This window comes from Delphinapterus leucas, chromosome 4 (genome assembly GCF_059928025.1).
Source record: "Delphinapterus leucas isolate spDelLeu-1000000601 "Yukka" chromosome 4, BTC_Dleu_Yukka2, whole genome shotgun sequence".
In the NCBI taxonomy this organism is placed as follows: domain Eukaryota; kingdom Metazoa; phylum Chordata; class Mammalia; order Artiodactyla; family Monodontidae; genus Delphinapterus; species Delphinapterus leucas.
In genome coordinates, this window is record NC_143132.1 from 52,010,948 (window position 1) to 52,155,126 (window position 144,179).

The following is a 144,179-nucleotide window of genomic DNA, read 5'->3' on the forward strand; positions in this document are numbered from 1 at the left end:
CTTACAACAAAGATTACTCTACCCAGCAAGGATCTCATTTAAATTCGATGGAGAAATCAAAAGCTTTGCAGAAAAGCAAAAGCTAAGAGAATTCAGCACCACAAAACCATCTATACAACAAATGCTAAAGGAAATTCTCTAAGTGGGAAACATAAGAGAATAAAAGGACCTACAAAAATAAACCCAAAACAATTAAGCAAATGGTAATAGGAACATACATATCGATAATTACCTTAAATGTGAATGGAGTAAATGCTCCAACAAAAAGGCACAGGCTCGCTGAATGGATACAAAAACAAGACACACATATATGCTGTCTACAAGAGACCAACTTCAGACCTAGGGGCACATATAGACTGAAAGTGAGGGGATGGAAAAAGAATTTCCATGCAAATGGAAATCCAAAGAAGGCTGGAGTAGTGATACTAATATCACATAAAATAGACTTTAAATAAAGAACTTTACAAGAGGCAAGGAAGGAGACTACATTATGATCAAGGGATCAATCCAAGAAGAAGATATAATAATTATAAATATATATGCACCTTACATAGGAGCACTTCACTACATAAGGCAAATGCTAACAGCTATAAAAGAGGAAATCAACAGTAACACAATAATAGTGGGGAATTTTTAACACCTCCCTTACACCAATGGTTAGATCATCCAGACAGAAAATAAATAAGGAAACACAAGCTTTAAATGACACAATAGACCAGATAGATTTAATTGATATTTATAGGACATTACATCCAAAAACAGCAGATTACACTTTCTTCTCAAGTGCACATGGAACATGCTCCAGGATAGATCACATCTTGGGTCACAAATCAAGCCTCCGAAAATTTAAGAAAATTGAAATCATATCAATCATCTTTTATGACCACAAACCTCTTAGATTAGAAATAAATTACAGGGAAAAAAACATAAAAGCACAAACACATGAGGCTAAACAATACATTACTCAATAACCAAGAGATCACTGAAAAAATCAAAGAAGAAATCAAAAAATACCTAGAGACAAATGACAATGAAAACATGACGATCCAAAACTTATGGGATGCAGCAGCAGCAGTTCTAAGAGGGAAGTTTATAACAATACAGTCCTACCTCAAGAAACAAGAAAAATCTCAAATAAACAATCTAACCTTACACCTAAAGGAAGTAGAGAAAGGAGAACGAACAAAACCCAAAGTTAGGAGAAGGAAAGAAATCATAAAGATCAGAGCATAAATAAATGAAATAGAAACAAAGAAAACAATAGCAAAGATCAAAAAAACTAAAAGCTGTTTCTTTGAGAAGATAAACAAAATTGATAAACCTTTAGCCACACTCATCAAGAAAAAGGGAGAGGACTCAAATCAATAAAATTAGAAATGAAAAAGGAAAAATTACAATGGGCACCGCAGAAATACAAAGCATCATAAGAGATGACTACAAGCAACCCTATGCCAATAAAATGGACAACCTGGAAGAAATGGACAAATTCTTAGAAAGGTATAACCTTCCAAGACTGAACCAGGAAGAAATAGAAAATATAAACAGACCAATTACAAGTATTGAACTTGAAACTGTGATTAAAAGTCTTCCAACAAACAAAAGTCCAAGACCAGATGGCTTCATAGGTGAATCCTTTCAAACATTTAGAGAAGAGTTAACACCCATCCTTCTCAAACTCTTCCAAAAGTTGCAGAGGAAGAAACACTCCCAAACTCATTCTGCAAGTCCACCATCACCCTGATACCAAAACCAGACAAAGATACTAAAAAAAAAAGAAAATTACAGACCAATATCACTGATGAATATTGATGCAAAAATCCTCAACAAAATACTAGGAAACAGAACCCAACAATACTTTAAAAGGATTATACACCATGATCAAGTGGGATTTATCCCAGGGATGCAAGGATTCTTCAATATATGCAAATCAATCAATGTGATACACCATATTAACAAATTGAAGAATAAAAACCACATGATCATTCAATAGATGCAGAAAAAGCTTTTGACAAAATTCAACACCCATTTATGATAAAAAACTCTCCAGAAAGGGGGCATAGAGGGAACCTACCTCAACCTAATAAAGCCCATATATGACAAACCCACAGCAAACATCATTCTCAATGGTGAAAAACTGAAAGCATTTCCTCTAAAATCAGGAACAAGAGAAAGATGTCCATTCTCACCACTATTATTCAACATAGTTTTGGAAGTCCTAGCCATGGCAATCAGAGAAGAAAAAGAAATAAAGGGAATATAATTTGGAAAAGAAGAAGCAAAACTGTCACTGTTTGCAGATGACATGATACTATACATAGAGAATCCTAAAGATGCCACCAGAAATCTACTAGAGCTAATCAATGAATTTGGTAAAGTTGCAGGATACAAAATTAATGCACAGAAATCTCTTGCATTCCTATACACTAACAATGAAAGATCAGAAAGAGAAATTAAGGGAACAATCCTATTCACCTTTGTAAAAAAAAAAAAAAGAATAAAATGCCTAGGAACAAACCTACCTAGGGAGACAAAAGACCTGTATGCAGAAGACTATAAGACACTGGTGAAAAAATTCAAAGACGACATAAACAGATGGAGAAATGTACCATGTTCTTGGATTGCAAGAATCAATATTGTGAAAATTACTATACTACCCAAAGCAATCTACAGATTCAATGCAATCCCGATCAAATTACCAATAGAGTTTTTTATAGAACTTGAAAAAAAAATCTTAAAATTTGTATGGAGACACAAAAGACCCCGAATAGCAAAAGTAATCTTAAGGGAAAAAAACAGAGCTGGAGGAATCAGAATCCCTGACTTCAGACTATACTACAAAGCTACAATAATCAAGACAATATGGTACTGGCACAAAAAACAGAAATATAGATCAAAGGAACAGGATAGAAAGCCCAGAGATAAACCCATGCACCTATGGTCAACTAGTCTATGATAAAGGAGGCAAGGATATACAATGGAGAAAAGACAGTCTCTTCAATAAGTGGTGCTGGGAAGACTGGACAGCTACATGTAAAAGAATGAAATTAGAGCACTCCCTAACACCATACACAAAAATAAACTTAAAATGTATTAAATGCCTAAATATAAGACTGTATACCATAAAACTCTTAGAGGAAAATATAGGAAAAACACTCTTTTTTACATTAATCATAGCAAGATCTTCTTTGACCCACCTCCTAAAGTAATGGAAATAAAAACAAAAATAAACAAATGGGACCTAATGAAATTTAAAAGCTTTTGAAAAGCAAAGGAACCTATAAATAAGATGAATAGACAACCTTCAGAATGTGAGAACATATTTGCAAACAAATCAATGGACAGAGGATTAATCTCCAAAATATATAAACAGCTCATGCAGCTCAGTATTAAAAAAAAAAACAACCCAATCAAAATATGGGCGGAAGACCTAAACAGGCATTTCTCCAAAGAAGGCATACAGATGGCCAAGAGGCACATGAAAAGCTGCTCAACATCACTAATTGTTAGAGAAATGCAAATCAAAACTATGATGAGGTATCACCTCACACCAGTCAGAATGGGCATCATTCAAAAATCTACAAACAACAAATGCTGGAGAGGGTGTGGAGAAAAGGGAACCCTCTTGCCCTGTTGGTGAGAATATAAATTGGTACAACCACTATGGAGAACAGTATGGAGGCTCCTTAAAAAACGAAAAATAGAATTACCACATGACCCAGCTATCCCACTATTGGGCATATACCCAGAGAAAACCATAATTCAAAAAGACACATGCACCCCAATGTTCATTGCAGCACTGTTTACAGTAGATAGGTCATGGAAGCAACCTAAATGCCCATTGACAGATGAATGGATAAAGAAGATTTGGTACATATATATAATGGAATATTATTCAGCCATAAAAAGGAACAAAATTGGATTATTTGTAGAGAAGTGGTTGGACCTAAAGACTGTGATACAGAGTGAAGTAAGTCAGGAAGAGAAAAACAAATATCATATATTAATGCATATATGTGGAATCTAGAAAAGCAGTGTAGATGAACAGGTTTGCAAGGCAGAAATAGACAGAGATGTAGAGAACAAACGTATGGACACCCAGTGGGGTGGGTGTGGGTGGTGATGGTGGGATGAATTGGGAGACTGGGTTTGACTTATATACACTAATATGTATAAAATAGATAACTAATAAGAACCTGCTCTATAAAAAATAAACAAAATTAAATTAAAAAATATGTTTCCTTTAAACACTTTGTCACATCAAAGGCATATTTTACTTGAAGCATATTTCTGGGAGAATCATGAAGTAATATCATTCTTTTTCAATTTGAAATAATTATGACTAATCTTTTAATAAATACATACTTTATAATATACCATCCTTGAATTAACATATAATTATTATTCTTATGATTAAATTAATAGTATAAATGATTCAGTAATAATAATACTGGTCTTTTTATATAGTAATAAATGACTAATGATCAAATGGAAAACAGACTAGTAATTGACCCCAGCAAATTACCCATTATATATACATTTCAAGACATCACAGTTTACTTGCTTTAACTCAAAGGAATATATTTTGACAAGTTTTTAGTTGTATTCTCCTAATTAGAACGTCCCTAGCTCAAGACAATTTAACCCCCCAATCTGGTTGCTGGTAGATATATCCTGGGATTTGCCACTGGCAGATGACACTGCAAGCCTTCTTCATTAGCATTCAGCCTGGTGGAGGAAATTCAAAAGGCCTGTGCACGAAGTGGAAGGACTCCTAGTTCTGCATCTTGATGGCCGAGGAGGAGGCTGTGAGCCCCAGTCAGACTGGGAGCAGATCAGAAAAGCATGACATTCTGAGGCTCATCCTTTACCATTGACAACATATTTAATTTCCATTGGAAAAAATGACACAATTTTCCCTAACTTGTATTTCTCTAATGCTTCACAATTATTTTGCCCACCCAAAGGAAAAATTAAAATGAGGTTGATTTATGTCCAAAAACTTTGTGTTAGGAAAAAGGTAGCAGAAATCTCTGAGGGATTGGTTGGAGGTTTAGTAATGAAACATGACAAACATTTAGTTGTATGTGTATTAAAATGCAAAAAACTTTCCTGCTTTTTCCTTTCTTTTAAGGTTTCCATATGCGTTTCTCTGTACACGTAGATTGGTCAACAAATTGATGAAATCTTAGCGCTTTTCCTCCCTTGCTGACTCACTACACGTTCCATTTTATAAAAGGCAAAGTCAGCTCTAAGCTTTAGATGAAACTGCTGTTAGAAACTTAAAATCCTCATTAGACAGAAAAATGGAAAACATTAACAGGAAAGGTTAGTGTTTTTTTTTTTTAAGAATAGGAAACAATTTTTGTGTAGATAATATTTTCAAAAGGCCTTACAAAACAAGCAGAGCTGCATCGTATAAGAGTATTTCCTCAATGTTAACCCAGATGAAGGTGGTGACATTTTCCTTGCTCTGCTCAAGTTGGAGGAAGCCCCAGAATAGATCAGCACTGAACACAGAGGACTCTGACAAATTTCAAATCTGCAGGCCCAGCAACAGTCAAAACGGTATTTAAATATTTTACACTCAAGTAGCATGGTTGCCACTGTTTTCATGACCATTTTTAAAGTTTAATACAGGATTATCTTGGATGAGGTCCTTCTCTAACACAGTTGAATATCTCTGCTTCTTAAGAGAAGTCATGCTTAGAGAAGTGTTACTTTATACTCTGGAATTAGGCTTGAGAAGGAATGGGGTTTATGCTTGACTAATACAATTCACTACATCCTCTGGCATCTACGTCCAATAGAGAGTAAGAAAGGGAGAGAATAAATCAAATTTTTGCTCTACTTTTTATTCAACTCTTAGTTATCCCCAGGTGAGTAATCCAGAACTCCCCTTTTCTCACCTTTAATCCATCTCCTTGCTCACCAGAATGATGATAACTGGAACACAAACATCATTTTCATCAGCAAATGTTTTCTGAGAGCTCTGGGAGTAAATGCCATTATACTAAGAGTTGTTTTAGGGATTCTATATTCTGTGAAAATTAAATTGCTTCTGCTGGAAAAAGAGCAGAGTGGTGGGGAATAAAATGAAGGTGGTAGTAACAGGAGACAATCTTGATCACTATTGTTAACTGAGCTTTAAATCCTTTTCCTAAAGCCTTTCCTTTTCTTTCTCCTCCTCTCTCTTCTACCTTTCCTTTCCTCCACCTCCTCCTCTTGCTTCTTCTCTTCCTTCCATCATAAACTAACAGTTAGGAAAAGAATTAATTTCCTATGCATTAGAAGACTCTACCTCAGTTGAGTACCATAGGATCCATTCAGGTGAAATTTTCTCTAACTGGTTATATTTTAAATTTTGGCTAAAGGACTAAAAACTTTTTTTTAAATCACAAATCTAAGATTTCTGAAATACATGGGCTGTTTAAATTTTATAATTCCATTACATGTTTCCACTTTTCTTCTTTGAACAACACTGGCTCTTCCAATGCAGAGTTATTCTCATTAGCTTCCTCCTATGTTCCTATTAGTTAAGGATGTCACACTTATGCCTGCCCATAGTATTGTTTCTAGGTGTCCCTCATAGTTTCTTCATTATATAACTCCCTTTAGAAGTCATACCAATTTTTCTAATATTCTCTTCTACCTTTCTCTACCATCTACCAATCTTTAAGCTCATTTCTACCCAATACAATCATTTAACACCTGTTTTCTACATTTTCCTTTCTCTTTCTCCATAATATCAATTTCAGGAACTTCAGTATGCCTGTAAACTTTACAGTTTCTTAACATGTTTTGCTCAAATTCCAGTTCCACTCTTTTCCTTTTGAGTCATCTTATGTCTTTTACCTTGTGTATTGTTCTAGGATTTTTTTAATCACAATTGATATTTTCAAATTCAAATTTTACTAAAAGAAAATATTGGTTCGTGGAATAGTGAAGTTGTTATGGCTGGATCCTTGGTCAGCCAAGGACCTCAGGAATCTATTTTTTGTTTTGTTTTTCCCAATTTCTTGATAATGCTTTGTACTATTTTTAGGCATGAGTTCTCCATATAATAATAAAAGATGGTCTCTTTTTATCCAGCCTTATGGGTCCTTTGTAGCAGTTACCCAAACATAGATCTATCAAACATCAATCATCTATCAAGCATTAATCATCTATCTTCCAGTATGTATATCAATCAATGAAAAAAAATTTACTGTTCCTGTTTGAATCACAAAACAAGATAAATAATTTATAGTTAGATGGCCTGAAATGATTCCTTTGAAAAGGAGGGTGAAGTATGTTGCTGAGTATATTAGTTTTATACTGCTACTGTGACAAATACCACACACTTAGCAGTTTAAAACAATACAAAATTATTCTCCTATAGTTCTGGAGGTCAGAAGCCTGAAACGGTATTACTGGGCTAAAATCAATGTGTTGACAGGCCAGGATTTCTCTTAGAAGCTATAAGGGAGAATCTGTTCCTTTCCCTTTTCCACTGTCTAGAGCCTGCTTGCTTTCTTTGGCTCCTGGCCCCTTTTTCTATCTTCAAAGCCAACAGCATAGCATCTTCAAATCTGTTCCCTTTCTGTCCTTTGCTTCCATCACCTCCTTCTGTGACTGACTCTTTTGCCTCGCTTTGTGAATACAATGGACCCACCCCTATAATCCAAGATAAGCTCCCCATCTCAAGGTCCTTAATGTAATCACACATGCAATGAATGTCTTTTTTATTATGTAAAGCAACAGATTCTTAGGTTTCAGGGATAAGAATATGGATATTTTTAGGGGCTGTTTTTCTGGCTACCACCATAGGCAAGCATGGAAACACCTTTCCCCTTATGGTAGTAGAACAGTGCTCTTTGAATGATAGCCCTACGAATGGGGATATGTTTGTGTGGCTCCCAAATTCATGTGTTGAAACTCTAACCGCCAATGAGAAGGTATTAGCATGTGTGCCTTTGAGAGGTAGTTAGGGTTAGATGAAGTCGTGATATTGGAGCTCCTATGATTGGATGAGTGTCCTTACAAGAAGAGAGAGGGGAGCTCTCTCTGCTCTGCCTTGTGAACACACAGCAAGAAGACAGCCACCCACAAACCAGGAAGTGAGTTCTCACCAGAACCTGACCATGCTGGTACCTTGATCCTGGACTTCCCAGCCTCCAGACCTGTGAGTAATAAACTTCTGTTATTTAAGCCACTCAGTCTATGGTGTTTGTTATAGCAGCCTGAACCGACAGGATAGAACACTTTCCTAAAAGAACAGATGGATTTTCAGAAGAAACTCAGATGGCCTAACACAGCTATTTTCTAATATTATTATCAGTCTTTAGTTGACTGACATGATCTGGCATTCTCAGTAGATAATCTGCAAGGTCTCAATATTACCCATAAACTCGCACTCTCAACAGATGGCTGTGCTTTATAATCTTGAAAGTAGATGCTACCACTTAGAGCTTTATGAACATTACCATTGCATTATTTTTTCACCCTTGTTTTTTTCATCACCATCTATATCCATTTCTATTGTATCAACTGATATTAATCAATGATTACTACATGACTAATAATGGATTCCCAAATCTTTATCTCTTTCCCAGATCCCTCAGCTAAGCTTCATTTTCAATCCCTGCTGGGCATTTTTGCCTGTATATCTCATTGGAATCCTTAAATCTGTATTTTCAAAGTAAAACCCATTGTCTTTCTTCTAAACTCTTTCTCTAATGAATTGTTCTTTCTGTTAATGACATCATCCTAATCAAAGTCGGAACCCTGGAGTCATCTTTGTTTTCTCTCTCTTTTTTTTTTTTTTCATTTCTGACCAGTTGATAAAATTCAATACAATTTATCTCTTAATTGCATATAGCTGTGTTTTAATTCTCCTTATCTCTCATTGGAACCACTGTAATAGACTTGCTGCTTTCCATGTTGTCTCCCTGTAACTTTGTCCAGTAAATATTTCTAAAATGAGATAATGATTATACTTTTTAGTATCTCGAAATTTTTCAGTGCTCCCCAATGTATTGAGAATTAAGTAATAATCCTTTACAGTTGCATAATAATGTTTTTCAATTAACTAAGCACTTTGCACCCATTATCATATTTTTTTGTCACAGAAATAGGCTTATAAAATATTCTGGTTTTTATTATGAATGAGGAAACTGAGATGCACAGAGGTAGAATTTTTGAATAGGCTAATATGGTTAGTGACAGAGATTTACATCATATCCATTGCACTCAGACCCACTCTTCTTTGAGACAGAGGAACTTTTCTCATTTAGCCATTCAGTGTCTTCCACTGGGAGGGCTTATTGTACCACTCTGACCTTATATGTTATCACCACCACCCTTAATTAAGTTTACTACTTATGCCTCTCAATTTTGAATCATTGTAATGTTGTTTCGTTGTGAAATCCACTCCATCTCTTCCTTTTTTTTATCCTATACATTCCTCTAATTCTTTATGAAATCTACTGATATTGATTCAATGTGACATCTCCCTCATGCTTCTATTCTTATTTTGCGTTTGTGACTTTTTTATTTTGCCCATAAGCTTTTGAAGTTATATATATTCCCAAGTGATTAGTACAAACAGGACCCTTCATTTGTGAACCACTCAAGACACAAATGTTAATTTAACATATCTTATTCCTATCTATACCATGTTTAAAAGATCATGAGACTTCCTATGCTGGGTTTGACCCCAGCATTCTGTCTTTAGCAGAAGAAAGAAGAAACATGTATTAAAGAAAAAAATTATTCTGACACTTGTGAAAACAGTAAGAAAAACGTTATCAGGATTATTGTAGTAGGTGTCAAGAACTTTATCAGGATTATTGCAGTAGGTGTCAAGATTATCCCAACAGGGGAGAGAGATACAGCAGGCTGCTGGAGAGTTATAGTCAACCAGGAGAATGAGCAGTGTCAGTGGATGGAAAATTACTAAGAGGAGACATCAAGGGTAGGGAGATTCTTGCTACACTGACCTAGCAGGATTCTTACTGAAGGTAGGCCAAGGTTATCAGATATCAAGGGTGGAGGGATTCTCACTAAATTGACTTAGCAGCTTTCCCATTACAACTACGCTAGACAGGCCCAACAGGGCCCAAGGATGAAACCCAGTTGAAAAGAAGGCTTAGAGGAGCTTGCTTAAAGTTTGGTCACAGAGAGAGTCTTTGTCACATGGTAGGTAGGATAGGAGAGAAATAGTGATTTTCTTCTCTTAAACAGCTGCAGTTCCCTCAGTTTGCCATTATAGATAAATGGTTAATGATTTTTTCTGAACTTTCAATCCATCTGTAGTTTTATCTCACCCTACTCTTAGGAAGTGTTATCTGTTTTGTGAGGGGATATCTAGTTGTAAGCTACACTAGGCGTGGGTAGGTACCCTATGCACAGTGTCCATACTTTTCTTGATATTAACTGTATATCTTCTCCCAGAATTTACCTTTCACAACTGAAAAATCCTCATGCAACATCTCACCCTACTCTCTTTTTCTGCATTGTTTTTGCAACCTTTCTTAGACGTTGTCTATTTCAATTTTAGCTATCTCACGCTGTGACAACTAAAGCTGTAAACCTTTCTTCCAGATGGCAAAGCATCAAAATAGTTTCAAAGACTTAGGTAATATCTTTTATGTTCTTTTTAATATGACATATGCTAATGATTGATATTTTAGTTGTATTCTTGATCAAGTCAAATTTTAAGCTTTTATCTGTTAGACTGAGGTCTTAAATGATACCTTAGAGTTGATAATTATAATACAAATTATTTTCTCATGTTTACTACTTCCTCATACAAAAAAAATGATCTGCCACTTATAAATGCACTCAAAATTTTGTGAAGGCTATTATCTAGCCTACTGTAGTAAATTAATACTAATTTTATTTATTTTCAGGTCATATTTCTCAATACTTTAGTTATCTGAAAGATTTTTGCCTTCTTAAAATTTCAGGATGATATAATGAGGAATTACCTTTGCATTTCTCCATTTAACATATTGTTTATTTCAATTTATATTTTATAAATTCAAGTGTATCCAGAAGCACAGAGACCAATGTTCATAATATTTATGTACCATTAAGATTTTAAAAATCTTAAAATTTTGCCATATTCATTTTTTTTAGGGAGTAAAACAGTATAGAATCAGTTTACATCTCTTTGTATCCCTCCAGAAACCTATTCCTCTCATTCCTGTCCCAGAAATAGTCACTTTGTTAAGTTTGTTTCCCATGGAGTATAGACATTCTTGGGAAGTTAAAAGCACGTAATTTCTCTTGGCCAGGTTATCATCTCTCTAGAGGAGACTTCTACATTTTTATCTCTACCAAACTTCCCCATGGTATTCCAGAAACCCAAATGAGCCTTTTGAAATCATGGGCACATGACACTGTTTGATTTTCATGTGTCACATGATTTCACCTCTTGCTTCACATTATAATTAACCAACCATCTCCAGGGTATGCATATCTTCAGAAAAAGAAATGTCATTCTAGTTCAGCCTATGTGACAGCAAAAACTTACCTCTAAATTATAATCAAGAGCATGTCACATGCTGGGAGAATGACAGGAGGACAAAAGCTGAGTATATTAGATTGTCAGCAGATTTATCTTTTTCAAGCTAAATTAACTTCAGCAGTAATCATTTAAAATATCAAAAATAGGGCTTCCCTGGTGGCGCAGTGGTTGAGAGTCCGCCTGCCGATGCAGGGGACACGGGTTCGTGCCCCGGTTCGGGAGGATCCCACATGCCGCGGAGCGGCTGGGCCCGTGAGCCATGGCCGCTGAGCCTGCGCGTCCGGAGCCTGTGCTCCGCAACGGAAGAGGCCACAACAGTGAGAGGCCCGCGTAACGCCAAAAAAAAAACAACATATCTTTTTTGAATGTAATTTCAGCAATTGGTCTGACCCCCATGAAGAGTTACAAGTATAGTAATAATGATTCATATAAAAAAATCTTTTTAATTAGAATGAAGATAATATGTTCTAATTTTTATTGATAGAAAAGGTAAAACCTCCAAATAAAAATAATATTTTTGAATCTTTAGAAATATAAGAATTAAAGTTACTCAATGTTTATTATCTTTTATTTCCTCTACATTCCTTCCAATGAATGACCGGTGGAAATGAGAAATGTCATGGGAAGGCAATTACCTCTATCTAGGCACAGATACCTACACTAGGACAGCTGATCTCATCAGCCTCTGTAATTATTCAGGGAACTGTTATAACATGGGAGGTAATGTAACAGAGGCCAGAAAAGTAAGTCTGTACATGCCAGGCACTTCATTACTACTTAGTAATGATTATTAACAAATAATAATCTTATTTTTATACCTTGAAAAAGGTTCCCACCAAAGCCCATCCAGAGTTAATCTATTATTACATTAACAAAAACAAATGTGGACTTCCCAAGTGGTCCAGTGGTTGGGACGCTGTACTTCCACTGCAGTGGGTGTGTGTTCAATCCCTGGTCTGCGAACTAAGATCCTACATGCTGCCCGGCACAGCCAAAAACAAAACGAAACAAAAATAAATGTAATGTGTAAAATGCAAAACGTAAATTTGACACTGAGGAATCTATATCTAATTTTGGTTTTTATAAGTTATTTAGTTTTATAAGCAAATTTTGTTTTTTTTTACAAAACCTTTGTTTTTATAAGAATGTATCCATTGTAAAGGGAAAATTACAATTTTTAAATTTTCAGGATTATTACTATACTACATTAATGAATCTACAAAGAAAAAAATTTTTTCACTGTGCCTAAAAACTTGCTTTTCAATTTCTCTATTGGCTTCACCTGGGTGATATGTAAAGTATCACCAAGGTGAAGCCAACAGGTGATACCTAGGTGAGATTTTGGGGTGACAAAGCAGTACCTGATCTGGACCTTTTTCAACGTACAAATCACTGAGCTAGCTACTAAGGACAGAAGAATAAATAAGAGTTATGCTGCTCAATAGTTAGAAGAGAAGAAAGGTATTTTAAATGATTGATGACATTCTGATATGGCAAAGAGCTTTAACAGAGGATACACTAAGTGCAATGAAAACAACAAATCCTAGTGATATCATGGAAGATTCAGGTACATTTCAGTTTTATTTAATAGATGTGTGGACCTTGGGTATACAAAAGAAGGATTTTCAAATATAAGAGTTTAAAAAATTTAATAATCTCTATGTTAAACAATTTTATTCATTTTAAGAGAACTATGCTTTTGATTACATAGTCTTTCTGTAATCTTCTCAATAGCTCTATCAAAGAGTGACTGATCATTTCGTTACAACCACCCACCTGAACTCTGAAACATGGATCTTTTATTTAATCTATCCAAGATTCCACAAAGCTGTACCTCTACTTTCTTTATTCTAAGTAATAACTTTCATTTTGTAAACTATCAGCATAAAGTGAACTAATTTCAATAACTGACAAGTTACTTTTGTACATCTACTTTTCTAAATGGTGAAAAACATTCTTACTCTATTCACTGTTCATAAAGTTTTGAAAGTCCTTTATACATAAATCCCTTGACAACAATGGATATGAATATAGTGTACTTCATAGGCAGTCAAAGGTAGGACTGAGGCTGAGAACTTTCATAAGCTGGTGTGAGAATAAGAAAATAGAGTATTAAAAAAAGAGAAATTCTTTATTATCTTAAATATTTGTATCTCTCCATCATTTCATAGGCCTATATTTTTATTCCCAAATTACTTTCCATTCATCATTTATGTAAGTTTTATAGTTCTAAGTTGAAATGCAATATTATGCATTTGCATTTAAGTAATATTGGACTATCACTTTATTTTTCTTCTTTGATCTATTGTTTGCCAATTCAATAGGCAGTAAGAAACATAAATTAAAAGAACTAAATAGAGGAAAAAGGAAAACACCAAAAAAATTGAAATCAGAGAAACAAGAACTTGGGACTATAATAGGGGCAAAGGAGAGGAGGGCAGAGGGAGGTTATTTATCAACAGCAAATAGAAAAAAACTTACTTATAAAAAATAAAGATTATCATTTGCAAAATTTTGGTTACTTAAAAATATATGTAAACTTTGAAGAATTATATTTCTACAGATATATTCTGAGGAATAAGGATGTATATCTGATATAATGGGACATATGTTTGAACATATATAAAAAGGATGTTCAAAGTAAAATGCTTTTATTACTGAAATAGTGTTACAACCTGAATATCCAATTATAGGGTATGGTTTTTAAAGTATGCTTCAATTTTATAGGCGGACAAAGGCAGTGTTTTGAAAAGAATTTTATCCTATTAACATGGAAGAATATTCACGACATATTTCTTAGGGAGAAAAGCAGATTACAAAGCAGTATGGACAATAGGTCCCCCGTTTCATAAAAATAATTTATATAAATTTGTGTTGCATATCTGGAAGAACATAAAATTTTTAACAATGTTATACCTTGTTCATATATTTATATAAGATTTTTCATTTTTCTTTTTGCTTATATGATTTTTCCATTTTACTTTTTACAGTGAACGTGGGTTAATTACATTAAAATATTTTTAAATCTGTTCTTGATAGTAAGCTGCTGGAAAGAAAATGTCAGTGTGGCACTGAGTCATCTAAGAGTTAAATTGAGTTATGGATATAAAAACGTTAATGCGTTAACTGAATGTACATCTATCAGATATGCACAATTAAGTCAATCTGAACAGTATAAATCAAATGAGGAACAGTGTTGAAAATCTCAATTTCTTCAAATGTAAAATAAATAAAATAATCTACTCTTTCCATCTGTGAATGCCAGGATCACACAAATATTGCCTCTATGAAACCTTTGGGCAGTGATTCCACTTAAACAGGGAGGTGCCAGAAAGGATAAGGCCTGAAGATCCACTAATAAGCAGGTTCTCTCTGTCACTCTTTATCATCCAACAGCAAATTTTCAGACCCTGTACAACCATAATATCCATTGGTACACTGGGTATATTTTTAAAGGCATGCCACCTAGTAAGGTAAAAAATATATTGATTCCAGTAAGCTGTTTATTCAGAGGGAGTATTCAACATGTTTTAAAACTTGTCTCACATCATGAAATGCACAGTACTGATTATGTAATCAAGAGGGGTCCAGGATAAACCACTGTGGAATAAAAATTACTTTGAGCTGAAGGCATTTGAGAATAGATTATTTTTCTTTGAACTCTCTTATCTTCCTAAAAGCAGAGCTTCCCAAAAGAACTCAATTGTCATAAATACCCTACCCTGGAGTTTCACAACCAGGGAAGATTGACTCTTACCACTGGATGGGAGAATTCAGAACCACACGTAAACAGACATTGCCACAAAGCTCAGATTACCCATCTATTATCTTAAGAGCCCATCTATTATCTTTCCTAAAAGTCATTTGTTTTCCCATAAGTTCCTTTGCTTCTTCACCTCTTCCCATGTTAAGACCTCATTCACTTTCCCAGAAGTGCCCTTCTCTCCCTTTCATTCCCCTATTAAAATGGTATATAAGCTTCAATTTCTAATCACTTCCTGAAATCACATTTTTCTGTGAACTTCCATATGTATGTTAATAAAAATACATGATTAAATTTTGGCTTTTCTTTCATTAATCTGTCTTTTGTCAGTTTAATTTGCAGGACCACATACACTAAACCTAAGAGGGTACTGGAAAAGTTTTTCCTCCCTGACAGTGCCCTTGCTAACACAGACAGAGATGGTCACTTGGTGAGGTGCCAGCAGATTTTGTCAAACTTTTGGGGAGAAAAGATCAAAATGCACTGTATGCTCCCTTTTCTAGTGAATAAATTTTATAAGTAAGACAAATTGTTGTCCTTGAATTTTAGCTACAATCTGTCTCTTTCTAGGGTCTAATAAGTAACATATTTTAAAGGAAAGGAGGGGAGTATAACCTGGTCTGTTCTAGTGAATTCTTCTAATGTAACTGAGCAGGACCCTACGGGACCTTCCTGGGACAGAGCCCTCTCCCATATCCTCTACTTTAGCTCCTTTTTGAAGTACCTAGATAATAGTATCTGATGCACATTTTCTGAGTTGTTTTGGAAGACATTAATTACTTGACGATCATGAGCACATAGCTCCCAGGCCTGCTGGAGCCTAAGGATTGATAATGTAAACTCCTGTGATACTGCTCTGTTACCTCACCATCAGCCAATCAGAGAATTTTGCATGAGCTAATCATATACCCTGTGAATCTCCTCCCTCACCTTGCCTTTAAAAATGTTTCCCTGAAACCCATCATGGAGTTCAGACTTTTTGAGCACTAGCTGTCCCAGACTCCTTGTCTGGTGCCTTACAATAAATGCTGCACTTTCCTTCACCACAGCCTGGTGTCAATAGATTGGCTTTACTGCATGCAGATAAGCAGACCCAAGTTTAGTTCAGTAACACCAAAATTTAAGTTTTAAATCTGATGACAAAAATCAATACCTCTTCCATGAACCTACAATAAGTATATGACATTATAATATTAATAAATAATAAGTATTCAAAATTCTGAAATACATAGAAAAATTACAAAGAAGACAATAACAATCACCCATAATATTTACACCTGAAGATGATGACTGATAATGACAACAATGGCAATTGTGATAATAATGATAGTAGCAATTAGCATATATTGTGCACTTACATCATATTGGCATTCTGCTGAGTGTTTTATGTACATAATCTTATAGTTCATGTACAGCTATTGTTGTCCCACTTTTATAAGTGAGAAAACTCAAGTTTAGAATGTTGATTTTTGAATCAGAAGAGGGTAGAACACTGAAGTAGAGGACTAGAGATCTGGCCCAACTCTTTAACAGATAAAGGTACAGCATGCCAAATTTTGACTAAGGTTGGACCACTAGTTAGCTGCAGAGGTAAGATTATACTCACGCTTTCTGACTCAATTATGAACTATATTCACTGCCAATTTATCTTCATATATGTAATGTTTTAAAAGAAGGGTGTGGTCTAAATTCCTATTATAATCTCAAAATTCTTTTATTATTGTAATTTTAAAATCCAGGGCCATAGTAAGAAGCTGAATGAAGCTATCTACACTTTGCAAAGATATCCCATTTCACTTTCAAGAGTGCAGTCATTGTATTTGGAAGCTGTTCTCCCACACCTGCTTCCATCCCCCCAAAAAAGAAAATTATTCTAAATATATGAATAAAAATCTCTAGACTTTTTTAATATTTAGAATCCCCTTTTCTCAAAATTTTAAACAATTCAGTCAAATGGTATTACATCATCTGCAATAACATCCAAGAAAATAAGTAATGTGTTCAGAAAGTTGTGCTGCTGGTGCTGGTGAAGATCTTGTTCTTGAAGTGTGAGAGGGGGAGGTACAACTCCAGACATGGTCAGGGTCAAGTTAATAAATTCTTTTTTATTTTCCAATGGAGTATGCAATGTACTTAAATTGTTCCACGGTGCCCTATTGTCCTGACACCTCCATCTATTCTGAACCACTTTGTTTAAATGAAAAGCCCATGTTTAACTTTGTAATACAAAACACAGCTGAATCATTGACACTTCAATCAGGCTTTATTATGCTGAAATCACAGTAGGCTAGCCCTTCTACCCAGAATGTACAGACACTAAAGTAGAATTGATTTCAATCTAAAAATGAAAGAAAAAACACATCAATATATGCGTGCATCTGCATAATAATCCAGTGTAATTTCATTATAACTGTGTTCACCCAATAGCAGAACTCACCATGAGATAGACCTGAATCTGGCTGTATCTATTTATAGTTTTAGAAAGAAAAAAAATTAAACTAGGTTGACAACTTTATTTATAAAGAAGTTTAATCACTCCTATACTACAAGAGTATGCAGTGAGAAGAATGTTTTAAATTTGTCAGGCATTTGTTTTTCTCTAACCTGGAGAGTTATTTATTGTCACAAATATTGGAAAGTTTACTGAAAGTAACTCTGACTTGTCAGACAGGTACAGACTTGCAGATGGTACATATAGGTTGATCAGGTTCCCTGAGTTACTTAGGAGTTAAAAGGAGATTCCAAACCTAGATCTCTCTTTTGGCCAATAAAATAGATGTGTGGAGAAATAAATGAGATTTATATTTTATATAAAGACCTTGAATGTACAGTCAAATTTAGATTTATGTTTTAGTGTGGTTAAGCAAAGAAAATATGAAATAAATGTTACCATAATTAATTAACTGCCTATTGTCTGGAATCAACACTCTGCTTCTCTAAAATGTAGAGGAGTAGAATTTTTTCCTCTATCCTTATTGGTTCTTTGGCTGGTCTAATAACCAAAACAACATAGGCAGATTAATAGGAGAAAAACAAATTTAATTATGTATGTATGGGGGCTCCATAAGACTATGAGACCCACAGGCAGTAGGACAAATGAGGCTTATATGCCATCCTGAGCTAAGAAAAAGGGATGAGGGTCTGGGACTTCAAAGGGGAGAAAGACAGTTCACAGGAAGATGGGAAGAACAAATGTTTGGTAAATGAATATTTACCATGCCATGCAGAGACAAGGGGACACGGAGAGGAATTTGGTCTCTAGACCCATCTAACCTTCCCCCAGCTCACCACACCCAGTCCATAGTCTTCATAGTTATCTCTGGTGATAGTTCTCTTCCTAGACCAGGCCCTCTATCTAAATTATTTTAGGCAGTTAAAGGAGAGGTAAATGTTTTTATTGAATCTGCTGGGTCTTGATTGCCTTCAGTTCAAAATAATCCATGTGCCAAAGTGACATATTTGGGGAGACTTTTCTGAACCCCTTCAAAGAGCAAGAGTAGGAAAATGAGAAGCTTCCCAGAGTCTAAGTCCTGCACTGTGGCTTCTAACTAAACCAGCAAGATTTTGATGCTTTTAAAGCATACTCAAAGACTGTTTGCTTAAACTGAATGCTGCATAAAATGCGAAACAAGTCAATGAGGTGTGAGAAATGTGTTGGCTTTTGTCCACTTATAAACTTAAAGTTGAAACAAATCATGTTGCCTAAACTGTTTCCTAGGCCAGATGAAAACTGGGACTCCTACATAATGCATATGTTCCATTAATTGCAGGAAAAGAAAAAAAACACTGTAGTTTAGAGAGAACACAGTTCTCATAGCATAAAAATGCCAGCATGAGAAAATAAATAAATAAAAAGAGACTTACAAATGAGTACATTTACATGCAGGAAAAAGAAGAGAATTTAAGTAACCAAAGCAGGTGAGCTGTTTTAACAGAGACCAGTGTGTTTTTTAACAAAAGGCATTATGTCTAATTCCACCATTAAATCCATCTTGCAAGGTGAAGTGAAATCAGAGCAGCAACCTGAAATTGTCAATAATGGAGAGTATTCCCTGTGCAGAGACCTCAGATGTTCTAAAACTTGAATCCATATCTTAGTTCAACACAAGGCTTGAGGATGTGGATCTTGAAAAATCAATGAAAAATCCATCAAGAGTTCATGAAATTAGCTCAGATTTGCTAACTGTATATGATGATGAGGGGGAAAGAAGGTTGGATTGATTTATAATTCTTGCAAAGGCTCACCTTCATCTATAAAACAGCAGAAGAAGAACCAGCGTTAGCTACATAGTTAGCATAATTTAGCATATAAAGAGTTTTGGCATTTAGCAATAAATAATCAGAAAATTATATGAAGTCATGTTACTAAACATGAGAGAATCTGACTAATGAAGATATATAACAAAGATCATTTTTATCAACAACAAATAATTTTTTGAAGTGAATATATATTATTCAGAAACTGTAGGCCTTAGTATGCTAATTAAAAGACATTGGCTCCCCAGCTATTTACATGGCTTTCAGCTTTCCAAAGCCAGTGACCTAGTCAAGTTAATGTTGGCCTCAACTTAGAAGTCATCTGTATAAATAAATAATTCACACCCTCTGCATACTTATTGCATTAGCAGTTTCAGTGCAGGATTCTGCTGGTATTATAAAAAACTTCAGTAGGGTTAAAACTGAGAATGCAAATAAAATATATTTTAGACCATTGTCTAGATTAGAACATGAAATTGTAAAATCAAAGTCATCGCATAAAAAAGAGTTACAACTATACATAAAGACTTCTTTTGGTTACATTGTCAGACTCAAACTGAATGATTAAAATATATGGATGTGTAAATATGTATTTTGCAATCCAACAACAGCATTGAAATGGCAAAGGTGACTTAGATAGTAGGATATTAAGCAAAAATTGCAGAATCCTGGGTGGAAAATAAAACCATAGTTTGAAATAGAAATTAATGTCATATTTTGTTTTCTTAGTTTTGCATTTTCAGCTGTGTTAGAGAACATACTAATCATTCTAAAATGGAAAAATTAAAGTCATCTAGATAATTTAAATATTTACATATGTGTATTTCATATAATCTAAACAGATTAATCATTACATCAAGTTGAATTTCCTGGAGCAACATTGGCTGACCATGATTTAATTTATCCATTTCATGTTTTTTTTCCAACTAATTGTATTTTACTTCTCATGCGGACAGAATTTTAAAGCTGGTTAAGGTCAAGCATGTATTTAACTTGACTCCCGTATAAAAAGAAAAATCCACACTAACATCACAGTTGATATTATTTTGTTCCTTATGAAGAGACTTTAATTCTTAGTCTACTGATATGAAGAGTCCCAATTGCTTTATCATTTGCTTTAGCAAACTTTCTAAACTATATATGTGTGTGTATATGTGTATATATATATATATATATATATATATATATACTACAATATTTACAGATTGGTACATAATTTGTCATAGTAACAATTTCTTAGGAAATTTATTTCTGTTCAGTATTAATAATAACTAATAAAATAATAATAAATAATCCTTACCAAACATTATTTAAATAATTGAAAATATAAAGAGTTTTATATATATGTGTGTGTGTGTGTGTGTGTGTGTGTGTGTGTGTGTGTGTGTATTTAAGGAAGTATCACATTTGGGAAAACTTCAGCAATTTCAATAAATATTTAATCAATAGTTAAAACAATTATTCATATTTGCAGACTTCTTATGTAGAAAAATACATATTTATTAGTTATAAAAGGACATCATTTAAACATGTCTACTGAATTTAATTTGCAAGAAGTAACAGAAGATTTGTAGTCTTAAATATATGTCAAGACAATTAAGAATATAAACAAAATTCTACATCTAAAATATTCCAAAAGTGGGGAGTAAAGTATTCTTTTTTACGTATGAACTGCATACAGGTTAGAATTTGTTGTAGGCTTTCCACAACTCCTAAAATTTATTGAAAATATAGGTTTGTAGGTAAACATTGGTTATCCATTTGTTCCCTGATGTTAAACTTGCAGCATGCCACATGTGCTGTCTCATTGACTATTTGATCTGGGCCACTGGGTACTATTTATGAGATTAAAACTAGTTGCTGCTCAGAAGACTTGTCATTCAGTAATTGATGTTAGGTTCTGTCTCCCTCTATGCCATATGATCAAGTTCAAGGTCTGTTGGTCAGGTATTTATTGAGAAATTCTAAGCTACACATCATTGTACAACCTCTTGAAAAGAAGAAAATTTAAAATGAGATGTGATCTTTTCCTTCAAGAATTTGCAGACAAGAAGATGAGATAGTCAGTATTAATATTTAAAGATAGAATTATGTTACTTTAAAAACTTTAAAAGCAACAGTAAGTGAAGGAGAGGTATGATAGTTAATTTTATGTATCCATTCGAAAGGGCCATGGGATACCGAGACATTTGGTGAAACATTATTCTGGGTATGCCATGAAAGGGTTTCTGAATGAGATTAACTTTTGAACCAGCAGAACAAGTAGAGCAGACTGCTGTCCCTAATCTGGGTGGGCCTCGTCCAATCAATTGAAGACCTGAAAAGAACAAGAAGTCTAAGTAAGAGAGAACTCCTCCTGCCTAGCAAATTGAACTGGGACATTGATCTTTTTTTATTTTATTTTTAAATTTTTTTTATACAGCAGGCTCTTATTAGTTATCTATTTTATACATATTAGTGTATATATGTCAATCCCAATCTCCCAATTCATCCCACCACCACCATGCCCCACCACTTTCCCCCCTTGGTGTTCATATGTTTGTTCTCTACATCTGTGCCTCTATTTCTGCCCTGCAAACCAGTTCATCTGTACCATTTTTCTAGGTTCCACATATATGTGTTAATATATGATATTTGCTTTTCTCTTTCTGACTTACTTCACTCTGTATGACAGTCTCTAAATCCATTCACCTGGACATTGGTCTTTTCTGGACTTAAGACTTGGACTAAAACATCAGCTCTTCTTGGGTTTGAGCCTGATGACTTTCAAATTGGAACTTACACTATCAGCTCTCCTGGTGTTTAGGTCTTCAGACTTGGGTTGTAATACATATTGGCTCCCGTGAGTCTCCAGTTTGCTGACTGCAGATCTTATGACTTATCAACCTCTATAATCATGTGAGCCAATTCTTTAAACCAATGAATCAATCAGTCCTATTAGTTCTGTTTCTCTGGAGAACCCTAACTAATGTAAGAGGTTAGCCACTGGGATTGTGTAAAGATGAAACATTTTTCCCTAAAATGACTAAGATTGTTTAATTAAAAAAAATTTTTTAAGTCTTTATTGCATTTGTTACAATATTGCTTCTGTTTTATGTTTTGGTTTTTTTGGCCACGAGGCATGTGGGATCTTATCTCCCTGACCAGGGATCTCGAACCCGTACCCCCTGCTTTGGAAGGCGAAGTCTTAACCACTGGACTGCCAGGGAAGTCCCAAGATTGTTTATATATTTTTATGTTTTCTTCCCTTGCCACATCTCTACTTCTTTCCTCCACCCTTTGCAGGGTCAGGAAACCCTTCATTGTTAGGGTAGTAGTAAACAGATGCAATTTTTAACAGAAGTGCAGGAGAAACCTGCTTCAAGTAGAAGATCATGATTACAGGAGAAGATATTCTGATATAGTGTTTGAAAATTAATGAATGGTTCAGTCTGGATGGAGATACTGGTATATAGTCACATAACAATAGCTTGGGATATTATTGTGGAAGGCATCAAATGCCAATCTGAGAGATTTGCAAAGCTGGATCATAATGAAAACTCCAGTATAAGAAGCACTGATGAACTAGTAATAATAAGAGTTAATATTTGAGTGTGTAGCATACACTAAGCTTTCTTCGAAGCACTTTGTTTTAACTCATGTAATCCTTCTATCAATTCTATTAAAATATTTCTATTATTTTTGAAGTTTTACATGTGAGAATACTGATGCACAAATAAGGTGAGCAACTTGCACAAGGTTATACAATGAGTTACTGGTAAAGCCAGGATTCAAGTAAAGAATGGAGAGACACTAAATTCAGAAAATATTAATCAGAGTCTATCAAATGATTCAGATGTTATGAGCTTTGAAATAATATACCAATTTTATGACTGAAACAAAAAAGAGTGTGAAGTGAAAAAATTATATCATCAAATTATGCCACATATGACAATAAAATGGATATGAAAGCCAATAAGGTACAAAGAATGAAAAGTTATCAGGGAAAATTGTTATGCCATTAGGCAAAATGGATAAACCATAAAATAAGGAATAGAAGAAGGCAAATTTCATTTTAGACATTTTAAACTTGAAAAGAAACACAAGGTTTTTGTATATTCAAAAACAAAATAAATTTTCCTAAATCACTGGGTTGACCATTGCTCAATGTGGCTGAGGTTATTATTGTAGACAAAATAACCTGTCTTGCTCTAAATTCTCCAGTGGCATGAATCCTGGTTGGACTATGTGACTAACTCTTATACAAACAGAACATCAGCAAGAATGAGACAATTTAGAGCAGGTGATTCCTGTCCCTGTTCTCTCATTTCCAGCACTGGAAAGCAAGGATACCTTAATGGAGTTGCTGCAAAATGGAAGAGGTTTAGATCTCTAACCCAAACTTTGGAAGAGAGCCCTTATGAGAGGCACCCTACTCACACTGATTTGTGAAGTGAATGAAAAATAAAAATTTGATGTGTTAATTCACCAGGATTTGGAGGTTGTTTACTACTGCAGCATAGGTTATGCAGTTATTACCTAGGCAGCAGAGGTGACTTCTCTTGACAAATATGTACAGAAATAAAAATGTCTAGGAGCTGTTGTTAGCTCTAATACTATCTTTGAAATCTCTGACATCTTTAATTTCTCTTTAAGAAATAAGATTAAAATAATCTATTCCTAATGTGGTTAAGATTTAGTGGACTAATAGATATGACTGCTCTTTGTAAATTAAAACAACTATATAAATAAAAATTATTCATGTTCTGTTTGTTGAATACCAAATATTTTTGTAAGCTGCAAAAATATTAGGGCTATCACAGTTTTTTTAAAAAAAGGAATTTATGAGAAATATATTGGGTGCTCAAAGTTAATTAAAGCCTAGGAGAATTGTTTTGAAAATGAATAGAATTCAAGGTATTGCTAGAGCTGCAACAGCTCAATATGCAGGCCAATAGCTATATGTGGCTATTGAACAATTAACAAGTAGACAATGTAGATGTAAGGGTAAAATACACACCTAAAAAAAAAAAATACACACCTGATTTTGAAGAATTAGAATAAAAATGTAAAATAACATTAACTATTTTATTGATTATCTGTTGAAATAAAGATATTTTGTATATATTGGGTTAAATAAATTAGATTATTAAAATTAGCGTCACCTATTTCTTTTTAGTTTTTAAAATATTGCTACTAGAAAACTTAAAATTACCTAAGTGTCTCACATTTGTGACTTCCATTACCTCTCAGTTGGAGAGCACTGACCTAGACCTTTCAGCTTTCTGGTATGACCTTAGGGCTATCTCACACCAAATAGGGGAATCTCCCAATGGGAGATCCTTTTCGAAAAGCCTCCAACAGAAGAATAGCCTTGAGGTAGAAGGTAAGAATGTACAAAACAAAGAAAGAATGGTTGTTTCCATGCTGAAAATTGTTAAAGGATCACTTTTTTTAAAAGGATAAAATCATGATTATTACACAAATACAGAATGAACACATGTCCAAGATATTACCTAACTCAACAGTTAATGTGGAGAACAGTAACATGTTGCAACAAATTCAGAGGAGAATTCTAAGAACCATACATAAAAAGAGAGAATAATGAATTCTGAAATAAATTTACAAATAGATGCAAAATGGGTCTATCCACAGGGCAATAATCACTTGCATTTCACTGGTCACAACTAATTTGCATTTCTTATACAAGAATAATTTGCATTATGATCAGTATTCTATAATTTAAAAACTCAAAGTCGCTAATAGACAGATATACACATATACATGAACCAGACAGGACACATATTAATTTTTTTTTTATTTCAGAGTCTTTCAAAATTCTTCCTGGCAGGATGAAAAAATTAATAAACAAAAAAGTTTTAAATTATTTTTTCAATGTGAGAAGGACAATTGTTGGGAATTCTGTTATCTAAATCATAAGCTCTAATTTGTAACATATTGTGCCACAGTTGTATTTTTTATTTTGTTTCAGAAAGTTTTCTAAGTGTTTTATGAAGAAAGCACAAACACTAACAAGAATTATACCTTTCAAAATATATTTAGAATTGTGTGTTTCTCCTGAAGCTCCATTCTGGTAGGTATAATGTGCCGTGCCCCAACCCCCCCCCCAAAAAAAACACTGTCCTCATCCTAATTCCTGGAACCAGTGAATATGTTACTTCATTTGACAAGAAAAAGGGGTGACCTTGCAGATGTGATTGAAATTACAGACTTTAAAATAGGGAGATAATCTGAGATTATCCAAGTGGGCCCAATCTAATCACACAAGCACTTCAAAACAGCAAAGCTTCTCCACCTAGACACAGAACAGATGCAGCAAAAGAAGTCAAAAACACTACTGCTGACTTGGAAGAAAAAAAACAGTTACTTTTTGAACTGCTGATGGAGGACAGCCTCTAGAAGCTGACTGTGACCCTGAATTGGCAGCCTGCAAGAAAACAGAGACCTTTAGCCCTAAAACCACAAGGAAGTGAATTCTGCCAACAACCAACAAGCTTGGAAAAGGCCCCCAGGCCTCATGTGAGGATCGTAGCCCCAGCCAGCAGCTTGATTTCACCCTCTGAGATGTGATCAGAGGAACCAGCTAATTAACACCCAGACTCCTGACCCATGGAAACTGTGAGATAATAAATTTGTCTTGTTTAAAGTCACAAAGTTTGTGATAATTTGTTCAGCAGCAACAACACACTTATCCATTTTCATGCCAAACTTCTTTTTTGATCTAGAGTTTTTGTCATTATCGTTTAGAGTGCAATCATTTTTGTATGTGTGAGTGATATGCCATCACGTATGAAATGAACTAAAAGTTTTGTCTGGCTTACTAATCTAAGCACCTGAATTCTCTAAAGTGCCCAACAAGGCCAGAATCTAACATGACAGCTGCCTGATACAGCTTACTTTTAGCTTATCTCACTGCCCGGTTCCAGGCTGGCAGAGTTTTGTTGTTCATTTTGAAAGAGGAAACCAACAAATGGTTTTGCAGGTTAGAGTGATAGGGCTACTTACGGGAAGCATTGAAGTACTTAGTGTTCACAAACGTCAAGATCATGTTACTTGGTAATAACCTTCTACCAGTTCTCTACTGCTATCAACAGTTTGGGTACCTGAATTCCAGAAAGATGCTGTCAAACAGGAGGAAAAGCAGAAAGTATTCACTGATCAAGAATCTGGATGGATACAAAGTAAGATTAAAAGTGTTAAATGTAAACAGATTGGTCAACTACAATAGGGAATGGAATTAAAAGCACACTAGAAATATCTGAAGGCTATTAAACAGCAAATTTAAGAGGCAATTGGGAAAAATATTGCAGCTCAGTTTTAGGTTAGATCATAATAGGATCAAGCATTAGATAAAAGAGAATATATTATGCCAGAGAAACAGGTAAAACAAACAACTTTCAAATCTCAGAAGTGTAATGCTTGCATCCTAGTCCACTGTGGGTTGAAGAAAGGGGTAAGCAGGGCACTGCTCCATGGAGTCATTTAGGAATTCAGATTTCTGCCATGAAGTTCATTCACCATCTTGAGCAAAAGTCAGAAAACTACGACCCATGGAACAATTTGGGCCCCAAACCTGTTTTTGTAAGGCATGTGGACAAAGAATGTTTTTTGCATTTTTAACAGCTATTTAAAAAAAATAATGTGTATGACAAGCAAATAATTTACTATCTGGCCTTTTCAGAAAAAAAAAAATTGCTAGTCACACCTCTAGAGCCTCAGTACCCTCAACTAGAGGATGCAACCAGCTGGCAAATAAGGGAAATGAGAGACCATGGAGGATTGTGCAAGAGGTTTTGGGGGCCTCTGGAAATGACGCTCATTACTTCCACTCACATACTAATGGCCTTAACTGTTTAAAGGGGCCCCGCCTCAATGCAAAGCATAGTTGCAAGTACAATCTCTCTCCGGACACAGCTGGAAAAGGAATACGAGTTGAAGAATTATTAGAGATGTTTTACTGACAGGGAAAGAATTTTTTAAAAGTTGCCATAATCCCAACTACTGCGTAATAAAACTTGAAGTAGAAACATTTGAAAAAATTTTAATAGGAAATAACTAAATGTTAATTTATAGAAAAAAATTAACAGGAAAGTGCAAGATTGCCTAGGATTGACAAATAGGATGTCAGACAACTGTGGTTAGTGGCATTTTTTTCCTCAAATATAAACATAATCCAGTAATAAATTGGCCTAACCCTTGAACACAAAATCTCTGGAAATATAAGGCACATTGGTTGGCCTGTCCAAATGGAAATTATACCTTTTCAGACACCATACAAAAATTGGAACTGAGATTATCTGCCCCCAAAAATATGTTGAATAAAATTCTCAGTTATATTCTTCTTGTTCAGGTAACTCCCATTGTACTGTCTAACCATTATTTTCAATTAGCAATCTTATAAAAATAATTTTAAATTTAGTTTCTAAATGATTAAACACACTGAGAAATGAGCAGTGTTTTAAAACATTGAACATAAGCCTAAATGTATAGAAAAAATGAAAAAAATGTACACATCACTATAGTGTGATACTTATGCTAATTACAAGTCACTTTTCTTTGGGCTTTGGTGGAAATCATTAGTTATGATTTTCTGAGAAAAATCTCCTTCCTTACCCTGTCAAGGTGTTCTTCTTCCTTTACTGTCATGATTGTTTTTTATCTGCTTTTATACACATTGATTCATGCTGGACAATAGCAGACTGCTTACTTTCTTTATTCAGAGCCAGTATATTAATTAAAGAAAATTATCTTTCTGTCTGAAACTGCTTAAAGATCAGTATTTAAAGCAGGATAAATAGTTGACTACACATATTTCATCAATAATTTCTTTTCTTCTAGTTATATCTACTACAACTTATATTTCCTGTACTTGTGAAATAGCAAATGTAGGGAAAGAAAATCTGTTAATGTCTTTTCAGAAGCTCTTTTCAATGGAATGCCTTCCACAAAGTGCTCTTTCCAGATTGCCTGCTTCATCTGTGGTGGGACTGGTTTTATTCATCTCCTCTCTTCTTCAATATTATCAAAAAGATGATACTGGGAAAATATCATTTTAGATGTTAAATGTTACTTGCAAAAATCACCTATATTTCTCATCTTCCCTTCCCTGTATAGTCGTTTCCTCTTTCAGTTATCAAGAAACTCCAACTTTGTTCCACCAAAGCAGCTGCTGTGACTTCACCTTACCTGCTTGCTGTATTCCAGGAGCTCATTGTTAAACTCTTCAGTGCTCATTTGCATGTGGATTAAACACACACCCTTTCTCTCATAGACAAGCTGTATCATCTGGTTGTCACCATATAGCCTCCACATCTGGCATCTAGTAAAAGCAGTGAGGTGAAAAACTCAGGGAAAATATCTTACCAGAATTTTTGGAGGTAAAATACCCTTTAAACCTACCAACCTGATTCTTTCAGCAGTGACTCAGCAATGGCTGTGGAAACACTCATTATGGAGTTTCTTTACTGTGAAGGAAAAAAAAAAGATTCTGCCTCATAAAGCCCTTGACTTCCCCTCCTAAATCTTGCAAAGGAGAGTTTCTCCTTTGGCTGCCATCATCTCCCGTGGATTGCAATTTGCCACATTGCAAAATTACATTGTGACTCTTTGAAAGGCTTGTGCGTTCCCATGCTGTTCTGTGAATGGGTTCTCAACTATCAGCCGTGTGTGTGTGTGTGTGTGTGTGTGTGTATGTGTGTGTGTGGTGATGTCACACCATGCACTACTGAAAAGTTGTTACAAGCCACATCCTTAGGGATTCTGTACAATGTGTTTAGAGAAAGCCTTATGGAAGAATATGATAAGCTGTTAAAGAAAAGGATGATGGAGATTTTCTTTGGTACAATGCTAGCTCTGTGTGAAATCTGGTACAAGATTCTATGAAATAGGCACAAGTGTTCTATGAAATCTGGGCCACTGAGTTGAAAAGCTTTGCTAGTGTTACTTAAACCTATAACACTCATGAATGTCTTTTAATAAGATTTTTACGTCATGAAAATCTTAGACTGTCTTTTTTATAAATATTCTTACAATGAAGTGAAGACAACCAGCCATCTATTCTGCTCCTGTCTAATATTAAACATTATATATATATAATATATATATATTATATATAGTAGTGAATATATATATTCACTACTTCTTTGAACTACCCTTGGTGGAATCATAAGCCCAGTTCTAGAAGCATTAAACCTGTTCATACCAGGAAAGGGTCTCAATGTTTTACTTTACTTGAAAGAAAAGTGGTAAGTAAGCTGAAATGTCCAGGTCATGCAGAATGTGCTCTCTATTTTTTTAAAGCGTTAATTAAAGTACAAGGCTGGAAAGTATAACTATACAAAAGTATAAATCAGGTGATGAATTCTCTGTAAAAGATGACTTTTCGATTTTTCTGAATGTCACTTTGGGGAGTGGGATAAACTTTTACACAAATTATCTTTAAAAAAACAAAAACTACTGCAAATTCTAAGTAGCATCCCCTATCAGAGGTCATGGATCCTGAGGAAAGCCAAGAAGAACAAATGGCAGTGATGAAGGACATGTGGAGCTGTAGTGGGAGGTGCAGCAGTTAAATCATGATGGAGGCACAAGCCATGATAAAAACCTGGTAGAGAGAAAGCTTCCATAAGAGCATCAGGAGCAGAGCGATACTAAACAAGACATGTGGAGTCCAAAATTTCCCTGCTCATCTGAATAAAGAGTAAGGACAAGATCACTAATTACCTACAACTGAAAGAGTAAAGAAGTCAAAATAATGGAGAATGGAAAAAAGATGGGAAGTAGATTGGTGAGAAAAAAAATTACAGAGTAAGAAGAAAGAAAAAAGGTGTTCTTGTTTGCCAGGTTTCTCTTAAAAGGCCATGAGGGGTGAGGTTTGAAAAGAGGAACAGATGAAAGTAAACAATATTAAGCCCTGCTGGAGGGGAGAAGAGGAGCAGAAAGACTCCTGTACAAGAAGAAGTTGTCAGGGTCATTTTTATAAATATTAGCACATCTTCTCAGAAAGAAATAATGTACTGGGTCATAAATGTTCAAGTTAAATAAATCTGAAATTGCTATTAAAGTAATTCAATTGCTTAGGGGTTTAATGAAAGATCTAAATTAGAGAACAACAAAAGTCATCTAAAATTTTTTATCATTGAAAAAAGGACCAGTTCAATGAGATTCAACTTAGTAGGTCAAAAACAAAAATTGTGGTTTCTTTCTTAAAATAACACAGTGGACACAGGAGAAATTGGGAACTAATTAAGGTAAATAAACAGATATTGTTAAAATAGTACACAATTTTGGGACTTGGTCTAGGTAATAGAATTATAAAATAGAGCTCTAGCAAGGGGAGGGTAAGTTATCTACTTTATGGGTGACTGCACTGAGTGAGGGGAGAGAAAAATAATTACAAAATTTTGCCCCAATAATTCTCAATATGAGGCCTAGGACTACATCTTAATGTGATGTTTAACCAGAAAGACTCTATGATACAAAGAACAATTATATATTAGAAGTAATAATTACTAATTACAGCATTTATTTATTAAGTGTTAATGTGCCAGACATTCAGGAAAGTGTTATAAATATCATTTAATTCACACATATACACACATACAGACTACAAGTTACCATACATACTAATATTGTTACAAATGAAAAAAACATAGACTGAGAAAGGATAAATGAATTTCCCTAAGAACCAAAACCTGTGAGTGGTAGAATTGGGAGTCCAAAAGAAGTCTGAGTCCAAAGCCAATGTTCTTAATATTTATTTAAACTAACTCTCAGTTCTTCCTCTAAAATTGGAAATAGGTATAGCCATTGTGATTAAAAGAATATAGCTATTCAAGCTTCCCCAGTACATTCCTTAATAAAGCTGGGCAGGCAAAGTGTGACCTCTTTCACTGGCTCAAGGGGGTAAAAATAAATAAATAAATATCTCAGTTCATACCACCTGCAGGGGAGTCTTCTGGGGCTCTAAAAGATAAAGGGGGAACTTCCCTGGTGGTGCAGTGGTTAAGAATCCACCTGCCAATGCAGGGGACACAAGTTTGAGCCCTGGTCCAGGAAGATCACACATGCCATGGAGCAACTAAACCCGTGCATCACAGCTACTGAGCCTGCGCTCTAGAGCCCGTGAGCCACAAGTACTGAGGCTCACGTGCCTAGAGCCTGTGCTCTGCAACAAGAGAAGCTACCTCAATGAGATGCCTGTGCACAACGAAGAGTAGCCCCTGCTGGCCGCAACTAGAGAAAGCCTGCATGCAGGAACGAAGACCTAATGCAGCCAAAAATAAATAAATAAATTAATTAATTAAAATAAATAAATAAAAGACAAAGACCTAATGCAGCCAAAAATAAATAAATAAATTAATTAATTAAAATAAATAAATAAAAGACAAAGGGAATAAGAGACGTTTTAAGGATAGAAGTGAAAAAATAAAGAAGATGGGTTTCATGTTGTGATGAGAAAAGATAAGAGACACAGTGTAAAGTAGCTAGAGATAAACAAGAAGTACAGCAAGAAAGCAGCAGGAGGAAGACAGCTCTTACAGAGTGAGACAGAGCATGTTTATTTTTGAGCACACAGCTTTGTGTGAAGTCTAACTATGGGGGGAAAGGGGACTGGAGGAGGAAGACATTAATACAAACAAAGGAAGATTAAGCCCAAAGAAAATGAAATGGACGTCAACTAGAGGTTGAAGCCAAATTTTCTGATTCAGGATAAGAAATCTAACTCAGAAATCAAGTAACAGAAAATAGACACATTTGGAGAGCTGAAGGTAGAAAAGAAAAGCCTGAAATAAACTACACAAAGTCACATGGTTATGGATCAAGCAGTTCTTGAAGTAGGATTGTGTAACCCAAGCAGCAAAACCAGAAAGAAGGCACAAAAATGCAATTTATGGTTCTCTGAGGAAAGAAGAAAAATACAATGTCAGTACAAGAAAAAATCATATGAAAAGAAAATACTATGAAAGAATTAACCAGTTTTGGAGTTCTTCATAAAGATTAATAAAGGGAAACACAAGCATAAAAGAGGGAATATGGTATTTAACAACTCTTTCTTTAATTAATTGGCACCATTATGTGAATCTATTAGAATGGGTATGCTCAAAACTATCATAATTAGTTTGTTTTCCCAATCTATATCTTACCTCAAATTAATGTTAAAGTGAAAATTTATTCGAATAGGTAATTTTTGGTGTACCTTAATAAGATATATGAATTGGGAGGTGATTCAAAATAGAAGTAAAAAACATGACTGGACTGAAAGTGACCTATGGATAAAATACTTGAAATCAGATTTAATATTATAAATGTTACTAATTTATATGCTTTTCCATTCATTTATTTGACATAATTCAAAAAGCAATCTATATTCATATTTAAAATTTTAGAAAATACTCTTCACAGCAGCAATGCAAACCTATAGGCATGACATTGTATTCTCAAGACATTCCATTCATGTGTATCTGTATATCCTTGCATTCTACTTTCAATAGTTTGTCAACGTGGTGAGGATGCCTTCCTGGATTATCATTTTGGGGTGGTGATCTAAATGCCCCAGATCAATTTTCAGAAAATTCATTCACCAATAGCCATTCTTCATAAGATCAATTTGCTGCATGGCAAATTTGACAAACTATTAACTCCCCCAGAATGTGTACCCACTAACTAGTTATGAAGCTGGTAGCAACCTCTATTTCACCAAGGCCACTCAGTTTTCATTGTCAGTTTAGATATTGCAATTTCTTTTGCACTTTGAGTTTTAGGTATAAAATATACCATTTATGTCTAAGAATTTTAAAGCTTTGGAGTGGGTCTCTTACAAAACATTTTCAGTCAAGTCTACAGTAAGTGAATGTAGAGGCATTGTGTGGGGGATTGTGTATCTCTATTACATTCAGATAGCCATAAGAACTAAAACTGGATTCGTATAAATCATAAAACTGAATTAAAAGAATTTACAACCCAAAGCAAAGTAAAAATAGTTTACAAATAACAGATACTCAGGCTCTTTGTGGCATACAAAACTAATGTTGTACATGTAGTGTTATGTCTATTATAGCTGCTTGATTTGTATAAAGCTGCTTTGATTTATAAAAAGTAAGAGCATTTGAGCTACATCAATCTGTAGCTATTTTCAGCAATAGTTGGTTACACAGAGAAAAGACATAAAAAATGTACATTTCAAATTCTTATGTACTCTTTAAATGCTTAGTGTTTTATATACAGATGGGTATCTTTTCCCTTAATTGCAATTCAGAATGACATGGATGTGTGAAAATAGACACTCAGGTGAAAGTTCCACTTGGTAGTCTGAAAAACAATCAGTCTCTGTGCACGTCTTTATTATTGTGTACACAATCAAGTGTGCACATATTAGGCACAGTATTCTTTCTTGGTTCAGTGGTATTAACAAATTACTATCATAAAATCAGTTCATTAGATTACATATTTAGAAACTATCTTTAGAAAAATGTGGACAAATTGAGTATAAGTATTAAAAAGCTTGCACATTTAAAATTAACTATCAATATTTTGGAGGAGGGAGCAGAAATAAAGAATAAGCACATAATGTTTTTCATCTTTATAGTTCTGTAGACTCAACCAATGCTATTTTTTTAAAAATAATAAAGATAACTACTCACAAAAGCAAAAATTAGAATATTATGATGATGAAAATGTAATTTGGTACAGCCACTATGGAAACTAGTATGGAGGTTCCTCAAAAAATTAAAAGTAGAACTATCATATGATCCAGGAATTCCACTTCTGGGTATTTATTTGAAGGATAAAAATCACTGTCTCACAAAGATATCTGCACCCCCCACCCCACATTCACTGAAGCATTATTTACAAAAGCCAAGGCATGAAAAAACAAAGTGTCAATCAATGATGAATGGATAAAGAAGTGTGGTACATACATATAATGGAATATTACTCAGTCATAAAAAGAAGGAAACCCTGTCTTTTGCTGCAACGTGGGTGGGCTTGGACGGCAATAGGCTAAGTGAAAGAAGTCAGAGAGAAACAAATACTATATGTGGAATCTAAACTTATACCTAGAATCTAATAAAAACACGGAACTCATAGATACAGAGAAGATTGGTGGTTGCCAGAAGTGGGGATTAGAGGGTGGGCAGAATGAGTGAAGGTAGTCAAAAGGTACATACTTCCCATTATAAGACAAAGAGTCCTGGGGATGCAATATACAGCATGGTGACTATAGTTAACAATACTGTATTGTGTATTTGAAAGTTGCTAAGTGTAGAGCTTAAAAGTTCTCATCACAAGAAAAAAATTCCCAACCTTGTGTAGGTATGGGTGTTAACTAAATTTATTGTGGTGACCATTTTACAATATTTACATATATCAAATCATTATGTTGTATATCTAAAACCAATACAATGTTATATGTCAATTATATCTCAATTTTAAAAAATTTACAAATCTGTAATTCATGTGAGAGTGAAAGTGCTCTAAATTCTCAACATTCATACTTAGAAGTAGAATATGTCTATAATTTATAAATTAAGAAATAGAGATTTAAAGGCTGTGTTTTAGGTAATGACAATCATCAGAATAACTAGAAAAATTTATTCTAATTAGAAGGTGTGGAGAGGGTGGAAGTGGTAAAATATAATATAAATAGATTCATTTACTCAATGAAAATTTCTAGTTACTACCTAAAGCTGTTAAGTCAAGAAACAAAGGTATAAAAAAATGATAATTAAAAATTGGTAACTAAGAATTCCAGTTTGTTTAAAGGATGTAGAAAACAAGAAAGAGTGCTGCTCCCATCTTAGCACCTAGGAGAAAGAAGGGTGATTTACAAATCCATATATTTTCTTGAGCTGAGATCAGAGGGCAATCAGCTAGCCTTAAATCTAAAGAGAAGTAGAAACCATCAAAGAGAGATGTGGTCAAATATGCTAGGCTACCTGGGGCAGAGCAAGAGACAAATACAAGACTGTCATAAAAGAGAATAAGAAGATTTTATTAATAAACCTCTGAAGGTTTAGTGTCAGCTAGCATTTAGAGTATAGAACCCTTGGTAGCTGCAGACACTCAGATACAACCCAGATATTGGAACAATCCATCAGGGATTTAAAAATATCTATGATTAATATGCTAATGGGGGGAGACCTTCAAGATGGTGGAGGAGTAAGATGTGGAGATCACCTTCCTCCCCACAAATACATCAGAAATACAGCTACATGTGGAATAACTCCTACAGAACACCTACTGAATGCTGGTAGAAGACCTCAGACTTCCCAAAAGGCAAGAAACTCACCACATACCTGGGTAGGGCAAAAGAAAAAAGAATAAACAGAGACAAAAGAATAGGGATGTCCCTGCACCTCTGGGAGGGAGCTGTGTAGGAGGAAAAGTTTCCACACACTAGGAAGGCCCTTCACTGGTGGAGGCAGGGGGTGGCAGGGGGCAAGCTTTGGAGCCACAGGGGAGAGCACAGCAACAGGGGTGCGGAGGGCAAAGTGGGGAGATTCCCACACAGAGGATCGGTGCCGACTGGCACTCACCAGCCCAAGAGTCTTGCCTTCTCACCCGCCGGGGCAGGTGGGGGCTGGGAGCTGAAGCTCGGGCTTTGGAGGACTGGGGTTGGCTGCATGAAAGCCTGAAGCGGGCTAGTACACCATAGCTAGCCGGGAAGGAGTCTGGGAAAAAGTTTGGAAGTGCCTAGGAGGCAAGAGACCATTGGTTTCGGATTTGGGGTGCGCAGGATTGAGAGCACCATCTAAACAAACTCCAGAGACAGAGGCAAGCCGTGGCTATCATCACGGACACCAGAGATGGGCATGAGATGCTAATGCTGCTGCTGCAGCCACCAAGAAGCCTGTGTGCAAGTGCAGGTCACTATCCACACCTCCCTTCCCCTCCCAAGAGCCTGTGCAGCCCACCACTGCCAGGGTCCCGTGATCCAGGGACAACTTCCCTGGAAGAACACACAGCACACCTCAGGCTATTGCAACATCATGCTGGCCTCTGCTGCCGCTTTCCGTACCCCTCCCTCTCCCTGGCCTGAGTGAGCCAGAGCCCCCTAATCAGCTGCTATTTAACCCCGTCCTGTCTGAGTAAAGAACAGATGCCCTCAGGCGACCTACACGCAGAGGTGGGGCCAATCCAAAGCTGAACAGCAGGAGCTGTGAGAACAAAGAAGAGAAAGGGAAATCTCTCCCAGCAGCCTCAGAAGCAGCAGATTACATCTCCACAATCAACTTGATATACCCTGCATCTCTGGAATACCTAAATAGACAAAAAGTCATCCGAAAACTGAGGCAGTGGACTTTGGGAGCAACTGTAGACTTGGGATTTGCTTTCTACGTTTGTTTCTGGTTTTATGTTATCTTAGTTTAGTATTTAGAGTTTATTATCATTGGTAGATTTGTTTATTGATTTGGTTGCTCTCTCCCTTTTTCTTTATATATAGATATATACATTTTTTCCTTTTTCTTTTTTATGTGAGTGTGTATGCTTCTATGTATGATTTTGTTTGTATACCTTTTGCTTTGCTTCTAGAATTAGTCCTAGGATTCTGTCCTTTATTTATTTATTTATTTAGTATAGTTTTTAGTTCTTGTTATCATTGGTGGATTTTTTTGTTTTTTTGTTTGGTTGCTCTCTTCTTTCTTTCTCTTTTTATTACTCTTTAATTTTTTATTTTTAATAATTTTTATTTTAATAACTTTATTTTAATTAATTTATTTTCCTTCTTTCTTCCTTTCTTTTTTCCTCGATTTTCTTCTGAGCTGTGTGGCTGACAGGGTTTTGGTGCACTGGACAGGTGTCAGGGCTGTGCTTCTGAGGTGGGAGAGCTGAGTTCAGGACATTGGTCCACCAGAGACCTCCCGGCTCCACGTAATATCAAACAGTGAAAGCTTTCCCAGAGATCTCCATATAAACGCAAAGACCCATCTCCACTCAATGACCAGCAAGCTACAGTGCTGGACACCCTATGCCAAACAACTAGCAAGACAGGAACACAAACCCACCCATTAGCAGAGAGGAGGCCAGAAATTAGCAGAGAGGAGGTCGGAAATCATAATAGGTCACAGCCATCCCAAAACACACCGACGGACATGGTCCTGCACACCACAAAGACAAGATCCAGCCTCATTCACCAGAACACAAGCACCAGTCCCCTCTATCATGAAGCCTACACAACCCACTGAACCAAACTTATCCACTGGGGGCAGACACCAAAAAAACAGGAGCTACTAACCAGCAGCCTATGAAAAGGAGACCCCAAACACAGTAAGTTAAGCAAAATGAGAAGACAGAGAAACACACAGCAGATGAAGAAGCAAGGTAAAAACCCACCAGACCAAACAAATGAAGAGGAAATAGGCAGTCTACCTGAAAAAGAATTCAGAGTAATGATAGTAAAGATGATCCAAAATCGTGGAAATAGAATGGAGAAAATACAAGAAATATTTAACAAGGACCTAGAAAAACTAAAGAGCAAACAAACAATGATGAACAAACAATAAATGAAATTAAAAATTCTCTACAAGGAATCAATAGCAGAATAACTGAGGCAGAAGATTGGATAAGTGACCTGGAAGATAAAATATTGGAAATAACTACCACAGAGCAGAATAAAGAAAAAAGAATGAAAAGACTTGAGGACAGTCTCAGAGATCTCTGGGACAACATTAAATGCACCAACGTTCTAATCATAGAGGTCTCAGAAGAAGAAGAGGAAAAGTAATGATCTGAGAAAATATTTGAAGAGATTATAGTTGAAACCTCCCTAACATGGGAAAGGAAATAGTCAATAAAGCCCAGGAAGCACATAGAGTCCCATGCAGGATAAATCCAAAGAGAAACACGTGAAGACACATATTAATCAAACTATCAAAAATTAAATAAAAAGAAAAACTATTAAAAACAGCAAGGGAAAAACATCAAATAACATACAAGGGAATCCCCATAACGTTAAGGGCTGATATTTCAGCAGAAATTCTGCAAGCCTGAAGGGAGTGGCAGGACATATTTAAAGTGATGAAAGGCAAAAACCTATAACCAAGATTACTCTACCCAGGAAGGATCTCATTCAGATTTGATGGAGAAATTAAAATCTTTACAGACAAGCAAAAGCTAAAAAAATTCAGCACCATCACACCAGCTTTACAACTAATGCTAAAGGAAGCTCTCTAAGTTGGAAATACAATAACAAACCAAAAAAATTAAGAAAATGGTAATAGGAACATACATATCAATAACTACCATAAATGGAAGTAGATTAAAGTTCCAACCAAAAGACATAGACTGGCTGAATGGATACAAAAACAAGACCTGTATATATGCTGTCTACAGGAGACCCACTTCAGACCTAGGGACACATACAGACTGAAAGTGATGGGATGGAAAAAGATATTCCATGCAAATGGAAATCAAAAGAAAGCTGCAGTAGCAATTCTCATATCAGACAAAATAGACTTAAAAAAAAAGACTATTATGAGAGACAAAGAAAGACACTACATAATGATCAAGGATCAACCTAAGAAGAAGATATAACAATTGTAAATATTTATGCACCCAATATAGGAGTACTTCAATAAATAAGGCAAATGCTAACAGCCATAAAAGGTGAAATCAACAGTAACACAATCATAGTAAGGGACTTTAATACCCCACTTTCGCCAATGGACAGATCATCCAAAATAAAAATAAATAAAAACACAAGCTTTAAATGATACATTAAACAAGATGGACTTAATTGATATTTATAGGACATTCCATCCAAAAACAACAGAATACACTTTCATCTCAAGTGCTCATGGAAAATTCTCCAGGATAGATCATATCTTGGGTCACAAATCAAGCCTTGGTAAATTTAAGAAAATTGAAATCCTATCAAGTATCTTTTCTGACAACAACACTATGAGACTAGATATCAATTAAAGAAAAAAATCCATAAAAAGAATACAAACAAATGGAGGCTAAACAATACACTACTAAATAACCAAGAGATCACTGAAGAAATCAAAGAGGAAATCAAAAAATACCTAGAAGAATTGACAATGAAATCATGACGACCCAAAACCTATGGAATGCAGCAAAAGCAGTTCTAAGAGGGAAGTTTACAGCAATACAATCCTACCTCAAGAAACAAGAAACATCTCAAATAAACAACCTAACCTTACACCTAAAGCAATCAGAGAAAGAAAAACAAAAACCCCCCAAAGTTAGCAGAAGGAAAGAAATCATAAAGATCAGATCAGAAATAAATGAAAAGAAATGAATATAACAATAGCAAAGATCAATAAAACTAAAAACTGGTTCTTTGAGAAGATAAACAAAATTAATAACCCATTAACTAGACTCATCAAGAAAAAAAAGAAGACTTAAATGAATAGAATTAGAAATGAAAAAGAAGTAACAACTGACACTGCAGAAATACGAAAGATCATGAGAAATTACTACAAGCAACTATATGCCAATAAAATGGACAACATGGAAGAAATGGACAAATTCTTAGAAAAGCACAACCTTCCAAGACTGAACCAGGAAGAAATAGAAAATATAAACAGACCAATCACAAGCACTGAAATTGAGACTGTGATTAAAAATCTTCCATCAATCAAAAGCCCAGGGCCAGATGGCTTCACTGGCAAATTCTATCAAACATTTAGAGAAGAGCTAACACCTATCCTTCTCAAACGCTTCCAAAATATAGTAGAGAGAGGAACACTCCGAAACTCATTCTACAAGGCCACCATCACCCTGATACTAAAACCAGACGAAGATGTCACAAAGAAAGAAAACTACAGGCCAATATCACTGATGAACACAGAAGCAAAAATCCTCAACAAAATACTAGCAAACAGAATCCAACAGCACATTAAAAGGATCATAACCATGAGCAAGTGGGGTTTATCCCAGGGATGCAAGGACTCTTCAATATATGCAAATCAATCAATGTGATGCACCATATTAACAAATTGAAGGAGAAAAGCCATATGATCATCTCAATAAATGCAGAAGAAGCTTTCAACAAAATTCAACACACATTTATGATAAAAACCCTCCAGAAAGTAGCCATAGAGGGAACTTACCTCAACATAATAAAGGCCATATATGACAAACTCACAGCCAACATCGTTCTCAATGGTGAAAAACTGAAACTATTTCCTCTACGATCAGGAGAAAGACAAGGTTGTCCACTCTCACCACTATTATTCAACATAGTTTTAGAAGTTTTTGCCACAGCAATCAGAGAAGAAAAACAAATAAAAGGAATCCAAATTGGAAAAGAAGAAATAAAGCTGTCACTATTTGCAGATGAGATGATACTACACATAGAGAATCCTAAAGATGCTACCAGAAAACTGTTAGAGCTAATCAATGAATTTGGTAAGGTAGCAGGATACAAAATTAATGCACAGAAATCCCTGGCATTCCTATACACTAATGATGAAAAATCTGAAAGGGAAATTAAGAAAACACATTTATCAGTGCAACCAAAAGAATAAAATACATAAGAATAAACCTCCCTAAGGAGACAAAAGTCCTGTATGTAGAAAACAATAAGACACTGATGAAAGAAATTAAAGATGACAGAAACAGATGGAGAGATATACCATGTTCTTGGATTGGAAGAATCAACAATGTGCAAATGACTATACTACCCAAAGCAATCTACAGATTCAGTGCATCCCTATCAAACTACCAATGGCATTCTTCACAGAACTAGAACAAAAAAATTCACAATTTGTATGGAAACACAAAAGACCCCAAATAGCCAAAGCAATCTTGAGAAAGAAACATGGAGCTGGAGGAATCAGGCTCCCAGACTTCAGACTATACTACAAAGCTACAGTAATCAAGACAGTATGGTACGGAAACAAAAACAGAAATATAGATCAATGGAACAGAATAGAAAGTCCAGAGATAAACCCACACACATATGGTTACCTTATTTTTGACAAAGGAGGCAAGAATATACAATGGAGAAAAGACAGCCTCTTCAATAAATGGTGCTGGGAAAACTGGACAGCTACATGTAAAATAATGAAATTAGAACACTCCCTAACACCATACACAAAAATAAACTCAAAACGGATTAAACACCTAAATGTAAGTCCAGACACTATAGAACTCTTAGAGGAAAACATAGGCAGAACTTTCTATGACATAAATCACAGCAAGATCCTTTTTGACCCACCTCCTATCAAATGGAAATAAAAACAAAAATAAACAAATGGGACCTAATGAAACATAAAAGCTTTTGCACAGCAAAGGAAAGCATAAACTATACTAAAAGGCAAACCCTCAGAATAGGAAAAAATATCTGCAAATGAAACAACTGACAAAGGACTAATCTCCAAAATTTACAAGCAGCTCATGCAGCTCAATATCAAAAAAACAAATAACCCAATACAAAAACGGGCAGAAGACCTAAATAGACATTTCTCCAAAGAATATTTAAGATTGCCAACAAACACATGAAAGGATGCCCAACATCACTAATCATTAGAGAAATGCAAATGAAAACTACAATGAGGTATCACCCCACACCAGTCAGAATGGCCATCATCAAAAAATCTACAAACAATAAATGCTGGAGAGGGTGTGAAGAAAAGGGAATTCTCTTGCACTGTTGGTGGGAATGTAAATTATTAGAGCCACCTTGGAGAACCATATGGAGGTTCCTTGAAAAAGTAAAAATAGAACTACCATATGAACCAGCAATCCCACTACTCGGCATATACCCTGAGAAAACCATAATTCAAAAAGAGCTATGTACCACAATGTTCATTCATTGCAGCTCTATTTACAATAGCCAGGACATGGAAGCAACCTAAGTGTCCACCGACAGATGAATGGATAAAGAAGATGTGGCACATATATAAAATGGAATATTACTGAGCCATAAAAAGAAATAAAATTGAATTATTTGTAGTGAGTTGGATGGACCCAGAGTCTGTCATGCAGAGTGAAGTATGTCAGAAAGAGAAAAACAAATACCGTTTGCCCACATTATATTGATAAGTGAAAAAAGTTACTTCCAGAAACATACATATATGTTTATATAACATATAGCTATAGTTATATAGATATTTGTGTACCTACGCATACACACACAATAATACTTACACATAAAATTGGTGTGTATATTTGTGTATACATAGAAAATATCTTGCATATTAACAGTGCCTACATCTGGGGAGTCGAATCAGATTTTGGAAGCTACATGAAAAATCAGAAATCTTAAACTTTTTTCTTTGTATACTTCTGTGGAGTTTAAATTGTTTTATAGCAGATTCATTACCTATATAACCAGTTTTAATATAAAGACTGTAATTATGACTGCCTCTTAAATGACATATTCTAAGAGAAGCTGTGCATTAATGAGGGGAAAGAAGAGAAAGTTTCTAAATGAATATCTTGGAGTTTCTCAAAACTTGTTGCCAGCAAATTCTTTTCCCACTGCTGCTGGGGCATTAATTGGGACTTGGAATAGATGATCAACTTGCTCATGTGAATGCTTTACCCTGTGGAGAGAGGTATGGCTGAGAATTATAGCACCTTGTGGTTCAGGTGAGGATGAAGCTGGCATAATAACAATTCATTTCAAGTTTCAAAGAAAATTCTTCTTCTTTATCCATTTATACACAGCTGTATCTCATTCCCACAGTGGTGATTTCTTTAAAAAATGTGAAAATGAGTTATTTTGTAAATAATGTGACACTGTGAATAACCTGATAAGAAAACTTGACAAAGAACTGAGGGAAGAAGATATTTGACATAACAGCTGTTTCAAAAGAGGCCAACGACCCTCTCAGGTCCTTCAGAGGAGAGGGTTGGAGTGGAAGGTGGATGAATGAGAGACCAAATGGATTCAATGGTGAGAGCTCATCACCCCAAGACGAATGAGAGACCAAATGGATTCAATGGTGAGAGCTCATCACCCCAATGTTTTGAATTGATTTTATTCTTTTTGTGTTTGGAGTTCTCCATAACACTGTATTTATAGAAAATGTTCCATTGCAAGAGAAAGTTTACAGCTTATCTATTGAATCCATTTTAAAAATAAAGGAATTGAGCACTGGGTGCTGCCTCTACCTCACTTGACTGTCTTTACATTTACCCCAAGCTGTTCCACATATGTTGCCTTTACATAGAAATAGTTCAAGAGTTTATTAAATTTATTTATATGTTACATTTATATTTTGCTTATGCATTGAATTACAATTAATTTTAAACTCTATGAATACGTTTATGTTTCAGTTCTGTTGTTTTTAATTGAAAAATGCATACTCAACTAATAATAAAAATTCAAAATATTAGAAATATAATTTGTATAAACTATAATATAATTCTCCCTCTCCCCTAAAGTTCCTCTACCCTTTCCCAAGATGCAATCTTGCAACATTTTTGTGAATATACCTCTAGAAATTTTATTTACACATACAAGCCCATGTATAGGTAGATATAAATATTTATGAACATGAGTAACCTTTAACAAAACCTAAATGGTTGTATTCAACATTCTATCTGCCTTTTCTAATCATACATCTTAGAAATTGTTTCATAATATGACATGAATTTAAGAACTACAGTGCATATCATTGCTTGCACTATAATTTAATCATAATTTTAGCTGATCAAATAATGTTTTTTAAACTTAGCTTGTTAAATTAATGTCATGTTGGTCAATTTTAGTAATGTGCTATTAAAAATCGTTTTATCAATTGTTCCAATAATGCTGCATAGCAAATGACCTCCAATTCAAAGGCTTAAAACTATGATCATTTAATATTGCTCTTGAAAATACAGTTTAGATGAGCCATTCTTCTGGTCTTGGCTAAACTCATTCACCTGTCTGCAATTAGTCAAAAGTTGAGGAAGTTGCTTTGTTGTTCTTGTCTAAGTCTTCTGATATGTTTACACCTGTCTGGAGGTTGGCTGGATTTTGTCTCTTCTAGGATGGCCTTTGACTGGAACACCTGGGATGACTATGAAGATAAGGAAATCTGAACTCTCCTCCACATGTCTCTCACACCCCTTTCCACATTAGATAGCTTTAGTTTTATGCAGGAAATACTTATTCAAGGATTCTGAGGATACTAATTGGAATTTGCTTTTATGTTTACAGCTACATTATCTTTTCCCCTAGGGTCCATCTTTTTGTTCTTCGTGGGCCTTCTCTTTCATGCTAATGGTTTAACTAAGAGGCTGTGTCCTTGGTGCTTCAGTCGTATTTATTAAGGGAGGATGATGTTAGAATAGGTAGCTGGCAAAGGAAGGTATTAGATAGGTTGCAAACAAACCTCTCTCTTGAATGGGAGCATGAACTATCTTTTATAACTAAAACTGATATTTTAACAGGCAGGCTTCACAAGTGGGAATGAAAAGTGAAGAAAGCAGACAGAATGAACAAAGTCCAACTGCCAAATAGATAGGGCTTTTCCCTGGAAAGGTGAAGCAATTCAGGGTATTTTATTGCTCTACCAAATTGTCTCCCTTATCCCACCGTATATTTTTTTCCTCCTTTTCTGTTGAAGGGGTTCAATTGATACCTCACTCTGTTCACTACACTAGTAGGACAAACACCCTTTCTAATTTCTTCTAAATATGTATCTATCAATTCATTTAACAAAACTTCTCAAGATTTGTACTGTGAGCAAGAGTCAGTGCTTGATTTACAGAGAGTAAAACAAAAGCTGCCCTAAGAGCCAACTTACTTTAATATAGTTCTTTAATGAATTAATCTGATGTTTCCCCTCCCACTCACCCTCCACATTCTGCTTTGTTGATTCTTGACTTAGAAGTTCACTGAGGCCTCCTTGAGAAGAGCCTCACATCCCTAGAGACTTGGGCCATTATTTTCTCTGATTTCTTCCCCATTCACATTCTTTCTGCTGTCACTATTGCTGAAATAACTCAAACTTTCCTATGGCAAACTTTCTTATACTCTAACAGTGTTAGAGTTGAAAAAATTTTATAAGTATTAAGTAACACCATTTCTATGTAGTTTCTATAATGACTTTGAAGGAGTAGGAGAGAGATGTCCTTGTTTTCCCATCAGGAGCTAGAAACGTAATTAAATATGTAATAGAATGATTTTAAGAATAAGAAATGTTAATGTAACAAATAAGAAGAAGCTCTTACTGATTCAATGGCAGATAATCCAGAATGCACATTTTTAAAATGGAATACTTTGGCCTTAAAATATATTTAATCAAAGAGCTACTTCTGAACAATAATTTTTCATTGGTATATTTTCTCATGGGTAATCTACTTTCTATCCTCCCATTTATCAGTGGCAAATGAGATCTGCTATCATCTGTATTTTTCCATTAGAAAGCAAGTAGATTTTAATTCTCACAAACAACATTTTAGGTAGTATTAAAGGAAGTATTAAATCTGATCTTAATTGCCTAAGATTTCCCAACATGATGACATAAATTATGATCTAATTATAGAACTAGATTTGTCAAATCTATAGAATGATGGAAATCATCCCTCTTACCTTAATGTTTGTATGTATAAAATACCCTTATATCTAAAAAATGTTTCTTCCTTTAAGATAACTGCTAATCTGCAGTCAGTCAGTTAACTCTTTGCACAGAGAATCAAGCACTTAATTTTTAACCAGTCAGATTCTGACCAACTTAAGTATTGTTACCACTCTCTTTGGAAATGACCATTAAGATATATCATGCCTCTCTAATAAACTTGTAACAGATACAAAATCACTTCTGGGAATTCCTCCTAGAATTCCATATCTAAACTCAACAGCTGGTAAGAAAACAGGTCTCTGTCATCTTAGAATAGATCATTTATTTTTCAACCCTCTCAAGAGATTACCCCTTTGGCAACCAAACACTTTTTGCCATCTGCAGCAGGTGAAAAAAACAGAGAGAGTTTGTGAAATTCTGGTGCATTTCAGTGACCAAAAGATATATTTGCAAAAAAATGTTTTCTGTCATTTTGGTGGAAATTTTACATGTTTTTAAGAAATGTTCCCTCCCCATGATCTCTGTCAAGATACCCTCTCTTTTCCAAGTATGTTACTGCTTTCCTTCCCAGAGATGTCTAATATAGTGTCAGGAATTAGCCACTTAATGTGGTTATAAATTATCCTAAACTTATTCAATAACCATATTTCAAACTGCAATTTCTGCTTTAAGTTCCATTATTATGCCAATTTAGTTAACATCCAAAAGATTAAATTATCTTTCAAATTTCATTGCTTTTCTGTCCATCTTCTTGTTCTCTCCTTCAGTTTAACTCTCAAGTCTATGTAAGTATTGTACACTACACATACAGGCTAACAATGACTCATAATCACCATACAGGTTTCAGATAACAAGAAATTTTGTGGATCTTCTGCTTCCTAGACCATCTACACTTTAATGCTACATTCAGAACTGTTTAAGTCTTATAATCTAAACAAGTGTATGAACAAAACCCCTTACCAATAAATCTTGTAATACATAATATATATATGTGTCCTTATAGTTATCATATATATTCATAGTTCTTATATAATAAATTATATTGTAGAATCTTTGAATTAGCACCTAATTACCTGCTCTCAAGATGGATGAATGAATAAATTTTATTCCAGAAGGAAGCTAATTAACCAGACAAACCAGAGTACTCTCAAGAAGATAATCATTATTCCCCTCTAGAGTTGAATCAGTGCCCAGAACATTAGAAGAAAATATGGGGATTTTCAGCAGTAATTATCAACCATTTCTAAACTGATATAGTCATTTATTCAAATAAAACATTGCTTAGAATTCCAATTTGTAAAATAGGAAAAAGTTGAGCTACTTGGGTTGAGGCAGGATAAGATGGGGAGGGGTTATGCCCAAATTTTGTCCCTACTATCTCACTTTGTGACATCATTCACTGCCTCTGAACTCTATGAGGACTATAGGTTACAGTTTTAAAACTTGTATCTTGTGGGAAAAATTGATTATTTCTGATTACTGTGGTATATATGCTGTTCATATTACATGCGACTTGAGGAATAAACCTAAGGCAGCACATACTACCTTAAACTTTAAAATGTATTTTACATTTGGTCTTGAAAATATAATTCCATATGGAATAATTATGGAAAACAAAAATCTCATAGATGAAAATATTTAAGCTTTTCAAACATCTCAGTTTACTAAGTTCATGAAAAATCAAACTTTTAAAATGATAAATGATGTCAGCATGCTAATTTCTTTATAGAATCAGCCAAGCTAGTGATGAAGGAAACAAATAACCTATTCCAGTAAATGCTGGAAAGTGAGTACACAATGAGTTAGTGAACCCTGGAAATACATTATCACTGAGGACATCTGCTCAACTCTGGCAGCCTAAAGACATCATGGGCTTTCATGGCCTCTTGGCAATGAGAATAGAAGCAAATCATAGGGTCTAAGCAGAGGAGGAGAACTTTCCACCCACATAGAACTTGGACATGATTTAACACATCATTGGATAAGGAAAAATAAAAACAACAAGCAAAATTCACCAGATATCAGAAGATTCTCAGAATAATTAACTATTTATATATTAAATTCTTGTATTTTTATTTATTTATTTATTTATTTTATTATTTTTTCTATTGAGTTTCTAACCTTTTTCCTTCTGATTTGCATGTCTGTATGTATCTAATTATTAATCCCTTGCTGGGTTTTGTTGTTTCATATATCTCCTCCCTGTTTGTCTTTGTCTCCTTACTTTGTCTAATGTACCCTTAGTTCAAGAACAATCCTCATTTTTGTATAGTCAAATCCATCAGGATTGTGCTCTTTGAGTCTTTTTTTTTTTTTTTAATTTTTGGCTGCATTGCGTCTTCGTTGCTGTACGCAGACTTTCTCTAGTTGCGGCAAGCAGGGGCTACTCTTCATTGTGGTGTGTGGGCTTCTCATTGCAGTGGCTTCTCTTGTTGAGGAGCATGGACTCTAGGCGCATGGACTTCAGTAGTTATGGCTCACAGGCTCTAGAGCATAGGCTCAGTAGTTGTGGAGCACGGGCTTAGTCGCTCCATGGCTTGTGGGATCTTCTTGGACAAGGGCTCGAACCCATGTCCCCTGCATTGGCAGGTGGATTCTTAACCACTGCACCACCAGGGAAGTCCCATTCTTATAGTTTTAGAGTCAGCATTTCTACCAGCATGGGCATAAAAACTCCAAGTCAAAAATTTAAAGGGTGATAAGTTGGTCAAATTTTCAGGCAGATGATTGAAGCAAGCAGAAATTATTTCTAGAGCAGTGCATTTTAATACAATTTTCAAATGATTTCAACAAATAGTTCATAGGAACAGGAGCTCACAATTTTAAAAAAAATCAACATACAAATGAAGAAATCTACCACCATAAATAGGAGTCAGCAAAAAAAAAATATCACACAAACTAAACAATGAGTCCTTGAAGATCTCATATGTTGAAGTTGTAAGCTATAAAATATAAATGTATTTTATATTTTAAAAAATATGAAGAGAATATTTAAAATAGAAAAAAAAGTAGACCAAGCTTATTTAGGGAAATAGCTAAATGTAATTTCTAGAAATCAAAAATAGAATAATTAAGATCTGAAAAAAAATGGTCATATCAAACTGCAGATTAGGCTTAAATAAAGAAGGATTTGGTAAAGTGGAAAATGTATATATAAAGAAATTATGTAAACTAAGGCATGAAAACACTAAAGAAAAAAATATCTAAGAAAAGTTAAGAGAGCAGACAGAGAAAGACAGACTGGAAATTAAATATCTAGAAGCATATCAAAGAAAAGTGGAGACAGGCAACTATCAAAGAGAAATATGTTAATAGTTTTCCAGAATTTAGAAAAGATAAAATCACAGATTCAGATACTTAAAGTCCAAGGAGCACAAGTAAAAACTGTCCCTTGGATGGAGTATGGTGAAATGGCAGAACACCAAAGAGAAAGAAATTTTATAAGCAGTTAGAGTTAGGATGGATTATCTACCATTCAATGACAATTAGTCCAACAGCTGCCTTCTCAATATCATAATGGAAATACTAATATATTGGATAATATCTTCATAGCAATTAGAAAAAATAACCACAGTACTAGAATTGTATATCCATTAAATTATCTTTTAAGAAAGCAGTTAAAGTAAACACACTTTCAAAATAACAAAAGTTCTGTTCACTATCAAAAAAGTATCACTAAAAGGCTTTATAAAGCAGTGCTATCCAATAAAACTTTCTGCAGTGATGGAAATATTCTACATCTGTTCTGTCCAATATGGTAACCACAAGGCACACGTAACTTTAAGCACTTGAGATGTGGTTACTGTGACTGAGGAATTGAATTTTAAATTTTAATTTTAATTAATTTAAATTTAAATAGTCACATATGGCTAATGGCTATGTATTAGGCAGCAGTTCTAAAGGATATAATTTAAGAAGGAATAATGTACAAAGATAATAATAAAATTATGTATAAATATTAAAATATATAAAACAATTTAAAAATCTTATTTGTGTTGTTAAGAGAATCAAGAGAGAAAACTGGAATCATAGTCAGTAATATGATCTGGGAAGAGGCTAATTGTTCAGAACATTTTAAAGCCCTTGTTCAGGAGGAGAGTAAAGTAAATATTAACTTAATCTTTAACAAGCTAAACAGTTATGGTAAATTCTAGGGAGACTAATAAAAGGAAAAATTAGAATACATAAGTTCCAAACTAGGACATATATAAAAAAAAAGTGGATGTAAGGGACAAAAATATCTCAATGTAAAATAAGGCAATGAGGAAGAAAAAAAACAACAAATAAAAGGGACAAAACAAGATTAGTAACAGACATAAATCTGAATCTGTCTGTGATAATATTAAATGTAAAAAGAAAAATTTTCTACTTAAAAGGTAAAGATTACCCAAGTGTATTTTAGAAAGAGCTAGTTGTATTCAGTGTATAAGAACATATAAGACAAAGTAAAGAGAAAGATATACCAGGCATATATAAACAAAAACAAGATTGATATAGGTATGTTAATTTCAGAAAAAAAATAGGATTTAGGGCAAAAATTTACTATAAATAGACTTTTCTGTGTTAACAAAATGTTTAATTCATAAGGACAGAATTAAAAATTCTAAATATATAAACACTTAATAAAATAGTTTCAAAATATATAACAAATTTAATCATAATTAAAAGAAATTTATAAATCTGGCATCAGTATAAGACATTTTATCACAATTTTGTTCACCAAATTTTAGATAAGTAAGAGAAAAACTCACTAAGACATGGCAGTTTAAAGTAACATACTTAACAAGAATGGTCAAATAAAAACTGTCATAATACAATTTTTTAAAGCATATATATAATGTTCATGGAAATTGACTATGTTTAGAGCCATAAAACAAGTTATAACAAATTTCAAAAAATGGATATCATACAACGTGGTAGAGAATGTTAAGTCATCACCAAACCCATATCTTCTTTTTGAGAAAATAGATGGATTCCACTTCCCAGACTTGATTCCAGTTGAGACAAGAAAGTGCATGTAGCATACATAGCCACAGATGCTATTTTATTCGATGGAATGTGAGCAGATATGATGTATGTTTCTTCCAAGCATGTGCTATAAACACCTCTCATAAATAATTCTCCATGCTCATTCCCATATGACCTTCATGGTGATAAGTATAAAGAAACGGAAGCCCTGTGCAAAGATTCTATTGCCATGATATAAAGAATGCCTGGAATCTTGAATCACTGCTTAGAGAAGAGCCTCTTCCTAATCAAGAACGTATGTGTTGGAAGCTTTACATGAAAAAGAAATGAAATTATATTTTGTTAACTAACTGGGATTTCAGAGTTTATCTGTTACAAATGCTAGTGTTATTATATCTAACACAGAAATTGATATCAGAAGTGGTATAATGCAGTACATCATTTTATATATATAAACATAAATATATATCAGCATATAAACATATATGCACATTAGGTGGTGATGAATTCTTATTAAAGATTAAAAAAATGGGGAACCATGAAATGGCTGGCAAAACACCTAGAGATATGTGACCTATGATAATTTGGAAGGCAAACCGTATGTCTTCTTAGTCTGCTGTTCCTAGTAAATAGTTGCAAAGAGTCAGTGTAGTAATATACATGGAATTCTGATTTTGGTAAGGTATCACAAGATAGATATAACCTCAAATAATAATTTTTTACTTTGCCAGCCAAGATAAGAGAAAATAGATCTTTTAAAAAATTGTAGCAGAGAAGAATCAGAAAAGGCAATTATTTCTAGACCTCAAGTGGTAAGACATAAGACTAAGAGGGACTTTGAGAGTCAAAGACCTATGAAGATTTAACTCTGCAATAAAGGTCAGTGTGTTAATTACCTATTATTGCATAACAAATTACCCTGTGTAGTGTATTAGTTATTTATTACTACATAACAAATTACCCTGTGTAGTAAAGACATCAGGTCATAATCTCTAGAACCCATGGATGTTACTTTATATGATAAAGGTTTTGAGGTGTGATTAAGAATTTTGAGATGAGGAGATTATTCTGGATTATCCAGGTTGGCCCTAAATCGCATCACAAGTGTCCTTATAAAAGAGATACACAGAGAAATTAAACACAGAGAGTAAAGAGCAATTTGAAGATGGAGGCAGAGAATGGAGTGACAGGCCAATCAACGCAGCAGACTCCAGAAGCTAGAAGAAGCATGGAACAGATTTTCCCCTATAGTTTCCAGAGGAAGTGTGGCTTGGTTGATACTTTGATTTTGACTCAATGAAACTGTTTTCAGATTTCTAGACTCCAGACTGTTAAAGAGTACATTTCTACTGTTTTAAGCTACCAAGTGTGTGATTATCTGTTACAGCAGCCATAGGAAACTCATACAACCTTAGCAGTTATAAACAACAAGCAGCTATAAATATTTATTTTTCTCACTGTTTCCCAGGGTCAGGAATACAAGATGGACTCAGCTGGATTGCCTCGGCTTAAGATCTTTTACTTATCCATGATCAAATTGTCTGTAATCATCTCTAGGCTCAACTGGGGAAGATCTCTCTCCAAATTCACTCATAAAGCTTATTGGCTGATCTCAGAAGATCTGCTTACAAACTCATTTATGCAGGACTTTCCACATAGATGCATCAGTTCACAACAGCTGGCTTCTCCAGAGTGAGCGGTCTGAGAGCAAGGGAAGGCACCAAGATGGAAGCCACAGTATTTTTCTAACTTAATATTGGAAGTGAAATCCCATCACATAGCCATATTCTATTAGTTAGAAGTGAGTCAATAAGTACATTCAAGCAGAGCATATTGTACAAGGGCATGCATAGAAGGAGATAAGGATTTTTGGGGGCCATGTTGGAGGCTACCTACCACACAGGCATAGATTTTATGAGGTATTTTATATACTTCGAAACACTAAGAAGAAAAGTTGTTTTATCTTAGCTCAGGAATGGGTGGGGGTAAGAGGAAAGGGTGAATCTTAGAATTCCTGGTATAATTCTGGATATTCTGAAGAAAGCAAAACTGTAAGAACAGAAATCAGATCATTGGTTGCCAGGGGCTGAGGGTGGGATAATAAGCAGTTGCCAAAAAGTGGTACTTTGAGATTGATGAAATTATTCTGTATCTTGATTGTAATTGGAATTACCAAAAACATATAGTTAGTATATATTTATCTAAATTATCGATCTATACCTACAATGGGTCAATTTTATATTAGTGTATAAATTGCATTGCAACAAATCTGACTATAAAATCACTCCTTCAATGCAAACCAGGAATAACATTCAGGGAATGAATAAGTATAATCAGATACAAACATTTCTGGGAAAAATAAAATGAGAATACTCCTCAAATTATTTTATGATGTTGAGTAACCTGAGTCACAAAATCTGAAAATGAGATTAAAAAATCAGAAAATTAGAGGCTTATCTCATTCATAAACAGAAGTACAAAAATTCTAAACAAAAATTAGTAAAATAAATACTTTAAAAAATAAAAAAGTACTACATCATGATAGAATTGGATTCATCCCAGGAATGCAAAATTACTTTCTAAATTAAAAGATTAATGTGATTCATCAAGACAATCTTAATAGGTAAAGAAAAAGAATTAGACAAATTTCAATATATATTTTAAAAGTAACTCTCAACAAATTAAGAATAAACAGGAATTTCCTTTAATTGACTTTAAAAGATTATAGTCACTGTTGCCAGGGTTTTTGTAAGCAATATCTCTCACAGATTTAAAAAGAAAACAAAATATTTTCTCCAGACTCAGAATAATAGGGTACTAGTGTGAATTCATTCAATATGCCATATCTTTTTGGTTGCCTACTCACCATCCTTTATTTCTTGTTTTGTTCAGAATAACATTGGTGTCCTTCCACACATCACAAAGCAAAATCAGTCTAAGTTGTTATGACAATCTTTATTCATTTGCCAGATATGGAATTTACCAGCTTCCTCTTGTAGCCAGTTATGACCATGAGACCCCGTCTGGCAAAGGGAACATAGCCCTCAACTACTATTTGATTAGAATTGCTTCTAGGAACATTTAGTTTCTATCAAAAAGAAACACATGGGCTTCCCTAGTGGTGCAGTAGTTGAGAGTCCACCTGCCGATGCAGGGGACACGGGTTCATGCCCCCATCTGGGAGGATCCCACATGCTGCGTAGCAGCTGGGCCCGTGAGCCATGGCCACTGAGCCTGCGCGTCTGGAGTCTGTGCTCTGCAACAGGAGAGGCCACAACAGTGAGAGGTCTGCGTAATGCAAAAAAACAAAAAGAAACACATGACATCACTCACACAAAATAAATTCCAATGATTTAAAGATCTAAAACAACAACAAAAAAACAAAAACAAAAAAGAAACATGTAGATGGCAGCCCCTTTCTTGCCTTGAACATGAATATAATGTCTGAATCTAAGAGAAGTCATCTTATACCCATGATACAGAGAGTAACTTGCTGAGGATGATACACAGAAGGAAGAACAGAAGATGCTTAAAGATGCTGTTAAGCGGCTCTATCAGTACAGGGTTGTCTGTGTAGACTTGGGCATGATTAATGTTTTTATTGCTTGAAGCAAGTATAAGTAAGGAATTTTGTACCTGCAGCTGAAAGTACTCTAACTGATAAAACTACTGATCACCCCAAGTTCTCCTATAATTAAACTATCTTTATTTCCAATTCATGAGAATATAGATGGGGTAGTTTGGTTCTTTTTACTTGTAACAAAAATTATTTAGTTTAAAAATCTTATACTTAACAAAGAATTTTAAAATTTGTATGGAAACAAAAGACCATGAATAGCCAAAATCATCTTGAGAAAAAAGAATGAAGCTGGAGAAATCACTCCCTGACTTCAAACTATACTTACTACAAAGCTACAGTAATCAAAACAGTATGGTACTGGCACAAAAACAGAAATATAGATTAATGGTACAGGATAGAAAGCCTAGCAATAAACCCATGAACCTATGGCCAATTAATCTACAACAAAGGAGGCAAGAATATACAGTGGAGAAAAGAAAGTCTCTTCAATAAATGGTGCTGGGAAAACTGGACAGCTACATGTAAAAAAAAATGAAATAGGAACATTTTCTAACACCATATACAAAAATAAGCTCAAAATGTATTAAAAACCTAAATGGAAGACTGGATACTATAAAACTCTTAGAGGAAAACAGGCAGAATACTCTTTGACATAAATCACAGCAATATTTTCTTGGATTGTCTCCTAGAGTAATGGAAATAAAACCAAAAATAAATAAATGGGACCTAATTACACTTAAAAAGCTTTTGCATGTTAAAGGAAAACCATAAAGCGAAAAGACAACCTGTAATCTGGGAGAAAATATTTGTAAACAATGTTACTGACAAGGATTAATTTCCAAAATATACCAACAGCTCATACAGCTTAATATATAAGAAATATTTTAAAATGAGAGGAAAGCATAAATATACATTTCTCCATAGAAGACATACAGATGGCCAAGGGGCACTTGAAAAAATGCTCAACATCACTAATTATTAGAGAAATGCAAGTCAAAACTAAAATGAGGGATCACCTTACACCAGTCAGAATGGCCATCATTTACAAGTCTACAAATTACAAATGCTGGAGAGAATGTGGAAAGAAAGGAACCCTCCTACACTGTTGGTGGGAATGTAAATTGGTACAGCCACTGTGGAGAGCAGATAGCAGTCCCTTAAAGAACTAAAATTAGAATTATAATGTGAGCCTGCAATCCCACTCTTGGGCATATATCTGGAGAAAACTCTAATTCGAAAAGATACACACACCCCAATTCTCATAGCAGCACTATTTACAACAGCCAAGACATGGAAGGAAGCAACCTACATGTCCATAGACAGATGAATGAATAAAAAAGGTGTTTCATATATATATATATATGTATATATATAGATAGATAGATAGAGAGAGAGAGAGAGAGAGAGAGGAATATTACTCACCCATAAAAAGAATGAAATAATTCCACTTGCAGCAACATGGATAGACCTAGGGATTATCATATCAAGTGAAGTAAGTCAGACAGAGAAAGACAAATATCACATGATATCACTTATATGTGGAATCTAAAAAAATACAAATGAACTTGTTTACAAAACAGAAGTAGACTTACAGACATTGAAAACAAATTTATGGTTACCAAAGGGGATAGTGGGAGTGGGGAGAGAGATAAATTAGGAGTTTGGGATTAACATATACACACTACTATATATAAAATAGATCAGCAACAAGGACCTATTGTATAGCATAGGGAACTATACTTAATATCTTGTAATAACCTATAATGGAAAAGAATATGAAAAAGAATATATATGTGTGTGTATGTAACTGAATCACTTTGCTGTACACTTGAAACTAATAATCATTGTAAATCAACTATACTTCAATAAAAAAAATCTTATACTTGAAAATAATGTGTATTCTCAAAGAAACGAGTTTCAATTCTGGGTTTCGATGTAACAAATGAGTCCAATATCTAGTGGCTTAAAATAGCAATGATTTACTATTTCTCATTGCTTCTTATTTTTTGAGTTGGCTGACTTAGCTTTTATTCTGTGCCATGGGGTGTTGGCTGAGTATACAAAACACTTATTTTGCTACCTTCCGCTGGGAGTGTGGCTGGGACAGCACATCCAAGATGGCTTCATTCAAACTCATGGTACCTCTTCTGTGGTATCTGGAATGCCTGCAGGCTGGTTTGGGCTTTTTCTCTCTCATCACTCAGTAATCTTGCCCATAGCTTTTTTAGTTTATGGCTGGATCCCAAAGGAATGAAAATGGAAGCTGCTAAGTCTCATAAGGAAGGGCCATGCACCAGAACTCACACGATACCACTTTTGCCTCTTTCTCCTGGTCAAAACAAGTCATAAGACTAGCAACAATTCAGGAGAGGCAAAATAGCTTCCGTATCTTATGAGAGATTGAAGGAACTGTTGGTAGCCATCTGCTGAATGGATAATTTGCCTTTAAGTCACGTGTAATAACATTTTTCTCCTATCCCCATTATACTTTCTTTTAAAACATGTGTCATCTTACTGTAATGCTTAAAATAAAAGTATATTCTATGCAGTGAAGAGTTGCTAAAAAGAAAAGTGGAAGATACGGTATAGATTTAAATATATCTTATTTATTCTATACTAATTCAAGATGTCATGACTTTTTGTTACAGGACAACTACTGGAAGTAACTAAATGATTAATAGAGGCAAAAGTGATAGTGTACTGAGTCAATATATTTATGTTACATAGTCTTCTCTCCATTTCTTCTTCCAGACATGTGGCTTTATTTTAGAATGGAAGAACAATGGTGCTCTATTTTATGCTTCTATTTTCAATGAAAATTCTCCTTCATTCTAATATAAAAATTATTTCTTCCATTTTGCGTAAAAATACAGAATATGGAGATGATTAAAGAAGATTTTTCTATTACCCAAGAGAATACTTAAAAAAGTAAAACTACAAGTTATGAGACCAGAAATGTCAAATATACTTACATATGCATAGATTGCATTAGTAAATTACAATTATTTCTTGTATTGCTTTTTTAAAAACTACATCTATTTTCGAGATTATTAAGGACTTGCTCTATAGAACTGAAGTAAATTTGTTGTTTTGTTTTGTGTTTTAAGAAAGCTCCTTGGTATATGGATATACATATATACAATGTAATATTATTCAGTCTTATAAAAAGAAGGAAATCCTGTCATTTGTGACAACATGGATGAACCTGGAGGACATTATGCTAAGTGAAATAAGCCAGACAGAGAAAGACAAATACCACATGGTATTCCACTTATATGTGGAATCTTAAAAAAAAAATTGAAATCATAAACAGAGTAGAAAATTGGGTTGCTAGAGCTAGGGGGTTGGGAATAGGGAGAGGCTGGTAAAACAATACAAACTTTCATTTACAAGATGCATAAGGTCTGAGGATCTAATATATAATACAGTGACTAGAGTTGATAACATTGTATTGTATAATTGAAATTTGCAAAGAGAGAATTTAAATGTTCTCATCAAAGGAAAAAAATGGTAAACGTGAGGTATGGATGTGCTAATTAACTCAATGAGGGGGAATCCTTTCACCATTTACAGAAATATCGAGTCATCATGCTGTACTCTTTAAATATCTTACAACCTTTTGTCAATTATACCTCAAAAGCTGGGGGAAAACAGAAAGCTTCTTGAAGATCGGCTTGAGAGAATTGTCTAAGGTATCTTAACATGTAAATTCAAATGTCTTTTTTAGGGCATAACAAGCAACTTTTATATTCTATAGAATTCATTTTCTCCAGTCCAGTTAATTGTCATTCTTCATTGTGTTACTTATTTTAAAAAACAAATATCTTCTGAAATCCAGATTAGCAAAAATTAATAATACTTAGAATAGGTAATATATTACATTTTGTTGATCAGTACTCTAGTCAATCAATCTTAGTCTCCTCTACAAACATATGCATATATTTAAGTACATATTTATGTACATAAATACATATATATGTGTATATATAAACACATACATATATACATACATGTAAAGAAAGTTGTCAGAAAATATATAAAGGAAAAGAAAATTGAAAGACACTGGACTTAGAGGGTTATTGTCACTACATCTAGTCAGAGAGTACAGCTGAGTTGGTAACTAAACAGTCACACTCCCACTGACAGGCCTGCAGCTATGTAGCACTCATCCCCAGAATACTACTGGATCTAGACTCACACTGAAAACTACCATTAAATGGGCTTCCTTCAGATGGATTCAATCTCTCCAGCCAGAGAGTGCAAATTATAAAATTTGGACTAAGAGGAGTCAAGAAATACCCTATCTTTATCAGAGTATGTGCACAGACAGAAGCTAAAATGATATTGTATAATTTAATGCATTTACCCTTCAGATTACAAGTTAATTCTATACAAAAATTGATTTACTGTATTAGGATATACAGCAGTATACAATAATGGGATATACAACATCTCATAATAATAATGTTTGATGATGTCTTTTAATAATATTCCATCTGTATTTTTAGCTCAAGGTAGAAAACAAACTTTTGGTTACCAAGGGGAAAAGTGGGGGAGGGAGAAGGATAAATTGGGAGACTGGGATTGACATGTACACACTACAATATATAAAATAGATAACTAATAAGAACCAACTGTATAACACAGGAAACTCTACTCAATACTCTGTAATGACCTATCTGGGAAAAGAACCTAAAAAAGAGTGGATATATGTATATGTATAACTGATTCACTTTGCTATACAGCAGAAAGTAACACAACATTGTAAAACAACTATACCAATAAAAATTAATTTAAAAAAGAAAATTAAATCAAAATCAATTCTCTCAATCATTTCTAAAAAAAGTTAAACTAAAATTCAAAATGACCAAGAATATTAAATTGTACATAGGCTGCTAACATCAATAAAAGATTCACTCCTTATAATATCACTGAATTCTACACAGTTCCCAATAATAGAAACTATATTATAGCTATTAAAACCTAGATTTGCATAGTGATTATTTGTCCATAGAACCTAATTTCCTTTTATGAATGTTATTCTTAGAATTCCTACTTTGGATGGAAACTGATGCAAGGGGACAGAATTTTATTCTTAACCCAAGCTCAAAGAAGAGTATTATTTGTGAAATGACAGCCCTGAAACAAAGGTCTCAAATTCCCTGGCCAATGCCTTCCACTCTAAGTATGTCCTCACCAACTCCTTTTTGATTGAAGATTCCAGAAATATTCCTGCATAGTTTGCTGCCACTCTTTGTTCTGCCAAGACAGTAGGTAGCTACAAGCCTGAGGTCACAGTGGGAGTTCACCTTAGCCAAATTAATGCCAGAAGATGCAATGATATCACTGCCTTCAGCCAAATGGTTGCTCACATGGTCTCCAAGCAATAATTTTGTTCCATGGTTTTGAAGCAGTATAGGAAATTCTGCTCAAGCCTCTAACTATGAGAAAAAGGACCACAAAAGACAAAATCAGGGTTATATTTTGCTCTGTCACTTAAAATTCTTCCCTACTGACCTCACTGTTTACCTGCTTTTCCAATTAGGATCCTATTTATTTTTTACCTAAATGGTTTCTGATGTAATAACAAATTTCTTCTTCAAAAGATTTGTTCTCTAGTAGTCGGCTGATTTTTGTCCACAGCCTTCCTCTGACTTAAATCAGGATTCGTATTCTATGTGTGGATCCCAATGACACCTTGGCAACAAGCTCTTGAAACTTCCCAGGCAAGACCACTCCTTCTGCCTCTTCTGCCTGGCCTTTCATTGGCCTTTTTAGTTGCAGCCTTTAGCAATCTGTATTTTGCTTTGACATTATCAAGTAGTCAGCATCTTGACCCTTTCCTTCTCACCAGCATCTCCTGTAATAACATGTTTAGTATCACTTTCCTTATAGTGCAGCTTGAGTCTGTTCAAGTGTTCCAATAACGCACCCTCCTCAAATCACAATCTTGTCCTTTGCCTAATGAAGGTAAACTCTCCATAGGGTATATTTTCTACAATCAAATATGCCACAGAAGTGACATATTTAATACTCAGATATTTTGTTTAGCACAAAATACTCAGATATTTTGTTGGCACGTTGACATTAACAACAAAAAAATTAAATTAAATGCCTTTGACACCACCACTCACTATTGCCTTTTGCTAAGCCCATTCACAAAGGACATTGTCCTTTGAATATGTAATCTCTAGGTTAATGATGAGTATAAGAAAGAATACCATGCTCTGGTTCACCTTCTCCACCCTCTTAAATTCAAACATCTGCCAACGGTGTTTGAGGAAATCCAGACTTACAATGAGGCTGGAAGACCTACCTTCTAACTTTGATTGATTGGAAGATTGAGGAAGAATCCTTGATTTCATAAGATCAATGGAAAACAAAAAAGTAAGGAGAACACGTTACAGAGAGCAAATGAATGTGCACAGGATGGTGAAGAAGAGAGCTCTCAACTCATTTCAGGAATTCTATCATTATTGTGGCCCCAGTTAACTCTGAAAAAGGGTATCAGTAAATATTTAATTGAACAGAATTAAAATATTATTAAGACATAGCTCCTCAGAAATTGGAGGGCTGCCTATGCCTGCATCTTTCTCTAATTCAGTTATTATTTTTTAGCCTTTTAAAAAGTAATTAAGCCATATTTCCTCAAGAGAAATCTTACAGATAACTCCAACATTAAAAAATAATATAAAGCTTCTCTGGTTGAATAAAAGTAGGAGGCATTGTTTCACTAGCCTCTTTCTTGACACTCTAAACCACTACAACCCTGCCATATCCCCTGAGAAAAACTTGAATATCTATTCTTTCTTTGCCTTTATATTTAGGTCTTCACCAATGTCTAATACTGGCCTACTGCTCTGACTTGTACCATACTTGCCTTAGTTGGCTTCTTAATCTGCTCTGTAACCTAATTCTTACCTGGCCTTTATTTGGCACACTGAAGTGCTAGTTAATAAACATGGCTGATAGCTGTCACCTACCTTTACTGTTGTTTAAATTTAGAGTCCATTTCCTCATCACATGACTCTCCAACTTTAACTGGATTCAGTTTGTGTGTGTGTGTGTGCATGACATGGGAAGGGAACCATTACAATAGAAGTGAATTATGAGATTCAGTCTAGGTATAATTGAGAGCACTTATACATTTTACCTAATTCAGGTTATTTTAATTAAGTTTAAAGCAGTGAACTGTCTGTCATCAATTTCAAATTTTCCAGGTTCCTCTGCTAGACCTTGTCACTTAGGGTTGTACTTATATGGTCCACTGATTTCCATCTCCTCTCTCAACCCACACCATCAGAAACACACACCTACTTTTATGATGAGCTACTCAGAACTCACCTATTCTCTATTACTCCCATTTGGATTTGAAAATAATCCTTTTTATCACCTAGACTTATTTTTCTCAAACCCGATAGTGATTACCTAGTTTTTAATCTTGATAATTAAATATCATGTCCATCATTGAGAGTATTCTTCATGAGTGTTTTAAACTCAGGGTGTTCTCTGTGGATCTTTTATCTTATATGAATTTCTGCTAATAGAATAATAATCTCAGGAATTGTGGAATAGACTTAAAATTTCTCCAAAATCCATTTTCTTTACTTTCTTTTCTTTCTTTTTTAGCAATGAAACATTTTCAAGTAGGCTCATAACCTAAACTTGCAGCTAAGTAAGATTGAATGACCAAAATCCATAAGATAAAATATGAGCTGAAATAATGTGAACAACTTCTGGATCATGCTACTAAAGGGATATGGCATGCATTAGACATCTTTTCTCTTCTTTGCTTTCTCACTGATTTGTGTTTTTTGTAAACCTTTTGTCAAATAAATTTTTTATTTAGAACAGTTGAAGATTTTTGGAAAAATTATGAAAATAGCACAAAAACTATCACACAAATTCCATTATTATTAAAATCTTATGTCATTATGGTACAATTGCTGCAATTTATTAACCAATATTGATACATTATTATTAACTAAAGACTATATTTTGTTCATATACTCTTACTTTTTACCTAAAGTTCTTTTTCTTTTCCAGGATTCCACCCCAGATACCACATTACTTTTACCACTCATATCTCCTTAAGCTCTTTCTGGCTGTGAGAGTCTTATTCTTGATGACCTTTATAGTTTTGAGAAGGATCGTTCAGGTATTTTGCAGTATGTGCCTCAATTAGAATTTGTATGATGTTTCCTTCACGTTTAAACTGGAGTTATGTGTTTGAGGAGGAAGAAAAAAGAGGTAAAGTCCCAGTCTCATCACATCATACCAAGCGTGCATATTTTTAATATTATTTATTAATGTTGATGTTAAACTTAATCACCTGGCTGTAGTTGCTCCTTACAATGCCATTTCTAGTATGCCTCTTTAGATACTCTACTATGTGCTAGCCACAATTAAGTGGGAATTAAGCTCAAACTCCTTTAGAGTGAAGTATCTACATACTTTAAAAAATTCTTCTACAAAGGAGTTTGTATATTTTCCTCCATTTATTTATGTATTTAATCATTTACTTATATCAGTTTGGACTTATGAATATTTATTTCATAAGATGCTGCACCATTTTGTTGCTAAAATTGTTTCAGCTTTGGTCATTAGGAATCCTTTCAGTTGGCTCCCATGTCTTAGTGCAATAGCTAGGACTTCTAGTACAATATTGAACTGGAGTGATGAGAGAGGAATATCCCTGCCTTATTCCATGATCTAGTTTCTCCCCATTAATTAAGAATGTTAGTTGTAAGGACTTTTGTAGATGTTCTCTATAAACTTGAGGGCTTTTCTCTGTATTCCTAGTTTGTTAAGAGTTTTTATTATGAATGTGTGGTCATTTTTCAAAATTCTTTTTCTGCATCAATTGATATGTTCACATTATTTTTCTTCTTTAGTTTGTCAATATGGTGGATAACATTGATTGATTTTCTAATATTGAACCAGCCTTTCATACCTGGAATAAGTCACACTTGTTTTTTTATGCATTGTAGGGTTTGATTTGCTAATATATGTTCATTAGAGATATTGCTCTGTAGTTATTCTCGAATACAACATCTTTACGCGGTTTTGTTGTAAGAGTAATGCTCACCTCACAGAATAAGTTCAAAGTGTTACTTATACTTCTATTTTCTGGAAGATATTTTGGATAATTGTCATATTTCTTCCCTGAGACTTCATCAGTGAAATAATCTGAGCCTAGTGGTTTATTTTTTTGAATAGTTATTACCTACGGATTTAATTCATTGAATAGATATAGATAATCTTATTTGGATGATCTATTTCTCCTTGTGTGAGTTTTGTTAGTTTATGCCTTCCAAGGAATTTATTGCATGTATCAAATTGGTGGCCACAGTGTTGTTTGTAATACCACTTCATAATCTTTTTTATGTCCATGAGGTCAGTAGTGATGACCTCTTGTTCATTTCTGATTTTATTCATTTATATTGTTTCTTTCTTTCTTTTTTTTTTTCTTTAGTTAGCAGGGCAAATGGTTTGTAGATTTTTTTATTGAAACTTTCAAAGAACTAGAATACTAGAATTTTTGTTTTTTTCTATTTGTTTTCCTGTTTCAAATTTCATTGATTTTTGCTCTGAATTTTATGTTTAATTTTTCTGTTTCTTTTAGATAGACTTAAACTGCTTTTCTTCATCTAGTTTCCTGATGTAGAAGCTTAGGATATTGATTTTCTTTCTTTCCTTAAATATACATTTTAATGCTATAAATTTTCCTCTAAGCACTGCATTTTCTGCATCCCACAAATTTTGATAAGTTGTCTTTTACTTTCCATTTAGTCCAAAATAGTGATTAATTTCTAAGATATCTTCTTTGACCCATGTGTTATTTAGAAACCTGCTGTTTAATTTCCAAGTATTTGGAGATTTTCCAGCTATCTTTCTGTTGTTGATTCTAGTTCCAATGTGGTCTGAAAACATACTTTATATGATTTCAGCTCTTTTCAATTTGTTAAAGCTTTATTCACTTATTATATGATAGTGTAATCAAGAGCTAAAAATAGATGCTGACTCTATAGTGTTTCATTTTTTCTCCACACAATGATAAGGAGTGATGGTAAGATAATATGCAGCCCAGGTAAGGGGAATCATCTCATTGCTAAGAAACCCTAACCACAAGTCTCATTTTTCTAGAACTAAGGTGGTAGGGGGAAGGAGAGGAATAAGGGGAAGGGCTACAAGTGGAAAAGTACTGATTCAGAGTGGGGAAAAAGTACTTCAGCCAAGGTCTTATGATAAGGAGGTCTTAAAGAGACCCTTGGGAAGTGCATCAGCCAAGGCCCTCAGTAAGAAGGCCTCCAAATGGAGGTGTCTGGGCTAGAAATGCAGATATGTCCCAAGGAGAGGGTTTCTAAGTGCATTCCTGCAATTCCTTCCAAAGAAATGCAATTGGCTGGCAGTGTACCAAGTCTAGTATGGGGAGGACAGCCTCCTCCTTTCCCCACAAGCCTGACAGGCAAAGCTTGTAATTGCCGATGTCTGGGCCCAAAATATCGTACATAGGGTTTTGACCTGGAGCCAGACTCATCAACACCCTATAATTTTTGCTGAAAACCAGGTGTCTTGTTTTCAGTAATAAAAGTTGAGATCAATGGGCTTATAGTGTGAGGATTTATGTTAATCTGGCTAGAGGCTGGGCTGTGTTTAATGTTTGCTCTAGGTATAGGTACCAAAGTCTTAAAATAACTTGTGTCATTGGTGGTATAGTGGTGAGCATAGCTGCCTTCCAAAGTCTTAAAATTCCTCTAGTATCCTTGCTTTTGTCTCCCCTCTTGATGACTTTAGGTTATCCTTAAACTTCTCTGAAAATTCTTTTGTTTTGCAGCTCTTTCAGCTGTAAGCCATTATTATGCTGTGGCTCTCTTGGTGTGATGATCACTGAGATAGCAAACATCTCTCTTCTAATACTTCTGCTTCTTCGGCTCATATTGACATGGTGCCAATTTAGACCACAAAATAAAAGTCACTTTTTGGAACTGACAGTGCACTTCAGAACATTCACACAAAGATAAATGACTATGTGTGGCAGCCATCCAAGCCCTAACTCTCCCCTAGAATATATGTGTGGATTCTTTGGAAAGGATGAAAAAGAGCCTTCCTATTGCAGTTTCCTGTTGTGGAAGAGCTCTACTCCACCACTTCTTGTTGCTGGGGTACCTTCAGGCAGTGAATATCCTTCTTGGGTGAAAAATTGAGAAGACAGAGCCAGCTGTCTTTCTTGGTGTTTATTTGACTCAAGCAAACTCCCTATCTATTCAATTTTAAATGGCAAGTGTGAGGAGGAAGATAGCTTCCTTCTCTCTTGACTCCACTAACTCTTTTCTAGTCCTTTTCCTTTGTTTTGCTGGCTAAACAGATGTATCTCTTGAGGTCTCTTCCTTATTCTGTCACCTTGAATTCTGCATGCCTCGAAGGCTTTAGTTTCCTATCTCTCTAATTCTCCTTTCCTATTGATTTGAGTTTAGGGTGATGTTAAGGGCTGTAAGGCCATTTCTGGTGCCTCTTAAGTCCAAAAGGAAACAGAGAAGTGTTTGCCCCCACTGCTGCAGTCTCTCTGAACTTAGAATATTGGGTGTTTAGTACCTTCAGTGTTCAGGTTTCGTCCTTAATTGTAATTCAGAAAGAAACAGAAAAATATAATAATCCTATTATGATTTTTAAATAAAAGGCTTTGCTGGTAGTTGATGATTTTCTTTTTACCCAATTTCTGATTCTTTAGAAATATATAATAAGGGATTCTCTTTTAAACAAATTCCTTTGAAATGTAATTCCTCTCACAAAGTCAGAGCATCTATAATTTGGTCTGCCCTTTTTCACAGATAGCATTTAGCTTTATCTTACTAATATTCAAGAAATGAGAGTCCACATTTTTAAAGGTCTGAAAACATTCATCTTAATTTTAAAGACACATTTTCTAAATCTTTTGAAATCCCCAAAACCTTTCAACAGTAATTATTCACTGACAGATCAACATTCTGTAATCATATTATTTAGAGCATGGCATGCAAATCCAGACTCTAGTGGTTGCAACAATATTTAGTAATTTATGAACTGTGAAGAAAACAAACGATGGACTTTCAGTCTGTCGGTGGTCTGGTTAAGAGAGTAGCCTAATGAACCACACATCGGGCTTGGAGTTTCACCTTCTCTAATCAGTGAAGTGACCTTGTAGGTATAATCTACATGTCCATTTTCTTACATATCAAATGACCAAATTCTACTAGAAAAGGAAGGGAGAACTATGTGGCTAACAAGAGAAAATCACTGTAACTAACCAAAACATAAAGCAGTGTTAAAATTATAACTAAAAAACAGAGTATAGACAGTAAAGGCTTGATCACTTTTTCAAACTTCATAGGGAAAACACTTATTAATTAAAAGAATGGTGGGAATGGCTATAAATCTGACTCAAACATTTCATGTATTTACCAAAAGCAAAATAAGATTACTTAAATATAAATCTCTGCAATTACATTTAAAATGACTTTGTACATTTTCAATAGTGCTTTACATATAAAGAAGGTTCATTTATCTACAGTGTCAAAATCAGAGAGAATCTGATACATTAAGGATCACTTTACAGAATCTTAGTTGTCTCTTACAGCAAATAAAGTTCCATTTGTCCATTTAAAATGCTGAATTTTTAATATGTCCCTCTGCTCTTCCTCTGTCTCCTTTTCCCTTCAGCCCAGAGTCCAGGTCACATCTAAAGATCCGTTAACTTCCACAACATGCCACAGAATAGGAATGCTCTTTGCTGGGTGGGGGAAAGAAGGAATTCTTGTCCTACCACTGACCTTTGTGTCAAATGTAAAGATAGCTTCACAGTTTTATCTTTTCTCACCATGCACATTTCACATGATTAAGTTCACTCCTATACTTTTTCCAAATAAGATTTGAGTTTGACCTGAACTCTCTGATATAGAGACAATCTTTCTTACAATGGCCATTTAGGACAAGTCTCCACCAAGTAAAAACTGAAGGAAGCCTCTGAGGGAGAATTTGGGAACTTGAATTCAAGCACAGTAGTGTTTTTAAAGAGAAATGTGAAGTAATTTTTTCACAGATTTTTTTTTAGGTTGGTTATAGAATATTATTCACATTTTAATGGGTACTTTGAAGTGCAGATTTTTTTATAAAATACTAAATCATGCAAATATTTTCCCCAAAAATGCATATAAAATTTTGTTTTAAAATAATTGAGATGAGAATAATGAAGTGAGAAGAGTATTGATAGCTATTATGTAATTATTGGTTACTGCATGATAGCTACTTCTAACATTTTACGAATTTTATACATCATTTAATCCCAACAATAATAGACTATGGCAGTTATCATTTCCTTATTTCCAGATGTTAAAATGTAAGCTCAAAGAAGCTAAGTGACTTGGTGATAAATAGCAGAGTCAGAAATCCAACCTAGTTACCCTTCACTCCAAAGCCTGCTCTCCTAACCACTCTTCTGTGTTTGTGAATAAATGTTGTTTACAAATGAATTTCAAGAGCACAGATGTTTAATAAAGAGAGATTTCAAGATTTAAAAAATGCTTCTCTTATAGACCTAAAATTTAAGCTAGATGATGCAAAATAAGAACAATTTCTAACAGAACCTAAATGATTTGGTGTGCTATTATTGCAAAAGGCATTATTTTCTCTTCGAAGAGTGATTTCTAGCATCATTGATGACAGTAAGAAAAATCAACAAATTTGTCTTGGAAAAAAATAAAGTCTTTTAAATCACTTAATGCTTGACATTTTTTTCCTCATCTTGATCAAATTAATGAGTTTATTGTGTAAATATACATAGCCAATATAGGGTATGTTTAGTCAAGACCTCAAAAATACCCTGTTGTCTAATATTCATCTTACAGTTAGAATTCCAAACCCATTCCTCAATCTCTCTTAATATCTCTGACGTACTTTTGAAATACAGAAAGCTTTTTAACTATTACTATTAGCATTGTCAAAAGTATATAAAACAGACTAATGTTAAGTATGTTTTTCTTCTCCCCAATCCTGTAGCAAGAAGTGTATATTTGAAAAGACAAACACTTTCAGATGGTATTATAAAGGTTTACAAAGCATGTCATTTCTGTACAAAATGGGAAACCACTCTTGTTTTTGAAAAATTTTTTATCACAATAAATGAATTTTTGCTTGAACAATGAGACAACCATTTTCTTTTCTTTATGATTGAAATTACCTGGAGATCATCTTAACTCCAACTAACTATAACAATAAATGACTTAAAAGAAAAAAAGGAGTCACCTGCCAGATTTCACATATAGCCTAGATTTTTTTTTTTTTAACTAACACACTTCTCTGTTTTATTTTCCAAAATTGTTAAAAATACATAGAACATATCTGGAAAGGAGAACAGAGATAACTCAGAAGGGACAGTTTCAGTAGGGGATATATTTTTTCATGAATTAGGGTCGCAGTAGAACCCCAAGTTCTACCCCAAGTAGAACCCTATGCCTCTAGGCCTAAGAGACCCAATTCAAATCCTCCATGAGAAAATGCTCAGAGAATAACAGTATATTGAACAAGTTGTACTTGTGACATAATCAAACCAAATTTATTCTGTTTCCCACTTAAAATGTATTAGTGGAAGTAATCATCTCCAGCATCTGGATTAAACATAGAGAAGCCCCATGATTTTATGATTTTTTCTCTTTTCTCTCAGGCAGTAGAATACGCAGTTTTATAGGGCCTAAAACTTAGATAGTTTGGGGTGACTTCCTTAAGGAAATGAACACTGAAATACAAATTACACTAAAAATGAATATTTATTCAGAAGGAAAAAACATGCACATTTCTAAAACTTTTCAAATACCACAAACATCACAAATCTTCATCCTCATAAAACATCTCTACTGTATTTGTATGAGTTACCTGTCCGAAACATCTGTGTAATACCTTTTTTTCCTTACATTTTTTGGCAACATTCTCTTTGATTACCTTCACATTTCAGCAATTTTGTGATGTCATTTTTTTCATTGTAATATATACATCAGTTTTTAATCATGATTTAGCAAAAAATGAGATTCATTCTTCTTATTTTAGAAAGTTTCTTGAGCTTACACCTTGTGTTAAAATTTTAAGATAATTTTTAACTTGGGGAATCTTCTATTAAGTTTTCTTTACACATGAGCTGTCAGATGTGGAAGAATTTTCCATGAACCAATTTCTGAGTCTGTATATTACAAGCCTTCTTTCTTCTTCCTGCATATTTTTGGTGCCAATAACAGCATGGAAACACTCAAGTCACAATATGACGTTATGACTGCACCCCTGCGTAATGGTGCCAGATGAGTCTATGCACTGGGCAGCAGGAGGATTGCTGGCAGCCGTTTCTACACCTGCATGGCCAGCAGTACATTAACTATGCATGGAAGCAAGTAAGAACATAAATATATTCCATGGAACCCAAATGAAAGTATCAGCAACTTCTCCATGGCTGGATCCTAAAAGTGTGTCCATGGTCACATAAAAGCCACTTACCTGGAAGGCAAGTGTGATAGTAGGAAGTTAGAATGGAAGGGAACAGCCATGCTGATTGTGGTTAAAATATCTTTTGCAAAATTTATGAAAACCAGTGCCCACGTGATCACATTGCTAGAGCTGATTCCAGGCTCCTAGCATTGAGGGACCCTGCAACTGGCATTGGTGTCTAAGTAAATATGCCTCTGCTCTTAGTTTTAACAGTACTATAGGTGGTATGCTAGGGCCAGCTAATAGGCTTGGGAGACCCAATTATGTTCCTCTCTCCCCACTCTGGTTTCAGGGACATCATGTTGGTAGATAGAAATTGGCCATGGTGGGGAACTTACATAGCAGAAAAGGGCAAATGTCACAAATCAAGGCTTTCATTTTGAGGGGAGCCACTTGTTATTAACCAGCACAGTACTTGTCCTATTGATACTTCAAGTACACATGTAAAAAGTGGAATGAACCAGTCCAAGATATAATCAATATTCAGAACTTGAATTAACATTTAATATTCTCCTCTCCCCAAACTCCAGCATTTTTCAGATGAGGAATCTATCCTAGGAATGGGTTTTGAACTTGGGATGGCTTCTCTCTTTTGCAGTTCTATTTCTCCAGTTACCAACAGCTTTAGACTGTCTGGGGATAAGCAGTAGAAAGGCAGCAGGAAGGTTTCCTATTTTTTGGTTGTATTTTATTATTTGGGCTCAGAGTTTAAACTGACTATTTTTCTTATGAGCATTTTAATTTGTTCTGTCTTGTTTTGACTTTTGCTGCATAGTCCTATTGCTGATGATTTAGCTCCTTCAATTCTTTTAATCTGGGATGATTAGTGTCTATTTCTGGATAGCCATTTTCAACTTCTTCTATAACTTCTAGAAATCTCAGAGTTCACCTCTATCTTTCTGCCACTAGGGTAGAAAGACCCTACTAGGGTCCTTCTACCTCATATATGCCCCCTTGAATAAGACCCCAAATAACGTTACACTGTTTCTCTCACCCATGTGGTCCACAGTGTAGCCCACAGAAAATATACATGCCTTTCTTTCCCAGATAAATTGTGAAAGACCAGGCTGATCTGCATGCAGCCATTTCTATATCTTAACATCATGGATCACATGGTTTTCTGAGCCATGAGTCAACTATAAACCCTCTGTGTCCATCTTCCAGCTTCAGAGAACACTTTTCAAATATGCCAAGCAGCTTCGTAGAAGGCCCTCTCACTTATCTGGAGGGGAAGAAGGTTACATCCTCCTACCCCACTCTCCTTGACTGGGAGTTTGTTATGGACTGAACTCATGTGTTGAATATGTGCCTTCCAAATTCATATGTTGAAGTCCCAACCCCCAGTACCTCAGAATGTGACTGTACTTGGAAACAGGGTCTTTGAAGAGCTAATTAAGTTAAATTGAAGCCATTAGGATAGGCCTAATCCAATGTGACTGGTGTCCTTAGAAGAAGAGGAAATTCGGACTCACAAAGAGACACTAGGGGTGTGCAGAGAGAGTAGAGACCATATAAGGACACAGGAAGAGAATGGCTATCTGCAAGCCAAGAGGAAGCCTCTGGAGAAGCCAAACCTGCCAACACCTTGATATTGAACTTCAAACCTTCAGAACTGTAAGAAAATAAATATTCTTGGGATTAAGACATGGATATCTTTGGGTAAGAAGAGGCATTATTCTACCTACCACACAGGCCATCAAGATATGCCATAGTCAAGAGTTCTGATTTTCTATTTACACTGACCTTTGTTTGAATTCCAGGCCGGTAACAAAACATTTCTGTGACTTTGGACAGGTTGCTTAATCTTTCTGAGTTTACTTTTGATGGGAAAATAATAGTGCCTACCTTGTAGGTTGGTTGTTAGAGTTAGGTAAGAAAATGTTTATAATATTCTTAGCATAGTGTCTGACATATAACAAATGCTCAAAAATGTCAGCTATTATAATATTTATTGTCAATAACCGAATAAACTTACTTCACATCTTCAACCATTTTACAATCAATGTTTAAATATCCCTTGACATCCATCTTTCCTGAGTACTAGAGTAGACCAGGTTATAATCCAGACTTTCCTCAAAGCATTAACAGGAGTGTCCAACATCCTTGCAATTTCTGATTAGATATCTCACAGTAAGGCACATGTTCTAATTTATTTGGGTGATAAATGTTCCCTCCGAATTCTTAAACGTTATAAAATTTCAACCATGATAGACAATAATAGGAATTTCCTACTTATGTCTCATCTTAAGCAGATAGCCTTGCTAAGCAAGTATCTTCAAAAGCAATTCTAGTTAAGCATCCTTTTAACCTTCTCCAGGATTAGGTCAGCCTTTGTTCCATCTGTTTTCTAACAGCATCTCATAGCTCACTTTACAGTTTTCTTATCTCTCATTAATGAATGCATTTATCCACTACTCTCCCCTGAAACACACACACACACACACACACACGCACACACACACACACACACACACGCACACGCAGTGCTGCCCCTTAACAGCCTAGTGAGAGTGGTAGCACCTATGATGTTCAGTAATAGACTGTTGGAATAGAAAATGAGATAATGAATGTGAATGTATTTTGAAACTATACAGTGCTCCATAAGTGTAAGACATCATATTGTTCATTGCTGATAACTGTCTTGTTAATGGAGATTTGACACGCTGAAGTGGTTAAGTATGACTCTATCTCACTACATGCATACACACCTCCCCTATAACTGTGCTAGCCACTCTAACTTTTATGACAAAACGGGACTATCTGTTGTTCTCCTGGAAGAAGATTGTCTTGTTTATCACTTGGAGTAAAAGAAAAATTAAGAATGTCTTTGAAGGGATGTTATACTTAAACCCAGGGCATTCTTCCTGTGGCTATTGCCTCCATTGACATTAAAAGAAATATGGTAATAATGTGTGCTTTTTGGTTTATATATCTGTTGCCACAATATTTCATTGTTCATTCTTGTTCCAAATTAAATATGGAACTAAATAATGGTACTATTACCTGCTATTCCTTCCTCTTATAATGTCCCTCTCATCTTTCTATCTAGTAAACACAACCTTCATATATGAGACCACCTCTCTTGTGAAGGCTTTTCTGATTTCCTTGGATAGTGAGTTTTAAAAATATTTACTAATTCTGAGTGCTATTATGTTCTTGCCCTGGCAGGAAACAAAACAGATAATATTCTTGTTTCCATAATGTTTAAATGTCAGTGTAGATATAGTTTAAAAAAAAGTGGGTGTGTGTATTTTATATATGTGTGTATGTACATACATAGACATATACATATCTAGATAGACAGATAGGTAGATAGACAAATAGATATAAGTGCTATAAAAAAATAGAGTAGAAAAAGGTGCTATAGTCCCAGGGGGTAGTGGCATTTTAGGATAGGTCTAAGGGAAGATCTGCAAGACCCAATTAATAAACTGAAGAAGAATATGCTAGAGGAGGGAAAAGGCAAATATTTTCAAGTGGGAAGGGAATATATTTGGTATGTATGAGGAATAGCAATAAGGCTAGTGTAAGTGAATAAGGCAATAATTGTTGAAGATAAAGTTTAGAGATATTCAAGGTTCAGATTATTTAGTCTTGTTGGCTGTTATGAGAACTTAGGGTTTTATTCTAAATGCAATTGAATTCTAAATGTGGCAGATGATATGATCATACCAAAATTTTTAAAGGATTACTCTAGCTGTTTTGTGTAAAAAGTGGATGATGAGGGGCTTCCCTGGTGGCGCGGTGGTTGAGAGTCCGCCTGCTGATGCAGGGGACACAGGTTCGTGCCCCGGTCCGGGAAGATCCCACATGCCGTGGAGTGGCTGGGCCCGTGAGCCATGGCTGCTGAGCCTGCACATCCGGAGCCTGTGCTCCGTAATGGGAGAGGCCACAACAGTGAGAGGCCCGCGTACCGCAAAAAAAAACAAAGCAAAACAAAACAAAAAGCAGTGGATGATGAGGAGTGCAAGAGTTGAATTAGGGAAACCAGGTAGAATTTTGTTGCAAGAGCTCTGAGAGATGATGGCAGCTTAGTCTTTTATTTTAGAAAGTGGTAACAAGTGGACAAATTCTGAATTTATTTAAAAAATAGATCCAAAAGCATGTGCTTTCAGATCAGATACGAGGTGTAAGAGAATATGAGGTGGCAAGGATAATTCCAAGGATTTGGTCTACACAGCTGAAAAGATGGAGTTACCGTTTGCTGTGATAGGAAGTCCATGGGAGATAGATAGATGGTTTTCTGAGTTAGCATAAAGAATGAGTCAGGTTTGGCGTAGACATACATTGCATCAGACAGTCTAGAGTTGCCATTTATCAAGATGGGGGAGACTTTAGTGTAATACAGAGTTCACTTGTAGATATTAAAAGCTTGAAATTCTAATAGATGTTAAGTTGGAGGTAACAATTAAGAGTAGGTTAAATACACAGAACTGGATTTCAGGGGAAAAAAAAGTTCTGTGTTAGAATTATACATTTGAAAGTTGTCAGTGCAATTATGATATTTAAAGCCATATGACTGGATGAGATCATCCAAGACACAAGCGTCAACAAAGAAAAGAACTGAGAGAATTTATTTTCATGAGTATATTGAAGCCCAGTCTAATTAAGAGATTTCCTCTAGTTCAGCTAAAGATCTCCAGGGCCAGGATTAGAAATGCAACCTCCTTAATCTCCAGCCTATGTTCTTTCCAAAAAGCTTGCCTCTGCCTTGGGTAAAATATAAATATCTATTTCCTGTGTAAATACATATTAACACACAAGACTAAATAAAGGCTAAGGCATCCATGTAGCTTTAAATATATCCAAGTATGTGGATTCCCAAAGGTATTCTTCACCTCAGAGCACCATGTAATCAATGTCATTGTATAGAGCAGATTAACACATTCTAAAGTAATATACCATCATCATCATATTGCAACTTCTGCCAAAAGAAAAGGACAGTCATCTACTACAACTCCCAAATAAAAATCCTGAAAAGAAAGTTATAAAGTTCATTGCATCAAGGATATAAAATAATCTTACTTGTGTCTCTTTCAATGACCACTTTCCCCTTGTATTACAGTGAAATTAGTCACATATCTTTCCTGCTAGATAGGGAATTCCTGAGCGGCAGGGATCTTTTGTTATAGATATCTGTACCCTCCTAATCATAGAAACTGGTTTCTAGCTGTTTGTCAACAAATGGTTTTTGAGGTAAAAAATTAAAGAAGAAGAAAAGGAAGATTAAAATATTGTGCTATTAACATTAAGAGGCATGGGAATGGAGAGAATTTGCTAATTGACATTTATTAGTACTGATAGAGCATATCAGTCAGGTCTGGAGCAAGAAAAGATAGCCGTAAGAAATAGAAGGAAAAAAGAAAGGTAGTATGGAAGAAAAAGTAAGCCCAAGACAAAGAGAACCTGGAAACTTGTGAATAAACAAGAAAAACCTAGTCAAGATGGGAGAGCTTAAAGACGCACAAAAAAGTATCACAGATGTCTCAAGGAATAGAGGAGATGGAAAGAGAGAGGTTAAAGAGGGTTGGTGCATGGAGTAGTTGGACTTGCAAGAGCAGAGGAAAATTTTCTTATGAAATAAGAAGTAAACAGGTCAAGAAAATTTTGATGTAGAAAACAATTCAAGTGGAAAGGTGAACTTAATCATAGTGAGGTGGGAAGCAAGGTCATTCTCTGAGAGTAAAGAAGATGGTGGTGTGTTTGGATAGTGTGAGAATTCTCAGAAAGTATTAGAACAGCCACTGTGATGAGTATGATAGAAAGTCCACAGGAGACAGGTAGATGGTTTTCTGAGTTAGAATAACGGGTGAGAAACAGTATAAATTTGAAGTGGAAGCAATATTGCTTCAAACAGTCTTCAGTGAAAAAGTTTTACTAGCACTAATTTTGTAAAATATCTTTGCAAGTACAATTGAAAATAATCGGCAATCTGAATAGATAATTTACTGCGTGTTCAATACAAATATATCACTTCTTGGGTAATTTACAGTGTGCTGGGCTCTAATCTAAATGCCTCTCATGAAATAACTCATTTTATCCTCCCCCAAATTCTATGAGATAGAATCTATTATCATCTCCATTTTAGATATGAGTAACTGAGGCACGGAAATGTTAAGCTTTTTAATCAAAGCAAACAAGTAGGCCAAGCTTTGAACTGAAGATCAGATGACATGGTCTTAAACATAGAGTGATAAGTGAGTGACCAAAAATAAATAAATGTGTGCGTGCGTGTGTGTGTGTGTGTGTGTGTGTGTGTGTGTAAAGCCTTCTTTCTTTTCTTATCAGGCTTGTGGTGGTAAGAAAAATGAAAGAGCTAAATCCAAAGCAGCTCTAGGCTAGAAGACCATAAGATAAAAGATATGAAATCAGAGGGCAGTATCTCTGAAAAGTGGAGAATTTCAAGTAAGAAAAACACACAGTACATTAAGGATGAGAAAAATCCAGAAATATGTAGGGGCAACATGTTTCACTTGGGTAAAGCAACAGTATATTTGGTAAAGAGAATTTTGGGGGAAAAGTCTTCTTATTTAAAGTGTTAATGGACATTAAAGTTCACAACATAGAAATTTTAGTCAGGTTAAAAGTGAACCTCTGCCAGGATTATGAGGAGATAATATAAGCTAAAAAAATTACTCATTAGGGCTTCCCTGGTGGTGCAGTGGTTGAGAGTCCGCCTGCTGATGCAGGGGACACGGGTTCGTGCCCCGGTCCGGGAAGATCCCACATGCCGCAGAGCGGCTGGGCCCGTGAGCCATGGCCGCTGAGCCTGCGCGTCCGGAGCCTGTACTCCGCAACGGGAGAGGCCACAACCGTGAGAGGCCCCTGTACCACACACACACACGAAAAATACTCATTAAAGAATAATGTGTTTTTAATGTATTGGAATAGGTTAGGAGAAAGCCATTCACTCATTTATTCCTCTAATTCATTTAACACTTGTGTTTGTGCTTAGAATTGCTTCACTATTCTACGTAATTTTATTCTGGGGCAGTTGGGAGATGAACATAGACAAATTTTGTTTATTGACTTTAGATGGCATCTATATAACTCTACCCATGAAGCATTTGGTTAAAGGGAAATCCTGTTGGTTGTTTAAACAGGAAAATGGATAATTTCTACCATCATAGGTAAGAAAGAAGGTTTAAGAACAGCTTTCTTGGCTTAGGCTCTGGAGACCTATGTCCAGTGGGGCTCTCCTACCTACTAGCAGGTGACTTTGTGTAGATTGCTTAGCCTCTATGGGCCTCAGTTTTCTCATCTGTACACTAAGAGTTGATTTTTGAGGCCCTTTCCAGCTCTAATAGCCAATGAATAGCTAATGTTAAGATTGTGGCCAAAAATACAGAAAAATATAATGATAGCTAACTGATGACAAGGACTCCCTTCTTGACCAAACTTTAGTCAGGCTCTTTGCAGCCCTGTTCTTCCCTAAGTCTTGTCCTTGGTCTATTGAGCCCAGTTTATATAGAAACCTCCACTCTTGTTACCTAATCAATCTCCTCTTAATAATTTCCATCCACTGCCCCCCTCACTCTGTACATTGACTATATATATATTTTTTTTAAATTAATTAATTTATTTTTATTTATTTGGTTGTACCAGGTCTTAGTTGTGGTAGGCGGGCTCTTTAGTTGTGGCTCATCAGCTCCTTAGTTGTGGCAGGTGGGCTCCTTTAGTTGTAGCTTCCATCTCCTTAGTTGCGTCACTCGGGCTTCTTAGCTGTGGCATGTGAACTCTTAGTTGTGGCATGCATATGGGATCTAGTTCCCTGACCAGGGATAGAACCCAGGCCCCCTGCATTGGGAGCATGGAGTCTTATCCACTGGGCCACTGTAAAACCCTAGCTATCTTTGCTATATTATAAGTTGAGCTCAGTTCTATACTGAAGTCTCTCTCTCCTAACTGCAATACCTCAAATATACTCTGAATTGCTGATTTTAACAAATGTTCAGTGCAAATTCTCTCTGACATTGAAGATACCAGAAACTGATCTTTACAACTACTGGATGTAAAAATTTGAGATGAACATAAAAAAATAAGAAAGAGAAAGAATACATGGAATCTGATTTCTTCAATATTAACAAAGCAAATTTGAAAATTAATATTTGCATGTGTGTGTGTGTGTGGAGAGAGAGAGAGAGAGAGAGAGAGAGAAAGGCAAAGAAAGATTGATTTTAACATAGAGTTATTGTGTACATTTTTTTTTGGAAGGAAGGTATGGGATTATCTGTTTTCCTAAAAGGTTTTGTGCACTGGCCATTGTAGAGGGTTCCTTTTTTCCCCTTTAAAATGAGGTTAAATTTTGATGGGTTAAATGGTATGTTCCTTTATTATATTTGGAATCTTGCAGGAATTAGATAAAGTGTTGTGTAGATTGTGGAATTCTAGAACATATTTCTTTCCTTCTTTTTTATATCCTTGCTAAGTCATTTAACTTTTGCTTAAGAGCTTTAACATGAAGATAATACATTTAAATATTAAAACATTATTTAGACTAGCCCATGCTGCCATTTTTAAATAATGGATAAAACCTAATTCCGAATAGTACTAAGCTCCCCTGTCTCAAGAGGAATAACCTTTTCTGGCTTCACTGGGATTTTATGAATTATATTTATTTTAACAATATGTGTTTGAAAATAATACAATTCATGCTTTCATTCATGATCTTGAAAGGCATATTTACTGTTATGGAGAAAGTTTTCAAGCACATACTTAGAAAACAAAGATTAATGCCTAAAAATATTTTACACTAAGAAACCATCTGAGAAAGGCTGCATGTGCATAGAAATATTGCACAGGTATGTTGGTAAAAATTGCCGTGGTGATTGCAAGAGTCATAACTATGGAAGAAGGACTTTTACCTTCCATGAGAACATTCCTAAACCTTTATTTCAGGCAATAACTTACTTGAGGTTATTGAGTTATTTACATTCTTATACAGGCCAAAAATAATTTAGCGAACACCAAAAACACTATCTTATATTAAAGATATTAACAAAAAAATGAACATGCATTTCCTGAAACATCTGGAGCTCACCCAAACTGTCACCTTGGTTAACTTATTCATGATTGAAAGTGATATGGAGGGATAAATGGAAATAAAATCAAATTCACATTGGAAAGGAAGGCTAGAAATTCAAATGGCAACTCAAATAAATTTATCACAGGATATTCAGTAAGTGGAAAAATAAATGTATATAAAAATCGTAAAGGGATATTTAGAATACAAAGTAGCAAGCTTAAAATGTTTCTATGAAGTACTTATATATTAAAAACTCATACTTTCATTCTTTGATATTGAAATAACCTAAAAGCGTAACTTGGAGGAAAAAGGTACAAATAAATACAGATAAAAAAGGACATATGAAAACATCAACATTTAACAGGTGGAATATAGCTAACTCAACAACTACCAACAAGGTGTTTTCACTCATTTTTATACTGCAGTGAAGATCATTAGTACCTTGACTTTACTCAGTCCTAGGTCAAGTTTCAAAGTAAAAAAGGTCTGAATTTGGTCCTCTAAAAGATTTTCACAATTGCTTCTTTCTCTTTCTGAAACTTATTCTTTTCCTAAACAATTCTCCTTTCTGCATCCTAAAAGCTGGCTAGCTTGATTTTAGTTTGTTGTCAACATACCCCTGTTAAGCTTATTATGTCTCCTAGGAGAGTTGCAATTTTAATAAGATTTTATATTATAAAAAGTTTTGTCTCTTTACAAAAACTATTATTAAAATAATACAATAAAGAATAAATTTGAAAATAAAACCAATTAAATAATAATTCCAACACAATAGGCCAACAGTTGCTTTTGTAATTTGTGCTACCCCTTTAGTTTTTGACCATATACGCACATAATGTTCATATAATTTTGAGCTCTGCTTCTTTTTTTCTTAAGATTAAAATGTAAGATTTGGGATTATTAAATCATTTTCTTGTGTTTCAGTAACTTTTTGAAATGTTGTAAATAACATCTTAGAGGTGAAAATTTTGTTTTGCTTTTGTGTTTTTTTTAATAATTTAAAAATGGGTTTAAGAAATTAATGTGTAGAAGCAATTTTCAAGGTCTTCAGAATGGTGATACTGTTTTTCAAAAGCTTTGGACCAATTTACAATGCTATCAGTTAATGTATAAATGTACCAGTTTTACCCCTATCTCATTAGCATCAGGTATGTTCGTTAATGTAATAGGTTTTAAATGTACCTTTTCAGTGTTTTAATTTGCAAGTCTTTACTTAGTAGAGTACTTGTTCATGCTACCAGATGTTTATTTTCTACATGGAATTTTTTAAAATTAATTATCCACTCTTGCTATAGGTCCACTTACGTAACGGTATCATGATGCTATCAAAACTTTGAATATGTACTTTGTATTTAAAACAGTATCTATTTTTTAATGTTTGATGCATGCTTTATGTACTACTTCTTTTCTATATTGTTTAAATTTATTTGTGCAAATTTATATCAGATTCCCAGTGGTTTTAAACTTTTTTGACCATGGCAATGCAGGCACTGGGTGATATTTTGAAAGGCAGTGGATTTTTCTGGCTCTGTTCAAAACACATCAAATGGGCAACATCCTGATCTGCTCCTTTAGCATCTTTAGCCGCATAGATTCCAGTAATGGGCTCTTTTATGCAGGGTGATGGTATATGAAGACTCCCAATAATAAAATGCATCCTAATAGGAATGTGTATTTAAATGAATAAAGACATTGAGATAATGTAGCAAAAATGGTTAAAAGACTGAGAAGGGAAGTAATGGTAAAGTTGTAAAATGTACAGCTTCTCAAATTGGAAAGGATCAGGCAAAGGCAAGTAACGTTCTGATGCTTGGGGAATGTAAGTAAAATGTAAAGGAATATAACCGTAAGTACTGAGATGGCCTGAAGAAAAATTAAGCAATTATCAAATATTTTTACAGTCAGCTCTTATGCAGTATGTATATATACAATAGCTATTACTGATATTTTGTTTGAGTACTTTTCCAAACTTTTTTTATGAATAGAAGATGGAGTAACTCGTTCACACGGCAAGTCAGTGCCAAAATAAACACCTAGCTTACAAGTACACTATTTTTGTTTTGCTTTCAACTTTGGTTCCAGGATTTCCCTCAAATTATCCAAAATATTTCAAAACGAGTAGTGGAGGCTAAAGTATGTTGGACAGATGCAAAGAGGCTGGAAAAAATAACAACCAAAGAAAATAACAAAAAAGGAAACAATGAACAAGGAGAAACATTCTTGCAGTAGTTTCAATGATTTGGCTAATTAGAAAATCAAGTACAGTGAAACCTGTTTCTGTGCACCTGGTGAATCCCACACACACCTCAAACCCCACAGCCAGAAAAGTAATATTAATTTTATTTCATCATTCTCTTGATCTAAAAGCAGGATTCATTTTGATAGCATCCAGATTTATTATGAAGTATTAATTAGTGAAGTTGTACTAACTTCACTGGTATGTATGGTTTTCATTTTTTCCCCTCTGAGAGGTTTATGTCATTACTATATAATAAATAACATTATTCATAAGTTCTCTTTGAAGAATCAAAAGACTTACTGTAACATCTGACTAAACTACATTTAGCAAAATTCTAGGTTAAATCTGAATTGATTTCTGACTTACTTGCTGATGACCTCTTCAACAATATTCATAAGACTTCTTTCCTCTAAATTCTTCCACTTTTCAGTATTCTTTCACTTCACTTTTTAAAAAATTTCCCAGCAGCTCCAACTTTTCAGGTTGAATTTGTACTATTTAATCCCTGATAAAATTTCCAGTAGCCCTGAATATATTTTTTAAAACAATGTGCATTTTATATTTTATCTCTCCTTTAACCATTATGAAGGTGACTCCACTCCCAGGTACGTAGAGTTGGGTGGAGACAAGATTCAGAGAAAGGGAATAGAACTGAGGAAGCACCAAAAGGAAATAAAGTGAAATGAATGCAAAAAAGAAAAACACCCTGGGAAATCTTTTGAAGCCAAGAAAATGTGTGTGTGTGTGTGTGTGTGTGTGTGTGTGTGTACTTTCTAATTGCTAGGACTCAATTCTTTATCCCTAAATGCAAATTCCATATAGATATTTTAGTTTCGTTTTCATATTCTCTCCCAATTTTCTCAATGAATGTAAATTGAATATGCAAACCTAAAGTAAATATGGAGTTGTTTTCCAGACAAAAATATTACCTATTTTGGCCTGTATAAGAGTTTGGAAACAGATTCCAAATTAGACCCTGATGTTGACATTCCAACTTTTGGATCCTAGAGGATATAATATCAAGAGATGATAGGTACTAGTTTCATAACTATAATACACAAGAAAAGGTAAAGCATATCTAATCTTTTGCATCAAAGAACTGAAAATAGAAAAATTAAAGATAACATAGCAGAAATAATACTAAAATTAAGATAAATTTGATCAAGAAATGAGATTAAGATTGGTAAAAACAAAGGCAAACAAACAAATCAAAAATCCTGAAAGACACAAATATGTAGACATATAAGAAGCAGAATAGTTTTTAAGTAGCTTAGCATTACAACCCCCAAATTTTAAGAGAATATTAAGGAGTAAAGAGATTTAATGTACTTAAATATTCATCCTTTCCTACATTAGGGAAATAAGTTAGCAACACTTTAAATAGCCCACATGGGTTCTCTTTTCTTTGTAACAGCTCATCTTTTTCACTTTTGCTTAGGGCTCTGAAATCTTCAGAACAAACTTAGAGCAGGTATCAGTGACTGGTTTTGCTTGCCTAAAGGAGTCAAAGAGTGAAAGAGAATAGTTAATGGGCATCTAAGATGTCTGCCAGCCCAGGGCCACAGATTAGCTTTTATTCTAACACCTCCCAATTAGCTGCTGAAAATTCAGTGTAAATCTGGTTTGATATGTAAAGAGTAATCAGCACCTTCATACAAACATGGAGTAGGGGAAACTGATGTTAGCAGGAAAGTGGGTGCTAATATGAGTTACCTTGAAGGAGCATTAGACATGTAAAACTTTAGTAGATTTACTACACCATGGTCTAGATATGTTACTGTCTATCCCAAGTCAGGAGTTATTAAACTCAAATTTACTGGCCACTTTGGATCAATGCAAGGTTTTCCTGGCTAATGTAAAATCAAACAAACACGTGAACAAACCAGCCAACCAAAAAAAACAAACAAAAAAATTGAAAAAAAAACACCTCGGGGGCTTCCCTGGTGGCACAGTGGTTGAGAGTCCGCCTGCCGATGCAGGGGACACGGGTTCGTGCCCCGGTCCAGGAGGATCCCACATGCTGTGGAGCGGCTGGGCCCGTGAGCCTTGGCCGCTGAGCCTGCGCGTCTGGAGCCTGTGCTCCGCAACAGGAGAGGCCACAACAGCGAGAGGCCCGCGTACCGCAAAAAAAAAAAAAAAAAGCTAGGTTACAAGTTCTTTTGAAATGAACTTGTAACAAACAGTGGAATTTCTGTGGGAAGAACAAAGCTAATTAAAAATAGTGATAACAATCAGTTCCAGAAAAATAAAGTTCTACTACAGTCTCACTCTGCAACTCCCGAGCATTATACTGAATTCATAGGAACCTCACTTAACTCAGCTAAAAATTAAAGGGTTTGGACATGATGGACACTAAGATTCAGTGAAGATCTGAATTCCCAAAATTCTATATTATTAGGATTCTCAAGCTTTTCATAAACATTGCTTTTATCCTTTCTATTGGAAAAACGTACACTATAAAATTACCAAATATTTAATGCTCAAATTGAAGACCATCTAGTCTAATGTGTTCCATGACACTTATGAATGAGGAACAGTAAATCAGACAATATACCCAACTAAGGGTACATGTTAAAATTATTTCTTTTCTGTTTTCTTGATGTGTAAATATACTTGTCTAATGGGTTTGGTAAACACATTCATTTTTATTTTAAAACATAGTAAAATATATGTATAATGTGTTATCAGGAAAGCTGATTAAAATCACATAATATGTCTTTTCCCTGATGTGTTCTATCATTCTTTGGGTACAGTAATTTATGTAGCACACCAACTGGTATAATAAGAGCCATGCTATATTTTTATACCTTAATTATAAATGTATTTATTTATTTATTCATTCATTCTATTGATTTAATGAGCACTTACTAGGTGACAGTAATTTCACAAGCATGGTCGGAGGGCTCAACTACACATAATATAATCCTTGACTTCAAGGATTTTAGTACGTAACTAACTATAGTATATAAAGTATGAATCTCTTAGAAAAAACTCAATCATTTTAGCTATTTTTTTAAATAATAAATTTCTTTCTTTATAAACAGTAGAAGTGATGATACTACTTCCACTAGTACAGTGTTCTTATATATTGTTTCCACCACTCATTTCTCTCAGCAATCTTGCAGGCCAATGTTATCATCAAAACTCATATATCAACCAAGCTTAATGTTATTCTGATTGAGGAGAAAGCACATATCCTTCACCTTTTATTGATCAGCTGTTAGGAGAGGAAATGTTGGTAAGGTGTACATAATAAAAAATAATACATTTTAATTTGTGAGCAAAAGACACTTGGACAGACATATAAAATAAAACAATATATAAAATAGATAGGTAGATAGATATAAAAATCAAGAGATAGCATGCCCATAAAAAGTTAGAAAATAAAACAAAGAATAAAAGACAACCACAAAGCAAGGGCAATATTTTTAAAAATAAATAAATAAATAATATAGCATAACACGGGCCTGAATTCTATTGGAAAGATGCCAGAGAACTACTCTTGCATCTCTGAGTAGCAACAGATGAAGAAGCCTGATGGATGATGCTCTGGGCCCTAGCTTCATCCACAGAGGTCACTAAGGCTTACTGATGATCCAGGAGGGATCAAAGGGTTGGGAAAAAGAATGATAGCACCAATAGTGACAGACAATCTGATTACAGAATCTTAAGTCTCTATCATTACTTATTGAATTGTAGCTGTATGACCTTACTTAATACCATTGAGTTATTCATTTAATTGTATATGAAAGAAAAAATAACAAAATAAAATACCTAGAGGAGGGAGTCAATAGATATGATTTTGTTTCCTTGGAGAGCATGTACGAAAGCCAGAAGCTCCCAGGCAGATTTTCCAAGCTCTGCATTGCTTGATCATGAATGTCCCAGACACTTTGGAGGAACTTGTGAAGGACTGTGCATCCAAGGAGTGATGGGCTATGCTTTCACATGGACAAACAGCAGGCCAAGGCTTTTTATTTTCTCTAGATTCTTCATGTCTTCATTAGTCTGCTTTCCCATGAGCTTTACAGGTCTCATAGGTGCATCAGTTACGGAGTATGTAAAAACAATGAATAAGTAAGCATGCATTTTAGTAACATTTACTGTAAACTGACTTCTTATGCCACTAATACAGATGCACGTTGTATGGAAAGGGATATTGTATGTTAGACATCAGAAAGGCAGTGACTTTTTAAGAAAAATCTTTATTTTACATTTATATCTGTATTTATTACCTTCCTAAGCTTGAATTTTCTAGTTTAGACTACCAAAAGTTATCAAACCAGAGAAAATATGTTAAAAAATTAGATAATTTTACCTACATATAACATTGTCACTATTTATATTTTTTAACTACTTTCAGCAACTCTACCAATAAAACTAAAGTATAACAGCAGTAAACTAGAGTAAAACATATAATTTAAAAGTCTTTCAAATTTCTATATTTGCATGAACTGAAAAGGTAAAATATAGGCAATTCCAATTTAGTATTAATCGTAGAATGGGAAGCGGCCTTAAATATTATACATTTCAGATTCCCCTTCTCTTCTTCAGTATCTGGAATATGAGACTCAAGCTGATATTCACTTTTACTGTAGATAGTATGGAATAGTGGTTAACAACATAGGCTCTGGACAGAGCCTTGGCAAGTCCTGCCTTTGCCACCTTGGACAACCCTGGAAAACTTACTAAATCTACTTTTGCAATACTGGACAAATTACTCAATTTCTCTGCCCCCCCCCATTTCCCATTTTAAAAGCAGAGATCATAGTAGTACCTACCTCATTGGGTCAATAAGGACATTAACATGAGTAAAGCCCTTCAGACAGTGCCTGAAGTCAGACAGACTGACTCACAGACTGACTCCAAAATCTTTAGCCTTTATTAGAAGTGTACTTTTAGAGCTCAGAAGTTTACCCAATTCTTTGTTGGATAGTTTTTAATGTGGAAAATCATTCCATATATTGAACCAAACCTACTTTCCTGGAACTTTGGTCCCATTTATGTTCTCAAAGGAAGAAACTTAGTGCCTCTTTTATTTAATAGTTATTCATAATTATAAAGTACTGCTCATGTCCACTTTTTTCTTTTTCTTTTTCTTTTTCTGGTGTGGGATGAAACATACCTAGTTTCTCCATATATAATTTTTCCAGATTATTTACCATCTAGCTTCCCTCCTCCGTATAACTCCAACGCATTAACATTATTCTTCAAGGATAACATTTAGGAAATTATATGAAAATCCAATTATATACATGTTTATTATCATTTCACATTGGAAATATTGTTTCCTTTGATATAATTCAGTTTCTCGATTATTTTAAATGTAGAACATCATATTTTTATATTTTTATTTACTAATAAAATGATAGAATAATATAATATCAGAGTTAGAAAAGACCTTAATAATCAAATAGTCCAAATCCCAGTTTTACAAATGAACAAATAATAACTGATGACTAGAGAGGGGAAACTGTTTTACTAAGGTCACATGGCTTATTTTCCTAGTATTGATGGAACCAGGACCGGGGCCCAAGTCCAAAACCTGTAGGTTTTAACTCTGGTGCCAATTGTAATCAATTGTTAGTCATTTTCTTGAGCAAGATCTAAAATTTTATCCTGTTCCAAGGGAAAGAGTTAATTGGAAATGTCTGCCTTGGGCAAAGGAATAGAAAGTGGTACACTCTTACCATATATTTGTTATTTTTAATCTAAAATTCTCTTAATCCAGACAGTTCCAATACTGAAATTGATTTTTCTGAATTTCACACTTCACATTTATCAGGTTATTAATTATTATTTTGAGCCCCTCATTCCAGTCTGTTGACCTATTGTCAAATCTTGATTCTGATATCAAAAATGTTTGCTCTTTTTTATATTCATAGGACACATACAAATTTGATAAGTACAACTATATATTTATCCAAATCATTCATTAAAATGAAGAACAAGAGTATTTTCAATACTTTAATAATATCTATCTCACATTTTCCTAAACCAAAACCGAAAACAAATATTATTCCATCTGCCCAGGGTGTATCTAACAGCAGTCTAGCAGCAGGTCTAACAAACAAGTCATATGTTCAGCCACTCCAATTTCCTCTTTAATATGATTTCATAGGAATATGAGTGTGAAAAGAATAATTAATTACATATACTTACCTTAGAAAATACTATTGTTTATTCAATATTAAGGGGTAAAAGGAAGGATGAATAAGCAGTTTAGGGGAAGGAGTATATAGAAAAAAATTGCTAATGGCAGACAGTGGTGGCGGGGGAGATTATAAGATAGGAAGACTGTTTAAAAACTAAATCAAGGCACGAACATCAGCTAGACCAGAAAAGCTAAACTGCAACCCTGAAAAGGACTTCCCACTTTCCTTCACTATGAGGTAGGATAATGCCTAAAGCATCCTGGAAGCTTCTAGTTCTGAAGTGGAGCAGGTCACAGAAAGCCCCCAGTGCTTATGGCCAGTTCAAAACATTTTACTCCTGGGACCAATAAAGGAGTAAGTTGTGAATATTAAAGCACTAGCCAGCATGACACCTGGTTGCCCAGGAAACATTTCATCCGCTATGCCTTAAAGGAAGCTTGCTTATGGGTCTTTTAAAATCTGTACTGGCTTCTCATTGCTATTAGGAGGAAACTATGAAGCAAACAAAGTTAAACTTTAAGTTCTTTCTCTAGTTACCACAGAGTCAAATATCAGGGACTCTTTTTAATATATCTGTCTTATACACTGGGTCCTTACTATTCCCTCTCTATGCTTGTCCCAAGACTAAAAAACAAAAATAAATCAAAACATTAAACACTCCAAAAATACTCCTCATGCTATGGGAATGATTACAGCAGCCAGCACCTGGGTGTCTATGTACACAAGGGGCCACTGCAGTTGTGTGTATTTCTACTGCTTAGTCAAGGCAAACAGCAACCAGCTGGCTGTAACTAGCTCAGACTAATAAGCATAAAATCAACATAGACCGATCCAGGCTGAATATCAGCATCTGTTAGGCCATTGTCTCTGCTGATATGTCTGACTGAGCAGAAGGAAGAGCTGAATAGACAGTCTGCTGTAAGGCAGAACACAAGATGAGGAGCCCCTAACCACCTGCCAAGTTTTTAGCGGAGGAGCAATGGGGGAAAGGAGGGTGGTCAAACCCACAGAGAAGGTGCCTCATCCAACCTGTAAACCCTGTGTCCTTTTCTAGTTGGATTTTTCTGTAGGCATAGCTTTTGGCCAGTTTCAAACAAAAAACAGTAAAAAAAAAAAAAAGAGCCATTGATGAGTCAAGAATTAGGATTAAAGATCAGGAGTTGTAAAATAATTTCGTGCATCATTACCCTTACCAGAGAGAGCCAGATGAAAAAACATGGCAGACCATGCACCACTGCACCAAGCAATGAGGTTTTCCTTTGATCTGAAGAAGTAATATAAAAAAATTAAGCATTAATTCTTACACTGGATATGGGAACAACTTTACCTCTCCTTGACTGTTTCCTCATTCTGCTGGGCTTCTGCTCCTAGCTTAGGTCCGTCCCTGGGCATATTCAGCATTTCCTGTGACCTCAGAAGCACTCAGGACCTTAACATTATGCTCAGATTCTTCTTGAATCTTGATTACTCTACAAAGTAAACTCTTCATCTCTCTTGGGAGTATGGCCTCTTGAACGATAATTTAAAGACTAAGGCAGGAAACTGGTGAAGAGAAAAATAAGTGGTCTCCTTTCCAATTTCTCCTTTCCAATCTATGTCGCATTTGATTTTTGAAAATAATTGTTTCCTCTTAGTATTCCTCAAAGAAAACTGAAAATCACTTGGCATTTTTTAACAGTGCAAGAACATCATATTTCTGTATTTTATAAAATGGAAGCGTTTGAATATGAAAGCTTAGTGTATTATAAAGTGGTGTTTCAAAAGTGAACTAGGAGTATGTATGCCATTTGTATTGAAGGCTAGCACCCCAAAATATATCACTTTGTTATATTGATTATTTTGAGCTATTGGGTCTTGAAAAATAGCAAATGTAGGGAGAGGCTTTCTCTGGGCTTCCCTTATCTGCCTAAAGACAGATCTCTGAAAGGAACTCAATTGTCATGAATCCTCTCCCCAGGGAGCTTCCTCAAGCAGGGAAGATTGACGCTTATCACAAGAGAGGAGACTAGAAGTTGACACCACTTCTGGACAAACTGCGTCACAAACTATCACATCTCCCATCTATTCTTCTAAGCACCCATTCATCTTTCCTGGAAATCACTCTTCCCTAAGAGGCCTACATCTCCCCTCACCTTTTCCTATTAAGATGGTATTTAATCCTGAATTCCAAACTACCTCAGGGAGTTACTCATTTTTCCCTGGGTGTCTCCCATGATTTTTCTTATTAATCTGTCTTTTATCACAGGGGTCTCAGCTAAGAACTCAGAAGAGTAAAGGGAAAATTATTTTCCTCCCATAGTATGCAAACATTCAAACATTTGTGTGGGAATTAAACAGTATATAAATCATGAAGTCTTTTTTTTTTTTTAAAGAAAATCCAAAGAAACTGCTGTCTTGGTTCAATAGGAGACATGAAGGATAATAGCAAGGAGAAGCAGAAGAGACAGAAACATAGAATTTGGACTATTTAGTGTAAATGCAGAGTAAAGAGTAGTTTTTGAACCAAATGTGATGATTCATAAACTGTGAATCACTCCGGGGGGAAAAAAAGATTCATGCTGCAAATTGGCTCAACATTTTTATGTTTTCTAATTTTTCAGAAAGCCAACACAGAGCACATAAAAAAAAATCAAAACCTTGTAAATCAGTGCTTTTCAATGTTCTCTGTGCCTCAGAATTAGTTGGCTAATATATTTTTTTAAATTAAAGCTTAAACTTTATACTCCTTCTTCCCTCACCCTATAGTTTAATTTGAGTGGGTGGGGCCCAGGCAACAGAAATTTTAAAAACTCTTCAGGTGATTTTGTTCCAGCCATTCCTAAGAACTACTTACTCCATAAAGCGAAAAATGCCCTAAAAGAACAAGGGGGAAAATGGAGAAAAGAGACTTGGGGTACTACATAAACTTACCTTTACATGCTTTCAGGATTCATGAGTGTGTAGTTTTGGAAAGTTTCCACTAGACAATGACACTATAGAGCAAAGACCCCAGTCTCTTCAGATTCTTGAACTTCATATACCAAGCTTCTATAAGAGCAAATAGAAAGTAAAGCTCAACCAGCTCATTTGCTACAGTTAAGATTTAAGAAACTGATCTTTAGAGAGATGAAGTGACTTTACGTATTACCTATGAGGAACTGTATCTCAGATTGGAGGTCTGATATCCTTTCTTCGGGATCTATAGCTCTGTGTCCATGGCTAAAATAAGAAAACTATCAATTTCAGAAATGTCATTATGAGTCTAGAGAACTCTTATCTTGAAGTGTGGGTCTAAGTGCCATGTTTCTCACATGAATTTGGAGGAGAAGATGACAGGGCAGAGGGAAGAAAAAGGAGACAGGACTACTTGAAAGACGCCTAGTTGTCTGAAAGCCAAAGCGCTCATTTAGTTTAGAAAGTTGAGTGAGACAACTGTGTATTTATATATAAGAAACAAATATATACTTCACTGCAAACATAAAAATAAATTACAGTTGTATAAAAGACCCAACAGTGAAAAGGCAAATTTTAAAAATTTTAGAACAAAATATAGCACATATTTAGGGCCTCAGGGTAAATGGGGATTTCTTAAGTCAAACACAAATGTCACACTTCATAAATTTTTAAAATTGTAAATGTTACTATTTTATATACATTCATGCAATAGAAGTTACCATTAAATAACTAAAATTTAAAGACACAGGCTAGAAGAGAATACTTCAACAATATATAACAGGGAAAGAATTAGTACTCAGAATATATAAAGAATACAATGTAAATTTTTAAAAATGAATAGAGGGCTTCACTGGTGGTGCAGTGGTTGAGAATTTGCCTGCCAGTGCAGGGGACATGGGTTCGATCCCTGGTCTGGGAAGATCCCACATGTCATGGAGCGACTAAGCCCGTGAGCCACAACTACTGAGCCTTGCGTGTCACAACTACTGAAGCCACGTGCCTAGAACCCACACTCCCCAACAAAGAGAAGCCACCACAATGAGAAGCTTGCACACTGCAATGAAGAGTAGCCCCCGTTTACCGCAACTAAAGAAAGCCCAAGTGTAGCAACAAAGACACAGTGCAGCCAAAAATAAAGTTATTAAAAAAAAAAGAATAGAAAAAATGGTCAAATTTACAATTTACAGAATAAGAAACTCTAATGATCAGTAAACATATGAAAGTATGCTCAACATTCATTAAGGAAATGTAAATTAAAACAATCAGAAAATACTCTTTAGCACTAACCAAATTTGCAAGATAATTAATATCTGATAATTTAAAATATTGACAAAGGATAGAAAAATATGAACTTTTCAGTACCACTAGTTGGAGTACAAATTGTTCCAATTCATTTAGAGAAAGAGTAATGCAGTAATATCTAGTAGCTGTACATATATAAGACCAGAAATTTCATGTATAGGTATATAGCCTTGTGAAACTCTCACCAGTACACAAGAAAATGTGTAGAAGATTATCCACTGAATCATTGACTTTTATTAGCAAAATAAAATGTAAACAGTCTAAATATTCACCAACAGGACACTCTGAATATAAACTGTGGTATATATTCTATATTGGAATCCTGTAGAGCTGATAAAATAAACAAACAAAGCTATATGCATCAACACGTATATTATATATTTGAAAGTTGCTAAGAAAGTAGATCTTAAGAGTTTTCATCACAAGAAAAATAATTTGTAACTATGTGTGCTGATGGATGTTAACTAGACTTATTGTGGTGATCACTTCACAGTATATACAAATATCGAACTGTCATGTCATACACCTGAAACTAATATAATGTTTATGTCAATTACATACATCTCAGTGTTTTCAAAAAGAAAAAAAAACAATAAAATCGAATGAAAAAATGGAAGAGGCAGTAGAAAAGGAAGAGAAAAAGGAAAGTTCATTGCTTTTGACCATACAACTTCCAGAGTCAGTGGAAAAACATTGCAGATACTATAGTAAGCTGGTTTAATAGTATTTAAAGTAAAACAAATCTGAATTCAAAACCTTTATCAGACAGTTACTTTCAATGTAACATTAGACAATTGCTCAGTCTTTGTAAACCTCTTATGCTCATCTACAATATAAGAATAATAAAATCTAACTTATGGAATTGTTCCAAGCATTAAATTAGACAAAGGAATATTTAAAACTTTTCCTCACTTAAGGAAACTGTTCAATTAAAAAAATTAGATTACTTTCCCCATCTTCATTTTTCCACCTTTTAACATATTGTACTAAATGCTAAAACTAATATATTGATTAATAAGGATAGGTACTCTACCCCTACAGAACCTATGACCTTTACAAACTAGACTTAAAGACAAACTCATACTAGCTGCCTCAGAATCTCTGTTATGGAACTTTATATGCTTTCATTCAACCAGCTGAGCAATTAAAGAACCTAAAACAATTTATCAGACAAGAAACCCCATAATCCTGGGGAGTATTTCACTCTAGATGTGGATGCTATCATTATCATAAAGGTCAACTCTTCAGACAAGCTCTAGATGGGGAGTCTTTCAGGGGAGAGGATATATTGGACTAATACCTTGGCAGTAGTAGATGACTATGTTACATTACCAAGCTAGGCTTATATTACATGCACTAAATATTGGCTAAATAAAGGTAATGTGCCCCATTTTTTATTTATTACTACTTTGTGGATACAGAACCGTTTCAGAGCATTAGGTTCATAAATAAGTGACCACATTCTCTTACAGCTTCTAATTACCAAATTTAGGATTTGAGTTTCTCACCCAGCAGTCACCAGCATTCAAGAAGAAATATGGGGATTGAGAAAGAAGTTTAAGGTATGTATCACTGTTGTCCTCAAGGTCTCTGTCTCTCTGTCTGTCTGTCTGTCTCTCTCTCATTAGAAACTTTGATGACAGCATTTTACAACAGCCCAACAAACATAGAGTAAACTTTAGGAGAGATTTTACTGAACAAAATAGATTGTTTTACTTATGCACATAGGAGCCATGGTTAAACTTCAACAGTATAGGTTGTAAATTGCAAACTAAAATATAAATGTAGCTTTTGGAAGTTCAGAAACTGTGTTAGCTGTGATTAATGCAAAATAAAAGCCCTGCAAAACAAAAACAAAAACCACACACACACACCCTCATTCCTACTCAATAAAAACTAGTTATTTAAGATTTTAACTCCTGGAATGATGCAAAGTTGAGCAGAAAATCAGCTTCTAGTAACATTACATAAAGTGATTTTGATAAGGTGTTTGAATTGAGCAGGTCCTTTGCTAATATACTTAAACAAAACAAAGAAAATAGAAACAAAGAAAACAATTAAGAAAAGAAAATAAAGAAAAAAGGAAAGAAATAGGAAAATCAATGTTTGTTTAAGCAGCATTTAATATAAATATAGAATATTTTCTTCAAGAGAACTTGTTCAGATTAGTTAGATCAAAGTCATATACCAGTAGCTTGAAAATTTTGTTAGAAGTGGTAAAACTAAGTTTCAGTGAACCAAAAATATGGTCAAGCTCTTAGCATGTATTCATTAGATAAATATTTATAGAATGCATTCTTCATATACAAAGGTGGAAAAAAGATAGTCATAACTCTCAAATAATTTATGCTTTATTATATCAAAGAAACAACATGTACATATAATGAGAAATACATTAGTAAAAATCTTTTCAGGTGTATTTTTTAATCAGAGTTTTAAAGGATGAATCTAAGAGGATTAATTAAGGAAAATAGCAGAGATATCTCATCCTAGTAAAAAGGAAATGTACAATTGTAACGAGATATAAAATTGTGGTGTGTACGTGAGTTAAATTGAGTAGTTGTATACAAATAAAGTAGTTGTATGCGATCTCCTGATGGCATTAACACTAGTCTTCCAGTAGTAGTCTGATTTCTCAATCCTACCTTCCAGTTGAAGGGGATTGTCATTCTCTTCTGTCATGACATCTCCTCTCCCAGATCAATGTATGCATCATGAAATATGGCCATGTGGCTCCATTCTCTAATCTCCCAGAGAGAGGCTCATGTTTCAACGTAATGGGTATAGCAAAGATTACACAGAAAATTTCAAGCAGCCCATGGGGGAAGAAGTTTGCCTTTATAATTGATCTTTTGTTCTGTGTCTGGTCCCACTCATCCACATGTTCTGAGCTCCATATGACCTAAATCAACAATGCAATGCTCTTAAACTTCATGCCAACAATAACTTATGCTTAGTTTTTCTAATTTACATTTTAAAAAGTTTACCCATATTTTACATTTTCCAAGTGAACTATTAAAAAGTACTAGAATGTCATTAGTTTTTTCTTTGAATGTTGTTCTCATAAACCATGATGAACAAGGAAACATCTCATAGCTCCAGAATGTTTGTTTTTTTGCAAGTTTTTATCCATGCTTCGTGGTTTAAGAAGTCATGTTATGTCCCCCTTTATAGTACTAGATTTCTGAACACTGTTGCAAAAAGAGAATTTTTCTTCTCTTTGCTTTACTATCTTAAACCTGTTTAATGTGCAAGTGAAATAAATATTTCCTATTAATCAAAAGATTGCTGGAATATTGTGTTAAATTTGGGGTTTACAAATAACCCTAGTTTATAGCATATGGTGTTGAACTTTACAAGAAATTCAAGAAGGCAGCACGTGATTAATTTTTAATTAGTTCTGTGTGTTTAATGGAGGATGAGATCATAGCAGATAATTTGAAAGGAATGTAGTTAAATGAAGTGATGTGAATTGTAGAAAAGTGAAGTGAATTTAGGAGCTCCTATTAGGTAGTTTGGGTCAGCAGTGTCTTTATTTCCTCTTGCCTCTGAAGTACAATAGAAGCAACTTACTAGCAAATTTAAGATTGAGAGCCATTCATACACCTATGAGGTATAGTTAGGAGGAATAAAATATTGGAAGAAAGTCTCATGTTTTCATGGCTACATGTTAGTAGTAAGTTTTTCAGGGTTAAAAGGTAATTTCTAAGCAGGACCAGCTTCATTCAGGGAGAAATTTATCTAATCATTGTGACCTGAGATAAGTTCTAGACAGTATGTCCTTTCAAAACCCACAACATGTCATTCCACAAGAGACGCATACTTCTGGATCTTAAAGGTTTTTATTTTCAAGAATTTCCTATTGTAATACAAACTGTAGCTAACCGACACTGTAGGTTCACTAAATTCTTTTCATAATTATTTGGCAGCATGGTTTGAGTAAGACTGATGGAAATGAAGCTCAGAATTTTTTTTGAGTTAGGGGTAGAGTGAGAGGGGATCTTTGGCAGAAGAAAGAGTTTGATGTCATTAAGGTAAACTGAACATAGAGGAAGGACACCCAGTGATCAAATAGAAAACACCAAAATGTTTTGGTCAGAAAGATCACTTAATAGGAAAAACTCAAGAAATGTCCTTAAACCAGTTAGAGGATTTCAGCCTGACGGAAAGCCTTTTTTAATCCAAAATCTCATTTCATATTGACAAAGCCAGAAAAAAACTTTAGCCTACCTACCCTGACACAGCAGGTCAAATACCAGTCTGTAACCAATCATTTTCATAATAAATGACAGTAGTTGGCATAACTAGTGGGTTAAACCCCTGATTTTTGAAGTCCAACCATCTGTATTCCAAATTTTGATCTTTACTACCAAGCTAGGTGGCCTTCGGCAAATTACTTAATCTCTCCAATTGTCAATGTAAATTTGGGATGTTGCTAGGGAGTCAGAAAGGAAAAAAACCCATAATAAACATAATGACTGCTTTGAAAGTAGTAGAAGGGGTAGCACAGAAAAAGAAGCAACTTAGTTTGCCTAGGGGAGTTAGAGAGGCCTTCTCAGAAAAGGTAAATTGAACTAAAATCTAAATAATCTGTAGGAATTTGCTAAGTGTATAAATCTGAGCTGTGAACTTCTAGTAATGAAAACATCATGCAAAGGCTAGAAGATGTGAGCCAGCATGGAGCCATCAAGGAATTTAATATGGCTGGAGTTTAAGATGCAAGAGAGACATGATAGAAACAAAGAGGCAATGGAGAACTACAAATTATTCAGAGCAGGGGAGTAACACTAGTAGATTTGCTTATTGGAAAGGTCACTCTGGTGACACTCTGAATTAAGTCAAAATAATATTACACAATTTCAACTAAACATTGAGGAGAACCTGAATTTGGGCAAAAGATAGAAAACAACAAACAAATATAGGAAGTAGAAGCAACAAGACTCAAAAATAATTTGGTGGAGGAGAGAAGGAGAAGGGATTTTTCTGGAATGACTTCTGAGTTTCAGCTTGAGCATCTGTTTGGTAGTGTTGCCCATCATTAAAACAAGGACCACAGATTCAATGCAGAAGGTAAAGAGGCAGACCACATCAAGCCATGAGAAAACAGGACTGACACCTGCTTCCCTTTTGAAGACCATGAGCAGTTATAGCAAGCATTTCTGTGAGAAAACACTGAAAGAAAGCAAATCTCCAATAATGAAAAGTTAGTACCTAACAAGTAGCAACAATAAAAGTTAGAATTATATGAATACAACTGTACTAAAATGTGGATTTTGAGCCATTGTAGAACAAAGGTCTCACAATTTCTATAAAAGGTATGAACATGGATAATAGGAAGTCATTAACCTGGGAAACAAACGATGATTAGGCAAAGAAGAGAATAAGGCTCTTGTAAAGACAGAGATATTCCCCTCAGCCTCATCAGATTAAGTTTCAATTCATTGGAGTAAAGGAATTAAAAACTGAGAGCATCCTACTTCTCAGTGCTATTTGTAGTATGTTATTTGTAACCAAACTCAGTTCATTTTTCAGTAAAATCTATATAATTATTATCCAGTAATGTAAGCTAAAATATTCTCAAAAAAGTTTGTTTTCATTGTGAAAAAAACCCCACAAACCTATATTAAACAACCTTTCAGACATACTGAAGATAGTTATGTGGCTGGGAATTCAATGGACAAATGTTTCCTAAACTAGAGAAACCAGGCTAGTAACTTCTCCCAACAATTTAAAAAGTCATTCTAAATAAGTATATTTCTTCCTTGGTAAGCTAAGATGGATATGGAAAGTTATGAAGAATAAATTTTTTGATCCCAATACCTTACCTAGGACTGGTCCTGGACTATATGCCTAGGGTGTTTTTCTGCAAATCTGTGGATAACTCCCAATAGAAATCCAGTGTTAGCCTGTTAGTGACCAGAATCATTTTTTTAATGAGAAAATAATCAAATGGGAAGCAGAGCTTGACAGGATAAATCATTCAGTTAGTTGTAGGGGCTCTAAGGTTACATGAGTAAATTTCAGGAGAGGGTTCTTAGCAGCTCTACTACGCCTCAGTGTCTCTAGTTACAACATTGTATGTAACAAGTGTCTGACTGTCCTCTGTGAGAAAGTAAAAGGAAATGTACCATATAATCCAATGTAGTGTTATCCCCTTGCTGACATTAATACAGCAATGCAGATACAACTGGAAAAGACCAGTATAATTTGTCTTTAGCCTGGAAAAGACCAGTATAATTTATCTTTAGGCTGGAAATCTCCTGATGATAGGGCACATTTCTATTAGGTCTGCTTTTTGAACTAGTGCCAAAGGATGTCAAACAAATCCAGTAACAAGCAAGATAGCTATTTTTACCTTTGTGATTTCTCCTTTCACTTTGGGTCCTTGTGGTGGGCACACATTTGCTATACCACACACTTGAAAGTGCTGAATCTTCATTTAACAGTTGACCCTTGAACAACTCAGGGGTTAATCTGAGTTTAATTTATAGTGAGCCCTCCATATTCTCTGACTCTCACAACTCAGGACTGTGTAATACTGTAGTATTTACTATTGAAGAATATCCGCTTATAACTGGACCCATGCTGTTCAAAGCCATGTTGCTCAAGGGTCAATTGCACTTATTTTATACAACTGAACTGAAATGTCTATGTTGAGCCTCCATTTCGTCTGATACAGAAAATCTAGTTGCTTATAGAAAACTGTCAATTTAATGATTATCAGTTATCTCACTCAGGTTTAAAACTCAGTCACTTTCTGGCATGTTCAATCTCTCTTTTCCAGAACTAGTCCTAAATACCTTGGCTTATTCAGTGGAGTAATCCTCAAACCATCATCTCTCTGCCAGCCAACTTCTACATTCCTTTCCAAGGGGCACAAGAACATGCAGATGTTCTTCCATATGGCAATAAAGTACTGGAGATGTCAGAGGTTTTGGGGAGGACTTTCATGTTTAGACAAACCTTGGGGACTGTCTATAAGGCTTATCATTGTCTTGGATGCCATCTCAGAATAACTATATGTGAATAATGCTGCTATGAACATGGGTGCACGATGAGACCTTTTCAATTCTTTTGAGTATATACTCAGAAGTTGGATTGCTAGATATGGCAATTCTATTTTTAATTTTTTTTAGGAACCACCATACTGTTTTCCACAGCAGCTGTGCCATTTTACATTCCCACTGACAGTGCAAAAGTGTTCTAATTTCTCCACATCCTAGCCAACACTTGTTTTCTGTTTTTTATTTTTTTGATATTAGCCATCCTAATATATATGAAGTGGTATCTCATTGTAGTTTTGATTCAGAATCCCCTAATGATTAGTAATGTTTAACAATTTTTCATGTGCTTATTGGCCATTTGAATATTTTCTTTGGAGAAATGTCAATTGAAATCCTTTGCCCATTTTTTGATCAGGTGGTTTGTTTTCCTGTTGTGTTTAGGAGTTCTGTATATATTCTCGACATTAATCCCTGGTTGGATATATGATTTGCAATTTATTTTCCTACTCTGTGGGTTGCCTTTTTACTCTGTTCATAGCGTCATTTGATGTACAAATTTTAAAATTTTTCATGAAATCCAATTTGTCTGTTTTGTTGTTGTTGCCTGTGTCTTTAGTGTCATATCCAAGAAACTGCTGCCAAATAAAATGTCATGAAGTTTTTCACCTATGGTTTCTTCTAAGAGTTTTATATATTTGGGTCATGCATCAATTTTGAGTTAATTTCTGTATATGGTGAAAAGTCAGGATCAAACTTCATTCTTTTGCATGCAAATATCCAGTTTTCCCAAAACTATCTGTTGAAAAGACTGTCCTTTCCCCATTGTATGGTCTTGGTACTCTAGTCAAAAAAGCATCTGACTATATATGAAGGTTTATTTCTGGAATCTACTCTATTCCATTGGACTATATGTCTGTCTGTATGCCAAACACACAATTTTGATTACTGTAGTTTTGTATAGTAAGTTTAGAAGTCAAGAAATGTGAATCTTCCAGTTTTGTTCTTATTTTTCAGAATTATTTTGACTATTCAAGGTCACTAGAGGTTCCATATGAACTTTAGGATGGAGTTTCCTCTTTCCACAAAGAAAATCTCACTGGAATTTTGACAGTGATTATATTAAATCTGGAGATCTAATATCTTAGCAATATTAAATCTTTCAGTCCATGAACATGGGATTACTTTCCATTTATTTATGCTTTCTTTAATTTCTTTGGAAATGTCCTGTACATTTTTTGGTACAAGTCTTTCACCTCCTTAGTTAATTCCTAAGTATTCAATTCTTCCAGATGCTAATGTAAATGGAATTGTTTTCTTAATTTCCTTTTCAGATTGTTCATCATTACTGAATATAAATTCAACTGATTTTTGTGTGTTGGCTTTGTATTCTGCAAGTTTAATGAATTATTTTATTAGTTCTAAGAGACTTTTTTTGCATGCTTAAGGTTTTCCACATATAAGATTAAATCATCTGTGAACACAGGTAATTTTATTTCTTCCTTTCCAACTTGAGTATCTTTAATTTCTTTTACTTGTCTGATTGCTCTGACTAGGACTTCCAGTAATATGTTGACTAGAAGTAGAGAAGGCAGACATCCTTGAGGAAGAGCTTTCAGTATTTTACCATTGAGCATGTTGTATGCTGTGGGTTTTCATATATGGCTTTTATTATTTGAGACAGTTTCCTTCTATTTCTAGTTTGTTGAGTGTTTTTATCATGTTGTGTGTTGAACTTTATTAAATGCTTTTATGGCATCAATTGAGATGATCATGTGGTTTTTTTCTCTATATTCTGTTGGTGTGGTTTACTATATTGATTGATTTTGATATGTTGAACCATCCTTCCATTCCAGGAATAAATGCTACTCTGTCATAGTGTATAACATTTTAATATGCTGCTAAATTAGATAAGCTAGTATTTTTTAGGACTTTTTTCCATAAATGCTCATTAGGGATACTGGTGTGTAGTTTTTGGTTTTTTGTTTTGTTTTTTTCCTGGTAGTATCTCAGTCTTTAGTATGAGGGTAATATGGGCCTCATAAAATGAGTTAGGGAGTTCATTCCTCCTCAGTTTTTTGAAAAAGTTTCAGAAAAATAGTTGTTAGTTTTTCTCTAAATATTTGGTGGAATTTGCTGGTGAAGCTATCAGATTCAGCTCTTTTCTTTGATGGAAAGTTTTTGACTACTGATTCAATCTCCTTAGTAGTTATAGGTCTATTCAGATTTTCTGTTTCTTTATTGTTCCTGGTAGGTTTTGTGTTTCTAGGAATTTCTTCAATTCATCTAGGTTATCCAATATTTTTTGTGTACAATTACTCATAATGCTCTCTTATAATTTTTTTTTATTTCTGTAGAATCAGTAGTAATATCCCCATTTTTACTTCGATTATAATAATTTAGTCTTCTTTCTTTTTTTCCTAGTTTATCTAGCTAAAGGTTTGTCAACTTTGTTGATCTTTACAAAGAATCAACTTTTTAAAAATTTTCACTCATTTTTTTTTCTATTCTCTATTTTATATCTCCCTTCTCTAATTTTTATTATTTCTTTCCTTCTACTGCTTTGGTTTTAGTTTGCTCTTCTTTTTCTAATTCCTTAAGTTGTAAAGTTAGGTTGCTGATTTGAGGTCTTCCTTTTTTTCTGTTTTATTGAGCTATAATTCACATATAACATTGTGTAGGTTTAAGGTGTACAACATAATGATTTGATACACATATTAACAACTCCATCACTTTCCTATACCATTCGTTTTTGTGGTGAGCACATTTAAGATGTATTCTCTTGGCAACTTTCAATTATATAAAGCAGTATTGTTAACTATAGTCACTATGCTGTCATTAGATCCCCATAACTTATTCATCTTAAAACTGCTAAGGATAGGTATAAAAAACAGGTATAAGAAAGACATTTTCTTGCTTCTTCAGAACATTCCATTATGTTCCTCAATAACCATTATAGAGAAAACTATATAATAAATATACATTATTTTATTGTCAGGAAAATATTTATTTCTCTTGAAGTACCAATATGCTCTCTATGCTCAGAGGAGATATTACAACCTATATTATCTTATTTGTGCATTAGTTGCAAGAAAGCTTGGGGCAGAAATGATTGCATAATTATTTCATGTTTAAGTCACTGTTTTTTATCACCCCTTTCTTTCATTATTTTAATGAAATAAAAATATCTTTATTATCTGACTATCAAGACAGGTTTATACTACACTTTAAGCAAGGTTGTTTCTTCTTTATCTGTTGTGTAATTAATGCCTTTAATCCTTTCTCTGTATTATCCTTCAATCATTGCCAATTTTAAAAATAACCTCTTGGCTGTGCATTTTATCTTGGATACACATTTCCAGATTTTTTTTTTTCAGCTTCACTGAGGAATAATTGACATATAAAATTGTGAGATATTTAAAGTATACAACATGCGGCTTCCCTGGTGGCGCAGTGGTTGAGAATCTGCCTGCTAATGCAGGGGACACGGGTTCGAGCCCTGGTCTGGGAGGATCCCACATGCCGCGGAGCAACTAGGCCCGTGAGCCGCAACTACTGAGCCTGCACGTCTGGAGCCTGTGCTCTACAAAAAGAGAGGCCACGATAGTGAGAGGCCCACGCACCACAATGAAGAGTGGCCCCTGCCTGCCACAACTAGAGAAAGCCCTCGCACAGAAACAAAGACCCAACACAACAAAAATAAATAAATTAATTAATTAATAAACTCCTACCCCTAACATCTTCTTTAAAAATAAATAAATAAATAAAAAATAAAGTATACAACATGATGATTTTCTCTGTTTGGCTTATTTCACTTAGCATAATGCCCTCCCAGTTTCTGGTTCATCCATGTTGTCTCAAACGACATGCTTTCTTTCTTTTTATGAATGTATTTATATATACATATATATATATATATATCATATTTTCTTTATCCATTGAACCATTAATATATATTTAGGTTGTTTCTATATATCACCCCTTTCTTCACATGGCATACATTTTTAGGTTTCACCTTTATTTTAAAACACCTAAATATTTTTTGAAAGACAACCCAAATGCCTCTTGGAATGTAAAAGTTTATAAAAAGAAAACTGACTTTATAGTAATAGGGCTTCCCTGGTGGCGCAGTGGTTGAGAGTCCGCCTGCCGATGCGGGGGACACGGGTTCGTGCCCCGGTCTGGGAAGATCCCACATGCCGCAGAGTGGCTAGGCCTGTGAGCCATGGTCGCTGAGCCTGCACGTCCGGAGCCTGTGCTCCGCAACGGGAGAGGCCACAACAGTGAGAAGTCCGCGTACCGCAAAAACAAAAACAAAAAAAACTGGCTTTATTGTAATAAATAATTAATTGTAATAATGAATAGTAATAAATAAGTAATTGTCAGTATTTCAGCATTAGCTTTGCAAATGTAAACTTAAATATCTTGGGTAGGATTTATAGCCTATTATAATCATCCTATTACAATGCATTGAGTATTATTTTTATTTTAAGTTACTCTCAAAATTTAAATTACAGTAAAAATTTAATTCATTGGTGAGCCTATTTGAGAGCTGATTGTTTGTATACTGCATTAGCAACAGCATCATGCTTCCTCATTTAATCCCTAACTGCTAAGCCTGAATGTATTCCCTTGTTTGTATCCTCCATTAATTCAGAGTTTCTATTACTTACCTATACCTCTCAGGAAGACAGCCTCTTTTCTATTGTACAAATGTTGCTTTACTTTATATAATAATGGGTTTCTGAAACTTCAGGTATAGGCAAGTCTTTAAAGAATCAATTATATTTTAAATACATAAATTCCATATTTTTAAAGCAATAATCAGAAGTACCTGTGTGTGTAAACTGAATCATCATTTTACGTTTTCTTAATTTACTGGTTTGTAATGAAGTTCAGGAATTTTCAATTATATCTGTACTTTTAATTTAAGTTAGGTTTTTATTATTACCAACGTTGTTGCATTTGTTTCAAACCTAAAGTATTCATTATCCTGATGGTTTAATTCTAAGAAACCTTAATAGATGGTCTGTGTTTCATGATTATCTCCAGAAGTTCAGAAGTAAACTTGAGAAGTTTGAATTAAGGTTGACCTTAAATAGTAACATCTAGCTGAACATGTCAGAACAAGCAATTTGGAATTCATTAAGTGGGTGATGTTGGAAGGAAAAATATGGATAAAGAGAATTAGTTATTTATTAAAGAACTAAAATGTAGCTTTAGAGTTTGAAAAGAGATTAGAAAGAGGAATCTGAGATGTTTTGCCATATGTTGGTGTTGGCTGGCATCAATCTCAACAGCTAAGAAAAAAAATTTTGTGAGAGTTAGGAAGTAGGCTATAAAATCATTCCATGAATATATACCAGAATCATAACATCATAGAATATTAAAGTTGGAAGGAATATTTGAGAATATTTAATAGAACACTTCCATATTTCATATTAAAAATGACAGACATAGAAATGTAGTGATCTCCCCAGGGATAAGTATATTTGTAGTAGTTTGAATAAGAATTTCACCTAACTTCATCCAAGTATCAAATATCTCTTTTTTAAACTCAAAACGGAAAGCTTTGCTCCAACTCCTCCTATTTAACCTCCCACTGTTTCTATACTTCTAGCTATCACTAAGCATCTCAGAAAGAATGTCAAAATGATACCAATAAAGATGTCCATGCTCACCATTTCCAAGAAATAAAAACAGTTTCAAGAAAGAAGTCACAGTCTTGAGCTTTTATATTCTCTTGGAGTTATTTTCCCTCATATGTTATTTTCAATTATACATTTTTAAAAACATGTTTTGCATCCAATCTTCTGAGACAATTTTCCTAGTTTCTTTTTTCTTTATTAGGAGTGTTTTATAATGGTTTAGTTTCTCACAGGCAAGTTTTATAATTATAATTTATTAGTAGGAGAACATATCAACTAGACCTTTGCTACCAAAGTATATTCCGTAGATCAGTAGCATTGACATCATCTGAAACTTCTTAGAAATGTAGATCCTCAGATCCTGTCCCAGACCTCCTGAACCAGAATCTGCATTTTAACAAGATCCCTAGGTGACTCCCATGCACATCAATGTTGTACAATCACTGAACTAGACAAATAATCTATATAGAAACCAACATAAAACTACTCTAAATACCCACAGTAAGACTCTCTTTTATTGCTAGTTTTTGGTTAAAAAAATAATAACAACAATAAAATTAATAAGGGATGGTTAACCCTGGGATAGCAGATACAAATGGATTAGGTGCTAAAAATTTTTTTATATAGCTACTTCTGTTTTAATTTAGGCAAAACAAAACTCTAGACTTCTCTAAAGCAGAATTATCTATCTTAACAACATCAGTTTTTATACTTTAATACCCAAATGTTATATAGATTCCCAGAAACACAGTGATTATTTAAATTACTGAAAGAATGAAAGATGGAACTCTAGGATAAGATCATAGGTGAGAAGTGGAAAGAAATAATGCAGGAAACTGAAATGTAAGAAAAATACTTTTGAAAATTAATTATTCATAAGATAATAAATACATATGTCATTATCTCATAAATGGAGTATAGTGTAGACCTGAATACTTCCCACTACTGGAGCATGTGCTGCCTCTAGTGGCTTTGTCAACACAACATAGAACATGTTGGTCAAAGGAAATACCTGTTCTGCTTTCTACTGTATAGATGTCACCTAATATATATATGTTTTTGATTTGACTGGGTATTTGTAATGGGTCAAAGTAGTAATTCTTCTTTCAGCATGTTTGAGAAGGATAGGGAAATCTGGTGAAAGAGATGTGTTGAGTTGGTCACAGCTTTGCTTATTTTTTAACTGAATTTGCTCTAGAAAACATCAACTTTAGGGAGTTAGCAGGTTACCTGTTCACAGAAACAATAGTCTATTGTAAAAAAAATTGTATATTTTTTAACAATTTCTATATTTGAGTAGTGGCATGGCATATCTTTTCAACTGAGGTAGTCTGTGTGATAAACCAGTGAACAATAAGATGATTAATGAAAGTCGTCATATAATTCCTAGCCAATTGTAAATTAAGACAATGATGTGCCACTGATCTTTGCAGCAGATGCAGGTAAACAAATATCCACTACTGCAGTAGTTTGGTTGTGACTTGTGGAAAAAGGGTTATGAAGAGGAGTTTCATTTCTAGGAAGAAACACATTGTATATATACTTATATCAGCACACGTCACAGTTGAGGAATTACAATTGAAAAGTTTTAATTTAGTTGATTGTCTATTTTAGATTGCTCTTGTTCCTATATCTAGTCTGTATTGAACTCCAAATAGAATGAAGGCTCTAAACACACAGGTGTAATGGGAGTGGCTGCTACAACAATTATCATTATTTTCCTCTATACAACAAATGTTAGCCATTCAAGAGCAGAGGAGATTATCATTATAATGGCTAGTGGAGACTCAAAGGGCATGAGATAGCATCAATTTCCATGCTGCCTTTTCAAACAAGGCTATAAAAAAAGATAAGGGGAGCTAGCGGTCTTCCTTAACAAAATGAGAAAGCTGAAATATATGTTCCATTAAGAGAAATCATTTGCCTTAATGTGTTATATAATGCCTAGCACATGTTAAAGCACTCAACAAGTAAGCGTTGAGATGACAAAAAACAAGTGAATAGGTTTTGCTATTAATAACCACAAACTTAAAAGAACAACTCTTTATATTTTCTTCTATTTAAATAAAAATGGTAAATAATTATTTCAAATCTTTGATTAACAGCTGTACCAGTCTGTTAATAAATGTTAGTATTATACTTATTCAGCAAGAAGTTCTCCATCTCCTAGTAAATGCCAGCATCATCTTAGGGTCCGAGGGTGTGAAGATTAATAAGTCATATTCTCTGAAAAAAGTTCAGAGTCCAGACTGAGTGCAATAAATGCTATGCCCAGATCCTTCCTTCATGCACAAGGCATTCATTCCCCCAGCTGCTGGGAGGGTTGATGACTGAATCCCTCTCTGAGCATTTCTCTTAGCTGAAGAGAACTATTTGATATAATATCATACCTCTTCCCTAGAGGCAATCCACATCCAATAACTAGTTGCTATGAGCTAATAAAATTCTGGCTCCCATGCCTCAAGGAGAATAACTGTGAAGCAACATCCCAGGAATTCCAGAGCTTCCTTGTGATTTGGTTGAAGCCTGTGTTGCAACTGATTTGCACTGTGACTCTTCCCTTTGCAAAAACCCATATCTGTCATCCGCAATGTGTATTGTTCCTAGTCTGCCTCTTATACCATTTCTGAACAAAAATCTCCATCTCTGAGCCTGTTTCTTGGAAAATACAAACTAAGAGAGTTGATGCCAGGAGGTTGTCAGGACTGAGAAAAGGGATTTTGGAGCCAGCTGTAGGGCAATGAAGATGCCATCACAAGTGAAAATGAAGCAATAATTGCTCTTAGAAACCTAGAGGAGTGCAATTGTTAGAATTTTCACAAGTGGTAACTGGGGTGGGATACTAGTAGAAGGGAATGTATGGGCAAGTACAATAGCTCAGGCTTTTAAGAGGATATACAAAATATTAATTACAAAGGTAATAGGAACCTGGTGGCCCTGTTGAGTGGCGTAGGTATATTGAGAAAGACTGAAAAGTTTAGGTTATTGAATCAACAAATGAAGATAAAGTGTGACAATCAGAGTACCTCCTCGGCAGCATAATAAAACTCTTAGCTCCTGCAACCACAGGCTAAAAAGCTGAGGACTTAATTACAAGAGTTACTTAGCTCTAGGGAAAGTTGAAGTCCCTGCTCCAGCAAGTATGCTATGTTAAGATCATGGCCCCTGTGTGGAACTCTGAAATTTGGAAGTGAGTATATCTATGATGATGCATTCAAAGCACTGGAGCTCTAGAATATCTTGAACTCTCTGGACTTGCATCCATGGGAACTCAGATCCAAGAAAGCTGTGGAGATAAGTAAAAGAACACTGTACTCCACAGTCATGATAGATGAGCAATCAAAAAGGATATTGCTCAACGTATAAAATAAAACTAAACAGTAATAGGCGATTAGGATGGTGAGGGTCGTCACTTCCCCAAAAAGCTATAATACCTTGCCAGGTTTCTGATAGCCAATTTTTGGACGTATGATCCACTGATTGAAGGAGAAAAGTATAATTTTAGGAGTCCAGCACTCCTGGGTATGACAGGACAAAGGAAAGGACAAATTATTGCCACTTGTACCTTCTATTACTAAGAAATAAGTATAATGCCTATTATGCCTATTTGCATCCTGTAGGCAATATCTTCCAACTTGGAAATACATTGCTCCAGCCCAATTACCAAGTGACACAGAAGGCTGCAAGCTTTGAGTGGGAATCAGAGAAAAAAAGGTTCTGTAGCAGGATCAGGGTACAATGCAATGAGCCCTACTGCTGCAGATCCTATGGTATAGGAGTACTAGGGGAAATGCTGTACAGAGTTTATGGCAAACTGTAATAGAAAACACAATCTAGGCTCCTAAAGCTCTGGATCAAAGTCATGACATATGGAGCAGAAGATCTGCTACTGGGCCTTGATATAAAACACTTGACTGTGAGATGACAATTAACTATGTGTCCTGAACTGCCTGTCAACAGCCAGGTTATATCAGATACATGAAGTCATAATAAATTCAACAGCAATCCATTGTATGATGGAAGTGGTACACCAGACGTCCCAAGTAAACTGCAGAAGCAAATGACCTAATCCCCTATACCATCCATCTCTGTTTAATCTAAGGACTCTTCCTTATCTCACATATATAGTCATATGTGGGAAGGGGAGATTTTTATGATCTACTGATGGAGAATAAATGTAGCTAAACTTGGTTCATGAGTGGATTGGCTTGGTATGTGAGTATGACCTAAAAGTTTACTATACTGCTGCTAAACCACAGTCTCACCAAGAGTCTCTGTGAAACACATGAATGAAGGAATTCCTCCCAATAGACAGAACTTCAGGCAATATACCTGCTTATCAATTTTTATGTAAATAAAAATGGTTTAGGGAAGATATAGATACATCTCAGCATGATGAACAATAGAAAATGGCTTGGTTGATGGTGTAGGAGTGTTGAAGAAAAAAGTTTATGAAATTGAGGACAAGACTTCTAGGGAAGAGGAATGTCAACTGATCATTACAAGTAAGAACAAAGTGTAGCAATCATAAAAATTGCATGTTAATGCACACTAGAGAGCATTCACCAGGCAATAAACTACCAGGGAGGCAGAATGATTCAATTCATTGATCATCATATAACCCAGTGTCAGCCAAATAAGGCCAAGCTGGCAGTATTGGAGATTATGTGTAGGCCCAAGTGCATAGGCTCCCACAAACCAGATCCAGTCTAGCTATTACTAACACCAACTTTCTAACTTGGCAGCAAAAGAGACCAACACTGAGCATATGCTATGGCATTCTTTCTAAAGGATATCAAAAAGCTATTGAGTGTCAAGTTTTTACATTGGATATTTTCTATCTTGGAAGGAGCAACAATTCATCATAACTGGAATTGATCTATATTCTAGGTATGAGACCTTTCCTACTGACAAGATCTTAGCCAATGTAAATATCTAAAAGCTCATGAGTGATTGGGTCCACGGACATGGAATTCCACATAATAGAGCATTAAACTAATAACTCACTTTAGGGCAAGGAAGCTAAATCAAAAGACCCAGGACTATGAAGTCTACGGATTCTATCACATACTATACCACCCAGAAGTTACCCCAGAAAAGGAATGGTCCTTTAAAACTGCAATGAGGCACCAGTTTAGAGATGATACTCTGTAAGAATGGGGTGCCATCATCCAGAAAGTAGTATACCCTTTAAATCAAATCAATAGTTGTTATGTAGTGCTATTTCCAACAGAGAGAATGTATGGATTCAGGAACCAAGATATGTGTATAGAAATGGCTCTGCTTATTATTACTTCCAGGGACTATATAAGGTTCTTCCTGTCCCCACAACTCTGGGTTCTGCCAGTTAAGAAAACATGATTAGCAAATGGGAAATGCTTACAGCAGAAAACAAGGCAAAAGTTTCACTAAATTTTCCAGTGCACCTGCTATTCAATCTGTTTGGACTCCTTATGTCAGGAAGAAGTCAAGGAAAGGAGTCACCATCCTGGCAATGGTAATGGGCTCTGGTCATCAGTAGAAGGTAGAGCTACTGTAACACAGAGGGGAAGAAAGAATATGTTTGCAAGTTTTTGGTCCACTGAGATGCCTTTTGGTAGTTGATTTCCTAATTTTGAAGGTAAGTGGGTGAGTGAAACAGCCACAGCCAAATAAAAGTATGGTCACCAGGTGTTCAGACCACCCAGGGATAAGGATCCATACCAGTGTTGTACTGGCCAATTCATACTGGCTTTCAAGTATGTACAATTTTGTACATCTTTCCCAAACTCCATGAAATCATATCAAGCACCTTTTCTAACCACAACTCTATGAGATTAGGAATCAACTACATGAAAATAAAAAACCTGCAAAAAACACAAACACGTGGAGACTAAACAATATGCTACTAGACAACCAATGGGTGAGCAAAGAAATCAAAGAAGAAATAAAAAATACCTTATAACAAATGAAAATGGAAACATAACTTTCCAAAATCTATGGGACATAGGAAAAGAAATCCTAAGTGGAAAGTTCATAGAGATACAGGCCTATCTCAAGAAACAAGAAAGATTTCAAATAAACAATCTAACTTTACACCTAAAGGAACTAGGTGTAAAGAAAAGAAGAACAAAGAATGCCCAAAATTAGTAGTAGGAAAAAAATAATAAAGATCAGAGCAGAAATAAAGGAAACAGAGACTGAAAAAAATAGAAAAGTCAATGAAACAAAGAGCTGGTTCTTGAAAAAATAAAATGACAAACTTATAAGGACACATCAAGGAAAAAAGAGAGGGACCAAATAAATAAAATTAGAATGGAAAGCAAAGTTACAACCAATACCATGAAATGTAAAGGACCATGAGAGATTACTATGAACAATTATACATCAATAAAATGGACAGCCTAGGAGAAATAAATAAATCCCTAAAACATACAATCTCTCAAGATCAAATCAGGAAGAAATATAAAATACGAACAGACCAATTACCAGTAATGAAATTGAATCAGTAATCAAAACACTCCCAACAAAAATACATGACCAGATTACTTCACAGGGGAATTCTACCAAATATTTAAAAAAGAGTTAACACCTATCCTTCTCAAAATATTCCAAATAATTGAAGAGGAAGGAATCCTTCTGAATTCATTTTGTGAAGCTAGCATCAACCTGATGCTAAAACCAGACACCACAAAAAAAGAAAATTACAGGGCAATATCACTGATGAACATAAATGCAAAAACCTCAACAAAATATTAGCAAATTGAATTCAACAATACATTAAAAGGATCATATACTATCAAGTGGGATTTATCCCTGAGATGCAAGGATAGTTCAATATTCACAAATCAGTCAACGTGATACACTATATTAACAAATTAAAGAATAAAAATCATATGATCATCTCAAAAGATGAATAAAAAGTTTTTTTACAAAATTCAACTTCCATTTGTGATGAAAATTCTCAACAAAATGGGTATAGAGGGAACATACCTCAACATAATAATGCCCATCTGTGACAAACGTACAGCCAACACATACTCAGCAGTGAAAAGCTGAAATCATTTCCTCTAAGATTAGGGACAAGACAAAGATGCCCACTTTCTCCACTGTTTTTCAACATAGTATTGTAAGTCTTAGCCACAGAAATAAGACAAAAACAATAATAAATAAAATAAAATAAAAGGAATCCAAATTGGAAAGAAATAAAACTGTCCCTGTTTTGCTATATGGGGTAACATGATACTATACGTAGAAAATCCTAAAAATGCCACCAAAAACTATTACTACCAATAAGTAAATTCAGTAAAGTTATGGGATACAAAAGTAATATACTGGGGCTTCCCTGGTGGCGCAGTGGTTGAGAGTCCACCTGCCGATGCAGGGGACACGGGTTCGTGCCCCGGTCCAGGAAGATCCCACATGCCGCGGAGCAGCTGGGCCCATGAGCCATGGCCGCTGAGCCTGCGCATCCGGAGCCTGTGCTCCGCAACAGGAGAGGCCACAACAGTGAGAGGCCCACGTACCGCAAAAAAAAAAAAAAAAAAAAAGTAATATACTGAAATCTGTTGCATTTCTATACATTAACAACAAAATATCAGAAAGAGAAATTATGAAAACAATCCCATTTAGAATTGCACCAAAAAGAATAAAATACCTAGGAATAAATCTAACCAAGGAGGTAAAGAATTGTACTTGAAAAACTATAAAACATTGATGACAGGGCAGAGAATTTGAGTAGACAATTTTTCCAAAGAAGACATACAGATAGCCAACAGACAGGAAAAGATGATCAACATCACAAATCATGAGGATAATGCAAATCAAAACCACAATGAGTTGTTACCTCACTCCTGGCAGAATGACTATTGTCAAAAAAACAACAAATAGCGGCAAGGAAGAGGAGGAGGGGCAGGAGGGTTTGGTTGAGAGGGATCTGTTTGTCTGTTTGACACAGGCTTGGACCTAACAGGGGAGACAGAGCCCCAGGACTGTTGAAACCTGGATGTCCCCTCCCCTCTTCCCCTCCCTTCTGCCACTTTGTGGCATCCCCCTCCTTTCACCCTTTCCCACTCTGATATCTAGCCATGACTAGCAGAACACAGCCAGGCCCAATGGGCAGCCCCAGGCCAGCAAAATATGCCAGTTAAAATTGGTCCTGCTGGGTGAATCGGCAGTGGGGAAGTCTAGCCGGGTATTATGTTTTGTCAAAGGGCAGTTCCACAGTTACCAGGAGAGCAAGTATATTTCTTAAAAAAAAAAAAAAAAAGACAACAAATAACAAGTGTTGGAGAGGATGTGGAAAAATGGAAACCTTCGTGCACTCTTTTTGGGAACATAAATTTGTATAGCTGCTATGGTAAACAGTATGGAGGCTCCTCACAAAATTAAAGATAGAGATATCATACTCTCCAGAAATTCTACTTCTGGGAATTTATCTGAATAAAACAAAAACACTAATTTCAAAAGATACATGCACCCTTATGTTCATTTCAGCATTATTTACAGTAGTCAAGATATGGAAGCAACCTAAATTTCTATGAACAGATGAATGAATAAGGAAGATGTGGTATATATATGTAAAATGGAATATTATTCAGCCATAAAAAAGAATTAAATCTTGTCATTTGCAACAACATGGAAAGACCTAGAGAGTATTATGCTAGGCAAAATAAGTCAGAGAAAAACAAATACCATATGATTTCACTTATATATGGTATCTAAAAAAACAAAACAAATAAATAAACATTATTAAAAACCAGAAGCAGACCCATAGATATAGAGAATTGGTGGTTGCCAGAGGGAGGGTAATGGTGAGATGGGTGAAATACATAAAGGATATTAAGCAGTATAAACTTCCAGTTACAAAATAAATAAGTCTGGGGATGTAATATACAGCATTGGGAATATAGTCAATAATATTTTAACAACTTTGGTGACAGATGGTAATGAGACTTATCATGGTAATCATTTTGTAATGTATAAAAATATTGAATCACAATATAGTACCCTTGAAATTAATATAAAATTGTAAGTCGATTATACTTCCATTAAAAAAAAGAACCAACTGCAGCCTCAAAATCAGTTGCAGCAATGGGGCTGTTTCCCCATACCCCATATTAACATTTTTCTCTAAGTTTCTACAACAGAGGAGATCACCAGGATTCCGAAGGAGTTATCTGCATAAATTATTAAATGAAGCAAGTGGATCCAACCAGCCCAGGCATTGAACTATGGTCGATGCTATAATGTAAGTACCCTCACCAGGGCTAATTTAAAGCTACCAATGTAGCTGAACATAAAGTTGGGAAGAGATGTACAAAAGTAATTCTCAGCTTGAAAGTCAATTGAGTTTGCAGGTATGCTCTTCAGAGAGCACACTGTGAAAGCATTTAGTTTGCAGGATATTTATTAGGGCTTGCCCTTACGATCAACATTGGTGGAAGGTAGAAGGAGGAAGTAGGATTGGGTGGGCAGGTGCAGAAGTCAAGCTGTGATGTAGACCTGGACAGCATCAGTCCACTCCAGGGGGAACTCTGGAACTTAAATATCTCATTGGAGTTTTCATGCTTTGGGCCAAGATGGATAGGTCTTTATATTCCACCTTGATCAGTCACTGCATGGGGTTCCTTAGAATTCAGTGAAGGCAGCTCTTTGCAGCTGAGCCAAACCATGAAGGCCCTGATGGATGACGACTATCTGGTGACTCTGTTCCCAGCAGATAGACAGCAAGTGCTTTCTTAAAGGAAGTTTGGGCAGAACTTCTCCATGCCTACCACAGTGCAATCTACTTTTCAGGACTGTAGTACTCATTCCTCCAGCAGCTAAAGTTTTAGTAGCTGATGGCCATGAGCTGGAAGTCTCTTTGAGAATTGGCCTCAACCAAAGAAAGCCTCCTTGCTAAAATTCATGTTCCTTCCCTGAGAAAAGCTCATATCCAAAGATTGGTTGTATAAAGGAAAGGAGTGAATACAATATTCCAGTCCTCTTGCCTCAACAATGTCCATTATGAAGCACTATCCCAGCAGCACACGGCACCCCCCTCCCAGGTTGTCTGAGGCCTTTGTTGTGACTATATCACAGATTAAATCTTTCCTCTTTCCCTGCCCTTTTCCTATAGTCCCCCTTAAATATTGATCTGGGAGATACACCACAATAAACGTCCTCCGAGCAAATCTCTGTCTCAGTGTTTGTTTCCCAGGCAACCTGATCTAAGAAGTGATGACAGTCAAACAAACAACTATAAATCTGTACAACAAAATATATGACAGAATTAAGCAACAGCACCACTGAAGCATAGTAAGAGCACTCAACACAGACCTGATAGTTTGTAGAGATGCAAAAAGGAGGGGTCGGGACAGCCTCCCTCATAAGATAACATTATCAGTCTTTCATGTTGCCCAACTAGAATGGAGCCCATAACCCACTCCAATTCTGATAATACAATCATTAAGTTTTACATGCAGATATATGTAACTAAAGCCGAACTATGCTCACTTAAAAGAATAAAGGTTTATTTTCTGTCATCTATCAAAAAATTTTCAGATAGGTAGTCCAAAGTTAGTATGGCAGATCCATATTGTCACCAGTGATCCAGACTTTTCATCTATTTCAGCTCTACCATTCATAGTGTGTGACTGTTTTCCTTAGGCTCGCAGCATAATTCCTAAATTTATAGGCATTGTTTTTATTCCTTCATAGGAAGAGTGAGAAAGATTAAGAATGGAGAAAGGCAAAGGGCAAATTGGAATAGGCAGAAGTCAAATAACTTTATCCCCTTGAAAAGGTTTCCCAAACACCTTTCCCAAGAAATTTCTGGCTCTGTCTCATTGGCCAGAACCAGTACCTATGGCACACCTAACTGATGTCGCCTTGCTCCCTCAGAGGAATTGAAGTTCTGTTAGTGAGGAAACCAGAGGAATCAGATAACGGGTAAGCAAATCACAGCATCTACAATAGAAGGTTACCCTACAAACAAAACCAAAATAAACAATAAGAATATTTATCATTGTTACTATGAATTATACATGGCTTAGTAAATTTGAAACTTGCCAATGTTATCTTTTTTTTTAAATACATCTTTATTGGAGTATAATTGCTTCAAAAATATCTCCAAAATATACAAAATATGGAGCTCAATATCAAAAAACCAAACAACGCAGTTAAAAAATGGGCGGAAGACCTAAATAGCTTTTCACCAAAGAAGACATAGAGATGGTCAAGAACTCACTAAAATAGGGAGGGAGGTTAACTTGTTTAATGCAGAATCAATTTTATATGCAAAATAAAAAAGCTTAAGTTGATCACATAGAAGCAATTTTCCTTTCCTGTATCATATTGGTTTAAATTGCAAAAGTAAAGATCAGTAAAGAATCCAACTTATTGGAACTGCTGTTTAAGCAAAACTTTCCATTGAACTCACAAACCCAATTCAATGAGTACTTTAGTCACACTGTGACTTACATACACAGAATTTCAAAATGATTTATAAAGTTAAATAACACAATTACACAGTTAAATAACCACAAAGGGAGAAGAAAATTAAGAGAGCTTTAGGCAGAGAAGAGACTTTCAAGAACCATATATAAAAAAAGAAGAGATAGTGTCAGTGATGCAGAGAAATGCAAAAAGTTTCTTCCAGATGCCAAGAGCAGTAAAGGAAAAGGGTTTTGATACTGTCTTATGGAAAAGCACCATGGAAAGAAGGGAGAATTAATGTCAGAGAACTGAGGGAATGGGATGCAATGGAGACAAATATTTCTTGAAATACATTCCCTGGCTACAAGCATATGTAAAATTTTAAAGGATGTCAGGTATACAACATTTTTGAGATACAAAAAGCATTCGATAGTATATGTATATGGTTCCAAAATTCCTACCATACACCTAGACACAGTTCTCAAATCAGGAAATATGAGATCATATGTATTTCATAGTCAACTAGACCAGCAGTACTGAATTAAAGGAGCCCTTTCCCTCCCCCAAGTTGTCCTTATATGAAGTGTTTGCTGCATTAGAATAAATCTGTTACATAAACTTTCTTTTTATTTTATGTTAAAAGCAGTCCACACCTCAAAGACCATACCTGCTGCAGGGAGAAATGCAATTTATGTAGTTTGCTGGTTTGATAAGATTTGATATTCAGGGGGACCTTCAAGATGGTGGAGGAGTAAGACATGGAGATCACCTTCCTCCCAACAAATACATCAAAAATACATCTACATGTGGAACAACTCCTACAGAACACCTACAGAATGCTGGCAGAAGACCTAAGACTTCCCAAAAGGCAAGAAAAACCCCATGTACCTGGGTAGGGCAAAAGAAAAAAGAAAAAACAGAGACAATAGAATAGGGATGGAACTCACACCTCTGGCAGGGAGCTGTGAAGGAGGAAAAGTTTCCATACCCTAGGAAGCCCCTTCACTGGCAGAGTTGGGGGTGGGAGGGGGGTAAGTTTCAGAGCCATGGAGGAGAGCACAGCAACAGGGGTGCAGAGGGCAAAGTGCAGAGATTCCCACACAGAGGATCGGTGCCAACCAGCACTCACCAGCCCGAGAGGCTTGTCTGCTCACCCGCCAGGCTGGGTTGGGAGTGAGAGCTGAGGTTTGGGCTTTGGAGGTCAGGGAGAGGACTGGGGTTGGCTGCGTGAACACAGCTTGAAGGGGGCTAGTGCACCACAGCTAGCCAGGAGGGAGTCTGGGTAAAAGTATGGACCTGCAGAAGAGGCAAGAGACCATTGTTTCGAGGTGCACTAGGAGAGGGAATTCCTTCCCTGTCTGCCCACAGAAGGCAGAACACCACCTAAATGAGATCCAGAGATGGGCACAAGCTGTGGCTGTCAGCTCAGACCACAGAGACGGGCATGAAACACTAACACTACTGCTGCTGCAGCCATCAAGAATCCTGTGTGCAAGCACAGGTCACTTTCCACACCCCACCAGGAGGCTGTGCAGCACACCACAGCCAGGGTCCCCTGATCCAGGGACAACTTCCACTAGAGAACACACAGCATGCCTCAGGCTGTTGCAACTTCACACCTGCATTCCAATTATAACTACCATATCCCTCCCTCCCCCTGGCCTGAGTGAGCCAGAGTCCCCTAATCAGCCACTGTTTTAACCTATCCTGTCTGGGTGGGAACAGAAGCGTGAGGGCAACCTACGTGCAGAGGTGGAGCCAAAAGCAAACCTGAACCCCAGGAGCTGTGTGAACAAAGAAGAGAAAGGGAAATCTCTCCCTGCAGCCTCAGGAGCAGTGGATTAAATCCCCACAATCAACTTGATGTACCCTGCATCTGTGGAGCACCTGAATAGACAATGTATCAACCAACAATTGAGTCAGTGGACTTTGGGAGCAACTGTAGACTTGGGGTTTGCTCTCTGAGACTGACTTGTTTCTGATTTTTATCTTTATCTTAGTATAGTTTTTAGCTCTTTTCATCATTGGTGGATTTGTTAATTGGTTTGGTTGTTCTCTTCTTTGTTTTTAATTACTTTTTTATGTTAATTTTTGTATTTTTTATTTTATTTTATTAATTATTATTTTTCTTTCTTTTTTTCTCCCTTTTCTTCTGAACCATGTGGCTGACAGGGTCTTGGTGCTTGGGCCTGGTGTCAAGCCTGAGCCTCTGAGGTGGGAGAGCTGAGTTCAGGACATTGGACCACCAGAGACATCCTGGCTCCACATAAAATCAATCAGTGAGAGTTTTCCCAGAGACCTCCATCTCAACACTAAGACCTATTTCCACCCAACAGCCAGCAAGCTCCAGTGCTGGATGCCCCAGGCCACACAACTAGCAGGACAGGAACACAACCCTACCTATTAGCAGAGAGGCTGCCTAAAATCATAATAAGTTCACAGATACCCCAAAACACACCACAGGACATAGCTCTGCCCACCAGAAAGATAAAATTCAGCCTCACCCACCAGAACACAGGCACCAGTCCCCTCCATGAGGAAGCCTACAAAATCCACTGAACCAACTTCACTCGCTGGGGGCAGACACCAAAAACAACAGGAACTATGAACCTGCAGCCTATGAAAAGGAGACCACAAACACAGTAAGTTAAGCAAAATGAGAATATAGAGAAATATGCAACAGATGAAGGATCAAAGTAAAAACATACCAGACGAAACAAATGAAGAGGAAATAGGCAGTCTACCTGAAAAAGAATTCAGAGTAATGATAGTAAAGATGATCCAAAATCTTGGAAATACAATGGAAAAAATACAAGAAACGTTTAACAAGGTCCTAGAGGAACTAAAGGGCTAACAAACCATGAAGAACAACACAATAAATGAAATTTAAAATTCTCTGGAAGGTATCAATAGCAGAATATTTGAGGCAGAAGAATGGATAAGTGACTTGGAAGGTAAAATAGTGGAAATAACTACCACAGAGCAGAATAAAGAAAAAAGAATGAAAAGGATAAGGACAGTCTCAGAGATGTCTGGGACAATATTAAAAGCACCACCATTCGAATTATAGGGGTCCCAGAAGAAGAAGAGAAAAAGAAAGGGTCTGAGAAAAATTTGAAGAGATTATAGTTGAAAATTTCCCTAACATGGGAAAGGAAATAGTCAGTCAAGTCCAGGAAGAGCAGAGAGTCCCACACAGGATAAATCCAAGGAGAAACATGGCAAGACACATATTAATCAAGCTACCAAAAATTAAATACAAAGAAAAAATATTAAAAGCAGCAAGGGAAAACCAACAAATAACATAAAAGGGAATCCCTATAAGGTTAACACCTGATTTCTCAGCAGAAACTCTGAAAGACAGAAGGGAGTGGCAGGACATATTTAAAGTGATGAAAGAGAAAAACCTAAAACCAAGATTACTCTACCCAGCAAGGACCACATTCACATTCAATGGAGAAATTAAAAACTTTACAGACAAGCAAAAGTTACAAGAATTCAGCACCACGAAACCAGCTTTACAACAAATGCTAAAGGAACTGCTCTAGGCAGGAAACACCAGAGAATGAAAAGACCTACAAAAACAAACCCAAAACAATTAAGAATATGGAAATAGGAACATATATAGAGAGAATTACCTTAAATGTAAATGGAATAAATGTGCCAACCAAAAGATATAGACTGGCTGAATGGATACAAAAACAAGACCAGTATATCTGCTGTCTACAAGAGACGCACTTCAGACTGAAAGAGATGGGATGGAAAAAGATTTTCCATGTAAATGGAAAACCAAAGAAAGCTGCAGTAGCAATTCCCAAACCAGACAAAATAGACTTAAAAATAAAGACTACTACAAGAGACAAGGAAGGACTCTACATAAGGATCAAGGGATCAATCCAAGAGGAAGACATAACAATTGTAAATATTTATTCACCCAACATAGGAGTACCTCAATACATAAGGCAAATGCTAACAGCCATAAAAGGGGAAATTGAGAGTAAGACAATAATAGCAGAGGACTTTAACACCTCAGTGTCACCAATGGACAGATCATCCAAAATAAAAATAAATAAAAACACAAGCTTTAAATGATACATTAAACAAGATGGACTTAATTGATATTTATAGGACATTCCATCCAAAAACAACAGAATACACTTTCATCTCAAGTGCTCATGGAAAATTCTCCAGGATAGATCATATCTTGGGTCACAAATCAAGCCTTGGTAAATTTAAGAAAATTGAAATCCTATCAAGTATCTTTTCTGACAACAACACTATGAGACTAGATATCAATTAAAGAAAAAAATCCGTAAAAAAATACAAACAAATGGAGGCTAAACAATACACTACTAAATAACCAAGAGATCACTGAAGAAATCAAAGAGGAAATCAAAAAATACCTAGAAGAAAATGACAATGAAAACACGATGACTCAAAACCTATGGGTTGCAGCAAAAGCAGTTCTAAGAGGGAAGTTTATAGCAATACAATCCTACCTCAAGAAACAAGAAACATCTCAAATAAACAACCTAACCTTACACATAAGCAATTAAAGAAAGAAGAACAAATAAACCCCCAAAGTTAGCACAAGGAAAGAAATCATAAAGACCAGATCAGAAATAAATGGAAAAGAAATGAAGGAAACAATAGCAAATATCAATAAGACTAAAAGCTGGTTCTTTGAGAAAATAAACAAAATTGATAAACCACTAGCCAGACTCATAAAGAAAAAAAGGCAGAACATGCAAATCAACAGAATTAGAAATGAAAAAGGAGAAGTAACAACTGACACTGCAGAAATACAAAGAATCTTGACAGATTACTACAAGCAACTATATGCCAATAAAATGGACAACATGGAAGAAATGGACAAATTCTTACAAAAGCACAACCTTCTGAGACTGACCCAGGAAGAAATAGAAAATATAAACAGATCAGTCATAAGCACTGAACTTGAAACTGTGATTAAAAATCTTCCAACAAACAAAAGCCCAGGACCAGATGGTTTCACAGGTGAAATCTATCAAACATTTAGAGAAGAGCTAACACCTACCCTTCTCAAACTCTTCCAAAATATAGCAGAGGGAGGAACACTCCCAAACTCATTCTACGAGGCCACCATCACCCTGATACCAAAACCAGACAAAGATGTCACACACAAAAAAGAAAATTACAGGCCAATATCACTGATGGACATAGATGCAAAAATCCTGAATAAAATACTAGCAAACAGAATCCAACAGCACATTAAAAGGATCACACACCATGATCAAGTGGGGCTTCTCCCAGGAATACAAGGATTCTTCAATATACACAAACCAAACAATGTGATACACCATATTAAAAAACTGAAGGATAAAAACCATACGATAATCTCAATAGATGCAGGAAAAGCTTTTGACAAAATTCAACACAATTTATGATAAAAAATCTCCAGAAAGTAGGCATAGAGGGAACTTACGTCAACATAGTAAAGGCCATATATGACAAACCCACAGTCAACGTCATTCTAAATGGTGAAAAACTGAAACCATTTTCTCTAAAATCAGGAAAAAGACAAGGATGCCCACTCTCACCACTATGATTCAATGTAGCTTTGGAAGTTTTAGCCACAGCAATCAGAGAAGAAAAAGAAATAAAAGGAATCCAAATCAGAAAAGAAGAAGTAAAGCTGTCACTGTTTGCAGATGACATGATACTATACACAGAGAATCCTAAAGAGGCTACCAGAAAACTACTAGAGCTAATCAATGAATTTGGTAAAGTAGCAGGATACAAAATTAATGCACAGAAATCTCTTGCATTCCTATATACTAATGATGAAAAATCAGAAAGAGAAATTAAGGAAACACTCCCATTCACCATTGCTTTAACAAATAGAATAAAATACCTGGGAATAAACCTTTCTAAGGAGACAAGGCCTGTATGCAGAAACCTATAAGACACTGATGACAGAAATGAAAGATGATACAAACAGATGGAGAGATATACCATGTTCTTGGATTGGAAGAATCAACACTGTGAAAATGACTATACTACCCAAAGCAATCTACAGATTCAATGCAATCTCTATCAAACTACCAATGGCATTTTTCACAGAACTAGAAGAAAAATATCACAATTTGTATGGAAACACAAAAGACACTGAATAGCCAAAGCAATCTTAAGAAAGAAAAAAGGAGCTGGAGGAATCATGCTCCCTGACTTCAGAATATACTACAAAGTGACAGTAATCAAGACAGTATGGTTCTAGCACAAAAAGAGAAATATAGATCAATAGAACAGGATAGAGAGCTCAGAGAGAAACCCACACACATACAGTCACCTTATCTTTGATGAAACAGGCAAGAATATACAATGGAGAGGGCTTCCCTCGTGGCGCAGTGGTTGAGAGTCCACCTGCCATTGCAGGGGACGTGGGTTTGTGCCCCGGTCCAGTAAGATCCCACATGCCATGGAGCGGCTGGGCCTGTGAGCCATGGCTGCTGAGCCTGCGCATCCGGAGCCTGTGCTCCGCAACAGGAGAGGCCACAACAGTGAGAAGCCCATGTACCACAAAAAAAAAAAAAATATATATATATACAATGGAGAAAAGGCAGCCTCTTGAATAAGTGGTGCTGGGAAAACTGGACAGCTATATGTAAAAGAATGAAATTAGAACACTTCCTAACACCATACACAAAAATAAACTCAAAATAGATTATAAAGACCTAAGTGTAAGACCAGATACTATAAAACTCTTAGAGGAATACATACGAAGAACACTCTTTGACATAAATCACAGCAAGATCCTTTTTGACCCACCTCCTAGAGAAATGGAAATAAAAACAAAAATAAACAAATGGGACCTAATGAAATTTAAAAGCTTTTGCACGGCAAAGGAAACCATAAACAAGATGTAAAGACAACTGTCAGAATGGGAGAAAATATTTGCAAAGGAAGCAACTGACAAAGGATTAATCTCCAAAGTTTACAAGCAGCCCATGCAGCTTAATATCCAAAAATCAAATAACCCAATCCAGAAATGGGCAGAAGATCTAAATAGACATTTCTCCAAAGAAGATATACAGATTGCCACGAACACATGAAAGGATGCTCAACATCATTAATCATTAGAGAAAGGCAAATCATAACTACAATGAGGTATCACCTCACACCGGTCAAAATGGCCATCATCAAAAAATCTACAAACAATAAATGCTGGAGAGGGTGTGGAGAAAAGGGAACCCTCTTGCACTGTTGGTGGGAATGTAAATTGATACAGCCCTTATGGAGAACAGTATGGACGTTCCTGGAAAAACTAAAAATAGAACTACCATGTGACCCAACAATCGTACTTCTGGGCATATACCCTAAGAAAACCATAATTCAGAGTCACGTACCACAATGTTCATTGCAGCTCTATTTACAATAGCCAGGACATGGAAGCAACCTAAGTGTCCATCGGCAGATGAACGGATAAAGAAGATGTGGCACATATATACAATGGAATATTACTCAGCCATAAAAAGAAATGAAAATGAGTTATTTGTAGTGAGGTGGATGGACCTAGAGTCTGTCATACAGAGTGAAGTAAGTCAGAAAGAGAAAAACAAATACCATATGCTAACACATATATATGGAATCTGAAAAAAAACTAAAACAAAAAAAAACTGGTTTTGAGGAACCTAGGGGCAGGACAGGAATAAAGACGCAGACGTAGAGAATGGACTTGAGGACATTCAAATGGGGAAGGGGACAAAGTGAGAGAGTGGCATGGACATATATACACTACCAAATGTAAAATAGCTAGTGGGAAGCAGCTGCATTGCATGGTGAGATCAGCTCGGTGCTTTTTGACCACCTAGAGGAGTGGGATAGGGAGGGTGGGAGGGAGACGCAAGAGGTAGGGGATATGTTATTCAGCATCCCCATCTCTCATACCCATTCTATCAACTGTTAAACCTTCTTTATGTGGAACATTTAGCCACAGTCTATTCTCATACTTTATGTCCCAATTGTACCCTTTTGAATGGGATTCTGAGGTGTAAGGAATACAGTACTAGATTTAGAGATAAAAGAAGGGATTTAGTATCTTTGCTTAGCTTTCTAATGCGTATTCATCTCTGTGCCCTTTAACTTTCTTGAGCCTTATTGTTCCCATCTATGATAGAGGATAACTGTTCAAGGATCACTGAGATAGAAACAAATGAATTTTATGACAGAGACAAGAAACAAATGAGACATATTTAAACAGAATGAAATATGGAGTCAGCTAAGGCAAAAAACAGCAGAATGTTATTCCAATATTGACAAAAGAATTATATAAAATATAGATGAGTGTTTTGTGAATTTTAAATATATACATCTCAACTAATAAACTCAGGAAAATCTGTTCTAGAGGAAGTAGAATCAATTATGAGGACCATCTTCCTATATGGAAAAGTACTGTAGTCATCTCTTCCACATTAAATAAACCATCCGGAATCCTTAGCAATCCTCTTTCATATGGATTCTTTCTAGAAATTACATTATCTTATTGTATCCAAGCAATAAGATGTCCTAACACATCATCTTTTTTCTAGAATATATTCTTAAAGTATTGGCCTTTATATTATATTGGCCTTTATCCTGTATTGGCCTTTATACTGAATGTCTAATCAGTGTAAAACTGTAGAATACTAATGATAGGCAAAATTACATGCAATAGATACAAAAGTGATGGTATTTGAGTATTCAAAACGCTGTTTAGAGCACTGCATTTGTGGTGCACTGTGGATTTCATTAGCAACCTTCTTTGCCTTTTAGTGCAATGTTTGATGGAGAGAGTTGCAACAAAAAGAGAGGCTGAGTTGAATTGGTTGGCATGTGTACATCAGAATGGGATAGAACCCACAATTAGGAGGGAGAAATGAAAGGAGACAGAAGAACCAGCAGAGACTAGAATGGGGAACACATTGGAAAAGGGAGATTGACAGTTACTTGAGAAGCAGATCCAATGACAAATGAGGTTTAGGGGACTCAGATCAGAAAGGAGAAATTAGGACTTTTTGCTATGTGTTATGCAAAGCATTTCTCTATTTTTCCTCTTTTGTGTAAGACATACTTTTCATGCCATTTATTTTTAATGTTTGACTTACATTTTCTTTTATAGATGACACTCTGCTGAGACAGGTCCTGAGGCAATGAAGGTGAGTGAACCTAGAGTTATCTATATAGAGATACTTAAATTATATTACTACATATATACATGCACACACACAAAGTTTAGCAGTAGTGGAACATTATGATTTTGGGAAAAGGAAAACAGATCCTTTTTTGGGAAAAGGAAAACAGAAACAACTTTAGAGGCACCATATATTTTAATTCCACTGAGATCTGCTATGATCTCCAATCAGAGGTCAGCACTGACAGTCTAGGGCAATTATATGAGTGTTTCTAATAAAAATGAAGGGTTAAATGGAACAAATAATACCTAGAGCAAAATAAACCAAATCATAAAAAAGCCCAGCTCCTATGACAATATCATAATACTTGCATTTAATCTTATTTCTCCTTGTTTTGAAAGAGGGGAGTGTTCATAGGGGAAAATTTTCCCTTTTATGTCTCCCTGGCTACCAATTTGTGCCTTCATGTGAACAAATCCTGAGGCCCCGAATGTACCATTTACAATAAATTATAATTCAAAGCTCATAATTTTAGCCACTTTAGGACGATTTCTTTCACTTCAGTTTGTTGTTCTCCTTGGCTTCCACATGATGTTTTCCTAAAGTCACCATCCAACAGAGTCCACTTATTAAAAATGTTGCAGTGAGAACAAGATAGTGATGGATCTACAGAGCCAGAAGAGTCACTGTCATTGAGAATTGCTTTAGTAAGTATAGTTAAGTGAAAACATATGTTGATAAGCATCATATTTGTCAGTAAAGCATATTCTTGTGGCTTAATTTGTTCTACAAGTCCAACCTCTTCCTCCCACTGTTTCTGTCTAAACACAGTATTACTTTCTCTCTTTAATTATCTTAACAGCAGCCCTGTAAATAAACACAATAGCTTAATTGTACTTATTTGTGAGTTATCTGTTTTAGTGCGGTTCTAAATGATTACCTTTTCTAATTATTTTTGCGAAGATGCTGCTCATAAAAAGAAGATAAAAGCCTGTGGCTACAGCAGCGAAGAGGTGGAGAGTACATTAAGTAAAGCATAGAATTTCATTGTAAGAGGAATGGAAAGAACTTTAGATACCAGCTAGCCCTACCTAGAAATCATCAACCTCATCAGAGACTGAGGCCCAGTCTAACGAAAGACTAGTAGTAAAAGACTAATGAAAACATTAATTAATTAGAAGACCTCTATTTCTGCCTTGCAAACTACTTCATCTGTTCCATTTTTCTAGATTCCACATATATGTGTTAATATATGATATTTTTCTCTTTCTGACTTACTTCACTCTGTATGACAGTCTCTATGTCCATCCATGTCTCTACAAATGACCCAATTTCGTTCCTTTTTATGGCTGAATAATACTCCATTGTATATATGTACCAAAAACGTATGGACACCAAGGGGGAAAGTGTGGGGGCTGATGGTGGTGGGATGAACTGGGAGATTGGGATTGACATATATACACTAATATGTAGATAACTAATAAGAACCTGCTGTATAAAAAATAAATAAATAAAATAAAATTAATAATAAAAAAAAAAGAAGACCTCTAAGAACTGCAGAGTAGGGGACACTGTGGTCTACTAGCCAGATCTGCCTTCCACAACTAAGGCCCTCATTCCTCCAGCTCCTGGGAGTGTTGGCTGCTGAGGTCACAACTGAGACATCTTTAGGAATTGCCCTTAGAGTAAGGGTACTATCTCACCCAGGATTACACTTCTTCTCAGGAATATCACACATCAAAGGACTGGTCTACGTGGAGGTTTGGCCCTCTTGCCTCAGTTTGAGATATCTCTGAATGCTTATACAAGCTTATACTCTGCTTGAGACTGGCTAAGTCCTTGGTGCAATTGTACAAATCAAGTTCTCTCTCTACACAGTCTTGTTTCTCTCATTGCTCCCAGGAATTGTTCCCAACAGAATGCTCCAACTGATATTCTGCATACAGATTCCCACCTCAGAGTTTGTTTCCCAAGGAATCCAGTCTATAGCACACAGTTGGACTAATTTAACAGTTGTCTAATTGCCAACTTCAGAAAATTATAAATATTCTAAAGTGTCTGAATTTTTAATAACATTTTAAAGACCATAATATTAAAGAAAATAACAAAGTGAGAAATTTGAAGTCCTAATCAATTATTTCTTAACATTAAACCAAGACATAAGTTTTCTTACTGTTGAAAGTTAGACGAAGACATGTTTCAGAATACAATCACTTATATTAAAGATTTATTGAGTCTCTACCATATACCATATACCCCACATAATGCAAGAAACTAAGAATATTGAGACAAATATGACACAGCCCGGTCTTCAAGGAACATATATTTAATCAAGTATTTGCAATAAAGTGTGGCAATAAATGAATAGAGTTCTGTACCAGATAAAGAAATGGAACAAAGGAAGAGTGATTATTCTGTTTTGGTGAATCCAAGGAATCCTGATATAGGAAAGGATATTTTAGCTGTAACTGCAAAAATTAGTAAAGAGTTCATGAGTTAGAAAAAGAAAGTGACAAGAGTAATACAGGCAACTATATATAATATCATGTACAAAGGCACAGAGACAGCCAGGAGGACATTCTGTTTGAAGAAATTCAAGTAATTTAAGATGGTTGGCGTGGAAGGAAAAAGTGGCAAGACAGAGAATGGAGGTAGGCTGGACTAGAAAGATTCTCTGCCAAACTAAGAAATTCACATACTGTCTGTAATAATATGAGAATATCTGTGTTTTACAAAGAGCGTTCTGGAAATTGCAGAGAGGCTGTATGGAAGGGAGGAAAGACAAGGAACAGGATAACAAGGTAAGATACTCTAGTAATAATACAAATGTGAGATCATGAGAGTAGTGACAGTTGTGATAGAAAAGCATATCCAGAAATAAAAGGAAATACAAATACCAGGAAGCGGTGACCAAATTCCCCTTGATGCAAGCCTCCTCTTTGTTGATATGTATACCCTTTGGCTCCTAGTGGTCTGTAGCTGAGTCCTGCCTCCAGATATATCCCCCAAAACCATGCCGTACTAAAATCTAGGTATTCCACAGTCACGTCTTTGGAACCTGCTTGTTACTCTAGTAAATTAATTTATTATAGACTTTAATCATTCCATGTTCAATATCTCCCATAGGTATCCATAGTTTAACTGGAGTCTTAATGGATATGTAACATCTTAATACTGGGGAATGAACCACTAATGATAAAATTGCAGGCTGTCCTTAAATCTCCCTATGCTTAAGGCCAGTCCCATTTCCTACATATATAATTCTTTTCCATTTAAAAAAAAATGGAGTATAATGGTGCATGAAATATCTAACTATAAGAAAACTAAAATTTCCCATATGGCAAGTTAAAAAAACTCATTTATTGGTTGACATAATTATGCATATTTTACCAGCGCCACACTTAGAAGTATTGAAAAAAAAGTCAACCATCACTATGTTACAAACTGTGGATAAAAGGAGACAGCTTTAAATTGGAAGAAAAGAAAGAATTCCAGAACATCCAAATTCATACTTTGAAATTTTTAAAGAATATTAGGGTGCTTACATTCCAACTTTTGAAATTTATGGATAAATCAACTCATGCCATAAAAAATGAAGTAACGTGCCCCATGATTAAGTAACTTGCTCACATTAATTCAGGTCACATGTATTCCATATTTCAATTTAGTGTTTTTTTCCCCAATAGTTAATGCATAAAAATCCACCACAATTCTACTGCATTCCAGAGGAATGTCAACATATAATGGTGACTTGATTGGGATTACAATAGCTAGTTTTAGTCATTTTATTCATTCCACTTTAATAGGGTTTTAAAAAAATTCTCCATTAACCCCTTCAGCCCCACTTTTATGAAACCAGAATATGTATTTCATCTTTCATAGATTTCTCCCTAAATTGTGTTTCCTGTCAAAGTTGTTCCCTCTGAGTAGCCTGAGCAGATCTCTCCATCACTAATCTCTTACCACAGAGATGTTTGTTCCTCCAGTTCTGGGAATTAGCTCTTCAGAGAGAAGTTACTTTGAGGACTTGGGCTTCAAATCCTTCTTGGTAGAAGTGGAGTATAAATGGATTTGATTCAATAATACTGAGTTTTTTAGACTCAAAAAATATTCCCAACAATTCTGTTTACTTAGAAGCACTGAGACCAAATTTTCAAAAGTTCTCGAATTGGAGACTCTCAAGAGACAAGTGGAGGAGGCAGATGGAGGCCGGCACACGAAGAGCTCCATCTTCAGACCTCACATGGAAAAGGGTGGCAGTAAATGAGAGGAGGTAAGGGTGTGTGCTCACACCCATTCTTCAGAGTGTGTGTGCGTGTGTGCATAAAAACTTCAGTTTAGTTTGCAGGCTGTCCTTAAACCTTCCTGTGCTTAAGGTCAGTCCCTTTTCCTACATATATAACTCTTTCCCATTTAAAAAAGACATGGGATATACATATACCAATTTTGTATATGTATATACATATAGTCATGTTAAAAACTAAAGTGCTGGTATCATAAACTAAACAGTAACAAATATATAAACTATCAGAGAGATTTGTGATGAAGATAAGCAGAGGAGAACAGAGAACAATTAGCAAGAAAAAACAATGATGCATTAGCAAGAGATGCCAGGGTCACATCAAACCTTTCTATTTAATGATTTAAGATTAAAAATATTTGCAAGATTTTATTGCAAAACTAAAGTACACTGTAAATTCTATCATAGAGTTTACAGTAGTATTATCTGATTGATGAACAAATTTTGAAATTGTTATTCTTGAGTTTCATATAAAATGCATCCTTGCTTTTACATGACAAGAGTCAGGTTCAAAACCAGACTCACCAAAGAAGAGTTATATCTTTTTTATGGATATAAGTGATATATCTATGCTAAGTGAATTACCAAATATCTCAGAGCAAGAGGAAAGTCCCAAGGACTCTATTACAAATTAGCATTTATAATGGGATTAGCATTAGATAGCACCACTGATATTTTCATATATGATATAATAATTTTATGGTACATAAAACTGTTACAATAATTAAGTCAGTGAAAATATTAACAGAAATTACATTTTTAGTATTAGACATTTACTAAAGCATATTTAATTATTTATAACTATAATTAAATATAAATTTTTTTTTTTTACAGAGTGCTAGTGGACATCTATTAACTTAATGAGAGATATTGAGTAAATTTGTAGATAAAAAAGTATGTTGACATTTATGACTTATTTTATCACTACGTCACAAAATCTAATAATGAGGTTTGGGTTTGTTGAAAGAGGAGGGAGGGAGGAAGGCCATAACATAAATTGCAATGGATCTAACATGATACAGTGATTTTTAATCAGAAAAAGAGTTCAGAGTTGATCACCAGTGTTTAGTGTACATCTGTCAATTAGCATTGTCAAGGATATACATGGTTTATTTTGGCCTCAAAATGAGAACATTCTCATGGTCTTCTTCACTCTCTCAGCTGCTTTAATTCTGATTCTAATATGCTGGGTAATTTAATTAACATTATACAAAAGTTTTATTAAATTCTTATGAACAATTTTAGTCAAAACTTTAAAATACGATAGGTATCCAGTTTTAGTTAGACAATAAGTTTAAAGCATTTTTCTCTAATGTAATGAAGTTAAAAATGCAATACAAGTAGAGACTATCTGCAATTTTTAAAGAAAAATCTTATTTAAATCTTTTCAGATTATTGGTCATAATGGCTTCAAATTGATCAAATAGCATGTTATTGTTATCAACTAGCAAATAACAAAAAGATATGTGTGAAAAATATAGGAAATTTTTAGATGTTAATGATTTTGCCTATATTCTGTCACAAGATGGGAATGCAAAAGGAGGATAAAACACACAAATTTTACCGTTAAACAGTGATTCAGGCAACAGTTATACAAAATAGAATGGTAGAAATATGTTCTTTTAATGTCCTGCTACAAAACCCGATATCACTTTCCTTAAAACTAAACTCATTTGTTTCCTCAAGTGTTCTATTTCCCCGCACCACTAAAACAATTGAATGTTAATGGGGAGATGGGCTGTATGTTCACACCTGTGTGTGTGTATGAGCGACAGAGAGACAGAGACAAAGACGGAGACAAAGACAGAAGCATACAAATACACATAGAGAAAGCTAATTATACCTAAGCTGCTTATGCAGTTGTTAAAAAGAATATACACATCAAATAGACACTAGAGAACACTAAGGAACTCATATCAAAAGCTATTCCAAAAAAGACCTAACGGATGTATGCAAATGCCTTCTTTGTAAAGATAGTACATGAGGGAAATGAAAAGGAATCCAAAAGTTCCTTTTAGTTTTACAAAAATTTCTAAACGGGTTTTCAAAAATAAGATAGACTTCATCAACAACAACAACAAAAAAAAGGAAGGGAGAGAAACCCAACTTCGATAAAATGGCAAAGGCTGATAAGCTTTGATGTGACAGAATAGGAAATATTAGGGAACATCTAAAAGAGAGCTAAAGAAAAGGGATCCCATTGCCTCAATCTATTTTAGGTTCTTCCTATTTGGTTCAGAATCTCTGCCTCACGACAATGTTACACATCCAGACATATCTATTAGGAGAAAAGGACATGTGCTCAACTGTGGAACAATTTAAACAATATTTAGAAGCACTCTTTAAATAGTAAAGCAGACAATTAAGAATCGTATGAAAGGTGTTGCAACTGAAGTTTAAAGAAAGTTTCAAATATCCCAAGAAAACAACTAAAAGCAACTAATGAAGTAAAGGAAGTAGATGAGGAAAATGAAGAGGAGGAAAAAGATAATAATAAAATAAAATTAATAAAATATTTTAATAAAATAAAATCATGTAAAATAATATAAACACCAATCTCTATGTGCATATCTTAGAATAGGAGAAACACCACAAGTCAAGCACTTTAGTTTTGAGATTTCTCTATTGGCCTCATTAAATGTACTTTCAAAATTGGATTATGATTGCATTATAGTTGCTAAAGATGCTTTAGACTGTGTGCTTAGCATACATAAAACAGCCATGCTTCATGAATACTGTGCATATCGTTCTAAACATTTAAAAAAATCAAAAGCTGTTCTGTTTTCCTCATTCTGTGCACTATGCTCTTGGTAAACATGGCATTTTAAATGTTTTGCAATTTTAAAAAAATGTCTTAGATATCCTAGACAGTAAATTCTCTCATGCAATTTTTAAAAGCTACAAAACCGTTGGAAACATATTTAGAATTTTGATAAATTTAAAAGGGAAAATTACCTTGATGTTTTTAGCTTTCATAGAGTAACGTTGCCCCTTGAACAAATTAGATGTAATTATGCTGTAGTGTGCGTTAATTAATTTTAGAGTCATTATTCTGTACACAATGAATTAGAATTTTACTTTCATTCTTAGTTTTGGAAAGGGTTTCATCTGGTATGATAATTTCTTTTATTTAGTTAGTTAAGTACAGTTTTATAACTAAAATGATAGACTTACTTTAGCAAATGAAGAGCCGATTCAGCTACTTAAATTCCTATTAAAAATCTGTATTTAAAACAAGACATGCAATGCCAATTTTGTATAATGAAGAATGCTGAAGTGTTTTTGAAGTTAAAAAAGTAGAGTTTTATTAAAAATATCAGTGTGGGGTTTTTTGCCAATATAAGAGCCTGAGAAGCAAGGTACAAAGGGAAATAATCAATGGTTTAAGTTTTAAGATATACTGTAAAAGATAAATATCTATGAAGATTGTTCAGTTAGAGTAGTGGAATTATAGGCGATTTGTCTATTTTTTCTTTTCTCTAAGCTTTTCTTTAAAATAATAATAGTGTTTTTGCAAATGTAAAGGAAAACAAATTTTTTTAAAAAAACAATATGTTTTAACCCTTTACAAGTAGCTCCAAACTTAAGACATAAATGTTAATTTAGACCACAGGTGTAATAACAGCTCAGAAGACTAGGAAATTCAAGCAGCTGGTAAGTGGTTGGTTGAGATTACCTTTGTGATTGATTTTACTCAGCAAATATGATTTCTGTTTAGTATTCAAGAAACAGAGTGACTTTCCTTCCTTGTTGTGGCATATGTATGTTCTGCTTTTTTCTCTAAAGTATTATCATAAAACATATGCTTTTTGACACCCAAGCTTAAAACCACTTTTCTTTCTAATTGTGAAAGAAAACTATGAAGGAGGTCACTCCCACCTGCCACCCACATTGGAGTGCTGAAAGTGTTTCACTATGTACCAAATAAGCCCAGCAGGAAAGAAACGAGATCCTGTCCTCAGTGTGTATCCTTGGACATTTCTAGCAAGTAGAAAGAAATTCAAATACCAGCATTCTGTTTCTACAAACTTGCTGCATACAAACATTTCTGTTCAGGAACAAAGCTACACCCTCCTGAAGCGGTCTACTTGTGCCAGTTACTTTGTTCAAATGCAATTTATTACTGAGAAAATATTATCCCTGTAATTCTACCCAGTCAGTGAATCCTTAAACGCTCAGTCTTATAGGTGCAGGTTGTTAAAGTTAAACCATCTGTTTTTCCAGAATATCTTTTGTAATCAGTTCATGGGTCAGAAAAAATAACTTTTTCTTGTTTGTGCCATTGTTTGTTATTCACTGACTCTCAGAAGTAGACACATTCTCATTGACCCCTTCAGGCATCAATTTAATCTTTACCCTTAGTTATTGTTTCTTGCTTGTAGAGTGCAAACATCTATTTCATTTGTACTTTCTAAGTAAGTTATAATAATACCCATAGGGGAGCTGCATAGTTTCATATTAATAATAATGTCCTGAGTGAGAAAGAATTTACTTTATGAAGTTAGATTATTTACGTTCTCAGTTGCTACCCACACATTTTTGGGTGTGGGGCATGTTTTATTTATTTATTTATTTCTTGGGGAAAAAAAAAACTTATTCATTGAGCTTAAATTGTCCAAAATGTAGAGCTCAGCAGTTTCAGAAGTCATATTTAATACTCATAATTCAAAGATGAAAAACATTTATCTCCCTACGAAACAAAGCAATCTTCTTACTAAAGCATATTTCATCAGCTATAAATGTGTTCATAATCCAGTAATCCTTATCAAAACCACATTGGCTTCATTGTCAGTTACTATTCTGTTCACCTCTCTCTTCTCTCTCTTCTATGATTAGCACTTTTTAAAAAAAGTGCACAGCTTATAGCTGCTGTTCACAGTTTGCTATGTACTTTTTAACTAACTAAGCAAACAAGAGTTCCTGGCACAGCTCCTCAGGCCACTATTCACCTCAGGCCAAGCCCAGGGAATGTTTCCTCAGGGAGGAGGCAGCCGCTCCTTCCCCTGGGAAACATCAAACTGAGAGTAAAAATAAACTAGGGGAACTTCAATCACTTGAGACAACAAATACCAGTGAATCATTTATTTGGTGACTGGGTCTCTTTCACCTTTCACTCTGTGTTCCCTATAAAATAAGAAAGTCACTGTGGTTTCACAGATCCGAATTGATAGCAACAAAGATAGGCATTGTGACCGAGTGTAACTGGTCCAAAAATAACTGAGAAGAGTCCAGTGAGTTGTCAGATACCACAAGAATGTGGTGGTCCTGTGAGTGAGATCCATGGATTAATAGAGCTTTTGGACTCTAGACACAAAGTACTTCCTTCACTAAGATATTGGTACCTGAAAGCATGACACATGTGGTGGCTGTCTAATAAGAAAGACTGTTTCCGTATGTGTCGAGTGGTCTTTCCATATAAAAGTTAACTTGGACACAGCTTGAACAGAGACAAAGAGAGGTCAGGGATTATGTAAGATGAGAGAAAGTGAGGCAAAGCAAAATAAAACATAACAAAACAAATGTATAAACAAAAATATTAAAGAGAATGGCAAATACATGATTCCCAACAAGAATATGATCTAATATGTCAAATGAATTATTTATAGTACATCACAGAATTCCAAATAGTGAAACATTTGGTATTTTTAAAACAAATATCATTTATTTTTTTGCCATAGCTCACCAGATAAAGTCAAAATATATCCCTTGATAAAATTACATAAGTTCTTCATTATCTGCCCTCACTCTATTTTTTCTAATCCCACCACACTGTTAATATTCATATAAAATGATTAGTCAATCTCCAACTAAATTATTCATTTCAAAATATTGTTCCTTCTGTTTAGAATGCCTTTGCCACTCACCTCCTTGCACATCTCTTTTATTTCCCCGCCCAATATACTTCCACATAATACGAACAGTATTTAAATGTTCCTTCCAGGACAAGTTTCTTCTTATGTACTTCTGCAATATATCCTACATACCTTTATTACAGTCCATGCCACGTTGTTAAGTGACTGTTGACATTTCTGTGACATTGCCTAATCTGTGTAAGGCAGGGATCAGTTTTTGTTCGTTTAGTTATTTGTAATATTATACACCATACTGAAAAACAAAATTTTTGACATGTTCTAAGTGACAAAAATGATTGAAGGATATATATGTTTGGATACTTTTTTCTCAGAGTTCAAGTTTGTCAATAAGAACTATTCTAAGTATGTTATTTTATACTGAAAAGTTCATTGGTTAAGGGAACCCATCTTAAAGCTTTCTTCTGATTAAAACTTACAATTATCCTGCCAAGAGTATTTCTTAATATCAACTCATGTTTCTGACACAATCATCAAGTCCCAAATTTTTCAAATATACATACTTTTCTATTGATGATCAAAGCAAAATATAATTCCTTAGGAAACATTACTGTATATATTACTTAACAGTTTTTAATTAGATACTACGGAGACACTGGAGCGCTTTGGAAGGCATTAATAAACCACTTATGAAATAATCATACTTTAGTAAAATTGATGTTGCAATTAATTCAACAGTGTATATTTATCTCATTTTGTCAGATATAACAAATAGCTATCTTCTTTTTATCAAAAAAAATAGATTTGAAGATTTACGTCCACACAAAAACCTGCACATACATGTTTATAAGAGCTTTATTCATAATTTCCCAAAACTGAAAGCAATGAAGATGCCCTTCAATAAGTGAATGGATAATAAAAACTGTGGTAGGTTTATATAATGGCATATAATTCAACAATAAAAGGCAATGAGATATCAAGTCACAGCTTGATGAATAAATTTTAAAAGCATATTTCTAAGATAAAGAAGCCAGTCTAAAAAAGCTACATACCATATGATTGCATTTATATGATATCCTGGAAGCAAAATTATAGAGGCAGTAAACAGAGCAGAGGTTTTCAGGAAACCGGGGGAGGAGCATTGAAGAGACAATTTTTTAGTGACCTGTAACTATTCAGAATGGTACTATAATGGTAGATACACAACACTATGTCTTCTTAAAACCCATAGAACTTTACAGCAAAAAATGCAAATCTTAACGTATGCAAAGTTTTCAAAAATCACTTGAGAGGTTGGGAGACTCTGCAGGATGGCATACAGAATGTGACAGAAGAATCAAACTATACTACATATGTAAGAAACAACCACATGGAAGGGATAGAAAAAAGGTGCTGACCTAGGTAACTATAGAAATGAGTGGAATCTATAAGACTAAAGACAAAGGAACTGCATACAAGTACTACACTCTGGTAGAGAAAGTTGTTTCCCATGGGAGTACAGGTTAATTTTTAAACAAGTGTACAAGTGTAGTGTAATTAAACAATTAAGTAGATGAAGGGTCAATGATAGGAACCAGGTTTCTCATTGTGGAAGTAGGAGGTTGCAAATAAGGAAGAGAAGGCTAGAATGACCCATGTAGCAATGGAAGAGACTCAGAAGCATCCATATGAACATATGTTTACCATTTAATACAGGTACAGGTAGTTACATCCAGAAATATTTATAGATATATGTATAAACATGTGGTTAGTATACACACATATATGTCATTGCTCTATCAGCCAAGAGGGCCTAGAATTAATGACACCCCAGTGACAATGAGCACATCTTGTGCTCAGATATTGGTTTCTAATACTATTCTCCAATAAAATAAACTAATGCTCCTCAGAGAAATGACTGACTCAAAGATTGGGGCAGGAAATATACAAGATGAGCCTGGACCATCTTATATTGCCAGAAAATAAGAAAATACTAAAAAAAAGAAAGAATAAAGGAAGGAAGAATGAAGGAAAGAAAGAAAGAAAGAAAAGAACGGAAAAGAAAATTACAATGTTTGTCAAAAGAAGCCAACTGAATGAGCTCCCAATGTCCAAAGCTGGAGCAATTTAAGCAAGAAAAATGAGGTAGTATTAGATTATAACTTGAAGTACAAAATAAATTTTCATGAGTCCATGCCAATATAAAAAATGATTATATGAATAAATAAATAAATAAATAGGAGAGAATAAATTTCATAAGCAGAAAAATTCCCCCAAAACTTATATACATATTTCACCTCTAAGGAAGTAGAGGAGAACTCCTCTTACCCTTAATATGGGCTACATATAGTGACTTCATTCTTAAAAGTGTGGAAAAACAAGGGAAAATAACTACATCTAGGTGACTAAAGTTAAAATTAATAGAAATAAGTCATATAGATAGTAATATGATGTGATGAGAATGGCTTTTTAATTCTGTGATTTTTCTCCCCAAAACACATAACCCCACTGTAATCATAAGGGAAAAAAATAAGACAAATCCCAGTTGAGGGACATTTTGCAAAATAATTTATCAATACCCCTCAAACAAGATTATCAAAAACAAGAAAAGTCTGAGAAAATGTCACAGCCAAAAGAAACCTAAGGAAACATGATGATTAAATGTAATATGGTACCCAGGATGTGATCCTGGAACAGAAAAAGGAAAATAGGTTAAAACAAGGGAGTGTGGTATTTAGATTATAATAGTGATCAATATTGAAAAAAAAATTCAGAAGAATCTTGTATTGTTAACCTAGAAATTTCTCATTCTCTTTCTCTGAAGTTCTCTATCTTCTCTCCCTTCCACACTCTCTCTCTCTCTCTCTCACACACACACACACACACACACACACACACACAAAGAGCATACACACACTAGTGACACACATCTGACACACTATGCCATCGTAACTGTTTGTTTACCTTCAGTAACTCCATACTTACATAACTTCAAAGAAGACACAACCAAGAAGAATAATGTGTTTATCTAACATCCTTTTCCACGATAAATATCACCTCTAAACCACTGCACTTCCAAATGTTTGAATCCTAAATGAAAGACTCAAAATTACCAAATTTTTTTTCACTTTTTCCATATATTTTATTTTTGATGAGTCTTTTTAAGTGATTGAGATTTTATATGATTTTTTAAAATATGTATAGCAATCAGAAATAAATTTCCTAGTAGTCTCATCCTTTATAGAATACATTTGAATATTTATTACACTATTCCTTCTAAATCCGTCGCTTTAGTAAATGACTATTTACACATAACTATATCATCTTAATGCATGGAAGAAAGTTTTCGAGAGAAAACACTAAATTATAATATTTTTGGTGTCTTCAACCAAAAAGTTTAGGCCACCAACCCAGCTAGTGGATAATAAGCATAGCTTAAGCCTCCAGTTTTTGCAAAAGCTTAATTCTTTAAGACTTGTCTTTGTTACCTAATGTGTTCATTTCAGAAGAACTCAGTAAAATGGACAGAGTAAGCAGGTAGAGGCCATACATTTGTATTGAAGCTCAGCTAATGCGACAGTTTCAAAGCTATTGAAAGGCTAGTAAAACCAGTCTGTCATCACTAGGGGAGAAACACAATTGAGGTTGTATAAAATTAAGCTTTGGCTCAAGTTTCCTAAAAACTGGGCTAAAATATGGAATTGTAACACCATTTAATTTGGTGCTGAGACCCCATTACAGTAGAAAGAAACTCATGATAGTTTAATGTATCTAAACTCTATTCAAGTGATGCAGAAAAATTAAATAATTCAATTGATTGCTCAATAGTATATGAGGCATCCTCCACATCCGTAATTAACTAAACATTTTAAAGACCAAATTACTTACACACACATGTGTATGTGTGTGTGTGAGAGAGAGAGAGAAAGAAAGAGAGAGAGTGCAAGAAAGAGACAGAGACAGACACAGAGACAGACAGAGAGAGGAAGAGAGAGAGAGAGAAACAGAAACAGAGAGCTGGAATATTAACATACTATCTCAAGAGATTTTTCTTCTCACATTTAAACTGCAGAATTCAGAAATTTTCAAGTAACATCTCTCATGCATTTATTACCCCATTTATTTTTACTATTAACAGAAGGAACTCAGAAGTCTTTGGTATAATTGGCAAGTGCAAAGATGTTCCAGGGTAATAGATTAATCTTTGCTGTTTGGTGCCTTTTTAAGTGACAAACTCTAATAGTATTTTTGTAATCATATTTTTGCAAGGATAATGTCACTGTCTTAAAAATCATATGAAGAAGTGTTTATTATCACGTTTTTCAAATTAAAAACACTCTTGGTCAAATTGGAAGGTACTTTAAAAATTTGCTTCTGTTTCTTAATATGTTGAGAGCCAATACAACAGTTCTGGTCTTTGGTAGTTGATTAGAGGATGTGATTATTATTCATCATTTTTCATCATTTAACCTATCTAAATTTCAAGAGCAAAGTAAAGTTGCTAATTATTTTATATTTGTCTACTAACACAGATAAATAAAACAGAAGACTACATTGAAAAAGCCATAATGCAAATGAAAAATTAAATGACATCAAATCATTGGCAATGTAATTATAACTGTATATTATTAAACATGAAATTGAATGATCTACACTACGGTAAAATTGTTAACAAATCTCTAAGGATGCCAATTTTTTCTGTTCTTTTTGGGGTTTTTTTTTTGCGGTACGCGGGTCTCTCACTGTTGTGGCCTCTCCCGTTGCGGAGCACAGGTTCCAGACGCGCAGGCCCAGCGGCCATGGCTCACGGGCCCAGCCGCTCCGCGGCATGTGGGATCTTCCCGGACCGGGGCACGAACCCGTGTCCCCTGCATCGGCAGACGGACTCTCAACCACTGCGCCACCAGGGAAGCCCTCTCTGTTCTTTATTGATTTTATTTTGGAAAAGTCCAATCTTGTAAAGATTTTATTAATTAAACATTTATGGAGTAATTCTGATGAGTCAGATATGGCTCCTGTCTCTCAGCATTAATCTCTACTCTGTAAAGTAGAGATTATTAGCCAATTTTTACATTTACATTTAAGCAAACTGGATCTCAGAGATCAGGTAATTCATCCCAATATACTCAGATAGAAGTGATGTATCCAGGATTTACATTCAATTACTCTGGCTCCAGATTCATGTTCTTATCTAACTTTTTCCAGTTTTTTTAAAATTTGTCAATTATACTTCAATGAGGCATGTTCTTAACTATTATGTCACACTGCTTCAATTCACCTAGGACCTTACTGATGTTGTAAATAAAATACAATCATTTTATCAAAGCAGATTATTTCTTCATGTTAAAATAAATAACAACTATAGGGCAAAATACGAAGAATGTATTACTCAGCATAAATAATTAATTTTGAAAATATAAAACGCAGAAGATATTAAAACCTCAAAATAAGCTCATCCCTATTACACAGAACATGTGAAGTTGTGTTTGAACTGAAAACATATCAAAATGCTTATTATATCATCTTTCTTTTTCTTATAATTTCAAGCTTAAAAAGTGTCATTTAGTAATAACATATTATGGCTAATATAAAGTAATTGTGTGTGGCTAACTGAATCCTTGCTGATGCCTGCGGAATTATGATGTCATCTTAAATTTTGCTTTGGGATATATGGTCAGTAGTTACACCATAGGCTCAGTGGGCAATTGTTATTATAAGGAAACCAGTGACCAACTAATTATGTCTACATATCTAGAATAATTATTTCAACAAATAAATAGATATGTAAAGCAAAAATGACAAAGCCTCACACCTCCATCCTACTTGGTACAGAGAGATGAAGATAATTTTCCATTTGTAAATTATTTTGATTTTGTCTCAACAAAGATAGTAGAATGGGGGAAATGTTCCAATAGTTTATTTTTCTATTTCCTTTCATTTTGACCTATTCAAAAATTAATTATGATATTAATCAGTACTATTATATAAATATTCAGAATATATGTGCTGCATTTGTAAATACCAAACTGATAAAATCATAATAACATCATTGAAAGGTGATATTAAAAAATATGCATTTCAACTTTTCATAAATTACCATTTCAAAAATGTATTTTTATCATCAAAATTTCTGAAAATGTGACATCTGTTCCCCTGAGTGAAATATCATTATAGAATTCCAAAAATTATTTAATATTGTAGATCATCGCTGCCTTTTTCTAACAACCTGATAGACTCTTCATAAAATATTTGGTCGTAACACCCGATGAAAAAGTTAACTGACACCTTATTCCTATTTTCTTTGTAGAATGTGGTTGTGGAAGGAGGTTATTTTAAAAGGCTGGGGAAAAAGGAAATAGGTTTGGGCATATTATACTTGATGTTTAGATGAAAAAATCCAGAAAAGATGGGAGAGAGGTAATTGAGAATCACAAGGATAGTAGAGACTGAATGAATAAAAGGTCTTTCTACTCCAGAGTCATAGTCGAATTTTACGGGGACCTGCACTGCTGTGCCTGCATCTTATAGAGTCAGTGTCCCAAATGAGATTTTTTTTTAACCTTTTCCAACAGAATCAAAATTAATTCTTAAAAAAAAATCCAACTGGGGTTGGAGGTGAGGAAGGATGAATAGGTAGAGCACAGAGGATTTTTAGGGCAGTGAAAATACTCTGAATGATACCATAATAATTGATACAAGTCACTATACATATGTCCAAACTGATTGAATGTACAACACCAAAAGTGAACCCTCAGGTAAACTATGGACTTCGACAGATTATGATGTTGATGTAGGTTTATCAGTTGTAACAAATGTACCACTCTGGTGGGAGGTGGTGATGATGGGAGAGGCTATGCATGTGCATGGCAGGGGCTTATGGGAAATCTCTGTACCTTTCCCTCCATTTTGCTATGAACCTTAAACTGCTTTTAAAAAAAATGAAGTCTCAATATTATTAAAGGTAAAAAAAAAAAAAGAATCAATCTACTCAGAAGTCTTTCAAATGGAAACAAACCAGTGTAAGAGAGTTTTTGTGTCCACTCCAATTTGGACTCCATTGTATAAGATTCAATTAATCTTGGAAAGATCATCAGAGGTAAGTAGGTTCTATTGAAGAGACACCAATAAATTAAGTATTTCTACCTGATTTTCATTTTTTTCCTATATGACAATTTTGAAACTTAACATCATTCCTCTTGAGACAACTGAAGGAAAACAACTTCTCACAAATGTTCTTCATACTTCTCCATACTTCACAATATTCCCTTTACCACATATCTAATTTCCTATAACTTTTGAAATTGAAGAATAAATATTTCTTGGTGGCCAGTAGAAATCAAGGAGGTCCATGCTAAATATTTCAGACAAATAGAAAGTGAAAATTTTTACTCTTTGTTTTATTCTTTGTACTATAATACAGTGATGATATTGGAAAGCAAACAATAGGATTTTTCTTTCAAAAATTCCTTTCTTTACTTCAATTTTTCAAACTCCTCCATATATTCTTTATTTCCTCACAATAAATACCAAAAATAGCAGCCAGGTTGTTCTTAAACAAATGTCCAGTTTAAAAACTGCATACAATTATTTTCCTTTAAACTTCTGACATGGTGAAGGAAGTAGGGCCTCTTTCCAACAAGGCAGTTTACTTTTTTGTCATTCTTAGATGGGAGAGCCTTGGGAACAGGAATAAAAGCAGGCTTCATCTCATTTGTCTCTTTCCCTGGGCACAAGGCCAGAAAGCATGCCTCTTAAGTTAAAAAGAGCTGAGAGTGTTATAAAACATGTTTCCACCTTTCTGTCCCTTTGGGTTGAAAACAGGGTGGATTGCCTGACTTTTCAGCTCCCAAAGTTACTCACAAAAAGATACAAGAAGGCTCATAAAATCCTTGCTATCTAAAATGACATTCTTAGGTATGGGATTGAAAGCGACACTATAGAAAAAGGTAAGATTTAATAGCATAAAACTCTAAAAACTTCATGGAAATATTCTTTTTGGAAAGGTAAGGGGATAAAATAGGTCTTCACAGATTTTAAGCATACTCCAAAGCAGATGGTAGGAGCTCTGCTATTCTCTTGCACACTGCTGGTTTCCAAAATGAACTTGTTCACCAGACCTAATGAGAGATTCAACAGACTCTATCATTCAACTGAACATAATTCCATTTGTTTGGTTTTATTTCACCAAAAGGTAAATTGACCTCTGCACATGTAAACAAACTGCAAGGGCATATAATTCACGGGAATTCATTGATACTTTCAGGAGATACATTTCCTTATATAGCAATTTAATATAAAATAAAACCCATTTTTTTGCTAAATTCTCTGCCTTACCAATTTCATAGTCATTTCTGTCTCTGGGAAATTAATGTCTTTATGCTGTAATACAGTAAAAAAAAGACACACTAAATTATGCCTGTTCAAATTAGAAAAGCAGTAAATTAAGATTTCCAAATCAGAATGACTTTCTTAGTGGTCATACTGGTATATGTCAAAAGGTAGAGGGGACATAATATAGAGATATGAGTATGATAAAAATTAATTTAAAAATATCTAGAAATAAAGGAGAATAAAATATCTTCACATGAGTCAGTGATTCAAGATCTAATGCATTAACACTAAATTTTCTCATCTCATCTCATATAAAAATGTTATATACTAAAAGTTTTAATGCCACAATCATTAATTCTAGTACTTATTTTTTGGCCATAAATCACATAATATTCTTCCAACAGCCTATTCTATCATTCTTTCTCAGATGTCTTCTTCTCTCTTATTTTATGGTTATATATCCTTCAAAATTCAGTCATTTCTTAACCTTGCCTCAGGCCTGCCTCTGGCTAAAATTAGCTCAGCCTTGTCTCACTTCAGATCAGGTAAAGGAAGCCTGGTGGGTAAGGTTTATCATTACCACTGAACATGAGGAGAAACTTCATTTGGGCAAAATAGCAGAAAATATTCATGTTCAATTTATCAAATAACATAATTTAACTGCAAAATATATTTTGGTTTTAATATATTTCTAGATTCTGAAATTATAATTTATTTTCTTTGTTTTAAAATTGTTAGTGTTCACAGTATTAAACAATGGTGTAAGAAAGAGATTTTAAAACTTTGCTTCTGAAGTACCTGTAACCAACCTTCCCAGTTTGTCTGGATTGGAGGATTTTTCA